We start from the raw sequence: 144,179 nt of genomic DNA on the forward strand, positions 1-144,179 counted from the left end.
GACTTACCAAACGAAAGTGCTGACAGGTCGATAGACACACAAACATACACATAAAATTCAAGCTTTCACAACAAATGGTTGCTTCATCAGGAAAGAGGGAAGAAGAGGGAAAGACGAAAGGATGTGGGTTTTAAGGGAGAGGGTAAGGAGTCATTCCAATCCCGGGAGCGGAAAGACTTACCTTAGGGGGAAAAAAGGACAGGTATACACTCACACACACACACGTATCCATCCACACATACACAGACACAAGCAGACATTTGTAAAGGCAGAGTTTGGGCAGAGATGTCAGTCGAGGTGGAAGTACAGAGTCAAAGATGTTGTTGAAAGACAGGTGAGGCATGAGCGGCAGCAAATTGAAATTAGCGGAGATTGAGGCCTCAAGTTAAAAAGAATAGTTGACCATTCACTAGACAGACATGTACCCAATAGAACAGTTCATAATATGAGGGAATTTTCATGATATACGGTCACTCTACAGAAACTTCTAAAGAAACAGAGATTACTGCATAATAGGTGTAAAACAAAGCGCAGGGCTATAGACAGAGATGCTGAATGAAACATGTTTGGCTGTCAAGAGAGCAATGCCTTCAATGACTATCAAAGCGAAATATTGTCAAATGACATTTCACAAAATCCAAAGAAATTCTGGTCGCATGTAAAGGCTGTTAGTGGCACCAGTGTTAGTGTCCAGTTCCTAGCGAATGAGACAGGAACTGAAATTGGGGATAGCAAAACAAAAGCTGAAATGCTTAACTTAGTTTTCAAATGGTCCTCCACAAAGGAAAACTGCCCCAATTTAATCCTCGTACCCTTGGAAAGAGTAATGAAATAAGTATTAGTGTTAGTGGTGTTGAGAAACAGCTGAAATTGTTAAAATTGAACAAAGCTCCAGGGCCTGATGGAATCCGTCTCAGATTCTATGCTGAATTTGCGGCGGGCATACCTCTTCTCACTATAATCTATCATAGATCCCTCGTACAAAAAAACCATGCCCATTTCTTGGAAAAAGGCACATGTCACACACATCGACAAGAAGTGTAATAGAAGGGGTGTCTACTGGGACTGAACCGCACAATAACTCTGGGTTTGGTGTGGAGCAGCGGTGAGGTGGGTGGACTGCTGCGGCCTGTGTGGGGTTGTGAACCACTGGGGGCTATGGTGGGATGAATCCTCTCCACCGTTTCTAGGTTCCAAGTTTAATATACACAATACAACGGGGGATATTGAACGCAAACAGAAAATGGCAGCACAAATGGTCACAGTGTAATATTTCTGGCTTTGCAGCCATCATATTTAGGTACAAGAAGCTCTTCTTAGATCAGTTGAGAAGGCAGGAGTTGCCAGAGGACGTAATGTGGTGTGAGGTACCGATGACAGATGGCTTGTTAGGTATGAGCATCATGAGAAAGACCACCTAAATTGTGGTCCTTCTCTGCGATTGGCTGCTGCATTCGGTAGTTGCATGTCATATTTAAAGCATCTATCAATAGTGTATATTCATTCCATTATTTCACAAGTATTAGTAACCAGCAGAATAATAAACAACCGTGAATCGAAAAAGCAGACGGAGGACTTCAGTGATCTTCAGAACGCACCTAACTTGGATGGCGAGTGAAGTGGTTCGGCTGTAAGATCAAAGCTGGTTGGAGAACAAACATGTTGTCTGCAGTGGTCAGTGTTAAGACTTAGTTAGTAATGTCTAGTGTGTAAATCAGAGCTTGTTGGGAAGCCTTGGAGGACAGATATGTAATCTGCCATGGTCATAGTTAGTTAAGACTTTATTAGCAATGTATGGTTATGTGGATAGATAGTTGAGAACAGTGTGACAGTAATTACGGAAATACTCAGTTCATTAATTTGTTGAAGAATAGAAATTATTTGTGAATCTAGAGTGGAATGTAATTGTGCAGTGGTTTGCAGTCTATGGACGTAGCTGTACGACTGAACAAATGAGTCCAGTACTATCCAACTTCATATGTTTCACACTCGCACATTTTGCAGCAAAAAACTCCATTGTCTTACTTTTTAAAACGGTATGCTTAGTACACAAATGCCGTTCGAGACATGGTCTCTTGGCATCATTACTCAATACTTCATAACAAATAACATATTGCGGATGGTCGACACCACTGTTTTGTACAGCAACAAAACTGTGTTTCATGTAATCATCACTGTATTTGTGTGTCTTTGACAAACTCATTAAGTAAAGAAAAAATAGCTTTACAAGTCAAAAGTTCACTTTCAAGTATCAGACGATTAACCTGCTTGTTTGATTGATACTGACTGAACAACTCAGACCAACTGAGCAAGACTCCAGCACCAACACTGATGCAAGGGAAACTCCCCATTGCACTCTCCTCAGAACATGAAAACAGGAAAAATGTGTAATGAACTGTCAAAAACAACCAAAATGGACACCGTGAATGGTCCAAGAAGAAGAAGTGCAATAAAGAGCAGCCTGAAACAGCGACAGTGTCGTGGGTGTGCCCATGGCGTTGGACTACCAAACGGGCGAGCCGTGTTCAAAACTCCATCATGCCATTTACTTATTTATTTATTTTTTCATAACATTATGAACTGTCCGTCTCGTCACTGAAATGCTTGTTCTCTTTCTGTAGTCTTGGCAGTTGTCATACTATACATTGGTTATGGAATATGACTCATGAGGTAAGAAAATGTTACCGTCACAAGTAAATCTGATGAATAGTGAGAGCAGGTGAAACACCACATAGGCATCTCACAGAAATGAAAACAACAGATGAACGGATGTGAACTATGTTACAAAAAAGGAATACAAGAGTCAAGACTTCCAAAACGGAACGCAATTTCAAAAACGTTAAAAAGATGTTTTGACAGCGCACAGTGAAACTGTGTGATTGTGAAACTGTTGCATTCTATGTGATAAACTACTATGTTTTCATTGTTTCCTTGGGAGTGCTCACATTCACATTGATATGGACACCTACATCGGGAAAGGAGGTGTATCTAACTCACTTAACAGTCGTACAAATTAGGTGCATCGATAAGAAATTCCTATCATATGACTGTCACCAATGCCATGTATGACACACCAGGCGTCATGTTTTCCGGCGGAGGATTCAATTGACATATTGCCTTGCCATCAAACGTTAGCGTTTCCCTTTCAAAAGCCACTTAAAATTCAAAATTGGTTCACATGGATCCAAGCACTATGGGACTTAACATCTGAGGTTATCAGTCCCCTAGACTTAAGAACTACTTAAACCTAACAGAGCTAAGGACATCACACACATACATGCCCGAGGCAGGATTCGAACCTGCGACCATAACAGCAGCGTGGTTCCGGACTGAAGCGCCTAGAACCGCTTGGCCACAGCGGCCGGCAAAGCCACTTCCTTTTGCCTGCTAACAGAATAGTTGTGCAGAATCAATTTTTATTATAGGTCCCTACCTTACACCTCGCTGTTGCAAACGGATGTTACACCACGACACAGACACAAATTTGAATAACACGAACAGCGGAAAACCACGTCACCATTATGGGGAGGGAGGAGGGGGGGGGGGGGGGGGGGGGTGATGGGGAGTTTCCTTGTTGGAAACAAAGCAACTACTGTCAACAATTAATACATCATGAAGCTGTGAGAAATCCTAAACAGAAGACGGCTGACCCGAAGTTTTCCGAATAGGACCTACGTGCGATGATCAGCAAAGTTTTCCCACGTTTACTGTACTTGTACACTACGAATTCCGGCAGCCAGATTGGCTTACATTCAAGCTAATGGTCTAAGATGAAAATGAATCTCACAAAACACAGGAAGTAGTGAAAGGCAGTTTTTAATTCTTTTACGGGTGCTCATGCTTCTTTAAGAAGCTGTAGTGACAGGGAATGTAAGAATTATTTTGATAAGCTTTGTTACTTCATTATAAATATTTTAAAGATCGTTGTCCATTATGAATTTAAGAACGTCTCCAGGTGTTCAATATTTGTGTTTGTCAATGTAAACATTTCCTAACTTATTTTCCAGTCATTTTCTGTTCAAGAATGGGTAAGTTGTAAGGAGGACATCCAGATTCACTGCTGGGAAATTTGATTTACAATTTCCAAACTGACTCTTTTCAAGCAATTCTGTAAACCGAATATTCTGAAGACATCCAAAAGGCATTTCCATTTGCACTGTCATGTTATCTAAAGTCTCGTAAGATAACATCTTAAGGAACTGAAAGTCATGCTCATGATCAGTTATTTCACTGTTAAGTTTCTTGTTATAGCTTTCAGTACACGAGGTCACAGTTTTTTTTATCTCATATCATGTACCAAACTGACGATCTTCTTGAATTCAGCATTGAACATACTAATTTCACATGCAATTTTGTGTTAAAGGGCAAGGCAAGAAAAGGAATTGAGTTTTATTAGCTAGGCAAGTCAGAACCACTACTGAATGAATCTGCATCCCAATTTTCATCATCTGTGGTGATATTTTGAAATCTGAATAGCTTGTGAACTGAAATTCGTGCATGCAATACACATGTGAGGTGATCTAAATTCTTTATTTTCTAAGAGTTGTGCTCTCTTTGAGGACATGCAAAAAAGTGACTGGAATGCCACAAGATTGCAAATAAAAAGCACAACAGCACAAAAATTTAGCTCGCATACATTTTTGTTTGGTAATAATTTGGAACCCTTCATGTTTACCTGCCATTATTGAGACTCCATCATATGTTTGGCTAACTATTTTGTCAGTAACTTCCCAAACATCAAGTGCATTGACTACAATTTCTTATAAACACTGACGAGTTTTGCACTACAAACAGTGTAAAAACCAATAAATCTTTCTGTGGGATTGTCTTGTGAAAACCTGTGAGTAATGCTCATTTGCAGCTTACAAGAAATAGCCATGATTCAATCTGCTTCCACTCCAACACTCATATGACTGTAAATCTTCTTTAATGTGATCATTAATTGCACTGATAACTGACACAGTTAATTCTTTTTGAATCGTGCTTGATGTTTCTTTGAACGCAAGAGTGCTCTGCAAGTAATCAAGAATGAATTGTTTGTGTCTAGACAAAAGCACCAATAATTCAAGGCAATTCCCTCTGTTGTCAGAACTTTTATCTTCAAAGTGTCCTCTGAATGAAAGCTCTTTCTTGCCCAAGAAACAAACATCATCAGTAAGTCTCTCGGTTACAAATGTATTTTGTTTCACTACTGGAGTATGTTTTATAGCTAGAAGTTTGGCTCCTTCAGAAATTGAATGTTCAATTCTTCCATGACCCAACAACTGATGGCGACTTCTTAAATTCTGGTGTTTCTCAGCTTCTCTGTCAAGTTCTTTTGTCAAGCATACTCCAAAAAAGAAGCTGATGTCCATTCTTTTTCAATTCCAGACCCACCAAATAAAACAGAAATTGTTACAGAGCAACCTATAAGCCAAGGATACTTCCTATACCATGAACAATGAAATTTTCTGTTTTGTTTCTCATCAACTATTGGGATGTCTAAGTGTGATGTGGATCATTTATTTTTATAAGCACACATTTTTGTTAAGTCCAGCTTGAAAATGGTATGTCTCTTAATTCACAAAATAAAGACATAAATGTTCCCTCTGCACAATGTGTAATACCAATTAATCAAATCCACTCATGAATTATACTACTAGAAGAAGTTCTGTTAAATCAGGTTTGAACAGTGTGCGAAAACACACAGTTTCACAGCTTAGACAAGCCTCACTGCCATGCTCCTATGACACATGTGACTGCCTGCTGTCCTGCTGGCTGCTGCATGGAAACAAGAGGCTATTTCTAGAAGCCTCCAGTGAACTGTTAAAACTGGATAGCATAAACAATGCACCAAATTCTCACTCATGGATGGATCAAATGAAACTGCAGTAACATACAAAGCAGACTTATACCATTTTCAACTCTAATTAAAAGTTTTCTTCAAATTTTTGGGTAGGGTAAGCCTCAAAAGCCTCTGAAGAGCTTTGCCACTGCTTACCACAACGTGCAGTTTTACCACTTTTGCAGATGACACCAACCTTATGGTCATAAGTGTGAAAATCTTCAAGGATCTGTTAACATTATTGCTTTAGTAGAATGTTTCATGTCAATAGACTCTCATTAATCTTTAATAAAACTAACTGTATTCAATTTGGTGCAACTGCCAGGGAAGAGTTAACTTTGAAGTGTGCCACACAGACAATAAAGGAAATTGAAACAAAAAATACCTGGGTGTTATGATTGATGGCACCATAAACTAGTGTCAACATATAATAAACCTTCACAAGACACTCAGGTCACAGATTTTTGTGACACGTACTATCTGTGAGAGTGGGAACTTAAATACTGTGAAATCATCTCACTATGGATACTTTCATTCTCTAATGACATATGGAATTAATAATGTTTTGGGGAAACAAATCGCTACCAAAGAAAATTTTCTTGGCCCAAAAACGTGTTGTAAAAATATTGGATTGTATAAACAGAATAGTGGATATCATGAATACAATACAAGGAGAAAGCACGATTTACACAATGACTGGAAAAATTTGACAATCGTAATATAATGTAAAATTGAAAAATTATGTACACACTCATTTTTTATTTTTAACTTGCTGTATCAAATTTTTGTATAATGCAAATGTGATCTAGTATTAATTTTGTCTTTTTGTAACATTACCAGCTATGTATTGATTTATTTAGAAAGATCACACAAACTGTCATATAAAATGTGAAAAAAATGAAAAGAAAAGAATTTACACACACTACATCCTTGTGAAATTATTGCAGACAGATCAACGGAATAAGAAACAAATAAGTAAATTAGTTTCCTTATAGGCAGGCTGTAGTCCAACAGCAGTCTCAAATTTCTTCTCTTTGCCATTTTGTGCACAATATTTCCTTTCAGTGTAAGCAGACAAATTTTAGTTATAGATTGTCAAAATAATTCCCAGAAGTTCACTACGTATGAGAATTTTCTTGGCTGTAGTTATTAATTGGTGTATGTCCACAGATTAGTGATTAGCTTCATTTCCTGATTTGACTGGTAACACTGAAATGCTATCAGAAGATGATCCAAAGTGGTTCTATGCAGGTGTGAAACCTAAACAATAGGAAAACAAGAGAAAAGACAGGTAGAAAACATGGAGATTTTGTGCTACAGAAGAATGAATATCAGCTGGAAACATAAATTTACCAATGAAGAGGCACTGAGATGAACACAGGAAACCATATCCCCTTGAAGGTACATCCAAACAAGGAAATAGAAACTCATAGGACACATCTTAAAGTCACAATTATATCGATAGCAGAAGGTGATATTGAGGGAATTAATTGCCAGGGAAGACCAAGGACGTGCAGCAGATTGAGTGATGTAGGGTGTACTACGAATGCAGAAATGAAGAGGAAGGTAGACAGAAAAGTGAAATGGTGTGCTGCTGCAAACGAAGTGCCACACTGTGGGATTTTTTATGTGACTGAAATTCCCACGATTTGTAGGTTTCAAATTTATTTTGATCAGGGTACTTGATTTATGAATTACTAAAATTTGGATATAAAATTCGTTTAGTAGGGATGTTAGCTGCTTGAATACACCATTATTTACATCCCTAAATTCACCAATATTGCAATGTTTACTGATGTATACAATGTGATAAAAAAATCTGCATTTTTGCCGAAGAGATTTGGGAAGCTCCCACAAATTATTGATGATGTTCTTAGTCCCCCAGAAACTCTTAACAGACAGATCACCAATTTTTTTCACTAGGTCTTGGGCTGATTTGTTTTTCAATGTTTCCATAATGTCAGTATGTTGAAGATGGCAGAGAGACTGATCTTGGATGACATCGTTGTTACAATGCAGTTTATAACAACTGCTTTACTTTCTTAACGTATTACTTGACCAGTTCTACATCCATTATCATCTTCCTTCCTAATTAAGTCTATGCAATGCATTCAATGTATGAATCAAAGGAACACATACAATACAAACATAGACAGAGGACAAAGCCAAAGAAAAAATAATCATTCTAGGGAGTAGCACCATAGTCATTATTTACACAAAGATGGATACTCATGAATTGCCATTAAACTTCCATACCCAGGGACATTTTAACAATATGTTTAAACAATTTTAATGATAAGTTGATAATGAAATGGTATTTCTTGAGCTAACAATCCAAGAAAATATATAGTAGCGCATGTTTTCGGTGTGTGAATAAAACAACAGGCAAAAATAATAAGTTAAAAAATATCACACAATCAGAGAAACATATTTGCAAATACTCAGCTCTTTAGTTTCACAGTAAAGTTCATTTAATGGGTAACTAAACCGCTGAATGTAGAAATCCACTTTCTGAAGTGAAAGGCAAATTTGAGTACCATTCATGAGGTTTGTTACTGTAATATACTTAACTGAGACGATGTTGATGTGCTACTGCTCTTCAGCCATCATTCAAGATTTCCTTGAATAGTATATTTCAATAAAAGAAATAGCTGTTCAATTAAAAACTAAAAAATGCTAAAACTCCGTCTGAACAGCTCTCAGAAGACCCTTACAGTACTGACCAACCACTGTGTCATCCTCAGCCTATAGGTGTCACTGGATGCGGATATGGAGCAATACAAAACTGGAACTTCAAAACCTTACAGAAATGCTAATTTTTTTAAATGCCTGAAATAAAATGAAGTTTGATAATTACAATTACTTAAAAAATAATTTGACACAGACATACTAAGGAAACAGCCAAACAAATAATGATTGACTTTTTGAGAGGTAATATTTCCAGACACAAATTCCCTGTTTCATTTGTGACCCACCAGATTTGCATTTGTGAGAGACTGAATGCATCGTTCTATGAAAAGAGTAAATAAAAGATACACAGACAGAGAGTTTTCTGTGATGTTAATTACAGTTTTATTTCTTTAATCAATAACATTTATTCCTCTTGTACACATTTATGTCCAATCTCATAAAATTTTTCAGAAAATCACATTCACACAGGAGTTTTATCCTATAGCTATTACTGTGCACACTCTTGGCAATTATGAATTATTCTATATCTGAATACATTTGTATCACAGCAAATATATTTACTATGGTATGTACTACTTATAGACAAAATTAATGGTTTGTCACTGATGAAGACTATTAATTCTGCTTTATGACAACTCTTAGAGTATAGGTCATTTAAATGAATAAGAGAAAAATGAAAACTTTGCTTTTGATTTGACATAAAGAATGTGCTCAATATTATTAATTTGACTAGAAAAAATCTGTGAAGAGTTGGGTTTAACACTTTCTAAATATAATGCAAAAACAAAAGTGAAGGAAGTTGTATAAAAATAGAAGTTACTGAGAACCTAATACAGGTACACAAGGCACATAAGCTGTCCACTCCTATGATTATAATATTCTTCACTGATTACAAAATTAATGTGATGCTTTCAAAGTGACCATTGATACATAGTCTATAAAATACAGTACAGAAAACCAGTTTCTATTATTCATCTTCACTCAAAAATGACAAAGGAAGGGCTATCAAAGCATCTAGAACTTTCTCAGAACAGACCAACTAGCATCAATTAACTATGATACAAATGTATTTTTCAACTGAAAGGTGACAAAAAATTAAGAAAGCTAATTACATTTCCGTTTTTGAATTTTAAACGAGTACAACATTAAAAATTAACTTAATGAGAAAACTTTTGCATTAAGATATAACAGTGACATATGGAAGCAGCTCATAAAACTCATAAATAAGTGACAATTTACAACATTACACACATACAAACATTACAAACATTAAAAATACAATCTTTTGCGAATTGTCTTGTCAGAATAGACAAATAAAATATTTACAATTCTAACATTCTGTGCAAACGTATCAGTGTTTAGCCTTTTTCAGCACTGTACATTATGTGTTTCATTTGATGTACTGACCATATATTATTCTATTTTATGAAAATAATTTCAACATATGGAACTTTAATAATGATAATTACTGTTTTATGCTCCACTCAAATAACTCTTACAAAATAAAGTTTACTATGAGAAGGCACAGTGCATAGATTGTCATTTTTATTTAAGCTGCAGGTAATTTCAATGACATTTTTATGAGGTAACATAAAATAATTTAAATTTCAAAGCTGCCTTTTGTGCACTTAACTGTTATGCAGTCTTTTCTGCCACAAAAATTTCTGCATGGTGTCAGTTTTATGAGAAAAGTACATGGCAATATCTATCACAAAGTAACATGTGTGAAATAAAAAAAAGGGTATAGGGGATACTGTCAAATTACCAAATCACATTGACTAAATGCACATACATCTCAAAATATAACTTTCATTTATTCTTCATCTTTAAGATAAATACTAGGATGGTCCATTAACTAGATGATATAAGGAGCTGCATGTGAAGGAAGCAATAACAATATTTTACTGGACTCATCATGGAAAATAAGTGGTACACATAATAAGCCTATCACAAAACTGTGTTAGCTTCATGAAAAAGGCAAAAGTGAAAAATCATTCACTGAGGGAAATACAAATTCATCAAGTACTTTCTTCCAGAGAGGCCACACTGGTACCACATTATGAAGGCATTTAATAAATAACAGGAGAAAAATAAAGACAGCAGTAGTAAAATAAATTAAAGCCTTAGAAAATATTTTCCTTGTTTCTCATTATTTTGCTGTCTTTAAGATACCAAGGAACAATAATAATAACACTTATTGTACCACTAGATGAAACATTGCTTTCTTTCATTATTACAATCATGCAGCTCAGCTGTACAAACAGAAAAAGGAACTGAGTTCAGTTACCCTTCGGTCAGTTGAATAACTGGGGAAAAATTTGATCACTATTTTCAGTGAAAAACCTCTTGACAAAATGACTGACCTATATAAAAGACTTAAAATATAGAGTGTTTTACACATATTTATAGATATGTACAAAGCAATTTGTAAGTAAAATATAACTGGCTTCATAAAGTAGGCCAAATCACATTTTATGATTGACTATAATATATATTTATACAAGCATAACTCTATAAACATGTACGTGCCCTAGGAGTGTGCCGATTCATTTCTCCAGAGGCATCAAATACTTTGGTTTATGCATTATATCAACAATGTTTTAAAAACAAGATACTATCTGTAGAGTGCAATTTCTTTCTAAAATGATGACCAATATTTGAATCTGAAAGAATACTGGCACTGATTTCCCAGAAACTGTTTCTAAGAATGTTAAACTGCAGGACTCAAAAGACCAATAACACATTCATCATATAAGGCTAGCCTGCATTCCTTATTCAGAGAGCAATTGTGAACAAGGACAAATCTAACAATATTTATAAAATAAAAGCTGCATTCTTTCTTGTAAATGCAATTTTAAAAGTGTCATATGATGCACATGCAGCTTTACTGGGAAATATATGTTTCTGACTGAAAATTTTAAGATCATTTCAAGCACGAAAGGGAATTTATATGCTAGTTCTAAAGTCCTAAGTTTCAGATCAAAAGAATCCTGAGTGACTGGCACAGTCCTGCAAAGCAGTAAAGCTGTCACTGGTTGCTTCAAAGCGAAGATGAACTGCTTGGTTGTTATTGATAAGAAGCTCATCAGCTATTACTCAACCGCACTCAATCACACGTCAGGTCGAGGTAACAAGAGAAGCTTCCGTGTTACCTGAAACAAGAATCATTGGATTACCACAGCTTTCAGAAAATTAAAGAGCATATTTTTTTATTATTATAGATTGGCTTCACTTACATATAACAGGAGGTTACAGACTGTCTGAAAAGCCTGTCTGCTGCAGGATAGGTTGTACTGAGAAATAATTTTTAAGAAAAAAATTCAATATGTTGAGCTGTTTCTGGGGTAATTAATGTTTAAGTTACCCAATCAGGGCATTGCTTCCTCAAATTCAAGTGGCCCACCAGTTACAATTAGTATTAGTTGTTATCGCAGCGTAGATGATAGCGCACAAGACTGTTTGGCTTGGGCTCAATCTTTACTACCGCCCCATGTCCAATTTTTGTATCGCTCTGTTGTTCGGTTTTTGGAAACATGTTTGGTGACACCGTCTCTGGCAGGCCACTTGAATTTGCCTGCACAGTCACATGTCTGGCTAACTTTAAATGCTAATGAACTCAGAAACAGTGAAATGTATTGAGTTTTTTCATAACAATTATTTCTCAGCAAAACCTACCCTACAACATTTCTTACAAGCTTTTCAAATTGTTTCTGACCTGATGTTTCAGCAGATATTTGTAATTTAGTTTTCACAATATATAGCTAGAATTAGCTGATACAAATACTGCCCAGTGTCAATGGAAAGGGTTGGTTTGTTTCCAGTTACAAACAAAATTACTTCTGACGTGAAATTTTAGAAGCGCATTTGATAGAGCAGTCCAAAATTAGTCTAGTGCTATAATTACAAAATTAGTCTAGTGAGATAAATATTAACAGGGACAGCAAAACACAAAGAATGACCATTGCTACACAGCACCTCGCATACCACTCTGGCCTGTGCTGACTGTTACTGTCATATGGCACCACCATTCAGTCGCTGCTGGAGTATTGTTTATTATTTGTGTTTTACTGTCTCTGGTAATACAGTTCAATAAAACAAATATGTATCATACTAGACTAATTTGGGACCTCTCTATCAAATGGGCTTGTAAAATTCCACTTTAAAAATAGTTTTCTTTGTAATGGGAAATAAACCAATGTTTCCCATTGACACTGGATGTCACTTGACAGCCATGATGAGCAGTATTTGTTTGGGCTCACCCTAACTACACACTGCAAAAGATAAACTGAAAATATCTGCCAAAACACCAGAGAAAATGTTTGTGACAAGTCTTAAGGGGGACACTATATATATTGCCCCACAACTTTAATGTGTGATGTTCTGTGATATGAGTGGGCCTGTGATCCCACAAAATGACATCAACTACTTGAATAATATGTACAGGGAACACTTTCAATTATTTATTTCACAATAATCAAACATTGTACAGATATCATATACATGTCATTTTGAAAAGAAATCCTGAAAGCTTTTTTCACGTATACTGCCACAGCTTAGTTTGGTAATTTGCCGATAGTCAGCGCTAGTCACAAACATGGCTAGTTCAGGTGCGGAGCGAGCTTTCTGTGTGTTGGAGTTCGAGAAAAACAAGTGTGCTACAGCTGTTCAATGGATGTTTAGAACCAAGTATGGTAAGAAGCACCAACAACGGAGGTCATTTACCACTGGCACAACAAATTCGTTACGACGGGCTGCTGGTGCCCAGCAAAGAGAAGTGGGCATCCCAGTGTCAGTGAAGTGAATGTGGAGCACATACAAGAGACGTTCATAAGGAGTCCAAAGAAATCGGTGTGTCGCGCATCCTGTGAACTCAAAATGGCTCCAATGACAGTGTAGAAAGTTCTGTGACAGAAACTGTCTATGAAACCCTTCAGATTGGAGCTAGTGCAAAAGCTCAATGACGATGAGAAAGATATGTTTTGAGTTTTGTTTGCAGCTGCAACAACTGAATGACAATGGGAATGGCATTGCTAGTTGCTTAAGTTTTAGCGACGAAGCCACTTTTCACACTAATGGGAAAGTGAACAGGAATAATTGTCGAATCTGGGGTACAAAGCATCCACACAAATGCATTGAATTTGAGTGTGATTCCCCAAAGGTACATGTTTTTTGTGCCTCGTCACGTCGAAAAATGTACGAACCAGTCTTCATCGCCAAGAGCACTGTCACTGGATATTCCTACTTGGACGTGTTGCAGCAACAGCTGATGCCAGAAATGCAATCGGACTCTCCGTTCATCTTTCAGCAAGATGGGTGTCCACTCCATTTTCATTGTGAACTTCATGGGTACCTGAACATGGAGCTGCCACATCGATGGATTGACCGTGCTACAGAAGGGGGCAGTTGTTTCATGAAATGTCCTCCCAGAGCACCAGATGTCACTCTGTGACTTTTTTCTGTGGGGACACATTAAAGATCTGGTGTATATACTGCCTCTACCACATGATGTAGCAGAGATCCGGGAGAGAATACGGGAAGCAACTGTCACAGTCGAGGATGCCATGCTGGGACTGGTACAACAAGAATTTTATTACCATATTAATGTCTGCTGGGTCACTCATGACTTGCACATCGAATGTACGAAAAAAAAAAAAACTTTCAGAGTTTTTCTTCAAAATGCAAGCAATATGAATGACATCTGTACAATGTTTAGTTCTTGTGCAATAAATAATTGACAGTGTTCCCAGAGAAAACAGCTAAGTGGTTCAGGAGGAGGCAGGGATGGAAGGAGGAACAAAATGATGAAATGAGTAATGTATGCCTTAAAGTAAGTCAATTGCAAAGACATGAAAATAGGGAAAGTTTAACCACGAAGAAATAAAAATGTGTGACTGCAGGACAGAGGGTAGAAAACCATGCTACTAAAAGCTGAAAGATGGAAAGAAGAAAGTAACATTGTTTCAAAGTATGAAAGGGAAACAAAGTAATAACACTGCTTCAAAACCAACAAAACACATGCAACTGTCAAACATTTAACGGCAGTTGGCCTGCAATAACAGTGAATACCCAGAAAGAATAAAGATCAATTTAGAGTGCCCACCACACTAGCTTCATGTTACTTAACACAAAGATTGTCCTAAATAATTAAATTTTCTTTTTAACTGATTCTTTTCTGATCACTATTTGTGATGGATATATGAATAGTTAATACCTTATAATCTGAAAGAGATGGAGTTTTTTAGGTTATTTTGTAATAAGAAAAGCACATATGTGTTGTGAACAAGGAAATATGGCTGTATGATCTGTCTTGTTAATTACTGCTCTTCTCCTCATTTGTAAAGCTTTCTGGGGCAAGTTAAAAACGTATGATTTGATTTTTTCCAATTTTTGTGCAAGACTTCACTTATTCTTCCAGTTCCCTGCAGTTTGTGGAGTTCACTAAAGGAAACTTTCTCGGATATACCCATCATGAATTTATTTTGTCCCTAAGCTGCAGTTGTTACCACTGCTAGTTTCTTAATCCTGTGACAAAATGCATACTTGTGTCATGAGAGGTCACTCATTCTAACACAGTATGCACTTTCAGTACTGGACAATATCACCTGACAGTGATGTTAAAATGGTATTACATACTGGAGAAAACCAGCCATTCTCTGATTGGACATGCTATTTCAAGAAGTGACATGCAATGTGAAATGATAAAGAAAAAGATAACTCTGCTCCTGATGTTTCCATGGGGCAGTAATCTCCAGAATGCAAAAATGTAGTAATTTTTTCCCACCTATATTTAGTTCTGTTCTAATATTATGACTATGAAAAATTCCAACATGGAAACAACAAACAAAAATGAGGCAAGGCAACCACTCATCTACAGCTGATTTATGATTTGTACCTAGACCAATGAAAAATGTGAATCAAACTGAACTCAAACCTTGATTTTTCCCTTTTGCAGCATTTTCTACTATCAGCTTAAAAGACAAAATAAATACTTGTACTTGCAATAATTCTGATGGGATTTCATACATTCTTATATATTCTCAGTATTTTATTTTTTATATATTCTTAGTATTATATTTTATTGTTATTTTTTTATAAGATCACTGTGGAATAGGTCATACATCTAGCTCTTCTAGAAAATTATGAGTAACTGTGCTTCTGTTTTTAATATCTCACATGAACATTCCAGCTGTATATGTAACTGGCTTTATGTGCAACAAAACTTAACATAATTATTTCAGCATGGTGAATGCAACATCTGTTTTACTCATAAATTTGTGTTTCTGCTTCCTTGCACTTCTTGGGAATTATATCTTCACCAATGAAGCTTCAGGCTTTTACAAAAGGTTCTTCATTAGTTTTCTTCTAAAACTGCCCAAGTTGACTGCTGGTAATGTGATTGGAAAGTGGAAATGTGAAGGAATATCCATAACTAAACCCAGACCAGGTAGACCTGGTGTATTGAGGGCAGGGACTGTTGAGCATTGCAGAAGGTGTACATATCTGTGAGCTTGAAGATGACCTTTGCTCTTCAATTCATTCATTCTACTTCATTTTGCCTTCAGTTCAAATAAAATCAGGTGCAGTATATGACATAATAATAATAACATTTCATATTCCAATGTTTTCATTGTTAATTAAAGATCTTTGGAAATACTAAATCACTATACTACAATCTTTATGAGAGGAATTAAGAATATAGCCTTGTCAGTCAAGAAAGAACTTTAACACTAAAGGCTTTGTATTTGTCAAAATTAGTGGATACAATATACAACTTTGCAACTCTACCATGCTATTAATAAGAAAATGATTATAAAAATTATGCTGTCATAACCAAACATTTCAAACTAACTCCCATAATGGTCAACTAAAACCAAAACACACACTAACTCACCCTGGAAGCTTCCCATCAAGAGGTGTGCTTAAATATAAAGAAAAGCAAATTACCAAGTAATTTGAATACACAGATTCAAAATTTCTAAGCACAAAGATGCTGTCAACATGTTACACAAAAATAGTTGTGCAGGGAACAGAATTTACTGTATACTAAGTCTCCTAACTATTTATTATTAATAAACTGGCATATTATACAACAGCAATAGTAGACACAACATTTTACTGTGAAATATTATAATATAATATTGTCACAAAAGTTTTCAGATTATACTTATGATACTGTATCTTCTCTTATATCTACAGACACATGATAAAGACTTGCTCCAGCATCTGGTAAAGCGCACTGTGTAGGTAGAGTATGGAATGTTAAAAACTGTGATATGAAAAAGGTGACAGAATAGATATGCATACTAAATTGGGCATATCACCTATTGGTTCAAATCTAGCACATCAGAAACATAATGTGCCTATACATGTATCATCGTGTACACTATCAAATCAAAAACAACCAGACACTCCTATGTACTGCAGAGCTGACCACAAGACGACATGTGTAGCAGACCTGCTATTATAAAATGTGGTGCGGAATACTGTATCATCAGTAGAAAATCGATAACAGCGAAATGGGCCAATCAGGAGATCTCTGTTACTTCGAATGTGGACTAGTCACTGCATGTGCTCTGAGTAACAACCCTTCTAAAGCTGCCCAAGTCAACTGTAGATGATGTGACTTTAAAGTGGAAATGTGAAGGAACAACCACAACAAAACTAAGACCAGGCAGCCTTCATGCACTGAGGACATGGACTGTTGAGCACTGCACAGGATGATTGTAAAAAATTATGATATCAAAGGAAGTAATCACTCTTGAGCCTAAAGAGCTACCAGTAGTTGAGCTAATACAAAGGAAGTAAAAAGAATGCAGTACAGTGGCCAAGCAGCTCCTCAAAATACACACATTTTTGTTCTAGGTGCTAAGTGACATCTGAGGCAGTGTTTAAGAGTGACATGAGTGGACAGTGGATGACTGGAAGCAACTTGGAGAAAAGAGAAAAGATTTAATGAGCAGACCTGAAAATTATGATTTAAAAAGAAAGAAAAAAGGTATTCTACTCGCCCAAAAATAAGTTTAATAACATTGATTAAAATAAGGCACCCATTTTTACACAAAAAAATTTCAGAGCAATAAAAATTCTTTCATATATTTATTTCATATAGTGTGAAGAACAGTAATACTTACTTCAAAGCTAACTACAAGAAAAAAGTGCTTAGACTCAGGACAGTCAACAGAGCCATTAACCTTGGCCTAGTTTCGCTTCCATTATTTCCACTTTCTGGTATCTTTTGTGGTTCAGGTTCTGTGAAAAAAACAGGAAGTAACATTTCACATCAGTAGAAGGTCATGTACATTTCTTCAGTTGATGCACTTACATATTCACAAATTTGTTCTCTTAAAGAAGTAACCATTACAAACAAGTTATGAGGGGAAAAAATCTAGATAAATTTCTGATATTAAATAATTGTCTATAGTGTGGAATACCAACAACTTTACTACCAAGCAACCTTATGTATGAATTAAATGATATTTTATGGTAAGATTTATAATAGGAGTGGTCAACTGAGTCATTACACATTATACACAGGTGCTATTTTGCAAAATGCCCTGCTTTTCTAGTAGACAACATTTGTAGTCATCCTTGTTTCAAAGTTCTCACAATAAACCAAGAGCATACCTGGAGCTGTGTAGGCAAGAGCAGGTGCCCTGATTGGTGGAAAAAGAAAAGGAATTTGCAAACTGAGCTGCATGCTGGCCTGCCACACATGCAGACACATTACTTCTGTATCAGCCTGCCTGACAGCAAAATAATAAGTGCAGTTTTCGCACAAATTATACTCTCTCAATTAGGGTGTTTGTTACAAAGTAGTAGCCTCAATATGTTAGCCAAATGAACACAGGTTTTCAATAGCTTTGAGTTTTCTTTTGATGTAAATTATATTTCATTTTCTCAATACTTCCAATTCCCAAGAAACTAATATGAGTTGCTGCCTCTCCAGCAGAGCTCATGAGAGTGCTCTTTCAATCCACAAACCATATGCACACAAGTAAGCCTAAACCCACACCTTTTCTTGCACTTGTCATTACCATTTTGATTTATTCGCATCTCAGTTGTGCTACTTACTTTGGCATGGTTCTCATTGTGTATTTGTCTTTCCTTGTATGTATTCAAGTTCTCTTCTTCCTTCTGGACACACGAAACAGTTCTTTTACAAGACTCTCCCTTTGCCATTTTCCTATAGTTCTCCAAATGAATCTTCCTTGTGCCCAAAATTACATATTAAATCCAAGTATTCCCATCCTGTTACGCAGTAGCTTACCATAGCACTAAGTCCCTCACACATTCATAAACAACACATTTTTGTCCAGTCTAATACTGGTAACATATCTTCTAAGTCACTTCAAAGTTTTCATAATACACTGAATTACCTGTGTCTCTACATAAAGAATCATTACATGCACTGAAAATGATTTTATCCGTGTACTCACCAACCTTAAGTGTTAAAAAATTTATCCTAAATAGTAACAGCCCTAATTCACTTTCTCATTTTATCTCTCTTTACCTCTGTTTCTCTTTCAGTATATGAATATCTCTCTCCTTGCTTACATATTACGGTTGACTTGATCATAACTATTTTCTTTGATTCTGATATGCCCCCAATAATTTTAGCACAGCTGAATTCAACGATTAACTTCTAACACAATGACACATTAAAAATCTGCACATGATTCCTTCAAATATTTTGCATATGGTACAAGTGCATCTGAATGGCTTGATGTTTATGATTTTCACTTATGGACCGTCTGGCTTGATGTTTATTTGACTGTTCACCATGCTCAGTTCCTTCCTCATGGATACTACTCAATAATCTTTCACACATTTAGAACCACACAACTGTCCTAATACTATAAGAACTAAAAAATGAAACAAAGTACTCGTTTCACTACTTAACTTTCTAAAACACAATGTTTGCTTCTTCCAATGCCACTTATCTTTGTATCCTGAACTCTTTGCTATATTTTTTGGACTTCCATTATAAATTGTACTTCTCCTAATCCTTTGCAAGTTGGCAGTCTACACAGGATGTTACAAAAAGGTACGGCCAAACTTTCAGGAAACATTCCTCACACGCAAAGAAAGAAAATATGTTATGTGGACATGTGTCCGGAAACGCTTACTTTCCATGTTATAGCGCATTTTATTACTTCTCTTCAAATCACATTAATCATGGAATGGAAACACACAGCAACAGAACGTACCAGAGTGACTTCAAACACTTTGTTACAGGAAATGTTCAAAATGTCCTCCATTAGTGAGGATACATGCATCCTCCCTCCGTCGCATGGAATCCCTGATGCGCTGATGCAGCCCTGGAGAATGGCGTATTGTATCACAGCCGTCCACAATACGAGCATGAAGAGTCTCAACATTTGGTACCGGGGTTGCGTAGACAAGAGCTTCCTAATGCCCCCATAAATGAAAGTCAAGAATGTTGAGGTCAGGAGAGCGTGGAGGCCATGGCATTGGTCCGCCTCTACCAATCCATCGGTCACCGAATCTGTTGTTGAGAAGCGTACAAACACTTTGACTGAAATGTGCAGGAGCTCCATCGTGCATGAACCACATGTTGTGTCGTACTTTTAAAGGCACACGTTCTAGCAGCACAGGTAGAGTATCCCATATGAAATCATGATAATGTGCTCCATTGAGCATAGGTGGAAGAACATGGGGCCCAATCAAGACATCACCAACAATGCCTGCCCAAACGTTCACAGAAAATCTGTGTTGACGACGTGATTGCACAATTGCGTGAGGATTCTCGTCAGCCCACACATCTTGATTGTGAAAATTTACAATTTGATCATGTTGGAATGAAGCCTCATCCGTAAAGAGAACATTTGCACTGAAATGAGGATTGACACATTGTTGGATGAACCATTCGCAGGAGTGTACCCGTGGAGGCCAATCAGCTGCTGATAGTGCCTGCACACGCTGTACATAGTATGGAAACAACTGGTTCTCCCGTAGCACTCTCCATACAGTGACATGGTCAACGTTACCTTGTACAGCAGCAACTTCTCTGACGCTGACATTAGGGTTATCATCAACTGCACGAAGAATTGCCTCGTCCATTGCAGGTGTCCTCGTCATTCTAGGTCTTTCCCAGTCGTGAGTCATAGGCTAGAATGTTCCGTGCTCCCTAAGACTCTGATCAATTGCTTCGAACGTCTTCCTGTCAGGACACTTTCATTCTGGAAATCTGTCTCGACACAAACATACCGTGCCACGGCTATTGCCCCGTGCTAATCCATACATCAAATGGGCATCTGCCAACTCCGCATCCGTAAACATTGCACTGACTGCAAAACCACGTTCGTGATGAACACTAACCTGTTGATGCTACGTACTGATGTGCTCGAAGCTAGTACTGTAGAGCAATGAGTCGCATGTCAACACAAGCACCGAAGTCAACATTACCTTCCTTCAATTGGGCCAACTGGCGGTGAATCGAGGACGTACAGTACATACTGACGAAACTAAAATGAACTCTAATATGGAAATTAAGCGTTTCCGGACACATGTCCACATAACATCTTTTCTTTATTTGTGTGTGAGGAATGTTTCCTTCAAGTTTGGCCGTATCTTTTTGTAACACCCTGTATACACTACCGTTTATGGAAATTGCAACACCAAGAAGGAAACACATGAATTCAATTTAATTATTCAGTATGCCGTGTGGCCACCATGCGCTGCAATTAGAGCTGCTATACGTTTGTATCCAAGCCCACAAATCCATGACACCAGTTACTGGAGGACCGTGATGCACCAGATGCCGACCAACCATATCCCCGACATTTTCGCTGGGCGATATGTCTGGTGAACATGCAGGCCAGGAAAACACTAGTACCCATCGCTCTTCGAAGAAGGCCTGTACATTCTCCACAATATGTGGCCAGGAATTGTCCTGTTGAAATGTGGCATTTGGAGATGCCTGAAGCAGGGTGAATACCTCAGGCTCCACAACCTCAGTTAGGTACCAGTTGCTGTTCAAAGTGCCCACAATACGTACGAGGCGAGATCAGTTGTTGTAACCAATGGCGCCCAAACCATCACACCTGGTGTTTGTCCGCTATGCTGCACCACAATGCAGCCATCACTGTAGGACACATTGAAGTGGGACTCATCCGAAAAGATTACATGTTGCCACTTAGCACCCCAATGACGGTGTTCACGTGCCAATTGCAGTTGGAGGAGCTTGTTGTTTTTGGACAATGGAAGCCGATGTAATGCCATGCATGCAACCAGTCCAACCTGCAGCAGACAGCGATGAACTGTTGATGCAGACTAGTTCACACCTGTTGCAGTGCTCCAGTGATGAGCCAACATTGTGGATGACACTGTACGGTCCGTAATGGCCATGCAGACAAGATGACGGTCATCTCGTGCTGTGGTCATGTTCCATGGTCCAGTTCCCACTTGTCACTGTGGACTACCTTCCTCTCTTCACTGCTTCCACACACACATTGCTGTCATAGCAGCATGACCTGTGTGAACCAAAATGTCATGTTATGACAACCCCATTTCCCGGAGACTGACAATTCTGCCCTGTTAGGCTCCCTTTGACATCAACAAGGCATACCAGCACTCACTGTATTGTTTCCACCTTGTGTGACAGCTCTGCACCAACTACACTAGGCACAACACTGACCCTGTTGGACAAACATGAGATGGCTCTGCCTGGCCTACATGTACCTCATCTTGCTGCAAAACATATCACGTATTGCTTGCACACCTGTCGCCACTTCCACCAAATGTGGCACTATTCGGGTAATTCCTTCTCGGTGTTGCACTTTTCACAAATGGCAGTGTCTCAAGTTTTGCTGCAAACACCCTCCCCCCCCCCCCCCCCCCCTGCCCCAAATACATTACTACGTGTTAATGCACTCAGCCCACCCATTCTAATCACTCTGCCTCATTCTCCTACTTGGCTTCCTCCAGCTTCCCCTTTTTATGGTTCCACACCTCAGTCAGTGGAAACAAAACCATTATAGGATCACTTTGTTGTCTGTCTGTTTGACCATCTGTGAGGACCTCTTTTCTCAGGAAGTAACAAATTGAGCTTTACCTCAAGTACTGAGGTCTACGATCCCTAGGATGTAAATTATTTAAGCTTCAAATTCAATGCAATCAGAAGATATGACCATATACAGGGTCATCCATTGATAGTGACTGGACCAAATATCTCACGAAATAAGCATCAAACGAAAAAACTACAAAGAACGAAATGCATCTAGCTTGAAGGGGGAAAGCAGATGGCACTATGGTTGGCCCGCTAGATGGCGCTGCCATAGGTCAAATGGATATCAACTGCATTTTTTTAAATAGGAAGCCCCATTTTTTATTACATATTCATGTAGTACATAAAGAAATATGAATGTTTTAGTTGGACCACTTTATTCGCTTTGTGAAAGATGGCACTGTGATAGTCACAAACGTATAAGTATGTGGTATCACGTAACATTCCGCCAGTGCGGACGGTATTTGCTTCATGATACATTACCCGTGTTACGTGTTAAAATGTACCGTTAACCAATTGCGGAAAAGGTTGATATCGTATTGATGTATGGCTATTGTGATCAAAATGCCCAAAGGGTGTATGCTAAGTATGCTGGTCGGTATCCTGGACGACATCATCCAAGTGTCCGGACTGTCCACCAGATAGTTATATTATTTAAGGAAACAGGAAGTGTTCAGCCACGACCTGCAACAAATGATGATGCCCAAGTAGGTGTTTTAGCTGCTGTCGCAGCTAATCCGCACATCAGTAGCAGACAAATTGTGTGAGAATTGGGAATCTCAAAAACGTCTGTGTTGAGAATGCTACATCAACATCGATTGCACCCGTACCATATTTCTATGCAGCAGGAATTGCATGGCGATGACTTTGAATGTCATGTACAGTTCTGCCACTGGGCACAAGAGAAAATATGGGATGATGACAGATTTTTTGCACACATTCTATTTAGCGACAAAGCATCATTTACCAACAGCGGTAACGTAAACCAGCATAATATGCACTATTGGGCAACGGAAAATCCACGATGGCTGTGACAAGTGGAACATCAGCGACCTTGGCAGGTTAATGTATGGTGCGGCATTATGGGAGGAAGTATAATTGGCCCCCATTTTATCGATGGCAATCTAAATGGGGCAATGTATGCTGATTTTCTACGTAATGTTCTACCGATGTTACTACAAGATGTTTCACTGCATAACAGAATGGCGATGTACTTCCAACATGATACTTCCGGCACATAGCTCGCGGGCGGTTGAAGCAGTATTGAATAGCATATTTGATGACAGGTGGATTGGTCGTCGAAGCACCATACCATGGTCCGCACGTTCGCCGGATCTGATGACCCCGGATTTCTTTCTGTGGGGAAAGTTGAAAGATATTTACTACCATGACCCATCGACAATGCCTGACAACATGCGTCAGCGCATTGTCAATGCATGTGCAAATATTACGGAAGGTGAACTACTCGCTGTTGAGAGAAGTGTCGTTACACGTATTGCCAAATGCATTGAGGTTGACGGACATCATTTTGAGCATTTATTGCATTAATGTGGTATTTACTGGTAATCACGCTGTAACAGTATGCGTTCTCAGAAATGATAAGTTCACAAAGGTACATGTATCACATTGGAACAACCAAAATAAAATGTTCAAATGTACCTATGTTCTGTATTTTAATTTAAAAAAACCTATCTGTTATCAACTGTTCGTCTAAAATTGTGAGCCATATGTTTGTGACTATTACAGTGCCATCTATCACGAAGCGAAAAAGGTGGTCCAACTAAAACATTCATATTTCTTTACATACTACACGAATATGTAATAAAAAATGGGGTTCCTATTTAAAAAAACACAGTTGATTTCCGTTTGACCCATGGCAGCACCATCTAGTGGGCCAACCATAGCGCCATCTGACTTCGCCCTTCAAGCTAGACAAGTTTCATTCTTGATAAGCGTTTGATGCTTATTTCATGAGATATTTGGCCCGGTCACAATCAATGGACCACCCTGTTATCACATGTTTTAATACTCACAAACTCACTCATCAAAACTTACACATGAACTATGTATACCCACATTGGGCCTGGTGGTCCAGTGATAAAGCACTTGCCTAAAAACTGAGAGATTGCTGGATTGAAACTCGGCCAGACCACTGATTTTTCAGTCTTCATTTTAAACCAGCCTTCACCTCCCAACAATGTGAGGAGTGGCCAGAAACATTGCATGATTTGGAGTCCACATTCAACTGTAGGTCCCCTTTCCCCAGTTGGATAACTGGGGTAGGTTAGGGACATGCAAGTCACTGAAATGGTGTCCAATAGAAAGGCTTCCAAATTATTATTATCTATGTAGATAATAAGTTTGCACGAAACCCTCAGAGCATGAGTCCTACTCAAATGTTCTGCTCTGGCATGATCTTTTCTAACACACTTACATTCCCTTCCTACCCCACCACCACAACAATTACTTTTTTCCTCAACTAACAACCCAGCCAAGACTACTGCTCGCAGTTCTGTCAGCAGACAATTTCTCTCTCTCTCTCTCTCTCTCTCTCTCTCTCTCTCTCTCTCTCTCTCGGTGTGTGTGTGTGTGTGTGTGTGTGTGTGTGTGTGTGTGTGTGTGTGAAACCAGACCATAGTTCCTAAAGGCAGGCTTTTTAAGTTATATACTATATAAACTCTAGAACTATTTCAAGATTTTAATGCTTTATATTCATAGACAATTCAATTAGATGGAGAACTGTCCTGCTGAACTGACACCATTGCCTCAGTGAATAGCATCACTTAGAATGAATTTATCAGAGTTTTACTGCAAAGAAATGCAAGCCACGAGGTCTCAGCACTTGTCCAGTTTTTTCTCTTCATGTTCCTCCTGATAGCCCCATGACCTGCATGCATCAAAATGTTCTGCCCTGTCATAATCTTTTCTAATATACTTACACCCCATTCCTAACCCACCACGACAATTTTCCATCTACACAACTGATGCATAAAGTACTACATCTTTGATACTGCGTAGGCAGCTGAATTTTTGCAGCCCAGCATATTGGGGATATACTGGGAGTGGCTCCATCTGAACAAAAATAGAGTTAACAATATAAATCCTCATAGTCAACAAAGCATGGATGACCGAGGTCACAAATGGATGCAAATCAATTCTAAGAGTCAACAAATAAGTGACAAAGCAGTACCCGCTTTTTGTACTACTCAGAACCACCTCCTTGGTAGGGGTTACAGAAACCAGAAGTATTACTGCTAACTCCACAGCATGTGCTAAGAGTTTGGGTAAATGTCCATTGGCTTGCTGAGTTATGGTAAATGGTGGTACGAGAGCATCAAAAAGCAAATGAATTCCTTGCTTGAAGGACAGTACTGATCCTGGTCCGGTATGAAATTCAACTGTCATCCCTCACAGGTGATGTTAATATACTGAATGTCACATTGACACACCTGGTACACAAGGTGGTACAAGGGCATCAAAAAGCAAACGAATACCTCTTGCCTGAAGGATGGTATTGATATTGGTCTGGTATGAAATTCAATCATCATCCCTCACAGGTGATTTTAATATACTGAAGGTCACATTGACACATCTGTTTGTGTACACACTGCTTGTTCATAAAGCGAGGGCACCAGCCATTTTTCCATTCAAATTTTATCACAGTTGTTTGATAAATGCTTGATAGAAACAAAGACCACTAATCTCAGTGTTACTGAGCACATATCAGGTACTACGGAGTAACATGTGTGCGGTACTGCAGAATATGTGCATTCTTATCTTCAACGCTTCTGATAGCTATTGAATGCTGATGCATAAATATTGTTCCACTCGCCAATATGAGACACCATCAACATTGGGAAAATGAAGTGCCTAATTTAATTAGTATAATTACGCATGTTAAAAATATGTATAAACCCTAGACATAATGTAAAACATTTCAAATCAGAATGAAAAGCAGAAATTAATACTATCAAAATCTGATGAAACAGACTACTTACTAGCTGCCAAACAGAAACAATTGGAGTAGCGCTGACAGATACACAAATTGCAAAACATGTATGAAAGTCTGTTTTCTTCAGGGGAAAGGAAAAATGGGATAATTCAGATGAGATACAAAGTATTACTTTCATACAGTACCACTTTTTCCGTGTGAAGGAATTTTTGAAAAATATATCTATTGTGTTTGTCAATACTGCTCCAGGGTCATCCCTATTGCTCTTCCTTATCATTACTCATTACTTAAACATGGTCTGTGACTTACTATAGTAATTTAAACAGCTAACTGATATCACCCGAAATATATGAGCTATGAACTGTTACACGAAATAGAAGACATATGAAGATTTTGCAAACAACAACATAACTATTAATGTTAACTGCCTTCACATTTTTGAGCTCATTTTACATTGAATCTCTTTTACTGCATTGACTCTTGTAATGTTTTCTGGTCATACTCAATTTAACTTTCTTTGAAACATCACAACAGCAAATGAATTATAAAGGAAAGCGCACTAAGTAACTTGAATGTATTATACAACATGCTTTTAAAGAGTCTGTATGACTAAAAATCACATCATAACAAAATTAATTTTTCCATTACCTATTTTGCTATTCTATTAAGTGTTAGTTTCTTGCTACATTCATATTAATGGCATTACAGTTAACATGCATTAAATGATCAGCTAAATATATTAATATAATAACTGAAAGTGCTAAAGGTACAGCACCGCATGCTATTGCTACCAAATCAGTTTTCGTAGTTCTCAAGGTAGTCTCTAGATTATTAAATACATACAGACTATTTTACATGCAAAACATACACTTTAGAATCAATATTCTATAAAGCACACGGCAACAGGACACCAGGAAAAATCTGTATCTTATTAGTGCAAAAGCTTCATAGTGTTACTGAAGTGAATACAGGAAACTGGCCAGGCTTCAGTTTATTTAAAAAGATGGGATTCTATATTCGGTAATGGGATGAAACAATATGCATGACAGATTTTTAGAAACAATTTATTCTCTTCAAACATTTCAAGTAAAATACTTTTTTCTGTTAATTTGCAAAACTCTAGAAGAATTACATTTTATAACATGGCCACAAACACTGTTTGTAGGTGATAAGTGAATGAGACTGAAATACGCAGAGGTTACAAGAGTAACTGATCAAAATGCATATTCTTTGGTTTCCATGAAAGCAATAAAGAAACATTCAGCTTGTATCTTTTCTTAACCCAGTTTTATAGTTCACACTATCCTGACATAATAATTAAAAAGGTGTTCCAAATTACTGTCTAGTCTTCAATGGATCGTCTGATGAACTTTGAACTAGTGACCAAATCAAAGATGAAATGAAAACCAAATGCAGGACACTGCATGCATTTTTTAGATTTCTGTTACCCACCTGTAGTTCCAGAAAGTGAAGTATCGACTAGGATTCTATTTCACACTAACAGTTGAACGCACGGAACTTTCTCTCTCTCTCAGACACACACACACACACACACACACACACACACACACACACACACACAGAGAGAGAGAGAGAGAGAGAGAGAGAGAGAGAGAGAGAATAAAAACGACCTTCAAAGACAGGAAAGACTGAAAAGTAATTAGAAATAATGCTGCTTAGAGGAAAACAATCTCATGCCAGTATTTATTACAGCCACTGGGCTTTACATCTCCTTTATTTCCACATGTCAAAAAGCAATCTTCTTCCCGTTATTGCTTGGTTTGAGTGACAGTTTTATGAGATCAATTTATCCTTAAGTCCCCTGTATTTACTTGCACACTGCCTGTAGAAAGTTCCTTTCTGTTATTTCTGATTCAGTTAGTCTTTTCATGTTATTCTGCAACTTTTAGTAAATATCAACTCTGTACATTGACATGTACTTCTTGGCTACTACTACAGGCAATACATAACAATGGGAAGTACAGTATCATGAAATTTTAAACATCTTTTCTTTTTTTTAAGTAATTCATATGGAGTTTACGTAAACCACTGTGTTATACACCTGCGGATAAATTGTGTGTGGTGCAAAGACCCACTTAGAGACTGTACAACTTCACCTGTTTTTAGTTTTTATTTTTTCTTACAGTGAGCTTGTACGATTTTGAAGTGAGTCTATGTGCTATCAATAGTAAGTAGTAGAGAAGCAGTAAAAAATCTACTGATATGTCACTTTCATTTTTCATCAACTCAAGAGCTTGACTCTTTAGATGTAAATGCAAGAGTTGAATGACAATTCTTTGGGCTTTTAAAATCTATCCAGATTGATATGCTGCGTAGTAACATCACGCTTAAGACTTGGAAAGATGCTACACACATTTGCAAGCAATGCTGTAAGCTAATCTCCAGTACCCTATATATTTCAATGGGAACAATTCCGTTGTTTTTTTTTATGAAAGATTTACGCTGTTGCAAACAATTTGCTCAACGCAAGCCAGACAAGGCAGCACAAGGACTTCACAATTTTTTTACCTTGCTATAGTGAATATGTTATTAGTGCAATATGAGAATCTTCACATAATGACAAAATGAATGTGGATTGCACAATGGGGAGACAATAACTGCAGTTCTTGCTGCTGTCTCAATTGCCATCTATGCCAAAAGTAAATGCTACTCCATTACTGAAGAAAAATATAGCCAGCCAACAACACTGCATATTGTCATTTGCTAAAAGCTGACCCCACCCCCTCCCCCTCCCAAGAACAATGGACCTCGCCGTTGGTGGCGAGGCTTGCATGCCTCAGCGATACAGATAGCCGTACTGTAGGTGCAGCCACAACGGAGGCGTATCTGTTGAGAGGCCAGACAAACGTGTGGTTCCTGAAGAGGGGCAAGCACCCTTTTCAGTAGTTGCAGGGGCAACAGTCTGGATGATTGACTGATCTGGCCTTGCAACACTAACCAAAACGGCCTTGCTGTGCTGGTACAGCAAATGACTGAAAGCAAGGGGAAACTACGGCCATAATTTTTCCTGAGGGCATGCAGCTTTAATGTATGGTTAAATGATAATGGCGTCCTCTTAGGTAAAATATTCTCAAGATAAAATAGTCCCCCATTCGGATCTCCGGGCGGGGACTACTCAAGAGGTTGTTGTTATCAGGAGAAAGAAAACTGACGTTCTATAGATCGAAGCATGGAATGTCAGATCCCTTAATTGGGCAGGTAGGTTAGAAAATTTAAAAAGGGTAATGGATAGGTTAAAGTTAGATATTGTGGGAATTAGTGAAGTTCGGTGGCAGGAGGAACAAGACTTCTGGTCAGGTGAATACAGGGTTATAAATACAAAATCAAATAGGGGTAATGCAGGAGAAGGTATAATAATGACTAAAAAAAAAAAAAAAAAATAAGAGTGCGAGAAAGCTACTACAAACATAGTGAACACATTATTGTGGCCAAGATAGACACGAAGCCCATGCCTACTACAGTAGTACAAGTTTACATGCCAACTAGCTCTGCAGATGACTAAGAAATTGATGAAACGTATGATGAGATAAAAGAAATTATTCAGATAGTGAAGGGAGACGAAAATTTAATAGTCATGGGTAACTGGAATTCAATAGCAGGAAAAGGGAGAGAAGGAAACGTAGTAGGTGAATATGGATTGAGGGTAAGAAATGAAAGAGGAAGCCGCCTGGTAGAATTCTGCACACAGCATAACTTAATCATAGCTAACACCTGGTTCAAGAATCATAAAAGAAGGTTGTATACATGGAAGAATCCTGGAGATACTGACAGGTTTCAGATAGATTATATGATGGTAAGGCAGAGATTTTGGAACCAGGTTTTAAATTGTAAGACATTCCAGGGGTAGATGTGGACTCTATTGGTTATGAACTGTAGATTAAAACTGAAGAAACTGCAAAAAGGTGGGAATTTAAGGAGATGGGACCTGGATAAACTGAAAGAACCAGAGGTTGTACAGAGTTTCAGGGAGAGCATAAGGGAACAACTAACAAGAATGGGGTAAAGAAATACAATAGAATAACAATGGGTAGCTTTGAGGGATGAAGTAGTGAAGGCAGCAGAGGATGAAGTAGGTAAAAAGACAAGGGCTAGTAGAAATCCTTGGGTAACAGAAGAAATATTGAATTTAACTGATGAAAGGAGAAAATACAAAAATGCAGTAAATGAAGCACACAAAAAGGAATACAAACGTCTCAAAAATGAGATCGACAGTAAGTGCAAAATGGCTAAGCAGGCATGGCTAGAGGACAAATGTAAGGATGTAGAGGCTTATCTCACTAGGGGTAAGATAGATACTGCCTACAGGAAAATTAAAGAGACCTTTGGAGAGAAGAGAACCACTTGTATGAATATCAAGAGCTCAGATGGAAACCCAGTTCTAACCAAAGAAGGGAAAGCAGAAAGGTGGAAGGAGTATATAGACTGTCTATACAAGGGCGGTATACTTGAGGACAATATTGTGGAAATGGAAGAGGACGTAGATGAAGATGAAGTGGGAGATATGATACTGCGTGAAGAGTTTGCCAGAGCACTGAAAGACTTGTGTTGAAACAAGGCCCCGGGAGTAGACAACATTCCATTAGAACTACTGACAGCCTTGGGAGAGCCAGTCCTGACAAAACTCTACAATCTGGTGAGCAAGATGTATGAGACAGGCTAAATACCCTTAGACTTCAAGAAGAATATAATAATTCCAATGCCAAAGAAAGCAGGTGTTGACAGATGTGAAAATTACCAAACCATCAGTTTAATAAACCACGGTTCCAAAATACTAACACAAATTCTTTACAGACGAATGGAAAAACTGGTAGAAGCCGACCTCGGGGAAGATCAGTTTGGATTCCGTAGAAATGCTGGAACACGTGAGGCAACACTGACCCTACGACTTATCTTAGAAGCCAGATTAAGGAAAGGCAAAGCTACATTTCTAACATTTGTAGACTTGGAGAAAGCTTTTGAAAATGTTGACTGGAATACTCTCTTTCAAATTCTGAAGGTGGCAGGGGTAAAATACAGGGAGCGAAAGGCTATTTACAATTTGAACAGAAACCAGATGGCAGTTATAAGAGTCGACGGGCATGAAAGGGAAGCAGTGGTTGGGAAGTGAGTGAGACAGGGTTGTAGCCTCTCTCCCATGTTATTCAATCTGTATATTGAGCAAGCAGTAAAGGAAACAAAAGAAAAATTTGGAGTAGGTATTAAAATCCATGGAGAAGAAATAAAAACTTTGAGTTTTGCCGATGACATTGTAATTCTGTCAGAGACAGCAAAGGACATGGAAGAAGAGTTGAGTGGAATGAACAGTGTCTTGAAAGGAGGATGTAAGATTAACATCAACAAAATAAAAATGAGGATAATGGAATGTAGTCGACTTAAGCCGGGTAATGCTGAGGGAATTAGATTGGGAAATGAGACACTTAAAGTAGTAAAGGAGTTTTGCTATTTGGGGAGCAAAATAACTGATGATGGTTGAAGTAGAGAGGATATAAAATGTAGACTGGCAATGGCAAGGAAAGCGTTTCTGAAGAAGAAAAATTTGTTAACATCGAGTATAGATTTAAGTGTCAGGAAGTCATTTCTGAAAGTATTTGTATGGAGTGTAGCCATGTATGGAAGTGAAACGTGGTCGATAAATAGTTTGGACAAGAACAGAATAGAAGTTTTTGACATGTGGTGCTACAGAAGAATGCTGAAGATTAGATGGGTAGACCACATAACTAATGAGGAGGTTTTGAATAGAATTGGGGAGAAGAGGAGTTTGTGGCACAACTTGACTAGAAGAAGGGATCGGTTGGCAGGACATGTTCTGAGGCATCAAGGGATCACCAATTTAGTATTGGAGGGCAGCGTGGAGGGTAAAAATCGTAGAGGTAGACCAAGAGATGAATACACTAAGCACATTCAGAAGGATGTAGGTTGCAGTAGGTACAGGGAGATGAAGAAGCTTGCACATGATAGAGTAGCATGGAGAGCTGCATCAAACCAGTCTCAGGACTGAAAACCACAACAACAAAAGCTTTAAAATGGCAACAGTATTGAGATTTTAGCAATAAAAATACAATGCTCCCAAAGATGCAGTCACCTGCCCATGGATGTTTGATTATGTATGCAATGGCCTACTAAGGCTGCACATGCTATCATAGTTATCATACAACAGGAAATGAAACTGCTGGCACAGAGTTTTATTTATCTAACAATCAGATAGGTTGACTTCTTCATGATTTATTTGGATCATGCATAAAGATTACGTCATGTATGAATATCTGTGCTACATGCCGTTTGCTATCAAAATTATGTGACTATGTAATTCAAACAGGCTAAACGATAGGCAGTTCTGAATGTGCCCCAACTAGTTTCTCACAGAAAAGTGATTGTTTTAGACTAAAGTTGTTTTGTGGATCCTATAGATGTGCTAGTTATTCACAAACACCATACAATGATTAATCAGCTACTTTTTCATTTTTATGGTGTTGCCGTTCTTGAAAAGTCAGATGAACTGAGGAACTATACACAAAAGTAACTGTGATATAATGAGCTGTTTTCACATAAACAGATATAATCATGTGTCCCCCCCCCCCCAGTGCCTCCTCTACTTGGTCGGTTCATAATCTACTATTATGTAGAAGTTATATTATCTCCTGAATTTTTAAACTACACATACAATTTTCATGTAAGTTCAGTGATCTGGAGTGAAGAAATTTGCCAAATATATTGATGGCCAAATAACTGTGAACCTTTTCTTTTCCATAATTGATCTGAAGCATAAAAAAGTAATAACCAAAAGTTATGATGCATATGGAAGATGTTTAATAGCATCTGCACACATATTCTTTACACTGTCTTGGTGTACTGAAACTCTACTTCTATTGACCAACTTGGGCCATTAAACATAGAATTTTGATTGCTTTGCATCATCTGGTCACCAACATTTGTCAGGATTCCTTGTCTAACCACATTATTGCAATGAGTAGTAAATAATATCTGAAGAACTACATTAGTAACAAACTATTATCATCATGGATGAAGAATATGGATCAGCACATCATGAGTCTTTGTAAGTCATATATCACACACAAGAGTACTGATTGTTATATAAATGTCTGTATTTCATAACATGTAAAAACAGTTTTCTGTTACATAAGGACGAGGCAACTTTTATGAAACTGCCATGTGTTCAAGGAAAGCCAATTAAACAGTTTCTTTAATTTTCCAAAGTCTTACAACTTTAGGGATACTGTTGAAACATAGGATGGGCAGACACCATATAGTTAACTACATATCCATATGGACACAGATAATGCAAGAAACAAGTCACAATACAGATTGTCCAAAGTGGTGATACAACATGAAGACAGCATTATACCCAGAAGCAACCTTAATATTAAGGAGAATAAGTACTCTGCTTCCCAATGTAAGAAGCAGTTGGGTGGAAACAGAACAAATAGTATCTGCTCAAGTACATCAATAAGAAGAATAAAAACTGTAAAGCAACAGACAAACCGGAGAGGAAGGCAAATAGTTAGAGGATGATCATGCTAAGACATGTAACTAAACACACACACACACAAACACACACACACACACACACACACACACACACACACACACACACTTACGTCTCTCGTAGGAGTCAGCAGGCGCATTTTCTCTGGTATTCCGGCAGGTATTTGCAGTTTCATATTTGCGAAGTTTAGCTAGAGTCAGCCCAAACAAATACTGCTTTCCAGATCTTTCATGCGATGCCCAGCTTTGAAGGAAAGCTTCATTTGTTCCCATTGCAAAGAAAATGATTTTTAAATTGAAATTTGAAGCCCCCATTCAATACAGTGATCTAAAATTAGCCTAGTGGGATATATGTATTAACGGAGACAATAAAATAAAAAGAAAAGCAGTATTCCAGCAGTACCTCAATTGCTGCTGGAGTACTGGTTATTCTTTGATCTCTACTGTTCCTGTTAACATGTACTGATTAACAAATATCACACTAGACCAAGTTGGGACAGCTCTGTTGAATGGCCACACAAAATTCCAATTTAAAAATAATTTTATTTGCAACTGAAAACAAACTGAAGCTTTCCATCAAAACTGAGTCTCACATCAAAGATTGCAACTATGCATTGCAAGAACAAAATTGCAAAAATCAGTGGAAACAACAAAGAAACCTCACCTGATGACTCATAGAAGAAACACTCATTATATCTATATTTCAAAAAGGAAGTATGCAAGAGGTTGGATTAATGATGATTACAATGCAAAAAATGCACTCAACAAGCATTCAGACAGTAACTTCATACATGATGAGGTGTCAACTTAGAAGTAATAAAAGGTCCCAAATTGATCATGGTAGTTTCACATACCTCCTCGAGGTTCTGCTACACCAAGTTCATGAGCTAAAAAACAAAATATAAAAGCATAAAAGACTGAAATCAAACAGAAAAAGCTTGTGCAAATTCTTCAGAAAAAAAAGTGCAGCTTTTGTAACGGCCATTTTCTTGTAATCTATATCTGCTGGTCTGTGCATATCTACAGAAATTTCATAGATTAGTTACTAAATTTTATTTTTGTAAAATCAAAAGAGGTTTTATTCCCTGATTATTCAATAAGCCTCACATCAGATGCCTGACTTAGTGCTTTTCATTAAATTTCTGCAGTACACACACTCCATAAAACGTAAGTATGTGGCACATATGTTCTTTACATTGCAAAAGCTGCATTGAATTATACTTAAAACAATGAGGTAATTAGTTTTCTCAGCTACTCTTCACAGTAATACTATCTTAGGAAGAGAACATTATTTACAGTGCAGGGAAAAATTAACGTCAGGCAAAACTACTTTCACAACAAATTACTACACTTTCACTAAATAAAATGTAAGATGTCACATTGCTGATCACATTTACTCATAAAATCAGTGCATATAACAAAAGATATTAGTAACATAAATATACAAATAATTGTAAAATTTATTTTTCTACTTACTTTCTAAGTTACTGAAGACAATTTCTCACTTGGTAAAGTAATGCAAGGCCACAATAATTACCTTATTTTTCTTTTGCTTTGAGGTGGAGTCAATATGCTATGTTCTGTCATCTTAGGTGTAAGAAGGTACAGAATATATGTGAGCATGCTAACCTGATTTGGTGATTTAAAAGAACCTAAATGAGGATTTGAAAACCTAGTCAATCCCAAGATGTTTTATCCCTACTCATCTAATTCAGTTTGCAATTATGATGCTGTAGCACAGTAAAAGGATACATATCTGAGCTTTTAAAGTATTCCAATCGCAATTTTGAAAAGAAAATTCAATTTTCCCTTTGAAAATCCATTCTAATAATAAAACTGTCATGTCTGCCTGTTTTAACACACTGATCTCCAACACGAATTTTCATGCAGTTTTAGCAGGTAACTTGAGTGCAGCTTGGGGCTACATAAAGAGTTTATTTCACTGAAAGTGGATTAAAAAAAAAGCAGAATTTAAAGTTTTACCTAAAATGTCTGCTCAGCTTAGTAGTTTAGATGTTCACACTAAAGAATCAATATATGATGCCATTAGTTTCGTAGTACACCAAAGAATCAATAAAAGGTGCTATTAGTTGTTTTAACTCAATGACAAATGTATTCTCAGAAGTTTATGTCAGTGACAGAATTAAGCACCACAATCTTTCCATTTAGGTTCTGGTCAGCAGACTTCTCAACATGATTAACATTTCTATCAAGATACAGAACTATTTCTTGAAGATCAAGTTCAATCATTCTTATCATTTTCTTTATTTGAGCTGCTTATGATGAAGTCTATTGTACACTGAGGATTAAATTTACTTTCTTTCCTTCCAACAGCAACAACTTAACAATGAGTAATTACATGAGAAATTATTATGAGTGAATAATCATGCTGTCAGGAACATTTACAATGGCAATGGGGGAATATTTTCAAGAATTACAATGGTGAGGGCACAGTGGTCTGGTGATAGGGAACAAAATATAGAAACAGAAACTTTATTCATGACTGTATTGCACTAACAGCCCGTTATCAACAGCTCTCATTCCAGAAAATTTATTCCACTGCAGGAATGTCCATGTTGCCTCCTTGGAACTTTGTAAACAACATCCAAGAGTCTCTTTCATATTAATCACAAATGGTTATTGTGAGATACTGTTATAAAATTTGCATCTCTAATAAAAATTCAACATGATCAGGAAAATAAGAAAATGGAAAGAGAAATGCAGACAATTCACTGTTAAGTGACTGTCCAGATTTCCTCACAAACTGAAATTGCGATATCAGTTTAGGAAAAACGTACTTCCTATTTGGAATAGGTACTTGATTCAAATATGATTAGAGGCAGTGTATTGGACATATCATATCACATTTGTGTTTGCACTCTTGTAGTGATCAGAGCATAATGTTGGATGGGTGTAAAAAGCTTCATATCTTCATTGTCTCTCAAAGAAATATAGTTACCAAGGAATTCCTCTTGGTCTCGCATACTCATTCCCATATACAAAAGTTGTCCTGCACCAAGCAGAAGACATGCAAGTACTCCTTCAGTTTCCCCCCACTGTCCACGGTGACAGAGATGAAGTACTGTAAAATGGACAAATTTCCAAAGGTGCACTCAGTCTAGTCTCTCCTTTTCATGAATAATATGAGATGTCCACATCAAGCTGCACTGTTGGATGAATTTCCAACAACTGAAGACATCCATCACTTGGATCAGCTATCAACTTCTCCAGATCTGAATCCAAGTGACCATCCTCACAAAAATCAGTTTCAGCACATTTTTAAATACATGTACTGGATACTGATGCAAGCCGCATATTTTGTGATTAATCTGAGCTTGGTTCTGAAACCCTGCTCTCATCCTGTTCAGGCAATGTGATCCCTTTCTGGATTATGCTTAACTTATGGCATGACTGGTTAAGAAAAACCACAAGAAATGAACTGGAAACTGTGGCACTTATAAAGAAAAGAAAGTGCAATTTCTAATGGGGTCTTCTGTTTTTTAATGTATAATTTGACTCATTTTAATTTCCTGGAGGTTCCCCTTTGTGATGGAACCCACAGACCATGATAAATGAATGACTGAAACAGTGATATTAAACCAATTATTTGAATTCCAGGATATTACTTTTGATGAAAGAAGATTCAATGAATTTTACAGTACACAGTACTGACAGCAGATAATATGCACAGATATATGGAAAATAACATTTACCATTTTATGTGAGAAACTAACACATTTACTCTCCCTGCAGGTTACTCTTACTCAAAGGCATAATAGCTGTAATGTTGTGCTGTGTAACTTCTGCTCCCTCTTTCAGTGTTCACACTCCTGTCATTCTTTAAGAGATCCACATCGTTTCTGCTGTTCTTAATAATTTCTCTCGTGGTTGCTGTTGTTCCCACTTAGTCTTTTGCATGAGTAATCGAAATCAATATATCCATGTATGTGTACTTATTAGCCAGTTATGGATGTTAATTGATTGTTGCCCAATAGGCAGTTTTCTGCTACTAAATCAGTAAACACTGACATACAATTACAGTAGACACTGTCATATGTCATCTCTCTCTGCTGCTCATTGTCTGCAAGAATTTTCTAAATACATTTTACTTATTTATTTATTTTCATTATTTGCAGAATAATGTAAATTTAAGAACTAGATTGGTTTGACAACACTGTATTGTTTTGCAAAAATGTTGTATGTGAATTAACTGGGGTTAAAACTGTTAAATTTTGACGAACATGGAAATTCAAAACAATTAAAAGTATATAGAGTAGTCTGCAGGTAGTAACAGTTGAACCTGCACCATGTAAACATGACTGAACAACTCATTGAATAATAGATGCACTGAGCACTGAGTTGTTGGCAAAGAGGGAGGGGGTGGGATCTGAGGGATGGAGAGAGTGAGGGAGGGAGGGAGAGAGAGAGAGAGAGGGAGGGAGGGAGGGAGGGAGGGAGTGTGGGAGGGAGAAAGGGAGAGAGAGTGTGGGGGAAGGGGAGGGCAAACACATTCATGTATGAGTCTCTGACAATGATATGTAAGCACTGCATGAAATGCTTGCTTGAAAATAAATGTAGATATTAACCAAGCCTGTAGGCTATGCTGCTGTACTGAACATGAGCAGCACATTCTCCATACATTGCAAGAGCCAGAACCGTGTTCTGTGTAGACAAGAGTGCATTATATTGGAGCTAACAAGGAGACATCCCAGTGGTGGGATCAACTTTTTGAAACCAGATGTTCAGTGATGTCGGTTAAGATCCCAGGTGCCACATACTGCAGTCATTCACCGTGGTGGGCTCTTGTTTGCGGGTAACTGACAATTTTTTTTTTTTTTTTTTTTTTTTAATTTGTGCCCTGCTCAACAATGTTAAAAAAGTCAAATTACATAGTCTGGTTGTGTGGTGTAATGGATAGGATAACAGCTTCATACGCGAGAGGTTGTTGGTCTGAATCTTGTCAGGTAAAGTAACTTTTTTACTTTTATATCTTTATTGAAATAACTTTGATCATTATTTTAATTCAGTTAATTGGTTGAAACGTGAATTTTTATTTCTATTCTTTTGTCATGTTATTTTAATCACTGTTTCATTTTTTATATCATTCTTTTTCCAATCAGGATTTTTGTGACTATGAATTTAATTATATTTATGTATTATAATATTCAATTATATGATAATTCCAATCATCAGTTAAAAAACAAAAGGCAAAATAATCTGTTTATATTGACTGTGCAGTGGTGTGAAAAATGTATTTTTCGTTGCCAGACATCCTATTTCTTATTCCATGGTAATCATACAAACATTTAAAACATAACCTAAATATCTATTACACTATTGACAAAATAATGCAGATAATGATTTAAATGAGAGGTGGGTTTTAAGTGGAAAGAAATTCAAATAAAATGAGAAACTGATGTAATGAACACAATAACGTAGATGAAAAACCAGTGTGATGAAACAAAAGAAAGTAAACTGAAATTAATACATAAAATTATTAAAAACACATGAACATAGATTTCAAGTGGAAATAGAATGATAGGAAGAAAAAATGAGAGCAAATTAAGAAGTTGATGTTATGATTAAAATGATGTGACAAAGGAATGGAAATAGAAAATTACATTTAAATCAGTTAACAGAGCAAAAATGATGATCAAAGTAGTTTCGATTCAAACCTACAACCTCCTGCACGTGAAGCTACTGTCCTATCCATTACACCCCATAATCAGACTATTTGAAGTTACTCTTTGAATGCTACTGAGTGTCACACTAAATTCCAAAAAAAAAATTTTTGTCAATTACTCACAAACGAGGGCCAACCAGAGTGAATGGCTGCAATATGTGATACGTGGGATCTTAACCTACATAACTGTGTAGATTGTTTCATAATGCTGATCCCACCTCTGGAGACCTCTTCCTGTAAGTGAATTCAAATGTGGGCATATTGCTGGTGTTTATACACTGCACGCTTCCATAACCAACGTAGCCAAAGTTTTTGGTGTTTCAAGAGGCATCACATACAGGGAAAGCAGAAAAACATCATCAGTCAAGTCACAATGAGTATGTGTTGAGTGACTGGTGGCCATTCAATGAAGAGTATTGTTACAAAAAGTAAGAGGGCAGTAGCTGCGAAAGCCACTTCAGAACTGAATTTCATACTCCCGAACACTATCAGCATCAAAACAACATGAAGGGAGGTCCATAAACAGGGAATTGCAGGGAAAGCTGGAATTCCAAAACCACTCATCAGTGATGCAAATGCCCACAACAGGAAAAGATGGTACTGACACCATTAAACTTGGACAAAAAGGCAATGGAAGACCGTCATTGATCAGATGTGTTGTGTTTCACACTGTTTCCAACTTCTTGCTGCGTTTAAGTCCAAGAAGTGAAATGTGGCAGGGGTTCATTGATGATTTGGTAAGCCATGTGATGGTATTCCATGGGCCCCATAGTTACTTTGCAAGTTCGCATTACTGCTGAGGATTATGTGATCATTTTGGCTGATCCGTTTGATCCCACGGTACAATATTTTTTTCCCCAATGGTTCCAAGATGACAGAGCTCCTCAAGCTGCTCGCATCATGTGGACAGGTTTTGTGAGTACAAGGATGATTTGTCACATCTCCCCTGGCCACTACAGTCAGCAGATCTCAATATTATTGACTCTTTGTAGTCTACTTTGGTGAGAAGGATGATAACGGCATAAGATTCCCTTGAAAACCATACTGGATCTGTATTTATCTATTCCAAGGTGACTGGAGGCTCTTTGTGTGCCAACAGTTTTCCTACAACGCATTATGTATTGTAGTTTGTTGTGTTTGTGGTGTTCCCATATTTTTGTCCCTCCCCTGCACCTCCAGAAAAGAGGCACCTAGATCCAAACACATATGTAACACAACTGAGCACTTTGTGTGCACAATCGAGAAATCAAAGACTCTCTCATTAATACCTGAACATAATGCACACTCTTATGGAGATGGCCAGGTACTTGAATGTCATCATGCAAATAACACCAAAAATATAATTATAATTAAAGTAGATAACGACAGACAGATGCTAATATAATTGAAGACATTAATTATTTAGACACCACTGTTTAGAATTTTTTAGAATAATAGTTTAAATTTAGTACCTTTTTAAGTTTTTTAGTATTAGCATTCTTTCATTTTAGAAGATACAGCTGTTAAATACTGTGAAAATTTGTTTCAACAGCTGATGTCAACAACACCTGTAATAATATTAGCATATTTCTACACTTATGTGTATTGTGTGATTTAAGTGCTAGCAGAATTATTAACTGTGTGTTTGATGGAATATTGTGATTATTTTATGATAGTGTAGTAGTCATGCCACCCCCCCACCTCCCCTCCCCTCCTATCGGTTAATAGGGCATGTTCTGAGACATCAAGGAGTCACCAATTTAATATTGGAGAGAAGAGTGTGTGTGTGTGTGTGGGGGGGGGGGGGGGGGGGGGAAGTCGTAGAGGGAGACCAAGAGATTTTTTTTTTCTTTTGCGGGTGGGGATCGTGTGCACTAGTTATTTGGAGATTTGGAGATGAAGAGGCTCACACAGGATAGAGTAGCTTGGACAGCCGTATCAAACCTTCCTTCGGACTGAAGACACAACAGCAACAACAGTGGTCATGAAGTAAACCAACATCTGTTTCTTCAATGTAAATAAATCAAATCACTAAATCAATCTACCAACATTACTGTCTGTCAGATAATTTATTTATATCAGGCTAACTAAACTTGTAATTTATGTTTGTTTCTCCGTAATGATGAAATCGATGACGCATGTTAACTGAGCGAAGGAGTGGATTAAAGTAGACATCTTCTGAATAATCAAGAGTTATCTGACATACTACCAAACACATGAAAAATTTAAAACTGCATAATTATTCATTTTTCACATTCAACTGCAGGTCTCCACCCCCTTCCCTTTCAAACAATAATGAGCTGTTTAAATTATTTTATCGGTTTGAGGAAGGAAAGAGCATTTTATCTTTAACAGAACAATGCCTAATAAAGTCCTATTGGATTCAGATCAACATTCAGGATGATGAGTGTGTCTACTCTAGCACAATGGCCATACTGTGACTGTAGTTTCAACTACATGTGAAAGAATGTCCCTTCCTTTACTGTTTATTAAAAATAAGTAATTTTGAAACTTGTTACATCCTCCAGCTACCCTTGGCAGATACATCTCTTCCCACATCACTGTCTTCTGGGCTGCCTACAGTTGACTACCACACTTATGAAGTTACCAGCAAGTATGGTAGACTATTGAAAGACACCCTACTGGCATATGCCACATTCATAAACAGACTTGTTAGTAGAACTACTGCAGTGCTATAATCAAATCACTGTAATATTATCCCTGATAACTGCAGTGGGCTGAGTGCAGGAGCCCACTGTGCCCACTGCAACGTAAGGGGATTTTGTAAACGTCTCTATGGCAATGCCTCATTTTTCCAAAGCTCTATAGACAGCTATTGTTTCCGTCTGCAACCATTTGCATAGGTGAAAGCTGGAAACGATGTTGCCAGCTGTCAGGGATCATCTTATGCTGACTCAACTTTTGTGCTGCCTTTCCAATATGAATTTAGTATTAGGAGGACATTACCAATGGATGTGACAACTTGCCACAGAGCAAGTTTCTGTGTGGACTAATTTATTTGTATAGTACTTTCAAAATGCTACACTGGTGCATTTGCTGACAGTGATGCAGCTCAACAGAAGTAAAGCGCACATCACAAAAAAGTGCAGTCAGTATTGTGACTCGACATCTCAGCTACAGTCAGTACTGGGGCAAGAGACTTAAAAGACATCAACCGCATTTCTCCAGGTATTTGGTAAGTTTATGGACAGTCATCGATACGGTTATTTCAGAGGACAATTTTGGGCCTCAACCATAAGTTACTGTATGTAGAAAATATATGACACAGTTTACTTTTTCAAGTTTTTCTACTTTCTAGTGTTGACTTCAGAACTGTCAGTGTATTGTGGACATAGTGGCCAACACAGAATTTTCTCTGAACTCTAATCTGCTCTAAGTGACATCATCAGAATTTAGTTATTTGTTGGACACTGTGACTTGGGTCATGCATGCTGTGAATTCTAATTGTGTGTGACATGTTCTAGATGCTGCAAAATACTGAGTTTATGATTCTAGTGCTTAACCTCCTCCAGTTGCTGCAGACTTCCTTGCAAAAAGTGAATTCTACCCTGGAAAAGTTAGTGCCTCTCAGGAACAGTTGCTATGCTGGATGGAGGACCAGGAACATCGCCATGTAGACGTTCAGCAAATGCCACCAGCATTCCTTCCATTTGATTTGGCACAAGAATAATGGGCCAGTTATGTGGACAGACTTGAACAACATTTTATGGTACACAAAACCATAGATGACGCAGTGAAGCGAGCATTTCTCTTGTCTAATGCTGGTGCTTATGTGTATGGTCTGGCTCAGCAGCTTTTCGCCGATAAAGACCTGTGTGAGTTGAGTTATTCAGATGTCAGGTGACTATACAGAGTAAACTACTTGTTACTGCAGCACACCATAAATTTTATTGTACTTATAAAAAGCCTGACTAATCATTTAAGGAATGGGTTGCTACTTTTTGGAGTCATACTCATGACTAATTTCCTGTGTAAAAGCAAAGATTGTGCTCTTTTCTGTGCGGACACTACAGTGAGGAATATGTTAATTGTCCATGCTCTAGATGCAGAGCTATGTAGGGAACTTAGCATTTTAATAATCCATCAGTTATTCAAGCTTTCAAACAGTCCAAGCAAACAGAACAAGCACTTGACTACAAGGGAATTGAACTCTTGCGGACAAGCTTTAAGTGTGCAGGGAAAAAGAATGTCTGGGTCACAGGCTGGATTTTGTTTCGAGAAATTATGTTGCATAGTCAAATGCTCCTCTTGTGCCAGTGATGCTTCGATAGATACATCTGACACTGATACTGAGGACTTTGAAAATACTTCTCCTAGTGACAGATTTGAAAATAATGTATATAATGTTCTCTCACATCATCATTTTGACTCTAACATAATGTCGATGAAAACACCATAAGGACAAGGTTCATTAACATTGGTTAAATTTAATGTAGATACTGGTTTACTTACATCTCTTATCAGTAGTGACACTTACACTTTAATTGGATCTCCTACACTGCTCACATTCCATGGAACTTTGAAATGTTATAGTAAGCATACAGTACAAATCAAACGATGTTGTTAATAATAAAGACAACTCCACTTTTTGTGACAAAAGTGTGCACAGTGGCGAATATCTTGAGACTAGATCTCTATCAGCATCTGCATTTCAGGATTCATGATTCACATGCACACATCCAGGTCTTCTTTCCTGCCTAGACTGGGGCCACCAGAGTCATTTCTGTTCCTTTTGACCTTTTCTGGAAACACATTGGCTCACCCTGTTCGATGCATACTCAGACCACCCCTATATGGTATGGATTTACAACACAGGAACGTTCCACAAGACCCAGGTGTTACAGTGGATCTTTGATGTTGGAGGTCTTCCTCGTGCCATGGTAGTGGATTATGGTGTCCCCATTATATCCCAAGAATTCTCCTTCTGCTGGACACCACAACTGACTGGGCTACCAGCCACTTCATCCCAAAGTTCAAAGATTAAATGTAAAAGTTAGCAGCTGATCGTCCTCCAGAGGACCCTCTCCTTGTTTCCCTGCTGACAGAAGCACCACCCATAAGGATGCATCACCATCAGAAAGGTTATACAGGTGCCGGATGTTGAACATCCTGTCCAGTGCACTCTACCACCAGGACACTGCAGGCATTACTGGCTTTCATCGTGGGAAATGGCAGTCAGTGACTCAGTTGGGACAGCAAGGAGAAATGCACCAACCTGACTTCACCAGAATCCAATCAAGCCTTGGGGTGTCCTGCTTTACAAACGTTGTATCCCCTTTTCAGTTGCAGATACCAATAACACATCTTTCCACTTGGGAGAAGGGACTGTTTGAACATGCCAGTGCCATACTGTTGCTGATGCCTGGTTGTCACCAGCGGCACCTGGATGTACAGAGCCACAGCGTCAGCACAGGGTTGAGGACACAGATGGATGTCATCCACTACCCACAGTAGTGGCCAATGAAAAAGAGACTTTGCCTCAACCTTTGTTTCTTTTTTTTTTGGGGGGGGGGGGGGGAGAGGGGGGGGGGGGAGAGGGGGGGGGGGAACATGCTACAGCTGTCCCTGTTGGCTTCATCTCTACCAACATCGCTGTGTTCCAGCTTGCCTGCTTCACAGGCAACACAGTGAGTAGCCTAAGTCTCGGCAGCTGTTCAACAGAGGAACATTTTGCTGGACCTTCCACAGCCTCCAACCAGTGATGACGATAACACCATCTGGCCAGGAGAGCAACTGGGTGACGAGTCATTATCTATCACAGTGACAGCCAATCGTGCATATCCAATGTAGCCATGTGCACGGTGTTATAACTTGCGGCCCAAGGGCTCACAAGGTAGTCCCAGTCATATTCTACAATCAACAGTTGTGTTCCGCAGTCCACTATCAAAGTTATGAAGTTATCAGAACGTGTGGTGGCTACTGAGAGACTACATGGAACCACCACAGTCTTAGTACTGTCTTGCAGATATGGACTTTGTCTCTGGAGGACATTACTAATGGAAGCAATAATTTCTCATGGACTTAGTTTCCATTTGTATTGACTAATTTATTTGTGTAGTAGTTCCAGAATGCTACAATGGTGTACCATTAATAGTGATGCAGCTCAACAGAGATAGCATGTTGCATGAAACTATACAATAAAATCTTACATTCCTAGATAAGAAATAAATTGTTAGTAAGGTACTTCATGATACAAGTGAATGTAAAATAAATAGTTGTTTAGCAGATATACAAAGAAGCATTAAAAAATTAAGCTTTAACATTAAGCAATAGGCTGTGTACCAAAGCTGTACTTTTCTACCACCACCTTATCAATGAAGCTATGCACTCCACATAGTTACAATAGAAGCTGTAGTGTTACTGTGACACAAAATGAATCAAAAATTTTAAAAGCCAAAGTCAACTATCAAATTAATATAGTAGTCACAGTCTGACATGAGGTTAAACTTACTGAGTTGGAAGGTGTGTGGAGCAGATTGTGATGAACCAAATTCATTGGTTGACACTAGCACAACCTCATACTCTCCTGGTGGCTGAGGGCTGAGTTTATGTTTCACAGTGTAAATATTGCCTTCAGCATCAGTAACTGCAGGACTCTCTGACTTCCAATCCCCATTCTAGAATAAATTCAAGAAGTAAATGAAATATAACCATAATACAACATACTACTTCTTAATAAGATGCTGATATGATCTGAGTGGACTACAAATAATGGAACAAGTGAAAGAAACTACTTATCATACAACTTGGATGTTGAGTGGTTGATAGGCACATAAACAATACTGAAATCATTCCTAAGCTTTTAAGACCAAGCTGTTCTGTGGAGCCAACTGACAAATAAAAATATTCAAACATACATACTTGGATACATTCAGTGGGACAGCTACCTTGTACTACCACTGTAGCCTGTCTAGGCTTGTATATCAATCTTGTTTATGCATCAGTCCACTGCTCAACAACATGGTGAGATGTTACCTTTACTTCTCTTATTGTTTTACAACTATTACATCTTCATTCTTTATCTTCAGGAAACAAAATTCTAATTACTGAAATCACCTGACCCTGCAGACTAAGATTTGAGTGACCGTCCTTCCCCACCCGCCACTTTAATTACATTCCGCAGCCAGTCCTTCTTTTCTCTTTGACGAAGTAACATATAAATTCCAAATTATAGGAAAAACATCAATCTTTCAGGAGATAAGTTTATGATAATACTCCATTTTAATATATGCATAATCACACAGAAGAGGTGTACACATATATAGTCTGTTGCCAATACTAATTGAAGAACATTGCAAATAGATTCAAATAAGACAATTATGAAAACTTTGTCACCTTACAGAAGTTATATGCACATATAAGAGAACTGTCACAGTATTCAAGCAATGACTGTCCCTCCAACAGCATGTTAAAAAAAAAGTCTGTACAAAATGTTTGTAACAATGCACAAAGTTCACTGTAAAGTTTCCAAAAGGATGACTTCAATAATGTTTTTGGTAAGTAGAATTACCAGTTCAAGCAACCAGCAAATCAGTAAATGGATCCATTTAGCTTGTTTATATGCATTCATGTTCTATCGCACAAAATGTTAGTATAATAAAAAGTAGCTATAAAAATGTATAGTTCTTATAGAAATCTGCTCAGACAGCCATTGAAATTTACAGTGCCTTTACTCCCACATAAAATCTGTAATTAGTTTTAAAACAGTGCTATTTTTATCACTTGATAAAAAAACATGACCTTTACAGAGTAATTAGCCTCAGTAGGAGCAGAAAAACCTTCCACAAAATTCTCTGATAACCTATCCAGTTGCGCACAAATAATACGTAGTGTGGGGGGGGGGGGGGGGTTGGGGGGGGAGGGGGAGGAGGAGGAGGAGGAGGAGGAGGAGGAGGAGGAGGTAGAGAGAGAGAGAGAGAGAGAGAGAGAGAGAGAGAGAGAGAGAGAGTTGTTTAAGAGGAGTTGTTTAAGAGGAGTTGTTTAAGAGGAGTTGTTTAAGAGGAGTGGGAACTAGGGCTGTGTTGTGTGTGACTAAGCTTAAGGGTATTGGTGTTACATATCACTCTATGGTATTTTAGTATTGACAGTATTTTCTCATTGTATAAGGTAAATGATAATACTGTCAGGTACAGAGGAACTTGCCAACATTTAATTTGTTCCAAATATAAATGTACATAAATTGTGCAAAAAGAACCTTTGTGATTGGGCTGCCTTACTCTTGAAAGAACTTGCAACAGCAAAGAGTCAGTGAATTATGACTATATTTTCAAAAAAACATTTTTATATTATACAATTATTTATTGAGTACTGACTCTGAGCTATAGATCAGTTACAGAATATATTTTTCATAATATTAATAGAATCAGCATCATCACAGTGTGTCAACTATATCAATTTATATTTTTACTCATGCTTATCATTTAGAGACAAAGAACACTCTAAACTGCTCGTTTCAGAAGCACCTCCTAGGTTGCATCATTAAAGCAAAACTTTACCAATGGAAATTATTACATTAAGAAATTAGATATGAACTTTATGTCACATAGGAACTTAGCTAGATTAGTGAAGTGCAGCATCTTTATGGGGTTTTGACTCAACAAAGTAACATAAAGCTGTATGGAGAAATATTGAACTATCTGTAGATAAAAATTGCTCGTAGCTTCCAGATATTTGTAAATGGAGGACATTACATGTGAACAGACCTCTCTAATCCCTCCCAAAAATCTTCAATTGGATGCAAACAGGAAAAGCACTGTACACACCTGGCTGTCCATGTCAAGATTCCTAAAACTGCTCATCGAACTGAAATTAGACACTCCTTGTACTCAAAGCATATGTTCTCACATTTTCATACATCCCATTTTGGAGGTGTATGAACTGAATGAGTAATTGTAAGAAAATTTTCACAACAGGAACAATTAACTGGCTTTTCTAAGAAATCTGTGAACACAGGCTGCGGCATGAATAAATGCTCCAGTCAAATACTGAACTTAAGTTGCATAGTACCTCTTTGACATACAGGATCTATGGAAGCATGATGTATCCTGCTGTCCATACAGAGACTATCGATATTTTAACTAACACACCCAAGGCATATCCTGCCATCCATCTAACATCAAATTAGTGACATCATGTGCTCAAGAGTGTCATTACTTCTTGTACAGTATGCTAAACATGTACCCTACTAATGTGGCCAAAACTTACTACTTGCAGTGCTTCAGGAAAACAGCAGCCTATAAATACTATTTTTACAAAAAACACATTCTAAGATATGCACTAGTAATTGAAATAAATTTATATGACACATTACCATTTTGTTCCTGTATCGCAGTTCATACTGGGATATAGGCGCATAACTTTCCAAAGTCCATTCAAATTCAACACTACTTCCATCATCTGCATGATTAACTTTCTTTAGAGCAGGTGTGCTTGGCATCCCTGCAATATATCAAACTAACATTAAATTTGTTTCATTTTTCTTCATTGCCTTAAAATTCAACACAGTAGCATGTTTAAGTATACATTTTTTTTACATTTTTTTTTAATTGATTTACATTTTTTTTAATTGATAAAAATAGTAAAAAATTGTTGGAATATACACTGCTATGTCATTAATGGACTGTTAAATAGTATACAACAGCTTAAACAGTGCAAGTTTTGTAAAAGTGCTTCTTTGGCACATTATTTACAACTGACCCATTCCTACACTTCATTTCATAAGCTTCAGTATATTTGTACTTTCTTACTGATTTATGAAAGATGGATATTGCTTGTATAATATTTCATAAATTCTAATAACTATTTTAGTCTTGTGTGTTATTATACAACATCCAGCAGTTCACGTATCTTTATACAACTTGAAGACATTATGAATACCTTATTTTATACTCATATTTCTTTGATCATGTGAGATGCTAGGAGTGAAGCAACATGTAAATTGCACATAAATTGTAACATGTAGTCCTATTGTACTGGCAAAAACAATTGAAGATACTATGAAATTATGAAACTGAAAAAAGTAAAGTAAAAACATAAAAACAGATACAGCAGAATGATTACCAACTGCTGCCAAATAATTAAAAACATAGCAAATAAACACATGAAAAGAAGGATGAATAAACCACTTTTCTCTCTTCAGATAAGTAAACCATTGCTGTTGCCTCAACAATTAACATTCTTTTGGCTTTGAGTTTCATGTTTTAATACAATGTTATACATCTTTCCCTAACAGAATTAAATTCCATAGCTCATCATAAAGGTCAACATTCCATGTTTTGATGTGATAATGGTACAACTCTTAACTTTCAAAACTGCTCAGGATTGTCAACATGATGCTCATGATGCAATAACTATGTTGGGAAGTTGTGGCAGGCATGAACTTAATTAAAAAGTCTACATAGGAGGTTGTTTGAGAGACACAGGAAATGATTTGAACAACTGTTGTTAAGACAACAATATTATGAAATGGTCAGATTGCTACTCCACCATAAAGACAACCTGCAGAGCTGCAGACAGGCACAACAAAAAGAGGGTCACACATTAATAACTTCTGGCCAAAGTCTACTTCAGCAAGGAAAACACATTCACATACGCATGTACACCTCACTCACACATGACTGCTTCCACCAGCAGTTCTGACTAGAGCTATGGTCAGTCAGAGTTGCACGGAAGATGGTCATGTGTGCATGAGGGTGTGCTTGCTCATGTGAATCATGTGAATGTGTGTGTTTTGTTTGCTGAAAAGGGCTTTGGCCAAAAGGTAATAATGCATTACAGCCTCTTCATAGACCTTGTCTGCAAGTCAACAGTTCATCTTTACGGTAAATAGCAACCTGTCCTTTTCCTAATTTATTGGCATTCTAACCTGGAGTTTCCACGTGTCTTTTTTTTTTTTTTTTTTTAAAGTAGAAATTTCCTAAAATTTTATTCTCTTACAGATTTTCATTGCTCAAAGTACACAGAAATTGTGACACTGGTGACTCTGATATCTGTAATTGTCATAATGGTGAACATAACTGAAGATAATCCTTAGAGGTGTTGAGGATATGGTACTCCCAGGTAAGCGTGCTAATTACAAGTCTGCTTAGAAATTTGTAGCAGTATACTGTTTTTCCCCTTCAGGTTCACTGATAGTGAAATTAGTTTCAACCACATCAGGTGTTCTGAAAGAAATTTTCTAGCATTAGCCTTTAGATCTGCAAAACATTTGTTGCTAGAACAATGTGAAAACATAGTTAACTTGCATTTTATGTAGGACAAAGGTAAGTTTTATATGAGAAACAGCAAGTGAACAATCCATGGTGTACATAGTCTCCCAAGTAGACTGTTTCCCTCAAGCCCCCCCCCCCCCCCCACTCCCCTCACAAAATAAAAGTTACATTCACTCAAGACGATCTTATGGCTCTGACTGACCTTGGAGGTAGGATTTTAGTTAAGGTGCCCAAGGGCTCCTCCGTTATCAAATAGCATGTTTTTGTCAAGAAGTATATTCTGATCTAGACAGTCACAAGTCTTTAAGACCAAAAAATACAGCCAATGCCGATATATTTTGCTTCATGAGACCAGTACAATATTCAAATGAAACAACAGTTTCAGTTGTGAACATATGTTTTTGAAATCAAACCATCTATTTCTAATTATGACAAAATTCTCACTCTCTCAAGGATTTGAAAGAATTTACATCTAAAGTGATATGAAATGATTATCTGTGACATTTTCTATCTTCTGCAATATGAAGGGTCTTTTAATATGAAAGGGTCTTCACTATGGTAAACTGCAATCTACCAGATACCCTGACTCTGTGCGTAGATCAGAAAATGGTTCAAATGGCTCTAAGCACTATGGGACTTAACACCCCGGTAGATCAGAACATTCTGTAACTGATATGCTCAGTAATGTAAAGTGCCATTCTTATAGACTCTAGTCAGTTCTATACCCAGGTGCTTCTCTGCCCTTCAAAAAACTGTGTGTCTAGTGAGAATTTTGACAAAAATATTGTCTGCACCCAACAAGAGATTAATTTGTCCTTATATGAACATTCTGCAAATCTATGTCTGCAATGTCTACCATTCTGTAGTTTCACTCAATAATTTTTTATGAAAACTAAAGAAGTTCAGTGATTTTGTGAAGTAATTCTCCAGGTAAAATCAAACAACAGGACTTGAGGTTGGAATATCAACAATATGAGGAAAAGGATAGACTGCTACTCACCGTAAAGATGACCCATTGAATTGCAGACAGACACAACTAAAAAGACTGTTACACATTACAGCTTTCCACCAAAGCTTCCTTCAGCAAAGAAAACATATACACATCACAGAAGCAAGCACACCCCATGCACACATGACCACTACTTGCAACTTGCATTAAAAGCTTAAAAGAAGATTTTGCACTTCACAAAATGAAAACAAACAGTATGTATTCAACGACTGCAACAGTAATGAGTTACAGCTGAAGTCAGACAACTCATGCAAATATCTCTAGAAGTATCAGGAATTGCCTGGCCTGCCCTATTCTCATTTTTTATAAGCAAATCCAATTAATAATTTAAGAAATCCTCTTCAGATTGATCAGATCTTTCTCTGCTTTAATAAGAGAGTAATAGAATGTGATTGTACGGTCAGAAGACCTTTTTCTCCTCAAATTAACAATATGGGCATACACAGAGGTTGTATTCACTTGTGAAATGCAGTCTTGGTGAAGCAGTGAGAGCATAACATGAATAGATGACCAGTAACCCCCCCCCCCCCCAGATGTGGGGGCACACACTGGGGTGGGCACTTGTCTTGAGGATGTGCCAACAAAGGACGGAGGCCAGTGGCCAAGCCACACTGAAAAATAAAGTGCCATTTTGCTGTATTTTTCGATGCAAAATGACCAGTCATTGGACGACCAAAAAAGTGTGTTCATGATGGAGGTCCCCAGACCCAGAATTCTCAGAACACACCAAGCTGACAGACACCAGATTGGAAGTTATGTTTTGTACAATACACAGTGGGAGTAAAACTGCAAACTAACAAAAACATTATTGGTGAAAGCTAGAAAAATTCTTGCCATTGGAAGCACGGTGTTCACTTCACTTCACTTTCTGATTTCACTTTCTGATACAGGCTAGGTAGTGTCAACTTGATTCTCTTCCTGATATCGTAGGATCGTCTCTGACATGGTGATGGAGAGAGGCAAAGGCGATATTTGCAATTTATACTGGTAACAGTCTGAATTCTAGCGACCTCCACCTTCACATCTGTAGTCATCATGCCTGCCCACAATTATCATAAGAGCATACAGCAGCTTCAGCAGATTGTTTCACAAGAAAGTTGGAGCATTCCTAGAGTCAAGTAAATTCATACAGGCTAATGTGCATGCAGTTCTTTCTTTTGATTGTGCGCTCACTGTATTCTTGCAGCTCTATTATGTTTAATAAATCCGTTAGGAAGCAGTTTATCATTGTCGTGCATATCCTCATCAGAAAGACTACCCAGGCCCTTAGTGTCCTTTCTCCTGCAATCAATTTCATGTATCAGTCAAACGTTCTTGAAGTGTGTGTAATTAAGTGTTGTGATGTTTTCTATTAATTATTGCACTTGTAATTGGGATTTACATGGGCCATGTATTTAATTTGTAATTAGTAGAGCCCTCTCAAGAGGTTAACCAGCATAAAAGTATGGAAATGCTGGTACCCGGAATTCCAGGCTGGAGCCCATTTACTATGAAACTGTGTTAAAATTAATTCTGTTGTGTATCTTCACGAAGCATTCGGATTTCAAGGAGCAATCTGACTCTCAGTAGGCCCGGTTCATGCAGATCTGGTATGCTCACATATAGTATTTTGCACCCTAGGTGTAACAATTTGTGTTGATGTGAAATGGAACAATCACGTAAGTTCAGTCATAGGTAAAAAAGCAAATGACAGACTTTGGCTAAGACAATTGCTTATGTAAAATTCATGTGATTCTCCATACAATACTGCCCAGCCATGTGGGAATTACCAAATAGGACTAACAGCAGATACTGAACATTTGCAAAGGAGGGCAACACCAGTTTGTTTGACCCACAGGAGAGCAGCACGGAGGCGGTGAAGGAACTGAACTGGTAAACACTTGAAGGTAGATGTAAACTATCTCATGAAAACATACTCAATAATTTACAAGAACCAATTTTAAGTGATGAATCTAGGCGTATACTACAATCCCCTAGGTATTGCTCCCATATCATGAAGATAAGATTATAGTAACTACAGCTCAAACACAGGCATTTAAGCAAACATTCTCCTCATACTCCAAATGTGAATAAAACAAGTAAAAGCCTTAATAACTGGTACAACAGGTGTCTGCCATGCACTTCACAGTGGCCTTCAGAGTGTTCATGTGGATAATTTAGGAGTAAAGGAACTTCTCACCGAATAGAAGAAATGTTGAGCTGTCAACAAGAGTCGCCAGCCTTCAGACAGATCCTTTAAGGAGCAAGAGTATATACAATGAGTAGAGAACATACAATGTCCATGGGTATTATATGTTCAGCCAGCACAATGTATTCGGAAGTTGTAATTAAAGTGCAGCTACTCATGGAGGTCCAGAGTAGGCTATAATTGTTGTATGGTAGTGAAACTTGGTAGATATGCTAATGCATCAACAAAGAAACAATTTACGCTGGAAAAACTAACAGTTCCAACTGTGGCCACAAGGTGGCCACAAGATCATCTGAGAGGCCGTAACATGAGTGAACAATATGGCCATCAAGAAGAGAGACCATGTGCTGTTAGTGAATCTGTTTTATGTGAGCAGCAGCAATTACAGTGTGTCACTGACATTGCTGACTGAAAGGTCTGAGGTGAGGGCCAATGTCATAAAATGGTTGAAAGATGATGATAATGAAATTTGAAAACATGGGTGAACTTGGTGTGGCACCTGGAAGAGAAAGCATTCTATCCCAGTGTAAATTATTGACAAAGTTGCTGTTGCTGTAACTGACCATACAGCACATGCCTTGGGTAATGCGAGTGCTTGTGTAGCGTCATAAGAATTGACCATCCCATAGTTAAAAGTACGGAAGTTTTCTTGCCTATATTACAGTGGTACCCATATAAGATCCAGATGGTGCAGCAAATGAAATCTTATAATTCACAGCAGTTTTCTGAATTTTCTTTTCAGTTTCTGGCATGGACTGAAGTTGACAACATTTGGTCAGGCAATATTCTATGGAGTAATGAGGCGCATTTTACACCATAGGGTCAGTGAATACACAGAACTGACAAATTTGGGGTACAGTTAAAACATGCACTGTGCACAAATATCCATTGCACTTGCCGTATATGACTTTATGGTGCAGATTCATAAGCACCTTTATTCTCGGTCCATTCTTCTTTGAAGAAAATGCACCCAGAGGACCCATCAGGTGTACTGTAATGTCTGCATGTTATCAAGAACTCCTTCTACAGCATGAGATTGTTTGCTTTGGAAGAGTACAACTGTGTGGGAATCGTTGTTTTCATGCAAGATGTGCAGCACCCCATGTTGCTCACCCAGTGAAAGACTTGCTTAACACAACCTTCCACAAACATGTCGCACCAGAGGTTTTGCAGATGCATAGCCTACACAATCACCTCATCTGAATCTATGTGACTTTTGATTCTGAGGATATCTAAATAAATGCATTTACCAGGACACATTTGGTCTCTACCTGATCTGAAGGCCAGAATACAGGAATACTTTGCTCAGATTCCACTGGAACTGGTGCAAGAAACTGTTGATCATGTCATTTTACAAATGGAGCAGCATCTCTTAGACATCTCCATTGGTCATATTGAACAAACTGTGTAAGAAACAGTTAATAATAAAATCAACCTCACACTTTTCGCACTTGTTTGTCCTTTTCTGCCGATGTCCAGTTCCTAATCCATTACATGTTGAAACATTTCTACACATCGTTCTTGCATTCATGGTGCCAGGTACACCTGGTGTGCAAAACTGGAACTATTTTTTTTCCAGCATAAATTGGTTTCACATTAACACATTAGCATATCTACCAACTTTCACTGCCATATGACAATTACAATGCATAATGGACCTCTGTGAGTAGCTGCAATCACAGGTGTGTGTGTGTGTGTGAGATGTGTGTGTTGTGTGTGTGTGTGTGTGTGTGTGTGTGTGTGTGTGTGTGTGTGTGTGTGTGTGTGCATGCAAGTGCATGTGTGCGCACCTATTTATAAGTACTCTATCTTGTTAAAGGATTCATCTGGAATCTTTTTTGTGTTTGTGTGCATGTGTCAGGTGACAAATCAACACCACTACTATTCATTGAGTGGCCTCCTTTATTCCCTTTTACTTCTAAATTATTTACTACTTGCCAGAACTTTCCTTACCATGTATGCATATGTAGATGAAGCTGAAACGAAAACAAAAAACTGTTATATGCTTCTGTCCGACTTCTGCTGCCAGAGACTGTGGCCATGTGTGTGTGAGTTGCGTTTATGTGAGTGTGTATGTGTGTGTATGTTTTCTATTTTTGACAAAGGCCTTGTTGGCCAAAAGTTATGTTTCCAACAGTCTTTTTGTTTTGCCTTTCTGTGACTCAGCATCTCCGCTATATGGTGAGTAGTACCTATGCTTTTCATTATACTGTAATCATTTATAAAATTTGTTATCAACAATCCATCTGAGTTTGAGAGTAACAGAGATGCTTATGTGTACAACACTAAAAGGAAAACATGATCTGCTTTATATCTTTTAATGAATCTAACTTTGGTACAGAAAGGGAAAATATATAACTATAAAACACTTTTATTGTGGAAATTAAATGTCTGACAGAAAGCAGAAGTGTTTCTCCTTTACAACTCCTTTTATAACACAGAGGAACTCTTGAATAGAAATAATTGGTCATTTTCAGGGTTCCATAGCTCAATTTTTAGAAACAGAAACCTTATAGGATCACTTTGTTGTCCATCTGTCAGCCTACCTGTCCGTCCATCTGTTTGAGACCCCTGTTTTCTCAATAACAGGTATGCATAGCAATTTGAAATTCATGTCGCATATGCAGATTTACAGTCCCTGATGGTGTGAAAGCTGTAAGCTTCTAAGTCAATGCAGTCAAAAGATATGGCCATTTAGATCACATATTTCAATGCTCACAAACTCATTCATCAAAATCTACAGGACACCTCCCTTTGACTGAGAATCAAGAAATTTGACACAAAGCATGTTTCACAGCACAAGTAAAGGAAAAAATCTGAAAATCGTTACTTTGTAATTATACCAGAAAAGAAAAAAAGTTCTCAGCCATTGTCTGTCTGTCTGTCTATCCATCATAATACGCCTTTTCGTCTGGAATGGGTAAAGATATCAAGTTGAAATTTATGTCATGAACTATGGTCTACCACCTCTTGGCAGTGTAAAACTTTAAAGTCAGTGCAATCAAAACATACAGCCATTTACGTCATGTTTCGATATTCAAAATCTCACTCATCAAAACCTGTATGGTACTCTCTGTTAATCTAGAATTATAAAATTTGGCAACAAGCTATATTTCACAGTACAAGTAAAGGTAAAAATCTGAAAATTCTTAATTGGAAATTATATCACATAAAAAATATTTCTTTTTATGACCCCTTTCCCAGGAATGGGTCAAGGTATAAAGTTGAAATTTATGTCAAATACTAAGCTCTACAGTCACTTGGCAGCATAAAAAAAATTGAAGCTTCTAAGCAACGCAGTCAAAAGATATGATCACCTGTAAAGGCACCTTTTTCTCAGGAATGGGTAGAGGTACCAAGTTGAAATTTATATCAAATACTGCACTAAGGCCTATGATCCCTTGCCGGTGTAAGTACTTAAAGCTCCTAAGTCAATGTGATCGAAAGATATGGCCAAATGTCACAGTTGGATACTCGCACATTCACTGATCAAAACCTATAGTGTACCACCCACAAACATTTCAGGCCTGGTGGTTTAGCAGTGACGTGCATACCTGGAAACCGAGAGGCATTGGAACTGAATGTTGGTTGGATCATGAATTTTTCAATCTTTGTTTTAACCTACTCTTCACCTCTCAAAGGTGTGAGGAGTCGCCAGAAACAAAATGTGATTCACTTTCCATGTTCAACTGTCGTTCCCCTTTCACTGGTTGGATAACAGGAATAGGGTAGGTACACACAAGTCACCAAAGTGGTATGTAATAGAAAGACTTGCACCAGACCATTGACCCACAAGAAATAATTATTGGTATCTGTACAAATAATTCTGTTTGTATGGAACCGTCAGATCATGAGTCCTGTTCTCTCTTGTCTGGTTTTATTACAGAAAAAAAACCTGTTACTGGCCAGCATGTAGTGATATTGATATTAGTTTAAGAAGTGAAGGGCCCATTAGCTGTGGAAAAAATACGACTTTCTTTCTACCTGAAATATATGAGAGGTGTGGAAAATATGGCTGCAGTGGTATTGTACACTAATAATCAGAGGTATTCAAGCAATAACTTACGTGTCAGGTCGATGGTGCTCTTTGCAGAGCCAAGAGCATTTTCTGCTTCACATGTGTATATTCCAAAATCTGATGTCTTGGTCTTACGTATCTTAAGTTTATATATGTGATTCATGTGTGTCACTTCAAAATCATTCGACGGTTCAATCAGATGGCCATCTCTCTGCCATTTCACTTTGGCTTTAGGTTCAGAATCAACTCTGCACTCCAGTTCAGACTCATATTCCACACCACTTATTACACGTTCTTTTATAGCGGTCACCTTTGGTTTATCTGTGAAAGAAAATAAAAATTACTACCTTTGTAAATATCAGTTGTACTTCATCTACATCTACACAATTACTCTGCAGTTCACAATTACATGCCCAGCAGTGGATTCTCTTAATGATAAGGATAACAAGAATAACTTTTCAAAATTTGTCCTTTGACAAGAAAGTACCAGTATCTAGGTAGCATATATGAAGGGCTTATTTCAATAGTGGTACAAGTCCATTACCTCCACTTTTCTGTTTATAATTCTTCTGACATTAATGATCCACACAAACAGAAAGAAAGGTTCATCTCTAGCAAGAAGCCATATGCTTGAATATTTGTAGTATCTCAACTGCAGATTTTTCAGCACTCATTTAACTTTAGGACTCTGTATCTCAAAATGAACAAAAATGGACTTGTACCACTATTGAAATAAGCTCTTCATATTACACACTGACTGTGAACACCAATAGCACAAATTAATTAGGACCTCTAAGAATGTACACCTGCACTCTGAATATTAGCAGTAATACAAATAAATTATGAATGCGAATGTCTTGTGAATACTTACAATGGACGACCACCTTAATATGTGCTGGATTGGATTTGCCGTAGGTATTCTCAGCTGTGCACTCATATTCTCCTGAATGGCTTGGCTCTACTTTCTCAAAATGAAGTGTAGGTCTCTTAAATGGTTCTTCTTTGGCTTTCCTCTGGAGAAGCAGAGAAGATTCTTTATTGTTTCTTTCAAGCGAATTAATTTAATTCTGCATTGTTACAATGTTAACACATAGCCACACAAAAGTAATGCATGTAAGATTTACATTAAATATAATTTATTATTTTTCATATTTCATACCTTCTTAATCCAGGAAATTGTAGGTTTTGGGTATCCATTTGCATCACAGCTGAGTGTAAGGGCTTCTCCAGCCTCAACAACAATAGATGACTTATTAGGGCGGATTTTGGCAACTTTTGGAGCCTCTGGAATACAATAACTACTGTTTTAATTACTGCAGTATAAATGTGTTCTTTTCATACACATTGCACTTACGAGGATTTTGTTGATCAATCTTTCTTGTAATATCTGAATATGTGTTTGGTTTGAGACTTCACACTCATGAGTCTTCAACGAGTCACATGAATATTGCTAGGTTAACATACAATGAAAGAGAATGAATATGGGAAATAAGTTTACGGATCACGATAGCTTTTTAAACACACCAACTGAAGAAACTAGAGGAACAAACTAAGAGAAAACTTTTAGGTGCTACCAAAATCAGTGAACTGTTTAGTCCCATTTGCAAAAGTTTTGTGTCCCACACTGAAATACCTTCTTATTTCTTGGGTCAACATGAAGTCACTAGTGAACATAAAATTGCACTGGGGAGGGGGGGGGGGGGACTAAAATAGTGTGTTGTCAAAGACATTCTTGTTGCAGAGGTGGAGTTGTATCTTAAAAATATAATTAAAAATAGAGCTACAACAATGACCAATCCAGAAAGAATGTGACTAAATTCTGAATGGAGAGACATTAAATATGATGTCCCACACATTCAGTGCTTTGTTTACTATTATTCCTTGTGTATGTAAATGATTTACCTGGGACATGTAGAACCCTTCAAAGTCTATAATGTTTGCCTATGACACAACTCCATCGATGAAAGGCCCAAATACATCCACACCAAGCACAACCAGGAGAGTAACACATGCTCATATTCTGTAATTTTGAACAAATTAAAATGAAACAAAAGCAGAGATCAATGAGCAAACACTAGATGAGAGTCATGTGAAATGTTTAGGTGGCCAGATGGATAATAAACACGGGTGGCACCAGCATGGCAATAAGTTGTCCAAGAAGCTCAGTTCTAGCTGGTTAGCACTATATCTCTCATTATAGTGACCTACAGAAGAAATTGCAAATGTACTTTCACTCAGTACTGTCCAATGGTATAATCTTCTGGGGAAATGCAACTTAAGTCCACAAAGTATTTATTCTACAGAAGCATGGTGTATCAATAGTGTGTGAAGTTGGCAACTGAACACCTCACAGAAGCCTCTTCAGGAATCTAGAAATAATTGCACTTACATGCCAATAAATATACTCCCTACTGGTAATTGTGCTCAGAAAAAGGGTAAATTTAGAATCGACTCCACAATACTAGAAGTAAAAATAATTTCCATATACACTACCACTATGCATCCCTATCTATGGTACACAATAGTTTTCTATTATGATTCAAAAGTCTATCACAGTTACCAGTAGACAAGAGGCAGGGCTCTGTAAATTACCAGATATTCAAACACAATGCAAAAAATATCTCATCAGCAACCCCTCCCACAATTTATCAGAATAGTAATGTTATTGATATGTATTCAACAGTTTTGATTTTGTCAGTGCTACATCCTGCAACTACCGGTAGTGCATGTGAGTGCGAGTGCACTGAGCGTGGTGTCACCACGCACACGTGTTTGAATTGGCCCCCAACTGTATCAACGGAGGCCAGCTGCTCGAGGTCACCTGTTGGATGCACGCAGGTGGCAAGGTCTCCACCACACCATCTGCTGGCGACTCAAAGATATATGCTCGCACAGCAGTGCTAACTGATTCTCTAGTATATCCTTCCAGTGTACCACTCATATCAGTGTACTGTGTCTTGTTATGTGGGGATCCACAAGAGTCTGTTTTCCATTATTGTTCAGAGGTGTTTGAATTATTTGATATTTGAGTTACTTGGCCTGGTCTCGTGTATTACTTGGTTACTGCATGACTAGCAATGAGGATGGGATGGGTTCCGTGTGTGCAATCTTTAAGTGTACTTTCATCAGGTTTATTCATTACAGATGTCATGCTACTGGCCCTGACTGAACAGGTTACTTCAGCTGTGACCACTTTGTTGGCTTCCATTACCAGACAGAGTACCGTTCAACCGGTCCACTCACCCGCATTCCCTCCATATGATGCTACAGCCGAGGATTGGAATGCTCACGAAGAAAGACTCAGACAGCATTTTTTGGCTTTTGGTGTGACAGATTCTAATTTGTGCAAAGCCTTCTTTGTCTCGTGATTCCACCAAAGCATATCAGTTACTGTGTCAGCTTGCCTCTTTACAAGAACAAGCGGCTCTTACTTTTGATCAATGTGCAGTTGTGTGAACTTGATTCAGATGCTTTCTTCATTTTCACAGTTTAAAGATCTGAAAACTTCCTCTAAGACTACTGAGAATGGTTTTGATTATATGTAACTTCCTTGCCTAATACCTTTTTCAATTCTAGATTTCTCACTGCTTTGATAAAATCTAATGGATACTATGGCATCATCATACATATTCTTCAGTATAGTAGTTTACTTTGAATGAAAGTCTTGTTTTTGAGGGACTGCTATTACACATTTTTTTTGAAACTGAGTCAAAAGCTTTCTCAAAATACATGAACCCCAGACAAAGTGGTCATGCATACTTATTACTTTGTTTCTTAACCTTTATTAAAGATTGTAAATGGTCTGCATTGCTGTATCCACTTATATAGCCAACTTGTCCCTTGGTTGTTTAAAATCCTGCAGAGTATTCGTAATGGACCTATGGAGCTTTGAAACCAGTCTGCTAATAAATTTCATAAAAATTGTAGGTGCTTGATGGCCTTCCTTCCTCTACAAAATGAACTGCTGCTGTGAATCCACAACAATAAGCTATTATGTGGAAATGAACCAAGATACAATCTAAAGTTTTTTATTCGATTGGTGATAATTTTAGTTACTATCAAGTAAATGACGAAAAGAGGACTGATAGTTTATAGTTCTTTTACATCTGTCTCCTTTATAATGAAGTAGAATAATTACAGCTTTTTTTTTTCAATTTTGAGGAACAGGCTTCCTGTAAAACCAATACTGCAAGTTCCTTTTTCATTACTTTACCTCCAGCTTTACCCATTTCTAATGGGGCATGATAACCATCAAGTGTTTTGCCTTTCTTCATACATCAAATGGCTGTACACACTTCATTTAACATTACTTCCAGAATGTATTTATTTTCACTATTAACTGTCTCAGTTCCTAATTCTTTTCTTGAACTACTCAACTTTTTATAGGAACCTTGGAATGCTATTACAATTTTATCTCCATTCTATATCACTTCATTTTAACTGATGAAATGTGCTGTCTACCAATAAGTACATTTCCATTTTGCTTTTCTCATGCTCTACTGCTTTCAACTGTTTCTCTAGCCAAAGTTTCATTTTGTCTTCTCACATTTTCTTAAGACATTTACAAATAGTTTTGATTCACTGTATCTGTCTGTGACTCAATGCCCACACTATGTGGTGAATAGCAATCTATCCTTTTCATACTGTTGTTGTTTCATCTCAGATTTTCCACTCCTTGATGAATTCAACCATTCTATCACATTTCTATCACCAATTTCTTAAAACTCTCATTTTCTCTTTAATAGTGACCCCATTTTCTTTTGCTTTCTTCATACCTGCACCATTTAATATTTGCATAAATATCTTTGTAAAACAACTGTTCCTTTCATCTATGTGTGTATAATCTTTATTATCTAAGATGATAAACTTTTTGCCAAATTTGATCAGGTACACCCGTCTATTCTTAAATATATTCTAGTACTTTGTGTCCCACTTTATTTATTTTCTACTGTGCATCTTGTGGGTAAACAATTACCTGAAATATCAACCTGGCGTAGGCTGTCACCTCCTGTATGTTTACTTTATTATTTGGTAAAATATGTCAGTTTCACATTTTGTTCCATGTCTTTGTCAAGTTCACTACCAATGTTTTCTTCCAGAAGAAAGAGTGCTCAACAAACATATTTTGCCTCTCAGCAGACTCTGCTAATGAATGACATATTTCTGTTGTATCAGAAGTTTTAAATTGAAGTAGCATTCTTTAGTTTTTCTCCTACTTTTGCATTAAACCCTTCCATTACCTTTCATAATTCTCAGTCCAACTTCCAATGGTGTTTATAAGCAAATTTTATTATCTGTTTAGCCGAACTATGTGTTGCAAGGCGTGGGTCCAGAGGCTGGCAGCTGTGCCCCATGGCCTGAAGTCATCACCTGGTTTCTTTCAGTCGAATGCTCCCATTTTTCCTTCACCCTGGCCAGAATACCAATTTATCAGGGCCCACACACGGCAGCATGGCCATGGTACGCTAGCCTGCCAGAACCTGCTGAGTTTGGCAAGTTTTGTGAAGGCTATATTAAAGTTTCATTTATTTTACTGTTGTTCACAATTATCCTTTTTAGTTCAGCTTATACGCAAAAGTCCAGGCACTGTAATTTAAAAACTACATGAAATGTGTGTCATACAGATAACAGATACCTTTAAGTAATTTCAACATCATCTGGAGTGAACACAACTGATGTGTCCCACTTAATAGTAGTGAAATTTGAATGTCAAGAAACAACATCAAGACAAGAAAGGATTCATTAATGTGTCACAGAGTAGCATTCATAACCTTTGCTATGACAAAACCTCATCTCCCGACATACTTGAAAATGAATTATGCTAAAAATAGGTATGATTACAATAGTTTCCACATTTTAAAAAGTGGCAACTAATGTAGATGAACAATACATGGAGTCTAACAATTATAATTTATACATGGATTAGATGTAAAAACTCCCAGAGCACTCTATTTGAATTTGAATTTAATGTATCAAAATAAGGGTTCTTCTTACCAAAGACCTCCAATGAATGGTGTAGATCCATTGGTGTTTCATTAGACAGTATTTCACACGTATAGGTACCACGATCTGTAGGGCGTACATCTGTCAAAATCAGATTAGAGCCATTTGACTGTACCCGTTTATCTGTTGTTGCTATGATGGCACCCATAATCAGTGACGAGGTTCCATTTTTCCACATGAGAGGAAAGTTTGGGCCTAAAATAAGAAAACAAAGTACATGAGAAACTACACCAAGTAATATTTTCTACAGGTTGGCGCCCACTACAGACTTATTTGTTTTTATTTTTTTATCTTGGAAACAAATGAAATTTGTTAAACATTTTCATAGCTTCATTAAGTTAATTTAACAAGAAGACTGCTATTTAGAACATACTCTAGCACTACATCACATAGCCAGACTCAGGTAGTGAAGAAACAGACAAATATTCCGCTGCAAAATTCGAGGCTCAAGGTACAGATTCTCTCCTGGTTTGAAGTACAAAAATAAGCAATAGTACACTTCTGTGTGTGTGGAGACTAGCTTCATAGGGTTGCCACAGCCCACATGACACTGCTAAGTTCCTGTTGCTTTCCAGGTTTCCAAATTAGTTATTCAATTTATTCAAGTTACATGGAAAAGAAATTGCAGGTAAAAGAACCAAAAAGCACCTCAGATTCCACCATACACTGAGCTGACAAGAGTCAGACCTTCTTTTGCTCGGCGCAATGCAGCAACTTGACATGGAATGGATTCAACAAGTTGTTGGAAGTCCCCAGCAGAAATATTGAGCCATGCTGCCTCTCCAGCCATCTGTAATTCCAAAATTGTTGTCGGTGCAGGATTTTGTGCACAAACTGATCTTTCGATTATGTCCCATAAATGTTTCGATGCAATTCATGTAGGGCGACCTGGGTGGCCAAAATCATTCACTCAAATTGTCCAGAATGTTCTTAAAACCAATCGTGAACTGTGGCCTGATGTTAAGGCACAATGTTAACCATAAAAATTCCATTCCTGTTTGGGAACATGAAGTCCATGAATGGCTGCAATTGGTCTCCAAGTAGCTGAATATAACCATTTGCACCAGGGGACCCAGTCTATTCCATGTAAACACAGCCCACACCAGTATGGAGCCACCAAAAGCTTGCACACTGCCTTGTTGACAACTTGGGTCCATGGTTTCATGGATCTGCACCATACTCGAACCATACCACCAGCTCTTAAACCAACTGAAATTGGGGCTCATCTGACCAGTCCATGGTTTTCCAGTCATATGAGGTCCAAAGGATATGGTCAGGAAGCAAGGAGATGCACTGAAGGTGATGTTTGCTATTAACAAAGACACTCATGCTGGTTATCGACTGTCACAGACCATCAAAACCAAATTTCGCCCCACTGTCCTAACGGATACTATTGTCGTAGATGCCACATTGATTTCTGTGGTTATTTCATGCAGTGTTACTTGTCTGTTATCACTGACAACTCTATGCAAATGCCGCTGTTGTTAAGCGAAGCTCAAGATCCATGGTGAGAGGTATTACCAAAAATTTTGTATTCCTGGCACTGTGGATCTCTGAATATTGGATTCCCTAATGATTTCTGAAATGGAATGCCCAATGTCCCTAGCTCCAACTACGTTTCTGCATTCAAAGTGTGTTAATTCCCATTGTACGTCCATAATCATATCAGAAACGTTTTCACGTGAATCGCCTGAGCACAAATGACAGCTCCGCCAATTCACTGCCCTCATATACCTTGTGTAAGCAATACTACCACCATCTGTATATGCGCATATCACAGTCCCATGACTTTTGTCACTAGATGAAGATGGAATATATGTGAAAAAGACTGAATTTTAAAATTCACCAAAGTTTCTCGCTCAACTTTGATATATGTTGTAACAGCACCATCAGTTATTCTGGTACAATCACAGTATTTCTGGCTGAGCAAATCTGAAACATTCTCAGACTAGTTGAACTGGCCAGTTATTGCCCTAGCATCATGCTTCTGTATTCTCAAGTCAAATCTTACTAGAACATATGCTATATTTTTGTGTGACTCCACCATGCTACCACCCAAAATATAAATTAGTTTAAATTCATGTCACTCCACAATATTAACTTGCTCATTCTGAGTGACAAGGGGGCTATCTGAACATTCAACTTGAATGAAGACAATGTCTCAGCCAAGATCACGTTTGTAAAACCTTAATTTACAATGACCAGTATGGTAAACAGAGTCACTGTCATTTGATCAGATCACACGGGGGTAATTCTGTTTACAGAAACCAGTCACTGTAAATAAAAGCTTTACAAATGCGATCTCGGCTGAGAAGTTTCCTTCCTTCAAGTTAAACACCAGAATGTCTTAGATGTTTGTTCAATTTGATGAACCCAGGTACTGCAGTCAAATATGGTCACATTTTCCCACATTTATGTGTGTTACATTGGATTTACTAATATTTTTATTTTCTAACATTTTATTCATAATTCACATTTTTAGACTAAGCTCGTTAATTTAAAATTAATTAACGCAATCTACATGCATTTTATCTGTTGTAACGAACTACTACAAAGCTTAAAACCATCTTATCTTACCTAGTTTTTAATCAGAATCTTTTATTACCTGTCTGAATCATTATCAAAAAGTAAGCAAGAACTCATTTATGTGGCTTTTAACATTTGGCCCTCGTATTCAGTGTCGCATCGAATCAATAGTCCTGGCAGAATTCTGCTGCCACGTAGCACGCCAATAGCTGCAAAATGTTAAATAGCTGTAAATACTTACGCTCCTTGAGATCGTCCACTGGGACTTTCCACGAGCAGGGGAAGGTAACAGTGTCACCCTCGTGTGCCTCCAGCATCATAGATTGCACGGTGAACTCAGGTGGCGGACCCGTGTACTCCTTCTCCTCTTCATAGTCTGACACATTGGTGTCCGGATCATCATCGTTGGCATAATCATCCATCTGGTAGCCGTCATCTCCATCCAAGCTTGGTCGTGACAGACCTGTAGACACAGACATCGCCCATTAGAAATCAGTAAACAATGGAATCGGGTATGCATGGTTTGGGACTGAGTGCATTCTACAGATAGTGTAAGCATAAAAATAAAAGACTACACATTTTTCCGTTAAAGTCCAACAAGGTCGAAATAACAATGAATCCAGGGATTGCAGCTGACAATGTACGCATATGCTAGTTCGATCCAGTTCAGCTGTGACGTGCATCTGCTTCATGGTGTTGTCCTATTTTCTTTGTAGTGTTAGCACCTGGTACATATTGTAGATTTCTGGCACTCATTCCAGTGCCTGATGTCATACCCACACCTCACGTACCTCAAGTGCGCCATCTTTCTACGAGTCGTGCTATTTCTGCTTTGCAAATTTTTATATCGTAACTGTTAACGAGTCATGTTTTCTGAGGCTGGAAATAAGAAATGGCTCCACATTTCCCTATGCAGATGCAGGAAACCACTGAAAATTTTCATCCAGGCTGGTCGAAACAGCGGACTAAAGGTCGTTGATCTGAGCATGAATTTAATTCTGGTCAGGCTGGCACCCTTGTCTCTCACATCAGCGGTCTGTGTGCGCTTCGCGTTACTCACTTACGAAAGACCAAAATCTTAGAAGTGCAAGACCCATGTTTAATACGGAAGCGCTCCGAGTGCCCCGGCGATGAACTTCGAATTCGAGAAAATATAGGGCGGTAATCTATATATTTGTTTTCCGAAATGCGAGTAGTACCTACTAATATTTGTCATTTATACTTTACGGATAGGTCTGGTGGTAAACTGTATTTATTTGTAAACCCCAATACAGCAATTTCGACCTTGTGACTGTTATCGAATGGAAATTATGTTCCTGATTGTGATCTTGTGTGTATTGCATTCTTCGATATGCAATGTAAATATGTTGATCGTATTACACTCAATTTTTTTCCTCTCCTCCGTTAATTAGGTGGGGTAAAAGATTCCATATTTGTTTTTTTTTTTCATATGAAACAGAAGTTGCTTTCGTTGCATGGTATTTTGTGGGTTCATGTCTACTTGTTACTGCTTATGAATCTGTGGGTGAACTGCTCGATTTAAATGTACTGTAAGTATATTGTTCATGTTCAACGTTATTATTGTTCCCATCTGTTTCCCGTACTCGCATTTAATTGAGCCCACTGAAATTTTCATTGATTTCTGCTAAAATGTACTGTTTGTAGTACCTGTTACTAGCTTGTGAAAACATCTGCGTTCAACTGACATCGCCCGTGTATATAATAGCGTTAAACATATGTAGAAAAATGGGCTTGCGACAACTTTGAAACAAAACTGCAGTAGTCAGAAAGTCAAAGAAAGCTGGAATGCCAATTTTTGGGTATAGGTACTGCCAGAAAATTTCAGAAATTTTTAAGTAGACCACTCAGCACTGAATGGTAGAAACAGTTTTCTCGAATGTTCATGTGGTATGCTGCGAAAGGCACAGGCTGTAAGCGCTTAGAGGCTAATTTTGGGCCATTTATTTACATTCAGTAGCTTTTTAAAGAAATGTGTTCCGTAGAAAATTTTAGGAGAGAAAGGGAATTAAAGATTTACTGACGACAACTGAATGTCAAATTTGTCAAGAAATGAAGAGGACCGGATGAGAATCTGATTGGAGAGATATTTTGCAGCCCATAGAAATTAATAATGACCAGCATGGACTTCGCAGTCGAAGCATAGACACAGCGCTGGATAAGAGGACGGATTTGATTTTCGGTATAAAAGCGAGAAAATCGGTGCTCGTGTCTCGAAATAGTGCGGTACGTGTAAGAAAATTCATAACAGCAAGCACTTAAATGTCGCATATGCGCTCACCAAAATCTAGAACTGTTTAGCTGTCAATATAAACACGGACATTTGAAGTTCTGATAAAATACACTGATGGGAAAAACGTAAGGACGTAAGTTACTATCACTTGATGTGTCACTGTCAAGTAGAGCTCGATAAATCTTGGATCTGACCTAGAAATAGCTGCTAGAGTACAGTACAGAAAATAATTGAAAAACTATACGCAATGAGACGAACAGAAATGGCATTTCTATTCAAAGAAAATCATTACACTGCAGTCACCGTTATTCATGATGGTCCCCTGGCATTACAAAAGGCGGGACACGGTTCTTAATTGGTTGTGTGATCAACATGAACGGCAGCGCATGCTCTGTATAAAGGCTCCTTAAAATATATATATATATATATATATATATATATATATATATATATATATATATACTGCTACTAGGCTAATTACTGTTTAGCTCTAAAGGACCGTTATACTGAAATGTTTCCCACACCACCTTGTATTGTCTTTCTATGTGTGTGAGTAACTGTATGTTCACAGTTGTGGATGAATACATACAACGTACACAGGGCGATGTGTGAAACTGATAGCGATTACACGCTTCCGCTGCTGTAGAAATCTGCTCCAGCTGCTGCAGATACCGTGTTGAGCTGAAAGTGGTAATCAAAGTACGGAAAAATATTCTTCGGGGCTCTGTAGCATAGCAATCAGATTGCTTTCAGTTCTGAGAAATGTCCAGGTACAATTGTGGATTTGAATGATCCATGAAGTGACTTCTTTTCCGAAGAAAGCATCGAACTATTTCACTAGAACTGAACGCTCCCGTCGGGACTGTTCTCAAGCTGGTATTTATTATTAAATCACAATAGAAGTATACGCTGGTTGTAGAATAACACGTACCTTCTTGAAATGAACAATATTTTATTGTTCTATTAACTGATTTCCTTCCATATACACATATATTTTACAATGTGAATCAAAATCTCGCAATGGCGTCGATTTTTTACATCACAAGAATGGCTCTCTTCTTATAAAATTACTCTTAACAAGAACAAAAGCTCTATATCCTAAGAATTATTATGTGAGTGTTGACAAGGGTAGCCTTGTGCCAGATGGGAGCACAGCCGAGGTGAACACACACCCTACTAAGAACCATGCCCCGCATTTTGTAAAGCCAGGAGCATCATAAATCGCGGTGACTTCATTGCAATTATTATCTTTCAATGAAAGTATCAGTTCTGTGCAACTCATTGCGTATTTCTTTCATTTACCTTGTGTACAATACTGTAGTAGTTCCTTCTATGTGTGATCCAAGTTTCATAGAGTTATGTTACTTGGTAGTTACTCTTCATGCAAAAGTTACTTTCATCCTTACGTTTTGGACACCTGTGTAATTTGTCACATATGCGAGACTTGTTGGAGCTTTCACGCAGCATAAAATTTTAACAGTTGTCTTGTAGCTAATCCATTATCGCCGAAAACTGAGGGTAAGTTCGCTTTGATAACAAAGGTTTCCCTCTTGTCAGCACGTACAAGGTGAACTCGAAGTTAACCAGTGAAGTTTCGGACTTTTTCAGGGATATTTACTAATTGTGGTTTATTCGATTTCTTACTCAGTTACCACGGTTTCTGTGAAAGTATCTCTAAAAAATGATATAGGCTTAATATGCAATCGCCAAAACGTACAACACAAAACATAAAGTTGGCGCCAATGTAAAGATGTGGTTGCCGTCGCTGCGCCGCTCTTCCATTGCCTTCAGTGATCACATACACCAGATGTACATCGACAAAATCTTCATCAGTAAAACTATCCTTACTGCTGTGTATCACCGTTAACGTACAACCTGGAAATACAAATCCGAGACAGAACCGAGGAGGATTGACTGGCAAGCTTGAGAGCGAGGAGTAAAGTGGGCCAAAACACTCAGAAAATATCACTGAGCAATCTCCGAAATTTTGTAGGTAGATATCAGGTTCAGTCTTTATAACAATGGCGGGATAGCGACTGTCTTGTGCATGGAAGAGGCTCAATTTCCCGGCGATGGAAAGAGTTAAAAGTAGGAAATAATTCAATACGTCTAGACTTCAGAACTGTACGTGTATTTTTCCAACAGTGGGAAGGGAAGAGGAGTTGGTTAGGGGGACAACTCACTCAGATTACGTCTCAACCAACCCTATACATTAACGAAATAAAATTGTGGGTTATTTTAAGTAATTGTATGAGATTGTTTGGGTGGATGGTTAGTGGTGGTGGAACAGAATCCTAAAGCCTATGTAGTCTCCAGTTATGATAGTATTCTGTGTCGTCATTGGCCTGTCAGGTGGAAGCTGTAGCAGCTGCAGGAATACGGTCAGCAGTCTCCATTCCCGTGCGTGCCTGCGGTTCCCTGGCGTGAAAATCGCACCCGTTGCGTCCGCAGGGGGTTGTTAATTCCAATCAGCTGAGGGGGCGTTGTCCCGAAATACCTGCAGCTAAGCACGCGAGCCCCTTCCTGCCACGTGCAACCTATTCGCGCCCAGTCCCGCAGACAAAAAATAACAGACGCGTGTCCTATAAAATTAGCTGATTGAGGTTTCTTAAGATCGACAATAGAATTTTTGATAAAAATAATAGCCCCACTCCAATGTATATTTAGTCCTAGTCACTGTAAATGTTGTACTAATGAATATTGTAAACGCTGTCCTAAAGAATTTTTTACAGACATTTGTAATTTGCGAAAATTGTCAACACATGTAACTTTTACAGTTTAAGTCAAGAATCGATATATTTAAAAAGTTGGCATGTTTATCTGCGCTTTGTTTTCATCTTTTCGATCAGTTATGTACTAGATAATGAACTTATAACCCTTAATTGAGGCCGTACAGTAATGATGAAGTTCCTGAAACAAGACTAAAAAATTGTTCCGATTAGTCAATACAAAATAAAAAATGTTGCTAAAGAATCTTATTGGAATGATATGTGGGCCACTTAAATCAAGTACTCATCACATATAAACGTCATATTTGCTATTGAAGTTACTGAAGGCAACTTCTTAATCAAACGTTCCTCTCTTAGCCGAGCACAATTTAGGAACAGTGGATCATCAAGTAGCATTTTGGAACATATACTATGCTCGAACATTATGAATTACTTCGAAGGTAACGATTTATTGACAAATAGCCAACACGGATTCAAAACAATATCGTTATTGTGAAGCACAACTAGCTGTTTATTCTCACGAAGCAACGAGTAACATCGACAGAGGACGTCAAATTGATTCCATATATTCAGATTTTCAGAAAGCTTTCGATACCTTTCCTCACAGGCGACTTACAATTAAAGTACGTGCCTATGGAGTATCGTTTCAGTTGTGTGACTGGATTCGTAAGTGTTATACGCCCTCTGTTGTTTCTGATCTACATAAACGATTTAGGAGACAATCTGTGTAACGGTCTAAGGTCGTTTGCAAATGTTGCTATCATTTACCGTCTTGTAAATCATCAGATGTTTAAAACGAATTGAAAACTGATTTAGACATGATTTTTGCATTGTGTAAAAAGTGGCAATTCACTCTAAATAATGAAAAGTGTGAAGTCATCGACATCAGTACTGAAAGGAATCACTGAATTTCAGTTACGCGATAAATCACACAAATTTAGCGCCTGTAAATTCTACTAAATATTTAGTGATTACTGTTACGAATAACTTAAATTGGAAAGGTCACGTAAATAATGTTGTGGGGTAGCTAGTCAAAGACTACGATTTACTAGCAGAACAGTTACAAAATATACGCGGTCAACTAAAGAGGCTGCTTATACTACGCTTGTCCGCCCTCTTCTGGAGTATTGCTGTACGGTATGGGATCCGCATCATATAGGATTGAAGGAGGACATGGAAAAAGTTCAAAGAAGGACAGCCGTTTTGTATTATCGCTAAATAAGGGAGAGAGTGCCACGGGAAATATACACGAATGTCAGTCACTAGAACCAAGGCATTTTTCACTGCGGCAAAACTTTCACGCACAGCGTGAAAATATTTTGTTAGCGCCCGCCTACATAGGGAGAAATGATCATGATGAAATAAGAGAAATCAGAGCTCGCAAGATTTAAGTGTTCCTGTCTACCGCGTACTGTACGGGAAAGTGGCGGTAGCGAAATAGCTTGAAGGTGGTTCGATGAACCCTCTGCCAGGCACTTAACAATGTATTGCAGAGTAATCATTTGGATGTAGGCGTAGATGTAGATCATTCATAAAAGTAATAATATCAATTTAAACTAACATATTTGATCCCGGTCACCCGGTACGTTGCAGTACTATTCCGTGCATGCGTACACTTACAAACAAGGTTCATTATTTCGTTTCATGTGTTCTGCGAATGCGTAACTTCCTCTGATCAAGCTGACCATTAATTATGTCATTTAACTATAAAACTGCATTTGTCATCAGCGAAGTTGATAACCTAGGAACTGTAGGGTATTCTGAGAGCAGTGACAATAATCGCCTACTCTTTCGCTGCGTAAATTACCAGTAGTATCGAGGTGTTGGTAGACTCTTATAACCGAAGTAAGAAACTGTAAGACTGGTTGCAAAAGGTGCAGTACATCATATAGTATAAAGGAGGACTGGCATAATTTAAAAGCTATTACAAAACGGACCTCGAAGTTCGTATGTTGTTGCTCGTGTAGCTGACGACTTAGATCAGGCCGTGCTAGTTGTATGTAATGAGTGGATGCACAATGAACGGTCGTGTTTGATTATGTTGTTGTTGATGATGATGATGATGATGATGATGATGGTGGTGGTGGTGGTGACGACGAGCCAAGGGAAAGTGTGAAACCTGCTGCCGGCACATAGGCTTCTCCTTTAAGCATCAAAGGAGCCGCCAGGCTTAATGTTCTCATCCGTTGAAGTAATCACCAGCAACAGCCTCCCAAGACCTCACTCCATGGACCACTGTGTAAGTTTGTCACGGAAGCAAACACACTTTCATAATGCCAAGGCTTTCACTTGCATATGAAACGGAATAATATTACTGACATATTGGTAAATTTATATAAATGTAATTCATTATGAAACCTGAAATCTGGTATAACGGTTTTTACGTATTAGGTGTACTAATAACATTTAATGAAATTATTCCAACGATTAATAATGACTAAGCCCACAAAATTTTGATTTAAAGTAAATATATTTAAGTTCTGGTCAAAATCCACCCGAAACTTTACCGCAAAAACTGAATTTTTAAACAATAAAGACAAAAGAAAAATATAATTGGTCATCATCATCATCATCATCATCATCATCATCATTTAAGACTGATTATGCCTTTCAGCGTTCAGTCTGGAGCATAGTCCCCCTTATAAAATTCCTCCATGATCCCCTATTCAGTGCTAACATAGGTGCCTCTTCTGATGTTAAGCCTATTGCTTCAAAATCATTCCTAACCGAATCCAGGTACCTTCTTGGTCTACCCCGACTCCTCCTACCCTCTACTGCTGAACCCATGAGTCTCTTGGGTAACCTTGCTTCTCCCATGCGTGTAACATGACCCCACCATCTAAGCCTGTTCGCCCTGACAGCTACCTCTATAGAGTTCATTCCCAGTTTTTCTTTGATTTCCTCATTGTGGACACCCTCCTGCCACTGTTCCCATCTACTAATACCTGCAATCATCCTAGCTACTTTCATATCCGTTACCTCAACCTTATTGATAAGGTACCCTGAATCCACCCAGCTTTCGCTCCCATACAACAAAGTTGGTCGAAAGATTGAACGGTGCACAGATAACTTAGTCTTGGTACTGACTTCCTTCTTGCTGAAGAGAGTAGATCGTAGCTGAGCTCTCACTGCATTAGCTTTGCTACATCTCGCTTCCAGTTCTTTCACTATGTTGCCATTCTGTGAGATCTGAACGGCCGAGGAACACGTGGATTCAGTGGAGATTTAACAGGCTGTAAGCGTACATCGTGAAACGCAAAAGAAGATGATGAAGACCGAAATTTTACAGATAATTCTGCTTACAATTTACGAGCGTATATATTAAGCATGCTTAGCCGCTTGTTGCTATGGAACTGATTTATTTAGGAGCTAGGAGAATTTGTTGGCAACGGCCTTGCCGCAGTGGATACACCGGTTCCCGTCAGATCACCGAAGTTAAGCGCTGTCGGGCGTGGTCGGCACTTGGATGGGTGACCGTCCGGGCCGCCATGCGCTGTTGCCATTTTTCGGGGTGCACTCAGCCTCGTAATGCCAATTGAGGAGCTACTGCTCACAGAAAACCATCATAACGACCGGGAGAGCGGTGTACTGACCACACGCCCCTCCTATCCGCATCCTCAACTGAGGATGACACGGCGGTCGAATTTTCCCGATGGGACACTTGTGGCCTGACGACGGAGTGCTAGGAGAATTTGTTAGTAACAGTCGAGGTAAGGTTGTTCCCAAACGAATAACTCACAGAAATAGCCATTAAACCTACATGATTGCACTTTCACGTGTAATATACTAAAAGTAATCGCAGGTAGCGTGTTTCAGGCGCTCGGTGCAAACTCATTACAAGATACAAAAGCTAAACAGCGCAAGTGAGAGCCAAACGCGCCATCGACCAGCAAACCTCGTCAGGGAGTGTATCAGTGCAGGCAGTTACAAGAGCGGGCAATTTGTCTGAGGGCTGAGCCTCTGACGGCGCCACTGTCTCCCTGGTAATTTGTCACCACCGCACCGCCTTTGACGAGCAACTGGGTCACAGAACGGCCGACCTCCCGCTAGCGCGTCCACGGAACACGTAACACGCTCCTCTGGCGTTCTGCACTGCGCTAGCCACATTAATCTTTCTGGTGGCTCATTAACAACTTTTCGAAGACCGTAAGCCACCAGCGCTACTTTCTCGCTATTATCGAACAGATTTACAAATTTCATACACATTAATAAGCAACTCAATAAACAAAGATTCTGTGTTGGAGAGAGATCGCGCCTGTCTAGGGTGACCAGATGCAGACGTCCGAAAAAGAGGACAAACAGCTTCAGAAAGGAGGACAAAGTTAGAAAAAAGACGACACAGGCAAATGTGCGTTCAAATTTAATAAATGAATTAACTAACAGATACAACATCATTCCTTAACTTTTATTGGTACGTCTCTGAAGATCAAATTTACTGTAGAAGTGTGGGCTTGCCTAGCAGATAATCGTAAAAAGATACACAGGAAAATTCTTTTAAATTATACTGGACCATCAAAATACCTTTAACCAGACTCAGGATTCAACCTATTCCTGTCATCAGTCCACTGTGTTGTAATGAGCGAAAATACTCGTTCTGCACTTGTTTTGTGCCCTGATATACAGAAAGAGTATCTGACAAGTTTTAACAATTCTGAATGACAATCAACAGACTTAGTTTCACAAAATACTTGGCCCTTTTCAGCTGCAAAATAACCCACTAAATTCGGTATCATTACTATTCCGTTTCAGAAGTTGCCTAAAATTACAGAACTGGTCAAAACATTTTCATATTCAGTTTCAAAACCGTTACATTCATCTTCTAAATACAAAAGGCTTTTCTCAACATCTTTTTTAAGAGACATCCATTTGAAAAAGGAAAAGTTGTCAAACGTACAGAGCTATCGTTTTAAATGTTCATGGCACGATTGATACTGTAACATATGCTTCTTCCATAAAAAGTTTACCTCCTTTAGCAAAGCCTTCTCCTATTGCAATTTCCAGCTTCTGTTTAACCTTTCAGCAAGCGAATTTTTCATTTAATCGGTTCTCAACACCTTACGCACAGAATCTAAAATTTCAGTCATATCAAGCACAGAATTTTCCTCCTTTTCTATTTGCAGAATATTTGAACGGAACGTAGTCATCACGAAATGCATATGCCATAAGTAGGCTTCACTTAATCTATTCTCAAAAAACTGATACAAAAAGTTTGTGGCTTGGTTTCAGACAGAAAGTAAGATTTCAGAGCAGGAGACATTTCCAGTACGCTTTCAATGGCTGGGAAAGGAGGCAACCACTTCGTTTTCACATGCTGTTCCTTTCTAACAGTCTAAACAGAAAAGTAATTACGAACTGTCGCAATGCCAGATATTTTATACAACTCACTCGGTTACAATAAACAGCAAATCACACTCACACAAGAGTACTGAGTACACGACATGAAACCTATAACGCCAAGCCAAGACAGTATGAATTCGGAACTGAAAATACGGAACAAAAATTTATAAACAATAGATATTTGCACCCGCTTATGCATTGATCCATGATCAGTAGTGAAAAATCGATAAAATCGACGATCCTGCTGCCGTCTATAGATAAGGTATTTAAGAAAAGAGCAATAGAATGGGAATAATTGCATATATAGTTTTATTAAAGTCGACTTTGCGAAAAAGGAGAACAATGTAAAAATCCACCCGGACGCCGGACAAAGAAACAATACGGAGAACGTGTCCGGATTTATCCGGACATCTGGTCACCCTACTTGGCGAATGGGATAGTTCGGAGTACCACGTGACTGGGATGAAGTCCGACCTTATAATAGCCGTCAGTGTGGCAGTCGAGCAGGGCACACATGGCATCCGCTCATTTCATCGCAGCCGATTAGGGGGTCTGTCGCCGTGGCCAAAGTCACCCGCTGACGGCGGCAACATCCCGAGCCATGTGATCGTTTCGTTTTCTGTTGTTATTGTGGACTTCAGTCCGACGAGTAATATGATGCACCTCTCGACACCAGTCTATCCCGCACACGCCTCATCATCTCCGCACAACTATTGAATCTAAATCCAACTGAACCTGCTTGATGTAGTCAATCCTTGGTCTCCCTCTACAATTTAAGCCCCGCCCTCTGCATTTTCTTCCATTACGAAATTTGGCGATTCCTTGATGTCCCAGGACTACTTAATGATCTCTTCTTTTAGTCAAGCTGTGCCACAGTTTTCTATTTTCTCAGTTCGATTCAGTAGCTCCAGATTAGTTATTCGGTCTGCCCACTTAATTTTCAACATTCTTCTGTAGCACCATGTTTCAAAAGCTTGTATCCACTTGATGTCCGTAACCTTCATAATTCAAGGAGTGTATTCCAGGCAATAGTGTCAAAAGCTTTCTCTAAATCTACAAATTCGTCTTTCTTGAAGCTACGATGGGCGTTCAATAAGTAATGCAACACTTTTTTTCTGAATGCAGGTTGGTTTTATTCAGAATTTCAATAGTTCATATTGCTCCCTACTGTTCTGACCACAAAACCCTATTTTTCAACATAATCTCCGTTCAATGCGACGGCGTTAGGCCACCTTACTTGGAGGGCTTGTACGCCCGCATGGTACCACTCTACTGGTCGACGTCGCCCATCATCCACGTACTGCTCCCTGCACAGTGCATCCTTCACTGGGCCGAACAGGTGGAAGTCGGAAGGTGCGAGACGGGCTGTAGGGCGGATGAGGAAGAACAGTCCGATGAAGTTTTATGAGCTGCTCTCCGATGCGCGGATTTGTGTGAGGCCTTGCGTCGTCATGGAGAAGGGGAAGTTCGTTTGCATTTTGTGGCAAAATACACGCAGAAGACGTCACAACAGTGTGTTGCCGGCCTGCACGCTGAAGATCTGGCAGGTTTGCGCGACCATGTTGCGATGATCACAGACGCCTCGCCCAACGACTCACCGTGCTTTTGTTGACTGCCAGGTCTCCGTAGACATGCGGCAAGTTACTATGAATATTGCGACGTTCTAGTTTTTCGCCAAAAGAAACTTAACGGCAGCTCTCTACTTGGAATACACCTCCATTACAGACGCCATTTTGAAGGCTACGCCATGTATCGGAATTTCATGAAATTGTAGGGGCTGAAGTGGGAGTATTCCACGATGTCCCATAACAAATTCTGCATTTTTGCAGCCCAAACTGGCCGAGGAAAAAGAGTGTTGCATTACTTATTGAACGCCCCTCGAATTTTTGTAGTAAGTCATATGATCACTATAATCTCACATGTTCGTAGATTTCCCTTCCAGTTCATATCCATACAAACCGTTACACCTAAGTGTTTGTGTGTTATGGCTACGTATTTGCGTCAGTTGACTAATTCCAGTTGTGACTCACTGATATAATGGTTATAAGATACAACTTTTTGTGCTTTGTGATGTGTCGAGTATCATTGTATGGTTGTCCTCCTTCGTACTGGTCCCTCTAACTTTGAGGAGACTGTCTAGGAACGCACGGGCAACAAAGCTGTCTGGAGCGTCATTAACCTGAGTCCCAGGCCAGCGAGTAGCAGCGGTGGGTGCCGCGGCGCCTGTCGCAGCCTTTGGCGCGTCCACGTGCCGCCGACCGAGTCGCGCCGCCTCAGCGCACGACTCAGGCATTTGGCACAGCGCCCTCGCGGTCACTGCCGACCGTTCAGGCAGAACGTCTAAAACTGCTCGCCGCCCTTGCCATGATGTCACGCTTAAATCGGGACTGCCCGCTCACTCCCCCACTAACTGTGTATCGCTTCGGAAAACAAAAATACCACCACCTTCCTCTTCCAGAGATCCTTCGGGGACTACGGTGACGGGTCGCAGCCCGCGCAGGATGATACTTGGACCACATCTATTTCATCCGTTTTCTTTCTTCGAACCTATGGTGGTAGCTGGTCGGTTGTAGCACCATTTTTCTTCTACTTGCCCCAGTGCCATTATGCTACTGGACTGGCAGTGCACATGACAGTTTGGTCTTGTCCATCCCCACTCGGCAAAATCCAATGAAGCCTCAAACCAACTTCCTTAAATCATGAGTCATCGTATGATCTTCTTGCGCTTCTACATCTGCAGACTATGTATCTGGCCAGCACAGAAGAACTATGGGAACATACCATTTAAGTAGTTAGATAATATGAGTAAATAAGAACCAGCGCATAGCCCACAACTAGGCGTGTAAACCTATCCTAGGCTACCGTAGACTATCATTAAGTAAGCGTAGACTGCGGTACTTTTCCCAGACCTCTGGTCAGCGAAGCTTCTACCCGTGTTATCTGTACGGTGGATGTGTTGCATACCTATCTGGCGGTTCCTCGTAAGGATCGCTTTCTTTAAGTTTGTGATCAGTGTCTTACTACATTCCCTTTGAAACCAGAAACGCTTAACTATCTAGAAAATGAGTGAGGGTATACAAAGGCCGGATCACCTATGGAACATTTTTGTTCTGCACAGTTACCCTCGTGTCTCTTGCTTAAAATTAAACAATATTTATAGCAAAATTGAAATTGTCAATGTTTACTTCAGGTTTTATTCGAAAATTCTTGGTTTTTGACTTGAAACAGTGGGACGTTGTAGAAAAAATAAAGAAAACTATAGAGATTTACCATATAGTGCTAAACGACGCAAGAAAAAGGTAAAATAAAAGACCTGCAAAGCAAAAATGTATCACACATCACTTCAATACTACGTCGAAAAATGTTTCTGTTATTCACAAACAACTTTCCCGTTACAAATAACGTCAGGAAACTGTTTTCTTTGATCATGATGAAGAACGGTCTCTTTAGCACAAATAAAAAGAATAGCTGTATATATTTTTATGTTGGTGCATGCAAATTGTACTTGCATCAAAAGTAACTACTTTGGTTACAGGTAAGCAACAACTAATTTTAATTACCTATAAAACGCAATGTATATTCTGTAAGGATATAAAAAATATAATTAACTAACACCGAATGATGTGCTGTTCTAATTACATGCAAAACAAACACGAAACAAACAAAAAATCAAACAGAAATCGTCGGTTCCCAGTTACCCTCTTACACATTCATTTATGTCTCTTTCCCTACCAATTCTGCCAATACTACCGATAATCCTACCATTTTCTATGTCATTTATGCACTGCACCAAACTGCCGAACCGTAGTTTTGGTAGACCGCCACTCTACTCCCAACAGTGTGGAAGAATCGTCCAGAATATAATAACGTACTACTGCACTCCTATTTGGGAGACACCAAAGTGCAGATTGTCTTCTAATTGGAAAAGTTGTTGTCTCTCCCCCCCCCCCCCCCCCCCCCCCGCGTTGACGCCTGTTCTTCTTGAAATGTGCATGTTGTGCCTTATGTATAAAATTTAGTATAGTTCAAAGGGAGATCAGTGTTTGACGTCCCGTCCACGACTGCGTCGTTTGAGACAGAGCAAAAGGAAATCGACCACGACCTTTGCAAATGAATCACCCCAGCATTTGCTTTAAAGAGTTTAGAGAACCTACGGAAAACCTAAACCTCAACGGTGGGACGGGGATTTGCACCGGCGTCCCCCCAATGCGAGTCCAGTGTGCAAATCATTGCGTCACCTCGCTCGATGGTGTAGTTTCTTTTTGTATTTTTGCTGATAATAACAGAAGTGAAATCACCAATTCTGTTGGTGGCACGTAGGTTACGCCCAAGGAACAGCACCAACAGGGCATCCAGAGGATAGACCATCATCAACAGTGTCTCCCACCGCCACGCTATGGGACACTCGGATTTAACTGAGAGCATCGTATGGTTGTACACCATCGCATCTTCTCTTCTTGTGAGGTCAATTCAGAAGACGAAAATTTCCTTTACCTTCAGGATTAGAACAGACTGTCTGCGCGTCGGTCACCATTGCCAAAGGGTTTATGAGCGAAATCAGCAACGCGGGCGAGTGTTTTCAGATATTACAGGAACGAATACAGCATCAAAACAATCAGTTGCAACGAATTTACCTCTTCATAAATAAATAAATAAACTCAACTCTATGGTTTGTTATCGAGCTACCTGATGTCAGACTGTTGAGTCTCGTGTCTGACACTAAAAAGCAGTGAAAATACTTCTTGATGAGTAGTGGCCAATTCACATTTACCTGAAGACTATTCGAAGACTCCTTTCTTTGCTTACTACTCTCTGTCAAGTACGAAATATCCTGCCCTTTCTATCAAGAAATTCTTGACCCCGTCACACATCAGAATCAATGTGCAATATGAACTATTTTCATTCCAAGGCGTTCTCACTCTATGCTCATCAAAATTCAGGTGAAATAAATTAATTTTAGAATATCCTGTGCGGAAAGGGGATTCACAACTCTGTCTGTTTTGTGGGGTTACTCTAAATTACTTTAGGAGGAGAGTAGAACAATTTAATCCTCATGTTTGTCAGTCCAAACTAACGCTCCGTGTCTAATTATCTTGCTTACCACGAAAGTTGACCTCGATTCCCTCTCTTTTTGTGCAGACAGTGGGAATTCGGTTTACACGTAATCGATGTTTTTTTTTTTTTAAACTAGAGATAGTTAAAATGATAACCGTCCTTCTACTTGATAAATATCGCTGTGTTCTGCTATAAATAAATTCTAACACATTGCTGCACATAGTTACGAACGTTGTATTGTAGTGATATGAACCGCAATTCCTTTGACTTAAGTGCAGGCGAGTCTGACTGGAGTTTTGGTTGTATTCCCTGATTTCACTGAACCTGTATTAATTACGAAAAACGTCGTTCTTTGTCACTAATGTGAAATATGTGCTCACCCGTATTGCTCTCTGTGTGTGTGAGGCTACAAGACATTCAACAGCCTAAATCGCAGAAGATATTTCTTTATTGAAGACAACCAGTTTCGGTACACTTTACTGACACCTTCAGGTCTTAAAAATCTTTTTGCCGTCAAACGTGTTCATTTTACGTTGAACGTCACGCCGTGACAACTTGGTGCGAGATTCAACGTAAGATGAGCACATTTCATAACAAAAATATTTTTTAAGACCTGACAGCAAAGTCTGTCGAAACCGGCTATCTTGACGTTTTTTAGCAAGAAAGGGAGTGTATTTGAGGGGGGGAGGGGCGCAGGAGGAGGGAAAACAACTGTGGAGGGGGACTTACGTAAGCCTGTTCAAGTGCATGCATGTTACAGTACTTAATAAGAGATGAAGAGGCTTGCACAGTATAAACAGTCTCTGGACCCACAAACGCAGCATCTACAGGGCTTGAACAGTATAAACAGTCTATGGACCCACCAACGCAGCAACTACATCTCGCATCAAACACGCAGTTAATGTGCACAGTGAATTATTTCCACTTTGTATGTACAGGAAACAGAGTAAGGACATATTTACAGCCACACAGAGGCAGGACTAACTCTCGACCTCTGCTTTATGAGGCAGCGAGGTTCCGACGAGACCACGGAGGGCAGCGCACCAGCTGGTTCTGTGGGAGGCTTGTGGCGTCGTGCTGCCAGCAAAGGCCACGGGAACACCAAATGCCAGGCCTCGCGGCATTTTGAGTGTTTGGTGCATTTATCGTGGTCCGCAGAGCGCAATCGATAGCTGAACACGCAACGGACACACAGCTACTGAAAGAGGACTCATGTCTTCGATGTAAGTCGCTTCCCACGAAAGCCTTGTGGGCATTCTGTCCAGATCAAATATTGGCTCTCAGTCTGTAATCATAACAGTTAGTTGTCAATTAAAGTTGAATGGTGCATTCCACTAACTGTTTTCCCTGCCTCAATACCTCCTTCGATCCTTTTCTTCCCTGTTGGCGTCGGTCTACTTATGACGAAAGGTCTTTCTACGATTAACGCATTCGTCTCAGCGAGGACGGCGCTACTAGAGTTGGGACGACTGTCTTATTTTGTATTGTAGAGGAAGAAAACATCTGTGAATCTGTTACAGATATCCTCTATGCATTTTACGCAAAAGAAACCAGGCTAATCAGTACAGCCGGAGCAGAATTTTAAGCAGGCTTTCCTAAATGTCACTGTCAAGAGTGCCACCCTGTTCTTTTCTTGATTTCTATTCTGCTGTTACGTTACTTCTTATTGCCAGACACAGAAAACATTTCGCAAATACAGTCAATCGAATTCGATTCGCTGAAATGAGAGGAATGGTTTACTTAAATGAAATCAATGAAGATGCACTGAAAAGAAATTATATCCGCAAAAGACGATCACATATCCTGAACCGATACTGTGATAAATGTCATGATTAATGAAAATCGTGTGCCCTACCTGAACTCGAACACGGATTTCCGGTTTTTCGCAAGCAGTTGAGTCCCAATCGGCACAAAGTTTCATCAATCACGACATATTCATAGCATTGCCGTTCCAGCATCTCTGATTGGCTTTCGCTGGTACCATTTCATGTCACTGCATCTTCATCGGTTTCATTCCCATCATCTATTCACTTTCATTTCAGTTCATCTAAGTCAGTGGTTCCCAACCTTTCTTAGACCTCTACCCCTGAGTGCAATCAGATATTACTTAGCACCCCCATCATCAAATTTAATGCCTAACTGAACTACACAAAGAAAAAGAATATTCTTTGAAAACCTTTGTTTCTAAAATGATGAAAGATAAATGATATTGCGGTGTGTGTGTGTGTGTGTGTGTGTGTGTGTGTGTGTGTGTGTGTGTGTGCGCGCGCTATAATGAATGATGAAGCAATTCCCGGTGAACAGCGAGTGCTACCTACAACTGAGCCACTATCCACAGTAAGGGTAGACACTTGTTACAGAACGTGCTTTCCCTGTACTACTCCTCTCCGTAAGCATTTGCTTCACCCACACCATCGATCCCCATTTAAAATCCACCTAGCTAAATTGTGTGCATTATAGTTACTGTTTGTAAATAGCTTGAGTGTTGGACTCCTTACTTCTGAGGTGTTAGATTGCAGGGCTTCAGGTTGTTAACGCTTTGTGTCTGACCACTCTAATAACAACGATAATAATAATAATTCTGTGTACAGCAATATCGTGTTATGCTGTCAGGTAAACCGTATGTCTATTTCAAAGTAAGTAATGAAGCAATTTCTGGTCTATTGCAGGAACTATCTACAACTTGCAGAAGACATTTCATGAGATATTTTTTGCATTTGTTACGTACTTCTTGCTTTTACTTTCACAGATGTACATTTCAAAGTACAAAGAACGTGTAGAATCGGCGGTATATTTGAGGCGCCTGTGATCTACACCGCATGATGTCATGCGTTAATGGTAGTGATAGTAGAAAACGTAATTGTTGATAACTTATCTAACCAGTATTAAAGTCTTACAAAATTGTGATAATAGTTATGATGTTTTAAAAGTAATTTAATTGCATGACTAAAACACAACGACACCCTTTTGGTTTTTTACCCTTTATAAAATCTCGTTTTACCCCCGGGGGTAATTACCCCCAGGTTGGGAACGACTGATCTAAGCATATCCCTAACGACTAGGTAAACCAGTCTTCACTGACTCTCACATACCCGCTGGGAACACCTCTGGTAATGACAATGAATACTTGATTCATGTCTGGAAGAACGCTCAGAGAGACCTAAAGGGTAAATCAGAAAAGCAAAAAATCCCGGTTCTAAGCAAAGTTTTCATTAGCCACGTCATGTTCCGTACAACCAAATTTATTCAAGTACCTTTCTTTTGAAAACACGGGACAAGTTATCAGTAATTCGTCTCATTAATGTACTGCACCCATCTGATGACGAATGTTCTGATCGAACTAGTAATAACAAGCAGCAATAAATACAATACATACCGTACTCGTATGTCATCAGTTCAGAGGTTGGTATTTTTTCACAAGTTATCTACTTGTCTTTCTTTCTTTCACATTGTTGGTATTTCACTTTCTCTCTCTCTCTCTCTCTCTCTCTCTCTCTCTCTCTCTCTCTCTCTCTCTCTTCTGATCTCTCCTGAAAAACTACGTTTAAACCTGCCCTTCAAACACAGTTCCCTACATTGTAGTTCAACAAAATTGAACGTTATTTGCTTTCCTAAATGTATAAAATAATTTGCAAAGCAGAAACGACTTCTGAAGATTCTTTTCATACTGCAAGCTGTATACATCCAGTAAAAAGAGAGAGAAAGAATGAACACACAAGCCAAGTACAAGTACACGTACCTCCTCCTTGGGTAACTAAATAAAACTAACAAATCAGATCTCAGTTTGAAATTAATATATTCTTGGTTTTACAGGATTGCGATGCCTAATACGGTGTAGGAGAACCATTGGCATTCAAAACAGCTTCCAGTCATGTCGGGACGGTTCAAATGGTTCAAATGGCTCTGAGCACTATGGGACTCAACTGCTGTGGTCATCAGTCCCCTAGAACTTAGAACTACTTAAACCTAACTAACCTAAGGACATCACACACATCCATGCCCGAGGCAGGATTCGAACCTGTGACCGTAGCAGTCGCACGGTTCCGGACTGCGCGCCTAGAACCGCGAGACCACCGCGGCCGGCATGTCGGGACGGATAAACAAAATACTTGTATAGTTTTCAAGGGAATTCCTGCAAAATAGTGGCAATTGCAGGTAACGATGATGGAGGAGTATAGCGATCAAGCAGCGTTGTCTCCAAAGTAGAACACAGAGGCTGAGTAATACTGAGATCTGATAACTGCGGTGGCCAGGAATCGGTTCAGCCAAAATGCTCACGTAATCCTCGACAGTACTGCGACCTTTCAAAGTACCTATGGGGCCCATGGAATACCACGATATGGTTGTCCAAGTTATTACCAAAATTCCACCACGTTTCACTCCTGGGACGCAAACTCGGCCAGAAGTTGGAAACATTGTGGAACAAGACTCATTCGACCAAATGATTGCTTCATAGTCCACGTTTTATGGGTCGGCGCCACGTTTTCCTATTACGAGCATTAGTGTTTTTGGAATTAACAGCTCGCACTGCAATTCTCTTCTTCTGCAGCTCCCTTCCCGGTGTTTTGGTGCTGACGCTGTTCGCGAGACCGAGACCGAGTTCTGCAGTGACTTTTTGCAGCTATCGTTCTCTTCTTTTTCGTCACAGTCCTCTTCAACGACAGTCCGTTACGGTCACTAAACATACTCTTTCGTCCGCGTTGTGATTTATCGGATGATGTTTCTCCGCTATCCTTGTATGTGGTATAAACCTTCGGTATGGTAGCTCTCGAATCAACAAACACTTCGGCTACCTTGGTTACGGAAACAGTTCGAACACGTTCGAATTCACTTAGCTCCGATATAATACATTCTAGAATTTGAAGCCATTTTGACTGTTTTTCGACCGTGACTGTCTCGAGCAATAAGTAAAGATTTTTTAAAATTACCGCTACCAGTCACAAACTTTGTCAACTATTGCATTACTTATTTATTTAGCGAGATGTTTCGAGGGTTAAACCTCATCTTCAGGCTAAATGGCATTAAAAAAACAACTTTACAATAAGGTCATACTGATGTTACATAGTCTTTTCGTAAATGCAGTGGCCATCTTTGTTCTTCTGGCGTGGCAGTCTCGTTGTGGTGTGTTGCGGTGTTTACATTTCCGTGGCTCTCTTGGTCAATGTTCACAAATTGTCACTAACACAGCAGTAACTTGGAAACACGATCACAAACTTAGTCTTTACGAAAGACGATGTAACATCAGTACGACCTTATTGTAAAGTTGTTTTTGTAATTCCATTTAGCCTGAAGATGAGGTTTAACCCTCGAAACATGTTGCTAAATAAATTAGTAATACAACAGTTGACAAAGTTTGTGACTGGTAGTGGTAATTTAAAAAAACCTTTACATGTAATACATTCACAACTACATAAATACTGTTCTGTCCATGACTGACACTTTCAACGTACTTAGGACATTGCACAGGCGCCGTTCCTAGTTAAATACAACAGCAGAACATGCAGGATTGGCTAACAGCTGCATTTATGTTCAAGCATTCATTTCTCGCGCCAACGGCCTTGCTGCAAGGCTTGGCTAGCGCTTGGATGGGTGACCATCCGAATCTGACGAGTGCTATTTGCAAATGGGGTGCACTGAGCACTTGTCAGGCCAATTGTGGAGCTACTTCACTGAAAAGTAGCGGCTTCGGTCACGAAAACTGACTACGGCCGAGAGAGCGGTGTGCTGAACACATGCCCCTCCATATCCGCATCTAGTGACGTCTATCGGCTGAAGACACGGAGGTCGGTCGGCCGGTCGGTCGGTCGGTCGGTCGGTACCGTTGGACCTTCAGATGTCTGTTCGGACGAAGAGTTTTTTTATGCTTTCTTAGAAGAAGAAAAACTTCTTAGCCAAGATTGCAATAAAACACGGTATTGTGGATGACCAGATTCGGTAAAACTATGTTACCGTCATCAGATCTGCGTACAGGTTATTATAAAATCTTGTACCAGATGCACACGAAATCTTTCCATTAAATCTCCAGATGCACGACATATGTCATGAATTATGTGTTGGCACCTCAAAAGTTAAAATTACTATGTACACAAATCTCCACAATATTGCATCCATATGATCACACACCACAAGACTGATTCGAGGTATTCCCATATTTTTGTCCAACCCCTGTGGTTTCCACAACGCGGCTATTGATTCGTGGGATTTTTTCCCACATCTTTCAATTCCTACTGATGACGAATTGGATGGCTGTTGTAAAACCACGTTCTTTTCAGTTGCAAAACCACGCTCTTTTCAGCCAAACATCGCAGTTAGCTGGGACTGAGACGGAGAGGGGACCAAAGAAACGTCCCGTTGATCTTGATCGAAACTGGAGAGATTTACTGTCCACATGGGATTGGAAACAACATAAGCCATCAAATGCATCCTCATTAAAAGTGTTTAAATGGCTCTGAGCACTATGGGACTTAACAACTGAGGTCATCAGTCCCCTAGAACTTAGAACCACTTAAACCTAGCTAGCCAAAGGACATCCACACACCTATATGCCCGAGGCAGGATTCGAATCTGCGACCGTAGCGGTCGCGCGGTTCCAGACTGAAGCGCCTAGAACTGCTCGGTCACAACGGCCGGTCATTAAAAGTGTGGTATGGTTTAAAAGACATTACAGGAGAAGATGTTTCTGGTATTGGAAACTATAAAGTGTTTTAAAACCTCGCCGTAATGTACTTCGGATATTTCGCAACCACAGAATCATTTTTGTTACCAGACGTATTTGCTAAAGATTTTTTTTTCTTTTTTTTTTACGAATTATGCACATGAGATGTCAGCAGGGCAGAAATCTGTACCAGAATCAAAAGTGCATTATGGTTTAACTCCCTAAGACATTACAGAGGCAACTGTGTCTGCTGTTGGAAACTACAACGTAGTTTAGGACCTCACCAGTTACTATCTAGGAATAAGAGGTCACAACCACAGAACAATATTTTGTTAAGAAACGTATTACTTCTAACACATTATTAGTAAGTTACGCGCATGAAATGACAGCAGTATACAAGCGCCCGTATTGATAACTGCTAGAAGCAACAAGTTATCTGCTGACACCGGAATTATTCTATCCCTTCCACTAATTAACATATTCACAGATAACAGAGTGTATTAAAAGCACTCTTCAAGGTGACTCATACTACGCACTTAGACGTGCAACATATGATACAGTGGCGTCACAGGAAATTCTTGCCAGAACAGCAGTGTTCAATTTCTGCAACGGTGCTACGCTCAGCACAGATGAATCACGCCATGTCATAAATTATGGTGACTGAATAGCAAAACATCTACAGCAGTAACTCAGTCATCAGTAGAAGAAACAAGCAACGCTTCTGTCATGAGACAGGCTTGTACAGATGGGCTGTCCTATCTGAACCCTACGATTGGCACTTCTCTCCTCATTGTCTACATTTGAGTTACTGCCGGTAAATGCACGACACCACTGTCTTGCTTTTCCTTTGCTTATTGCTAAATGTCCATAAATGTCTCACAGCGAATTTTAGAAAAAGTATGCCTTTTCTATTGGTAATTTAGCAACTCGTCGTATATCAAGTTTGTTTGTGTGGCCATCCTCCGCAGCAAGCATCTAAATACTTGTTTTGTAAATAAAACTGCCTTTTCCTGCTGCTAGTTACTTTATTTATCCCATACGCGTTTCGCCTTCTCCTGTTCTAAGGCATCTTCAGTGGGATCTATAACGATAGAGTTTTGTTAGTTATAGATTATCCAACAGTTCACTTCGCGACTTTTTGTAAAAAAGTAATTAATTACGATTTGCCGATCTGCGTTTCCTAACATCTGGTCTGGAGGTCGCACTACCACTTTTATCACTGCCATATAATTACATCTTTCTTGCCGGCCGGAGTGGCCGAGCGGTTCTAGGCGCTACAGTCTGGAACCGCGCGACCGCTACGGTCGCAGGTTCGAATCCTGCCTCGGGCATGGATGTGTGTGATGTCCTTAGATTAGTTAGGTTTAAGTAGTTCTAAGTTCTAGGGGACTGATGACCTCAACAGTTAAGTCCCATAGTGCTCAGAGCCATTTGAACCATTTGAACCTATGTGTTACTTCCAGGAGTCCATTCGGCGCTGACTTCACTTTTACGGTTGACAATGCGCGACCGCATCGTACCGCTGAGATGGAGGACCGTCTGGAACGAGAGGATATTCGGTGAATGGACTGGCATACCCGTCCCACCGTATTAAATCCCATCGATCGGGTGTGGAATGCGTTGGGGAGGCGAATGGTAACACATCCATCAGTTTTCAAAAAAATGGCTCTGAGCACTATGGCTCTTAACATCTGAGGTCATCAGTCCCCTAGAACTCAGAACTACTTAAACCTAACTAACCTAAGGACATCATACACATCCATGCCCGAGGCAGGATTCGAACCTGCGACCGTAGCAGCAACGCGGTTCCGGACTGAAGCGCCTAGAACCGCTCGGCCACACCGATCGGCAGCAGTTTTCAACCACGCTCGAGGAGCAATGGAACGTTCTACCAATCTAGTGGCCACCACGGGAGCGCTGACTTCTGTGTAATTACTGTCTTCGAAAAAAAGTGTCATTTCTGTTCGCCTCATTCTGTATTTCTTACGGTTACCATCTGTACTACACTGTAGCCTTTCTTTCTATGTATGGTGGAAGTTCAAAACTAGTTCAAATGGCTCTAAGCACTATATGACTCAACATCTGAGGTCATCAGACCCCTAGACTTAGAACTACTTAAACCTAACTAACCTAAGGACATCACACACATCCATGCCCGATGCAGGATTCGAACCTGCGACCGTAGCAGCAGCGCGGTTCCGCACTGAAGCGCCTAGAACCGCTCGGCCACAGCGGCTGGCGGTGCGCGTTCCATCGAGCAATGTTACTTGGCAGTGACACATCATGAGAAAATTTCTTTCGTCCTTAAGTCATGCACAGCAGTGCATTTTTAAGGTCAAGAAAATGAAATGTGTGCAGGATACATGGAAATATCATGTAATAGACAGTTTCATTGAAACAGCTATCGTGAACTCGTTCTGTCAACTTGGAACCACTTGGTGCATCTGTAAACGCATTTCGTCTCATTATCAGCGTTGTTGCACGCCAAGTAAACTTATCATCGCAGACACGCGAAGTGGACACACAAATTCCTGTTTAACGGCGAAACGGCGCTGCTCACGCTCGGTGACTCAATTCGTTGTAATTTGCTAAATGGCCGCAGCAAAACAAAAGCTAAACATGACACAGTTGCGCGTGCACGGCAATTGCGGCCACGAGTCATCCAGCCGTCATGCGGCCTTTGGCGCGTTCCACATGCGACTGCTTCGTGCATTGCTCCAGAAGACGGTTCTATTATGACGCGGATACGTCATGCCCACTTACGTGCTCATGCAGCTAGTGTCCTTGCAGTTGGCTCATGCTACTTGGCTAAGTAGTTACATCACGTGATGCACGCTCGTGTTACAGTGTGGCAACGACCGATGCACGCCCGATACCACTTCTAATCTCTCGTGTTTTCACGCACAAGGCATTCAAACTACACGATTAGCAGAGACTGAGGTAAGAAACATAAAGAAGTTTTCTAGAGGAATGAAAAAGGAAACTTCAAATACAACTATCGAGGTCAGGCACTGACTGAGGCTCCCAATAAAACTGGACACACTTTTCTCAAATAGGTATCTTCGAATCAAAACTGGAGCGCTCCGGTCCCATATTTTAAAGCGCACTGAAGACCAGGCACTTTTGTGGTACTAACTTAATTAAAAAGCACGTTATCAAACATAAGCGTCTACATTCACTCAGTAATATAATCAAGCCAACGATAAAATCGGAATCCTACGATACCAGCGGGTACCGACAGGTTTGTTTGCCTAAAGAAAAATTCATATGAAAACTGTGTACATGAAAATAAATTACTTCGCGGTTAAATATTTATATTCCATGTGTTTAAAATAATTTTGAATTTTTAATATAAAATTTTGCAAATTCTGTTCTATTAATTCAGCTATGTAGCAGGTTAGGGTTATAAATACAAAGTCAAATAGGGGTAATGCAGGAGTAGGTTTAATAATGAATAAAAAATAGGAATGCGGGTAAGCTACTACAAACAGCATAGTGAACGCATTATTGTGGCCAAGATAGACACGAAGCCCACACCTACTACAGTAGTACAAGTTTATATGCCAACTAGCTCTGCAGATGACGAAGAAATTGAACAAATGTATAACGAAATAAAAGAAATTATTCAGATAGTGAAGGGAGGGGAACATTTAATAGTCATGGGTGACTGGAATTCGGTAGTAGGAAAAGGGAGAGAAGGAAACGTAGTAGGTGAATATGGATTGGGGATAAGAAATGAAAGAAGGTTGTATACATGGAAGAACCCTGGAGATACTAAAAGGTTTCAGACAGATTATACAATGGTAAAACAGAGGTTTAGGAACCAGGTTTTAAATTGTAAGACATTTCCAGGGGCAGATGTGGACTCTGACCACAATCTATTGGTTATGAACTGTAGATTAAAACTGAAGAAACTGCAAAAAGGTGGGAATTTAAGGAGATGGGACCTGGATAAACTGAAAGAACCAGAGGTTGTACAGAGTTTCAGGGAGAGCGTAAGGGAACAAATGGCAGGAATGGGGGAAAGAAATACAGTAGAAGAAGAATGGGTAGCTTTGAGGGATGAAGTAGTGAAGGCAGCAGAGGATCAAGTAGGTAAAAAGACGAGGGCTAGTAGAAATCCTTGGGTAACAGAAGAAATATTGAATTTAATTGATGAAAGGAGGAAATAAAGAAATGCAGTAAATGAAGCAGGCAAAAAGGAATGCAAACGTCTCAAAAATGAGATCGACAGGAAGTGCAAAATGGCTAAGTAGGGATGGCTAGAGGATAAATGTAAGGATGTAGAGGCTTATCTCACTAGGGGTAAGATAGATACTGCCTACAGGAAAATTAAAAAGACCTTTGGAGAAAAGAGAACCACTTGTATGAATATTAAGAGCTCAGATGGAAACCCAGTTCTAAGCAAAGAGGAGAAACCAGAAAGGTGGAAGGAGTATATGAAGGGTCTATACAAGGGCGATGTACTTGAGGACAGTATTATGGAAATGAAAGAGGATGTAGATGAAGATGAAATGGGAGATCTGATACTGTGTGAAGAGTTTGACAGAGCACTGAAAGACCTGAGTCGAAACAAGGCCCCCGGAGTAGACAACATTCCATTAGAACTACTGACGGCCTTGGGAGAGCCAGTCCTGACAAAACTCTACCATCTGGTGAGCAAGATGTATGAAACAGGCGAAATACCCTCAGACTTCAAGAAGAATATAATAATTCCAATCCCAAAGAAAGCAGGTGTTGACAGATGTGAAAATTACCGAACTATCAGTTTAATAAGTCACGGCTGCAAAATACTAACGCGAATTCTTTATAGACGAATGGAAAAACTAGTAGAAGCCGACCTAGGGGAAGATCAGTTTGGATTCCGTAGAAATATTGGAACACGTGAGGCAGTACTGACCCTACGACTTATCTTAGAAGCCAGATTAAGGAAAGGCAAACCTACGTTTCTAGCATTTGTAGACTTGGAGAAAGCTTTTGACAATGTTGACTAGAATACTCTCTTTCAAATTCTGAAGGTGGCACGGGTAAAATACAGGGAGCGAAAGGCTATTTACAATTTGTATAGAAACCAAATGGCAGTTATGAGTTGAGGGGCATGAAAGGGAAGCAGTGGTTGGGAAGGGAGTGAGACAGGGTTGTAGCCTCTCCCCGATGTTATTCAATCTGTATATTGAGGAAGCAGTGAGGGAAACAAAAGAAAAATTCGGAGTAGGTATTAAAATTCATGGAGAAGTAATAAAAACTTTGAGGTTCGCCGATGACATTGTAATTCTGTCGGAGACAGCAAAGGACTTGGAAGAGCTGTTGAACGGAATGGACAGTGTCTTGAAAGGAGGATATAAGATGAACACCAACAAAAGCAAAACGAGGATAATGGAATGTAGTCGAATTAAGTCAGGTGATGCTGAGGGAATTAGATTAGGAAATGAGACACTTAAAGTAGTAAAGGAGTTTTGCTATTTGGGGAGCAAAATAACTGATGATGGTCGAAGTAGGGAGGATATAAAATGTAGACTGGCCATGGCAAGGAAAGCGTTTCTGAAGAAGAGAAATTTGTTAACATCGAGTATAGATTTAAGTGTGAGGAAGTCGTTTCTGAAAGTATTTGTATGGCGTGTAGCCATGTATGGAAGTGAAACATGGACGATAAATAGTTTAGACAAGAAGAGAATAGAAGCTTTCGAAATGTGGTGCTACAGAAGAATGCTGAAGATTAGATGGGTAGATCACATAACTAATGAGGAGGTGTTGTATAGGATTGGGGAGAAGAGAATTTTGTGGCACAACTTGACCAGAAGAAGGGATCGGTTGGTAGGACATGTTCTGAGGCATCAAGGGATCACCAATTTAGTATTGGAGGGCAGCGTGGAGGGTAAAAATCGAAGAGGGAGACCAAGAGATGAATACACCAAGCAGATTCAGAAAGATGTAGGTTGCAGTAGGTACTGGGAGATGAAGAAGCTTGCACAGGATAGAGTAGCATGGAGAGCTGCATCAAACCAGTCTCAGGACTGAAGACCACAACAACAACACGTAGCAGTGATTGTCTTTGACAAAGATGTGAACTCTTTGTTTTGCACAGTATCTCTGCTCTTTAGTGTGTAGAGGTCCGCCCGCTTAGCTGGGTGGTAACGTGCTTGCCTCCCGTGCAGCGGGCCCGGGTTCGATTCCCGGCCGGGTTGGAGGTTTTCTCCACTCGTGGACTGGGTGTTGTGTTGTCCTCATCATCATTTCATCCTCATCACCGGCGTGAAAGTCGCCCACTGTGGCGTCCACTGAAATAAGACTTGCACTAGGCGGCCGAACTTCCCCGGATGGTGCCTCCCGGCCAACAATGCCATACACCCATTTCTTTTCATTGCGTAGAGACTTGGCGGGGAGTGGGGTAAATGAAAGGCGAGTCGTTTTACGAGACTGCATAAGGCAGATGTATTATTCGTTTGGTTTGTTCAAACTATGCCATCGTAATATGTGAAATGTTGCACAACACAAATGTTTAAAAATTCAGATGCGGTACTTCATTTAGTACTTCGAGGATTCCCTAATTTGCTCAAATTTCTGGTCAGTTAATTTTCTCCGTAGTAGAAGAAAGCCTCTGGATGTTATCATGCCTCCAAAAAACACAACGAAGCCAACATCAAGATAATCATCTACGTAAAATTTCATATTATCACACGTGGATGTGTCGATCTATGCAACACGCTTCACAATAATGACTAAGTCCGGTCTGAGAACAAAACCTTCAACACGCAGCATTGGAGAAGCACATTACAACTAACTTCACACAACGAGACTTAGCGTTTTAATTCTTTATAATCCAAGTTACCCGCGAAATTTATTTACCTACTTTGTTATTATTTATTATCAATTTGCTTCCCTTATTAACCCACTTATTGGCTCTGAGCACTATGGGACTTAACATCTTAGGTCATCAGTCTCCTAGAACTTAGAACTACTTAAACCTAACTAACCTAAAGACATCACACACATCCATGCCCGAGGCAGGATTCGAACCTGCGACCGTAGCAGTCCCGCGGTTCCGGACTGCAACGCCTAGAACCGCACGGCCACCGCGGCCGGCCTAATCCACTTATTCCTACCAAATTCGATACGAAGGAAAATACAAATGAAAAAAGAATTAGAATGCATTTGCGGACCGAACATAAGGGTCTCTGTTCCCCAGCCCTGCCATTGTCGCTAAGCCAGTGGCGCTTTCGTTGGACACAGCTTACCTTATGGCTACATAATAACTAATGGTAAAAATTTCTGCCTTCGATTCCTGTGTGTGTTGTCGGTCCCGTAACCGATGACGAAAAATGGTCAGTTTTCAGTTATCTATCGATCTCGTCAATTCTAAGTGGACTGCGCGCTATGAACGTTAATGATGGCTTTTTCGTAAATAAGGGAATATGGAGCGAAAATATCTTAAGACTATTTATTTTAAGGTTGTACAAAAACGACCTGCCAAACAGGAGTCGAAACGCTTGGTCGTGTCTGAGGCCTTCCCCTTGTGGATGACTGAGTCATGGGAAACGACTGGATGTAATATCGTTCGTCGGATGCTGAAGCCTATGCGGTGCATTTGCTTCCGTACACTCCTGGTAGAAATGGGTCTCTGACGCTCCACTTCCAAAGCGGCGGCTATCTGACCCTTGTCGGAGCGTCTAGCGCCCGGTATGGCTCTGCAGAAGCGACATCCGCCCGTCCAACACCTGTGGTCGTCAATAAAATCTTCTCGGTTTACAAAACGTGTCATTTCGAATAAAACATAAGAGCTTTCGATAGCAGCCTCCGCCATCCGTTACCGATGACGATGGCGGAGATAGCTGTCCAAACCTCGACTATTTTAGTCGAAGTGATGCGGCTTGTAAACCGCGAAGATTTTATTGAAGTTTGCGACCGCGAAAGACGCCGAGGACATCTATCGCCGTCCTGTGCGGCGGCGCACACGTCTGGAGACGTTCTCTCCGCGACATCGAAGATCCGGCCTAGACACCGCTGACCTTGGAAAGACGAATTATTGTATAATCTTCGATATCCCATGACCCACGTGTCTTGTACCGAATACCACCCCACGCTCAAAGTTGGTTAACTCGCGACATGCCGCCACGTTCACTATATACCTGCCTGTATAACAGAGGGCTCAGATATCGTCTCTGAACTCCCTCCATAGGCCGCATCTAGACGTAGCATTCGTCCATCACAAACCATTCCCGTCACTCAGTTTATAAAATTCACTAAAGCGGAAGGCTACTGACCACCAACACAGGTTGACTAGATCGCACTATGGAAGCAAGGAGCAGCACAACTCGTACAAACGTCAAGAAGTGCGAGACTTGAAACATCACACCCCTTCCCAAGCAATGCACAGCTGTATATAAGTTTGCTGTATTTGAGTTTAATTTAAATTGAAGAACAATATTTCACTAGTTCTGCATGCTAAACTCTGGAAGATGAAGGGAATTGGCCCGAAACGAGTGATATTTTAATCTTATTACAACGTGATGCCATTATATCCTCATTGTCTCGTAGCATAACTAATAGTCAAACATTCAAGATGACAGTGTGCACGGAATGAAACTTTGCGTGTGTACTTTCACATACAACTTAATGTTATTCACATTAGTAGTTCCTGATAGGTAAAGGACTACTCAATGAATATATATTGCGGGGTGAACGGTTATTAACTACAGATATAACCTTTTTCGTACCTCTAACGAAGTTTATGTGAACCTTGGCCACTTCACTAACACTTTACTGTGATCTAAACGGCAAGACCAAGGCTGCTCAATCCCAGTCAAGAGATGTGGACATGGCGATCAAAGTGAGACTGTACTGTCCCGAAAACCTTGGGTGTCAATATTATCAACTTTTCCTGTCAGTTTTTTACGAGAATATACACCATGAACAATAAGTGTGATCTCCAGGTTTTTTCAAGGTTGAAATTCCAAATTTCCGTGAAACGATTTTTATTGTATGTAGGAGTAATCTTTACTGTACTACATTTCATAAATGAGAATTACATTATTCTGAATTGCCGCTTCATTGATTAGCGGATATTCCGAGTTCATCCGGGATTTATGGTTTCAACAAAAATTTTGTAAGATATGGGGGATTCCTCTGTTACTATCGTTGCCTGTCATCATTCCGTGCCACTCCGTGTCACCTCAAGTACATGGGAAACCCTCACAGGAACAAGCTGCTGTCACTGGAATGTAGTATCACTACAATTTGACAACAACACATCAAGTTTCAAACCTGACCCTCTCTACGCTGTAGTCATTGTTGAAGTGCCTCAAATCCGGCTTCGCACTGAAACCAGTTGAAAAGAACCATAGCCTGCATATTCATTGCTTATCTACAAAACATGCTCGTTCACTTCCAGACTCCTCCTTATATTCTTTCTTTCCTCGTTTTATCCCGTATCTTCACGGGGCCGATATGTTAATCTGGATTTAACAGAGGTGGCCGGATGTCCTTCCTGTCGCCACCCCTCGCCCCCCCCTCTCCACCCCGGCGGATTCAATGCACTCCAATCTGTCTGCGTCTGGGATTATCCCGTGTGAAAGAATGAGAGTTTTTCCGAAATGTTTGCGAATCGTGTCACTGATGCGGCACTTGGATACCAGCCCGGTATTTGCCTACCTGGTGGTTTGTTCATTTATTTATTTATTTGCTGCAATTTACAAATGACATGCCTCCTTATTACTAAGATAGGTCGTCCTTTCACAATACGAAATCGTACATGTACAGAATATGATACTTATTTGTGATTTCTTATATTTAAAAAAGGATTAATAATATTGTTGGGGTTGGGAAACCGCGTAAAAACCACAAAGAGGCTGGCCAGCAGACCATCCCTCGTCGTTACTCGGCCGGGTGGATTTGTTCCAGGGTCCGCGCACCTCCCCGAATCCCGGGAGCGATGTACTAGCGCGCGCGGTTATCCGGGCGGTCACCGGATTACTATCCATGTCTACTTTTACTTGTGTGTTGAATGACGAATTTACCTTATGTCACACGCCGCGCCCCTTAAAACTCACGCTACGTGAAATTGACCTGGAGCCCGAGAACGCACAATATCGAAGATTTTCGAGGGCGACGAATGTCCCAGAGGTAGCAGTGATCGAACAACAAACATTTCAATACTTCAGTTCCGTACATCACCTTTCCTGATGCGACTCCACAGCCGATTATTTCCAAATCAGAATCTCAGCCTGTTTTGTTTTCAGCAACAGTTCAATTCCCCCTAAAACCTCTCAGAATTCCCTGGATCTTCAGCCATTTTTTCCAGCAAATTCAGTTGATCCGCTTCTTCACAATATTCCCGCGTTTCTGGTAAGTCGCCACCCTAAACAACACTATACGTCTCTTTCCAAAACTTAATAATTTAGATGAGAAATGTACATCACTCCATTTGTGAAAACCAGTATGACGTCAAAATGTTGAACATTAAAGGAAGTGTACTGGGCAGTTGGCGTGTTATCTCATTCAAAATGTGTCTGAATATTGAAAAGTTTATCGTATAAAAATGCGCGACTCGCATGTAAAGCGTTAAAGCCGCGGCGACGACTGCGTCAGCGTAGAGCCACACCCACCCCGCGTTGCCGCGCCACGCAGCTGTTTCTTCGGCTCCCCCACCCCTTCCCCTCTATCACCGCCGCCAGGGCGCTCCAGGCAGTGGGCCAGCGTGACGCGACCGAGGTCATCGACCTCCGGCCACCGCCGCGCCTGTTTTTGGCAGGGCAGACACGCACCAGCCTCGACACCTATTCACGGCCCGGATTTCACTTCCGAGCGCACCTTCCACGCCAAGTTATGCGGCAACACATCCATAACCACTGTGACAACAGCGAGCATTCTGTACGCTGTGTGCACACGCTTTAGCTGCCAAGGCCGCTAACACACACTGTAGTCTGACTTAAATTAGTGGGTATTTGACAGCGAGGCGGTTGCTCCCACCAGCAGTTCACCAATGAGAGCCTGGTATTGCGCCCCCCCCCTCCCCCCTCCCACCATCTTTGTATCGTTCCCCAAAGCACTGTGGTTTGCAGTTGTCAAGTACGAACCTTTCCTGCGCACTACGATTTTATCTATTTGAAAGAAAAACATTTCTCCGGCCCTCACTAAAATGAAAAACGGGTTTGGACATTCTCAGAGACATCGTCCATCGAAGTAGTTTCGACACTCATTTTATTCCTGGTGTATAAGCGACGTCAGCGCAGTAACTACGGTGCCGGATTGAACTAATAACAGATGTTCATTTGACCAACCAGTTGTGACAAGGCAATGTCAAGTAGTGGACGTGCGACTGGAGTGTGTTCAAAAAAATGTGTGTGAAATCTTATGGGACTTACCTGCTGAGGTCATCAGTCCCTAAGCTTACAAACTACTTAACCTAAATTATCCGAAGGACAAATACACACACCCATGCCCGAGGGAGGACTCGAACCACCGCCGGGACCAGCCGCACAGTCCATGACTGCAACCCCCAGACCGCTCGGCTAATCCGGCGCGGCTGGAGTGTGTCAATGTTGTTGTGTCGCAAATCGCAAAGGAGCAACACCTCCCAATCAAGTGCACAAGACATTCTCCAAAATGTTTTGAAGAAGAGAAAGCCGGCCGGTGTGGCCAAGCGGTTCTAGGCGCTTCTGTCTGGAACCGCGCGACCGCTACGGTCGCAGGTTCGAATCCTGCCTCGGGCATGGATGTGTGTGATGTCCTTAGGTTAATTAGGTTTAAGTAGTTCTAAGTTCTAGGGGACTGATGACCTCAGATGTCGAGTCCCATAGTGCTCAGAGCCATTTGAACCAATTTTGAAGAAGAGAAAAAGCACGTATTGGCTCCCAAACACAAAGAGTGATGTTCTGGACGCATGCTGTGCCTGACTCAAATGCAAAACACGGATAATTCTTTCCTGGAAAAAAATCATCACGGGTGACGAGACTTGGTGTTATCAATACGAACCTACTACAAACGACAAAGCGTAGAAATTCACGTGAAGGATCAACGGTTTGACGACATAACTGACGTTGAAAGTCAGTGTGGCGCGGGAGTTGAACAGAATTTCAAGGCAAGACTTTTCTGACAGTTTGACACGGTTGTATGAACGTTCTGCGTGTTGTATTCAAGTACGGGGTGATTGCGTAGAACACCCGAAGCATTAAAACCGCCATCATAAGGTTTATCTATTTTCTCTCATCTACTAAAAGTGAGTCTGGGATATTTTACGAGATTTTCTTTCGCAGTGCACAGCTATGGTGGCACCATTTGTTACAACGTCGCAACTTCAGACCTAAATTTCATATATCAATTAATTTAAATCACACCACAATGAGGTAGGACTCGTGTTGGAGTCTGATTGTATCCTGATATTTGGTCAACCGTCATTGAGATTTCGCGAGAAAGGGCGAGAGGAGATGCTGCATACGGTTTCTTATGTGCTGACGTCGTGGCTTAAACCATGTAGCTCTCCGCAACAGCTCGTGGAGTGAGAGCGCGGCACAATGATCACTCCGTTGGAAGGGGACGTTAGCCAGCCGGGGTGGCCGAGTGGTTCTAGGCGCCACAGTCTAGAAACGCGCGACCGCTACGGTCGCAGGTTCGAATCCTGCCTCGGGCGTGGCTGTGTGTGATGTCCTTAGGTTACTTAGATTTAAGTAGTTCTAAGTTCGAGGGGACTGATGACCTCAGAAGTTAAGTCCCATAGTGCTCAGAGCCATTTGAACCAACACAAACATTGAACTCTACACGCACTTGTCACTTTCGCCTAAAATAAACAGGTATGTTCACAAAACAACAGCAGTCGCACATCATGAGGAACACGTGCCAACTAGCGCAAAGACATATCTGTCTTTCCTAGCGTTTAGTCTATCGTTCGAGTTCACTGTTTTCATTATTTCGCAGATTAATTTTACTTTAACTATGCGGCCGGATATCCTTCCTGCCACCACAGTCGCCAGTTAACGTAAACGAGGGGGCTCGTGACCGCTATTTGTCTGTAAAGTTCGTTCATTGTGTCATCGTATTTCAACTGACTGATACTGTATTATCCGTGGCGATGGTTTGGGACCACCTCAGCATTTGCCTAAACGAGAGTGGAAAACCACCTGAAGACCACAGTCAGGCCGGACAATATAGCAGATCAGTGGTCGTTAAAATACCGCCCATATTCGATTTAGGCCTTGCTCACCTAGCTGTCTTACAACCTAGCGTGTGCGCATTAAGGCGTGTGGCCGCTGTTTAGCAAGTAAACTTCCGCAAGTCGCTTGCAGAAGCTACTTATGAAAGTGTTCTGACGTAAAAAAACACCCTCAGTAAGTTGACTTCCGCAAGTTCCGACAACTTCCAGAACTAGCTTCCACAAGTTAGTGAAAACAGTTTCTTGCGTCTGGCTGCATCTGCTTGCCAAACCTGCCAGTTGCTGGAAGTTTTTCTCGAAATTGTAGATGTGTTTGTGCTTTCAATACCGGCACGAAAATGTCAGCGTCGTAAAGGAGAAGGGCGCAAAGACAGATAGGCCGAAACCAAAGTACCGTTCGAAAGCCTAAACATACGAGGGGCCTTCATTAAGTAATGCAACATATTTTTTTCTGAAAGCAGGTTGATTCTGTTCAGGATTCCAATGCACCATATTATTCCCCACTCTTTTGGCTACAAAACCCTATTTTTCAACATAATGCGACGCCCTTATGCCAGCACACTGAAAGGGCCTGTTGACCGCATGGTACCCGTCTACTGGTCGACGTGAGAGTCAACGTCATACTGCATCAATAACCTCCTCATCCTCCACGTACTGATATCCGCGAAGTGCATCCTTCATTGTGCCAAAGAGATGGTCTTTCATTGCTCTTTATGGTCTTCTGTTAGGCGGCGAGCAACCCATCGGGCATACACCTTCGAGTAGCCCAACTCTTGGAAGAGTTTGTCAGTACCATCAACACAGACGTACTGTTGAACAGCGGGGTGTTTGATTGTAATCCGTCGATCACCTTCAATGAGATTGTCCACACGTTCCAACATTGCAGGAGTAACAGCTGTGTGGATCCGGCCGGCACACGGAAGATGAGACAGGTTTGCGCGACCTTGTTGCGACGGTGATAGACACCACGCGCAGCAACTAACCGTGCGTTTTTTCACTGCCAGGCGTACGTAGAAATTCCGCAAGCGCTTTTGAATATCTGCAATGCCTTGGTTTTCCGCCAAAAGGAATTCAGTAACAGCTCTCTGCGTGGAACGCACCTCAGTTACAGACGCCATTTCGGAAGCTACGTATAGCGCCGCTGCCTATCGGAAAATCATGAAACTATAGCTGAATCTCAGAAAATTTTAATTCGGTCTCTCGGTTTGAAGTGAAAGAAATTCGTGTTTCAGTGTTTTTTGAAAATATTTTGTTTCATTAAACCATTTTAAAGCTATATCTATGAAACCTGAAATTTACTTCTAAAGAAATATGTGTTAGGGGATGGAAGTTTCTATGGAAATATCACCACAAGAACTCTAAAGGTACCATTAACAAAAACCTGCGACTCCATCTATCAGAATCGCTTTTTGGTCAGAAGTCCGTTCGGAAAAGTTCATTCTTCTATGGCCTTAATTTGCGTAAAAGTTTAGAAGATGTCGCAGTTTGGGAACAACATAAAAATTCGGTTAAAGGAAAACAAAAGAAAACCTGTGCTGACTATACGCTCTACGCGAGCGAAACAGCGGGCACTGAGCTAGATTGTAATCAAAGTAAGAAATACTGTTTGCAAAAATACAACAGTAATTAAAAGGCGGTCTCTCGGTGATATAGTCTGCCGCATTTTTATATCCCGTTTTCGAATATTTGACTGTAGGCCTACGACAGGCAAGAGAGATTCGAAACTTGCATACGACATTCTCAGAAAGTTTTTGAGGTGAACCAAGTGCTCCGATTTTAGTTCATTCATTTCATTGAAGGTACACCTCTTTATCCATCCCTTCACCCAAACATTTTTCTTTTTTCTGAACTTTTTGTTCTTCGTCACGATTTTTCTTCAATAATAATAATACAATAAAGGTGGCGGCTGCTGGATTTTAAGCACGACACTGCGAACGTTCACCTGCCTGCCTCACGATGCGACTCTAGTGGAAACATTTCTGCTAGTACTTGCAGCAAGTTACTGAAATTACTCGCAACTTGCCCGAGCGAATTGTGGAAGTAAACTTGTAAGTTTTCATTCTAACGTAGACACCTCATCACGCGCATGTTGAAGATACCCGCGGAAGTTACTTGCTAGCGAACACACGCATTTAAACTATACGAGCACGTCGAAGACGGAAAACATTTCATCCTTCTGTTTACGTTACCTACCAGTGATACTCTCCTTCTTAAGGTCGAATATCTTGCGGTCTCACAATCGTTGAAGAGCTGAATACTTCATCAAGAATTCTTTCTGTCTGTGCACGGACGGCTTCGCCTTCAGTAGCTCTCAGCGGCATTAAATCAGCCAGGACGGCTCATGCTTCTGTACTACGGCGGTGACTTCTTTTAAAAAGATCAAAGGCTACCTGAAGCTTATTTCCACCGTTATTAAGCGCGTCCTATGTCACAGCTGAAGAAATATCGAGTTTTGTCGCCAGTTAGTGTTGCGGTTGGATAAGGTGAGAGATGGAGCAGCGATGAGAAACACAGGGAGTTCACGCAAAGAGGAGACTCTTAGTATTCATGTATTTCGCCCACTGCCTTAACAAATATTGCATCATTTGTCTCGCAGGACGCTAGATATCTGTTACGTAAGCTACTGTGTTTATTGGGATTTGACGCAAAGACGATCATTGTAATCCACCGACCTCCATGACATATGCGGGGTTTCGGAAGGAAAAAATGATATTTTTTCGTGTTTGTAGTTTAAATTACTGTCCTTGGAAAAACTGGTAGAAGCCGACAGCGGGGACGATCAGTTTGGATTCCGTAGAATTGTTGGAACACGTGAGGCAATACTGACCCTACGACTTATCTTAGAAAATAGACTAAGGAAAGGCAAACCTACGTTCCTAGCATTTGTAGACTTAGAGAAAGCTTTTTACAATGTTGACTGGAATACTTCTTTCAAATTCTGAAGGTGGCAGGGATAAAATACAGGGAGCGAAAGGCTATTTACGATTTGTACAGAAACCAGATGGCAGATATAAGAGTCGAGGGGCATAAAAGGGAAGCAGTGGTTGGGAAGGGAGTGAGACAGGGTTGTAGCCTATCCCCGATGTTATTCAATCTGTATATTGAGCAAGCACTAAAGGAAACAAAAGAAACATTCGGAGTAGGAATTAAAATCCATGGGAAAGAAAAAATGTTCAGATGTGTGTGAAATCTTATGGGACTTAACAGCTAAGGTAATCAGTCCCTAAGCTTACACACTACTTAACCTAAATTATCCTAAGAACAAACACACACACACCCATGCCCGAGGGAGGACTCTAACCTCCGGCGGAATCAGCCGCACAGTCCATGACTGCAGCGCCCCAGACCGCTCGGCTAATCCCGCGCGGCACCATGGGAAAGAAATAAAAACTTTGAGGTTCGCCGATGACACTGCAATTCTGTCAGAGACAGAAAAGGTCCTGGAAGAGCAGTTGAGCGGAATGGTCAGTGTCTTGAAAGGAGGATATAAGATGAAAATCAACAAAAGCAAAAGCCGGCCGCTGTGGTCTAGCGGTTCTAGGCGCTTCAGTGCGGAACCGCACGACCGCTACGGTCGCAGGATCGAATCCTGCCTCGGGCATGGATGTGTGTGATGTCCTTCGGTTAGTTAGGTTTAAGTAGCTCTAAGTTCTAGGGGACTGATGACCTCAGATGTTAAGTCCCATAGTGCTTGCCACCAGCGTTGCCTCTCACATTCGGCAGACTGCCCACGCATTAAAGCGGAATGATTCCACGTTTTGTGCAAGATTAACGTTCACTATCACTGCAGCGACCTAGATTTGCCAGGCGTGTGTGTAACTGTGTCCATCCTGAGTAGATCTAATCTCAAAACAGAAAAAGAACTTTCATTTATCACGGTATTGCGTACTATTTCATAATGGTGACTAGGGGATGAAAAATTTTAAATGAGTGTTCTGGAGTAAGTCACAATTTGCATTAACTTTTTTTAAATGATATTACGGCCGTTTCGCTATCTTCAGGCACTGACATATTTGAAGTTATATACCTGTAAACAGAAGATTACCTATTCTTGGTTATGGGACTGTCTCTTCGTTGCGACGTTTTCTGACACCTTTACTTCTGTATGTTCACTGTACTTTTAGTATCTTTAAATATGAAATCATAATTACACCGATACACGTGTCTACCGTAGTCAGGCATCCTTCTCATGTACTGATTATAGACGATTAAAAAGAAGGAAAGAACTCGTAGAAGTGCATTCAACGAGATTATTATTTAGTGTGAAGAATTGTATACTCCGAACACTGATCACTCGGCATAGAGAAAATGGCGCAATGAAGATAATAAATTAATAAAAAACAATAAATAACGTTTTCAAAGTTTTACAATGTAAAGAAACTGACTAGATTACAGTACTTTCAAACGGTGGGCATGAAGTACCCCCACCCCTATTATATTGCGAAGGTTAAGTGATTTAGGGAAATGACGAAAAACCTAAAGGTGGACGGCCGGAGGCAAATTTGACCTGTCGTCCTCCTGAAGTGAGTCCAGTGTGTTACCCACGTCGCTCGGTCAGATTTGGGTGCATACGGAGGAGTCCAAACAATGGCTCTTCCGGCACAACACCTCGGGACGGAACAGGGCAGGGGTCAAATGTCACAGCTTATAGCGGCTTTCCGAATACCGACTAGGAGTCGCCTACAGTTCGGCAGACAGGGGCAGAGCTGGTAGCGGTCTCGGCAGCGAGGTGCCAGCAGGTAGCGGACGCCCGCGGACGCGCCGCGCCTGCCGATGCTACGCGGCGAGCGTCGACCCCAGCGCAGCGCGGCGCCTGCGTCACGCACTGTACGCGCCACCGCCACCGCCGCCGCCGCCGCCACGCACGTCGCGCCGCCGTTGCTCCCTCGCGCCTCCCTATCCAGTCATCGCCACTGAGGCCGTACTTAGCTGCCGGCGGTCGCCGTGACCCGATGCCCAATGCCGATGCATCGGGCCTCACCGGTGACTCACGCCATACGACATCGGCACACAGACAGTGCTTCCGGACGGCAACGTTGGGCGTGCGGAGTTCAACGTGCTGCTGAACGCTCGGAAACGATGCGCCCCAACGTGGTATACGCGATCGTAGCGCGCTCCAGCGGCAGTTGTCGGCTCTGTCTGGCTCGCAAATCACAGTTTGTGGAATGTCCCATATTTATATCCCAGCCATGCTGTGCTCTCTGCAGTATACATAAATAAAAACTTTAATATCCATAAATATGTCATAAAGAAAAATAAGGGGCTCTCAAGTTAATTCCGTATTTCTAGATTTCCGGAAAGCTTTCGACACCGGTCCTAACAAGCGACTTCTAATCAAGCTGCGGGCCTATGGGGTATCGTCTCAGTTGTGCGATTGGATTCGTGATTTCCTGTCAGGAAGGTCGCAGTTCGTAGTAATAGACGGCAAATCATCGAGTAAAAGGTGTTCCCCAGGGAAGCGTCTTGGGACCTCTGCTGTTCCTGATCTATATAAATGACCTAGGTGACAATCTGAGCAGTTCTCTTAGGTTGTTCGCAGATGATGCTGTAATTTACCGTCTGGTAAGGTCATCCGAAGACCAGTATCAGTTGCAAAGCGATTTAGAAAAGATTGCTGTATGGTGTGGCAGGTGGCAGTTGACGCTAAATAACGAAAAGTGTGAAGTGATCCACATGAGTTCCAAAAGAAATGCGTTGGAATTCGATTACTCGATAAATAGTACAATTCTCAAGGCTGTCAATTCAACTAAGTACCTGGGTGTTAAAATTACGAACAACATCAGTTGGAAAGACCACATAGATAATATTGTGGGGAAGGCGAGACAAAGGTTGCGTTTCATTGGCAGGACATTTAGAAGATGCAACAAGTCCACTAAAGAGACAGCTTACACTACACTCGTTCGTCCTCTGTTAGAATATTGCTGCGCGGTGTGGGATCCTTACCAGGTGGGATTGACAGAGGACATCGAAAGGGTGCAAAAAAGGGCAGCTCGTTTTGTATTATCACGTAATAGGGGAGAGAGTGTGGCAGATATGATACGCGAGTTGGGATGGAAGTCATCAAAGCAAAGACGTTTTTCGTCGCGGCGAGATATATTTTCGAAATTTCAGTCACCAACTTTCTCTTCCGAATGCGAAAATATTCTGTTGAGCCAAACCTACATAGGTAGGAATGATCATCAAAATAAAATAAGAGAAATCAGAGCTCGAACAGAAAGGTTTAGGTGTTCGTTTCTCCCGCGCGCTTCTCGGGAGTGGAATGGTAGAGATATAGTATGATTGCGGTTCGATGAAACCTCTGCCAAGCACTTAAATGTGAATTGCAGAGTAATCATGTAGATGTAGATGTAGAAGGTATAAAGGAAAGTACCATGTCCAGTCAATAAGGGGCTAATAAAGTTCCATTACAAGTAGTGCGATATTTCAACAAACACTCTCTCCCAGACAATGAGATCATACCCGACTTTTATCACTCCTACCACCTTTAACTCCCCCCCCCCCCCCAACGCCTCCCTATCACGCTCCACATCAGGGTTCGTCTCTCCTTTTCCCTCTCCATCAATCCCCATCCCATTCCTTCTGCAACCACTGCCCTACCCACACAACGTCCGCCCCCGGTAGCTGAATGGTCAGCGCGACAGAATGTGAATCCTAAGGGCTGGGATTCGATTCCCGGCTGGGTCGGAGATTTTCTCCGCTCAGGGACTGGGTGTTGTGTTGCCCTAATCCTCATTATTTCATCCCCATCGACTCGCAAGTCGCCGAATGGGCGTCAAATCGAAAGACTTGCACCCGGCGAACGGCCTACCCGACGGGAAGCCCTAGCCACACGACACACACAACGCACTGCTCCTCACCCTCTGTGACAGCCCACTTCCGCCCATATGGTCCGAGAGAGACAAAATGACAATAAAGGAAAACATTGTGTGATACAAATTTATACTATTTCTCCACGTAAGATACAAATTATGTCTTCATTCTTACTTTTTACGTTCTCACTTTTTAGCGAAACCTTAAGGTTATTCTTACTTGATCACTGTTCTGGTTCAATACAAGAATCTTTACAACATATTAAGTACAAAACTTGAAACAAGAAAGTCCAAAATATATTAGCGCAAGTAGTGCAAGCCGTGTTTTAGACAAAGCCAATCGAACAAAGTTACTTCTTAGAAAGAGCGCACTTATATTCACATAACAACGAATATTATAGAATATACTTCTACTAAGTTACTAGGAAAGTACCGGAACCTATTAGAAAACACGAAGGTTAGTACAAAAATATTTGTGTCTGGTGAGACGCGAATCAGCAAAAAAACAGCTGTTACCTTACAATTCTACGTCTGTACTCATTGAGTAACACCGATCATCAATGAGACACCACCACACTTGCATCTTACCACCTTCTGAAACCATTCAAAAAAATGGCTCTGAGCACTATGGAACTTAACATCTGAGGTCATCAGTCCCCTAGAACTTAGAACTACTTAAACATAAGGACATCACACACATCCATGTCCGAGGCAGGATTCGAACTTGCGACCGTAGCGGTCGCGCGGTCCCAGACTGTAGCGCCTAGAACCACTCGGCCACTCCGGCCGGCCTGAAACCATTAATCGTACATATATTATCAACTGAAATTTAATTATAACAAATCGTACCAAGAACCATTCGTTTCTGACAGAGCCGGCCGGTGTGGCCGTGCGGTTCTAGGCGCTTCAGTCTGGAACCGCGTGACCGCTACGGTCGCAGGTTCGAATCCTGCCTCGGGAATGGATGTGTGTGATGTCCTTAGGTTAGTTAGGTTTAAGTAGTTGTAAGTTCTAGGGGACTGATGACCACAGATGTTAAGTCCCATAGTGCTCAGACCCATTTTTTTTTTTCTGACAGACAGTCAATGTGCCGTTGCCATGAAACAACATACTTTTTTGAACAAGCAAGCTACAATAAATCTTTAACCACCAATATGACGTTTCCGTAACTTTATTACAAGTCGTACAACTAACGATGGGTTTACGAGAGACCCTCTATTTACAGGTGCCTAGAAAGGATATATATATACATATGGATTTTTAACTGAAAGCCAATGTGGCGGCTTACGACCCTGTACTGAAGAAAGATGGCGTCATGTTACGTAGGTGGCGCTCTTCCATCCCATGGGCCTACGTTCAGATGCACGCTGGAAATATCTGATATACTAGATACTGGTCTGCACGTTCGGGAAGACTCCCCAAAGTGCTTTTTCCACGCTATGATGTCAGAAACTCGGCACGTTCAATGCTCAACGTTAGAATTCGTGGTCCGAATGGTGACGACTTTAACAGAGTTCAAAGACAACAACGCTCAAAGTCGTCACTATACAGTTATTGGAGGAGCATTTTAACGTGGCCTCCGGAGCTGCTTTTGGGATGTTGAGCATTCAAAACAGTAAAACCAAGAGAGGTACTGCAGTGATAAAGGTACTGGCCTCATATTAGGGAGGAACAGAGCTAATCCAGTCATTCAAGTTTAGATTTTGCCTGGTGTCACTAAATCATTTTCGGCTACAATATGATTATTTTCAACACTAACCACGTTAATTTCTTAGGAGCATTCGATAGCTAGTAAAAAAAAAAAAAAAAAAAAAAAATTGGCGGTGCAGCGCATATTAATTTACTTACACCCCGTGCAAAAAGTGTCGTGCAATCTATTTTTCCACTGTTAGGATTTTTAGAAAATAGTAGAAGTAAAGGGGAAATAGAAGGAAAAAGAGGAAATAGAAGAAATTCAGAGCTGTAACAGCCACAGCTGATTTAGTCAACATGAAACTGTTTCTGATATGCTCAGACAACTTAACATGAGATATGACGAACGAAAGAAAATGTTCTTTTCACGAAAGTTTGTAGATTATAAGTTAAAGCTTCCACTGTCTGATTCATATACCAACACGATTCCATGATATATTCAGAGTGGAAGCAACAGGGACCTGATAAGGTGGACTGTGGCGGGTATAGAGGCATGCTGACGTGCACCGCTTCTAGTAAGAGCGGCAGAGTTCAAACCAAACAATAAAGGACGGAAGCTGGTCTCCATCGTCAACAGTAATCTCTTGTAAGTCGTTCCACAAAGTAAAACACTGATATCCATTAACCGTTAATCAAAGCCCATGGTGTCCGTTTGAAAAGGTTTCGCGCGTTTAGCTGTTACAAAATTATTTCAGAGGGAAACGGACAAATGTTGACAGTTGATACAACGGCTGTACCAAAGGGAATGCTCGTAACTTGAAACTTCCTGGCAGATTAGACTCGAACTTGGGACCTTTGCCTTTCGCGGGCAAGTGCTCTACCATTGAGCTACCCAAACACGAATCACGACCCGTCCTCACCATTTTACTTCCGCTAGTACCTCGTCTCCTACCTTCCAAACTTCACAGAAGTTCTCCTGCGAAACTTGCGGGACTAGGTCCCGAGTCCGAGTCTCGGTCCGGCACACAGTTGTAATCTGCCAGGAAGTTTCAAAATCAGTGCACACTCCGCTGCAGAGTGAAAATTTCATTCTGCTCGTAAGTTCTTCACTAATTTATGTAGTTCTGGAGGTTAGTAATTTATATAGATGGAGAGCTTAACAGTTCCCTGTTTTTAAAGATTTCCGAAACATGGTTGTTTGACACAACTAGGAATGAGAACAGTGCAGACGACATAAAATTAACACATCAGTAATTTTTGTATTTTATTTTTGTATTTTATCTGTAATTTGTGTTTGATCCGAAAACGAAGTCTAGGGGCGAAAATTTCACACAACGGAGGCCTTGTCTCAAACAGTTAGGAATGAGAACTGTATAAGCAACTCTAAATTAACACATCATTAATTCTTCCATTTTATCTGTAATTTCTGTCTGAAACTGAAGTTCACAGGAGAACAGTGCAAACAATAGAGACGTTGAATTCTCAACTTTTGAATGTTTGCCAATGCCTTAAAAAGAGGATGTAGACGCCAGATGCTATTAGTACCATAACACCTGCGAACATTAACTGCAAAGTACACTGAAGCTGCCGTTTACAATTCTGAACCGAGTTGTGAAGGAAACCTGACACTAAAACACAACATGTAACGATCTGCTAGTTGCAGTTATCTGTATCATTTCAAAACAGTTATAGCCCTGAAACCGCTGAGAACAGATAAGAAGTTTATCTGGTATCTACGCTTCAAAATAGTCTGTACTATCACATCTTTTAGTGTGCAAGAGTCTAAGTAACTTGCACGTATAAATGAGTTGTTTGCTGCCACAGAAAGCTTTTGTACAATCTCGTGAACAGTCTGTCAAGCAGTACTGTTTAATCTTTACCTTATAAAATTCTTTGCACACCCTCAAGATCAGGAAACAATTTTGTTTCAGAAGAAGTTAGTGTATTCGAGCTATGCTTTACTCGTACATTTCTCAATAATTCAAAAAGAACTATGTTTTCCGCAGTTAGCATGATATCGTACGTACGATATGTTATCGAAGATTACGTGCTCTGTATCCTCTTAAAATTTTTTTAAATTATCAGTTGTACCACCTATGTAATGAAACGCTGGTATTACGCTATGTACACCAAAGGTTAGTAAACAAAACAAATACCGTGACGTCCGTTTACTCCTAAAACATTCTGTATACTGCCGCATATTTCCCATAAATGAGTAACAGGAGGTGGACGCTCGTTCGTTACATAATGAAACTTGTTTATTGCTGTTACGGCATTCGTGCTGAAATTAGAACTGCGCGGCAGACGGACGAGCGATAATCCTATGACGTGTGCGACAATCTTCGAAAATGACCGGTAAAAACTGTGAAGGCCAAGAACAGAAGCTTGAAAAACGAGCAGCAAGGTCTCGTTATTTGAAAGCAGCGATAAAGGCTGAGTTCAGAGAGCGAGGTGCTCCCTCCACGATACCAGGCCAGCGCAGCTGCGCGGAGGACAAATAACTCCTTCCGCATATTTGTCGATAGCGTTATAAAGTCACTGGGACAATACTCTTTCCCTCTGGAGGCAGTCCAGTTTCCGATCTTCGAAACTAAAAATTATACCTGACGAACTGCGTATGCATTAAATTTTTCTAAGAAATTATAGGAGAAGAGCTACGAGCGAAGTAGCAAAGCGTCCCACGTATTACGTATCAGATTTTCCTCCTGTTGCATTCGGATATGGTTAACGAAACGACTGACTACTTAAATAGCTTTGTGCGAGCGATAATTAGTCTTGTCTTGCCTTGCTACGGGATACATAAGAGGCTGTAAGGCTGATCGCTGAAACTTTAGTAAGGTTTCCACGAGATAGTTGGTGTTTACATTCACGTGTCTTCCATTTCAGTTTTTCAGCATTTACGAGACATTCGGTCAAGTAGACGTATCCCTGCACATGCTGTCCTTGTTTGTCTACTTCCTACGTCCACAATTAGTCGTATTTGATGTTAACGTGCGTGAGCAGTATTCTACGAAGAGTCGCACGAACGTTTCGTAATCAATCTTCCCTGTCGACTGACAGCATTTTCCCTGCATCCTACGAATGAATCGAAGTCTGACACCTGCTTTACCAACGACTGAGTCTATGTGATTATTCCATTTGGGATTCCCACAAATCGCTACAATCACGTATTTGTATTCGTTTTTTTTTTTCAGTCGACACTCATTCATATTATAGTTATAAAATACCATGTTTCTTTCTTTTTCATTTTGCGAAGTATACAGTTTTACATTTCCGAACATTCAAAGCGAACTGACAATACCTGCACGATTTTTCTATCTTATCAAGATCTGATTGAACATTTATGCAGCTCTTTATCAGGTAGTACTTCATCATAGATAATTATGTCATCTGCGAAAAATCTAAATATTCTATTAATGTTACCCTTCAGGTCATTAATATACAACATGAACAACAACGTTCAAATGCACTTTCCTGTGGTACGCCTGAAGCTACTTCTACATATGTCGGTTACCTCCCGTCCGAGGCAATACGCTGCGTCTTCCCCATCAGGAAATTCTCAATCTAGTCACAAATTATGTTTGATAACCCATATACTTGCACTATGTTAATAATCGTTGATGTGATACTGAGTCAAATTCTTTTCGGAAGTCAGGAAATACTTCATCTACCTAATTGTCTTGATCTAAGGCTTTCAGGATGTTAGGTGTGAGACACGCAAGTTTCGTTTTGTACGACCTATCATTCCGGCATGGAAGGGCAATACACTTGCCTCGGTCACCAACATGATGGGCACATGCAGAAATGTATTCGGGGGTAGGGGGGGGGGGGGGGGGAGAGGGGGCGGGTTCAGGACATTAAAATTACCATTTTTAGGCTTCTGTATTTCAATTGGTAAAAACGGAATCCTTATAGGATCACTTTGTTGTTTGTCCGTCTGTTAAAACCCCTTTCTCTCAGGTACGGGTGGGAGTATCAAGTTGAAATTTACGTCAAATACTTACGTCTACGCTCCCTTGGCGGTATAAGAAAATAAAAGCTTCTAAGTCAATGCACTGAAAAGATGCGACCATTAATGTCATATATTTTGATACTCGCAAATTCACTCATCAAAAGCTAGAAGGCTCTTCCTGTTGACCTAGAATCATGAAATTTGACAAAAAGCAAGGTTTCACAGTAAAAATACAGAAAAAATTCCGATAATTGTACATTTGTAATTATATCACACAAGTCACTGCAATCAAAACAAAAGGCCTTTTGTGTCAAATTTTGAATCTCGCAGACTCACACATCTAAACTTATAGATGAACTATGTGTACACATAATTAAATATGTACAAAACTTCAGAGTGCAAACCTTACTAGCACATGTCCGAATTTTTTATATGAAAGAGTTGCTAAGTTTCGAGACGTGTCGTGCCATAGAACTTAGTGACACAAAAAGCTATTATATTCCAGAGAATTGATGGTAATCCAATCAATAAATGAGAAAAATATATGTGTACCATACTGAAAAGGAAGGTAAGTGCCCGCTCTTGTTTCTTTCTCCCCCCCCCCCCCCCCCCCCCCTCTCTGCGGAAGCCTATAGTCACCAATACAATCTTTATTTACGTTGTCATTATGCGTTTCGGGATGAATCCATCGTCAGTCCTATGGCACGAAATATACAATGTAACACAAGATATTTGAAGTCACACATTGCAACAACTCAGATTCTGGAACCGCTGCTGGTTGTCATGGAGCAGGTCATTCTACTCGAGATGACTCATTACGTTTGAACTTCTATGAAGGTACTTCCAGGTCGGGAAACGACCTCATCCACTCCCTAGGTCGGTATGACATGTCCCGCGATAAACACAATCGCCCCATGACGATCTTCGACGACTAAGTCGAAGAGAAAAACCCCAATATCCATTCCCAAATCCTGCTCCTACCCAAATTACTACAATTATCTCGCCAAACCTCAGGCAAGCACCAGACTCACACAGAACAATCATCACAGTTCACAGACACCACAAAAGTACAGAAATAATCACACACACAAGTACACAGGGGAATAAAAGCCGAAAGGCTACAAACTCCCCCTCACACTTCCCCAAAGAGGGGAAAGTATTAGATGAAAGCAGGCAGTATGTTCTGAGATTCTGCCGCAGATGGATGTCAGCGATAGGACAGCTTTGTGGATCACTTCTGTAATACCTTTCGTATTTCGGTGTGATATGTTGTTTGGTGGGTAGTGGTAAGTTCCTGTAGGACCAAACTATAGGAACTTAACACTACCTGCCAAACAACATAGCACACCGAAATACGAGCCGACCGAAGTGGCCGTGCGGTTCTAGGCGCTGCAGTCTGGAACCGCGAGACCGCTACGGTCGCAGGTTCGAATCCTGCCTCGGGCATGGATGTGTGTGATGTCCTTAGGTTAGTTAGGTTTAACTAGTTCTAAGTTCTAGGGGACTAATGACCTCAGAAGTTGAGTCCCATAGTGCTCAGAGCCATTTTTGAACACTGAAATTCGAAAGGTGTTACAGAAGTGATCCACAAAGCTGTCCTGTCGTTGACACCTATAACCAAACTGTTCGCCCCGATAGCTGAGTGGTCAGCGTGAAGGACTGTTATGCCAGTGGGCCCGGTTTCGATTCCCGGTTGGGTCGGAGATTTTCTCCGCTCAGGGACTGGGTGTTGTGTTGTCCTAATCATCATCATCATCATCTCATCACAATCGGCACGCAAGACGCCGAAGTGGAGCCAACTCAAAAAACTTGCACCAGGCGACCGGTCTACCCGACGGGAGGCCCTAGCCACACTATATTTCATTTCATAGGACCAAACTGCTGAGCTCATAGGTCCCTAGGCTCACACATTACTTAATCTAACTTACGCTGAGGACAACACACACACACCCATGCCCGAGGGAGGACTCGAACCTCCGACGGGGGGAGCCGCGCGAACGTGGCAAAGCGCCGCAGACTGTGCGGCTACCACTCGCGACACGTGTTGTTTATTCAGACTATTGGGTACAGCTTTTTGTCTGCATGATCAACGGTATACTGTAGTTAAAAGAGAGCATAACTCAACAGCAAATTCTGCACAGAATCTGATAGGGATTCCACCCTGCCATCTCTTCCAGCAGCAAATACACTACTGGCCATTAAAATTGCTGCACCAAGAATAAATGCAGATGATAAACGGGTATTCATTGGACACATATATTATACTAGAACTGACATGTGATTACATTTTCACGCAATCTGGGTGCCTAGATCCTGAGAAATCAGTACCCAGAACAACCACCGCTGTACGTAACAACGGCCTTGATACGCCTGGGCATTGAGTCAAACATTGGATGGCGTGTACAGGTACAGTGCCCATGCAGCTTCAACACGATATCACAGTTCATCAAGAGGAGTGAATGGCGTACTTGGCGTACTGTGACGAGCCAATTGCTCGGTCACCACTGACCAGACGTTTTCAGTTGGTGAGAGATCTGAAGAATGTACTGGCCAGGGCAGCAGTCGAACATTTTCTGTATCCAGAAAGGCCCGTCCAGGACCTGCAACATGCGGTCGTGCATTATCCTGCTGAAATGTAACGTCCACTGTTCAAAGTGCCGTCAATGCAAACGAGAGGTGACCGAGACGTGTAACCAATGGCACCCCATACCATCACGCCGGGTGATACGCCAGTATGGCGATGACGAATACACGCTTTCAATGTGCGTTCACCGCGATGTCACCAAACACGGATGCGACCATCATGATGCTGTAAACATAACCTGGATTCATCTGAAAAAATGACGTTTTACCATTCGTGCACCCAGGTTCGCCGTTGAGTACACCATCGCAGGTGCTCCTCTCTGTGATGCAGCGTCATGGGTAATCGCAGCCATGGTCTCCGAGCTGATAGTCCATGCTGCTGGAAACGTCGTCGAACTGTTCGTGCATATGATTATTGTCTTGCAAACGCCCCCATCTGTTGACTCAGGGACCGAGACGTGGTTGCACGATCCGTTACAGCCATGCGGATAAGATGCCTGTCATCTCGAGTGCTAGTGATTCGAGGCCGTTGGGGTCCAGCACGGCTTTCCGTATTACCCTCCTGAACCCACGGATTCCATATTCTGCTAACAGACATTGGATCTCGACCAACGCGAGCAGCAATGTCGCGACACATTAAATCGCAATCGCGATAGGCTACAATCCGACCTTTATCAAAGTCGGAAACGTGATGGTACGCATTTCTCCTCCTTACACGAGGCATCACAACAACGCTTCACCAGGCAACGCCGGTCAACTGCTGTTTTTGTATGAGAAATTGGTTGGAATCTTCCCTCATGTCAGCGCGTTGTAGGTGTCGCCACCGGCGCCAACCTTGTGTGAATGCTCTGGAAAGCTAATCATTTGCGTATCGCAGCATCTTCTTCCTGTCGGTTAAATTTCGCGTCTGTAGAACATCATCTTCGTGGTGTAGCAATTTTAATGGCCAGTAGTGTAATTCGTTCATGCAGTGAAGGAGTGGTAGTACGGCTGACAGGCGGCTTCGTGCAGCGTCCAGACGACAAGCAAACATCGCACCGTTTCCTAGCCCTGTCCCGCTCTTTTCTGGACTTCCAATTGAAAGCGAGGCGCTGCCCTCACAGGCTTCTGTTATAAACGACCGGCACATTTTATACAGGTCAGTCGCGGAGAGCGCGCCAGGCAGTTCCCGGAAGGCGGCGCGAGCCCATTTCCTCGCACTTTAGATGCGCGATACCGAGACAAAAGGCCAGCGAGTGCTGCCGATCGGGGCTGTCTGCACGCCAGACTGCGCAGGAGGCGAGGCGAAAAGGCGGCGGCGGCGGCGGCGGCGGCGGCGGCGGCGCCAGGCTAGCGTGGCGTGCCGGCTGCGACTCAGGGCCACGCCCCTCGCGTGCGGCGCGCTCTTCCGTCAGCCGGCCACCCCCTGCCCCACCCCCTAGTGCGGGGGCAGCGGGTCACCATCGGGAGGCCACTGTCGCCCACCTCAACCGCGTCCTCGAGGCCACCACACTAAATTGCTGATCCACTTTCGTTGACATGCGAGTCCACCGTACGTCAGTCGAACCGAACCGAATCTTAAATGCGGCCGGCCAGAGTGGCCGAGCGGTTCTACGTGCTTCAGTCTGGAACCGCGCGACCGCTACGGTCGCAGGTTCGAATCCTGCCTCGGGCATGGTTGTGTGTGATGTTCTTAGGTTAGTTAGGTTTAAGTAGTTCTAGGGGACTGAAGACCTCAGATGTTAAGTCCCATAGTGCTCAGAGCCATTTGAAGCAATCTTAAATGCAAAACTTCTTCTCAGACTAAAACAGTGCACCAATCCGGGGCTCGAATCGGTCGTTTACCTCTCGCGGACAACAGACAGTCATTTAGGGCATTATGCGTAAAAGGTAAGGATCCGAGCCCTGTCACCTCGGCTGTATGGATTACCCAAGATCCATAAGAACAACGTTCCACTAAGACCGATTGTTAGTGCTCCTGGCTCACCGACGTATAAACTGACAAAAACACTTGGCCTCTCTGCTCCAGCCACACGTGGGGATGACCGACACATACATAAAGGACTCAGGACATTTCACTGAGAAGCTGAAGAAACTGAAACTTGCACCAAACGACATCCTGGTCAGCTTTGATGTTGTTTCTTTATTTACGAAAGTGCCACTCAGTGACGCTCTGGAGCACATCGATTCCTTTTTCCCGCAAGACATCACAAAGCTCTTCCATGTATGTCTCACCCCGAGCTATTTCACGTGGAATGGCGATTTCTACGAACAGCTGGAAGGCGTCGCCATGGGTAGTCCTCTTAGTCCAGAGGTGGCCAACTTCTTCATGGAACAATTCGAAGCACAGGCACTGGACTTGGCGACTTACAAACCTAAGGTGTGGTACAGATACGTCGATGATACTTTAGTTGTGTGGCGCCATGGTGAAAAACAGCTAGCTGACTTCCCTAAGACACTTCAACAGCCTCCATACAAACGTAAAATTTACCATGGAATAATAAATGAAAAGCACCAGTTTGCTTTTGTTCTACAATATTATTACCATGGAAGTACAAAAAGACAAAAAACTATCATTTCTAGACGTGCTGGTCACAAGGATGGCGAAAACCTGGGACACAGCGTGTATAGAAAACCGACACACACGGACCGATACCTGCACAAACTATCAAACCACCACCCGAGCCAGAAAACAGGCATGATTAATACGCTCGTAACGAGAGCAGGACGACTATGTGAGCCGCAACACCTCAGACGCGAAATACAACACCTGGAAAGTGTTCTGAGGAGCAATGGGTACTCCATAAATTATATTAGAAGTGTAATAGAGCCAAACACTTGGCGAAGTAAGGAATCAGAAAAAGAAATGTCAGGTACGGCCTTTCTGCCACACATTCCCAGAGTGACGGACAGATTCGGCCTATATTGCGCAAACATGACGTAAAGACAATTTTCAAACACAAGGAAGGTCAAAGATTGTCTTGGATCGGCAAAGGAGAAAAGGGACTTGCAATGTCGGGGATGTACCGTATACCATGCACATGCGGAAATGTTTATGTCGGAATGACTGGAAGATCAATCAACACCAGGATCAAAGAACATAAGCGACATTGCAGGCTGGGGCAGGTGGAGAAATCGGGCGTGGCAGAGCACCCACTGAGTGAGACCGACCACGTAATAAAATTCGCCGACAATGAAGTTCTGGCTGTAGAGAAGTACTCTCACACAGCTTCAACAAGAAAGAGGAAAGCCTTAAGGTAAACCGTTCCTGGCTTCCCGTACTGCAGCGAACGACCGTCGCAGGTAGCAAGAGGAGACCTCCGCAAGACCTTTGAAAGAATAATTACAGACAGACTCACGCACTTTACTGACAAACTCCAACTCATTCCTCACCTCCAGTCTGGCTTCCGAAAACTCCATTCCACCACTGATCCCCTTCTCAGACTCACTTCAGACATAACAAGACATCAGAACCTTGGACAGTGCACGCTCGCTGTCTTTCTGGACATCGAACGGGCATTCGACAAAATCTGGCATGACGGACTTCTATACAAGCTGCTTAAGACAGGCTTCCCACCGCAGACAGTACGACTAATCCAAACCCTATTAAACGACAGACGCTGCCAAATCTACGTCAACCAAACCACCTCATCCCCTTTCCGCCCCGAAGCAGGAGTAGCTCAGGGTGGGATTATCTCCCCCCTGCTCTACTCCCTTTACACCATTGATATCCCCACCCCGACAAGAACTAACGAACAACTCCAATTATACGCAGACGACACAGCATACTGGAATTCTGGTCCCTCGACAAACACCATCAACAACCAGACAGCGACCTACCTGATTAAACTAGAAGACTGGATGCGACAATGGCGCATCAAACCCAACACCACCAAAACCCAACTCATCCTATTCAAACACCGCAACATCCACAAAAAGACAAACCAAAATCCCGACCACATCTCCCTCACGCTGTGGGGCACCCAGCTCCTCCCCTCTCCCAATGCAAAATACCTGGGCGTCCACCTCGACAAGTATCTCAACCTGAGCAACCATATTAAGGAGACCCTCAGCAAAGTACGTCAACGACAACAACTCATACGACGTGTTCAAGGAAAATTTACAGGCTGCAGTGACAGGACAGCTGTAAACACCTACAAAACGTTCGTCCGCCCACTATTTGAATACGCAGCAGCGCCTCTCGCCTGCATCTCCAAAACCCAAGCTGAAAGAATCTTCCGCACCGAGAGACGAATACTACGCAGCATCCTTCGCCTCCCACCCTCCACCCCCAGACAAGAGGTCTTTGAGGAAGCACAATTCACCCCCGTTCAAACAAGGCTAGCCATCCTGAGAGCCCGCTACGGGAAAACCATCCTCACCTCCCGTCCTGACCTACACACAATATACACACACAGAACCAGACACAGAAACAAACCAAAACACAAATACACCTACCCACCAAGAACAATCATAAACAACACCCTCCACATCTTTCCTGACACAATACACCAACACGAACACGCAAGACAATTACACATACAGAACAACGACACTCCCACCCCCTCCCACCTCCAGGCATTGAACCCCGACCGCCCGCCACCATAAACTCGACCTAATCGATTGCAACAAAACGATCAAGTGCAACAAAATGGCACATAAATCCGCCTCCACTGTCACCCCTATCTCCATTTCTAATTCTATTTCTACCTCCTTTGCTTGAAAATTTGTAATTAGTTCTTAAGATAACAAAACATTTATATATGATCAAACAATATTTTAAGAAAATTGTAATTAGTATGTAATTTAGCAATAAGTACAAAATAAATAAAGAAAACCAAAATGTAATACCCTCATCTCTGGCCCCAATAGAGCAACAAGCTCTCCAGCGGCCCATCCGCCTCCCTTTAGGAGCGGAAATGAATAGTATATATATATATAAAAAAAAAAAAAAAAAAAAAAAAAAAAAAAAAAAAAAAAAAGCTCGGCTCCAGTTCACCACCGGCAATGGAGGGCGAAGCTTTGCCATTGCCAGCCACTCGTGCTGGCGAAACGTCAGTAAGATCATCAGATGATCGTCGGCCGAAGAATCCGAGGCAGAAGCCAATAGGATCAGATCCATGTTCGTGTTCCGACCTGGCATACCATCTTAGTTATGTAAACTTAAGGTGGAAGGGCGAGAAAGGAAAGAAAAGGGAAGGGACTGTTGATGTCAACTGCGTAGGGACTTCATGCGGAAATAGCGGCGATGAGTAAAAACGTGTACCGGACTGGGATTCGGATCCGAGATATCCTGTTTCTAGGCGGCTTCGTTAACTACTACGCCGTCTAAACACAGTGTTTATCGCAACTGCGTGGATTACCTCGGCACGTCTCTCGGCCTACCCACACTCCCACAAAGCTCCACCATTCAGCAGTCCTCCCTTCCACGTCCTCCACGCTCGCTACTGTGAGATTCCCACAGGAGATCTGACGTAATTGTGCATCCACAGTCAAGGTGGTGGATCCATTGTCCATCAAGATGAATCAGTTACCACGGATTCATACGATACCATTTTAGTCTGTCAGGAAGTTATACATCAGCGCTCATTTCTCTGTGTAGTCTGCCATTCATTATAGCACAGTCCTGGCGTTTGAGACTTACTCGTATATCGTAACACGCAGAGCGCTAGCTTGCTAGGGAGATGAGCGACACCTGGATCGAATATGTGCGGTTGATTAACGACCGTTAGTCTGCTACACAAGCTAGCCTGATGTTGCTTTTATGCAGTTTTCCACTCTCGTTTTGCAAATGCTGGCCTGTTCCCCAATATACATCTCATAAAATTCGATACGCAAGCTACGATAACACACAGAACAATTCACACGATTCACAGAGCGATGGAACACCCTACCCTCCTGATTATGTTACTTGATGAATTCGACGCCAACGGCCTTGTTGCGGTGGTAACACCGGCTTCTTTCAGATCACCGCAGTTAAGCGCTGTCGTGCTTGGCTAGCAGGTGGATGGGTGACCGTCCGGTCTGCCAATCGCTGTTGGCAACCAGCGTGCACTCAGCCCTTGCGTGGCCAATTCAGGAGCTACTTGATGGGGAAGCAACGGTTCCACTCACGAAAACTGGAGAGCGCTGTGCTGATCACATGCCCCTCCATATCCGCATTCAGTGACGCCAGTGGTCTGAGAATGATATGGCGGTCGGTCAGTTCCTTTCGGCCTTCATAGCCTGTTTGGACGGAATTTTTTTATGAATTCTACATCTATTAAACCGTCAGTTGTATTAAACGAAACACTCATTTAGGCTCATTTCACAAACATGATGCGAAAGTTTGTACAGCTCACTCAATCGCAATTAAAAAACAGATGTTGTAATTCCACATTTGCTACTGTACGAGCAGTCAGTTCAGTTATTCACTCCTTATATGCAACTTTATAACGCTTACGTAGAAGGAAAACCTGGGTGCCTTCATTCATACATACATAATAAAACAAAAGCCTGTGCTCATGCTCTACTCTAGATAGATATTAATAATATCAATGGAAAGACTGAGCAAAATAAAACATTACGGAAACATGACCTACAAGTAATAAGTGCAAAGCGAACGCTATGTCTGGCCATGCTGTACCAGCAAGATCAGGAAGGAGCATCGGAAGACCGACAACGAGGTGGCAGTGAAAAGTGAAGACGGAGCAGGCACAAGTGCCTAAGCCGGAAGCGCAGAAGAAGAAGGAGAAGCAGAAGAAGAAGATAGCTCTGCTCCAGCGTATGCTATTCATAGTAATAGTAAATGATGTCCTAATGAAAGTTGTAGAATACAAAAGTAAGGGTGTCAAAATTGTCAACAGAGACAACTTTTATAGCTTAAGTCAAGATTCAATAGATTAAGAAACTTACATGTTTATCTTCGCCTGGTTGCCATCTTTGGGAACAGTTAAGTGCTAGAAAACGTGCTTATAACCCCAACCCCAGGTCGTACAATAATAACAAAGTTTGTGCAACAAGGCTAAGTAAGTGTTCCGTTTAATGTATTAATTAACTGTCCGATGGCATAAAATGTTTAACTATATGAGCGGATCGGCCTTTTAAGGCCACCATCATATCTCGTTGTTGTATACATGGCATCTGCATGCACCTCCAAGCACTTATTAAAATGCTTGCTTCTTTCCAGGCAAACCACGTCTTTTTCACATAACAAGAGTTTTGCAAAGTATGTGCGTACCTGCATATAAAACTGTTCAAACAAATAAAACACTTCGTAATCAGTCACTGGAATTTATATGTATTAGTCATGAGGCGTTTCGTTGTTAGGTGACATTTCAAGATCTTCAGCGTAACCATCAGAAACTGAATGCCGTTAGGCATTCTGCAATTTCATCTCATTTCTGTTAAGCATTATCCAAATTAACTCTGCGTCTGAACTTACAATTTTGCAACTGACAGTGCTGAAAAATGTAAAGTGTTGAGTGTGGTATCACGTATCGATACCACCCCATGGGAGCCTCTAAGTTGCCAATGGAATTGCAAGATCCGTTAGCAGTCATACAGGATCTGGTGCTTGCCCACTGCGCCACGTCTCTAGCGGCTCCGTACCACCTGCGCCCTTTCCGCCGCACTATAGAAGCGCCGGCGGCAGCGACTCACAAGCGGAGGCCGCCAATTGTGAAATCCAGATTCGATTCATACCGCGCATAATAAAAGCTCATGGCCAGAGGTGTAATGTGGCAAAGCAGCAAGATGCACTTCTCAGCCGTTGTCGAGAAAATCGACAGTTAAACCGTTGCGGTGAAATGCCCTCTACGGTTAATAGTTTTATACAGCGTCGTGGCGCAGCGGTAAGCCCTCGGGTGTGTAATCGGAAGGTCGCCGAATCGAATCTCACGCCATGCAACATTTTTTTTTATTATTAGGTTTTTGTAATTCAAATATATATATATATATATATATAAAAACTATTAATGAATTGCTTAGGCATTTTGGTGAAGGCGGATCGCTCTCCAATTGTACCGCCTCCATTTTTCCGTTTGTTTAACAGGGTGTACCAAAGCTCTCACGTCCGCACTGATTTTCGACGATGTTATAAGTTGCGCTAGGGACCGCATCTACCTTCTTTCGAAGTTAGCAGGCAACTACGCTTTTATGCGGCGGCTCTTTTCGGCCCATTCAACATCTGTCCTTCAAGTGTAACGAGCGAGTAACGGAGCTTATATTTCATACCTGCCACAGCAAATTTGTGTTCGTGGGGTCTCTATTCTAATTCGAACGTTTGACTTACGCTATACGTATTCGTTTCGGAATATCGTTTCTACGTCTTCCGTTAACTATACGTGGTTAACATTATGAAGACAATTAAAAACATTTGTGAAATACAACTTTGTTTGCGGAAAACATAATGATGTTCGAAGTCGCCAGATTTTCCACGACAAACGACCTTCAACAACTTATTATATGCATAATTGTTGCAACTGATTGTCGGGAATTATATATATATATATATATATATATATATATATATATATATATGTGTGTGTGTGTGTGTGTGTGTGTGTGTGTGTGTGTGTGTAGATACATTTGAATAACAAAAAACAAATACTAAAAAAAAATTGCATGGCGCGAGACTCGATCCGGCGACCTTCGGATTACGAACCCGAGCGCTTACCGCTGCGCCACGACGCTGTCGATAACTATTAATCGTTGAGAGCATTTCACCGCAACGGTTTATCTTAACTGTCGATTTTCTCGACAACGGCTGAGAAGTGCATCTTGCTGCTTTGCCACATTACACCTCTGGCCATGAGCTTTTATCATGCGCAGTATGAATCGAATCTGAATTTCACAATTGGCGGCCTCCCCTTGTCAGTCCATTCACACTCGGAGCCCCTTCGCTGCGCAGAAGCTGCCCAGTCGCGGCTCAGACACCATCGCCCGTGCTTAGTTCAGAGAGCCTCATCCTCGCTGCTATTGTTTTCTGGACTTTATTTCTTGTTGTAATATTTGTAATGAGTCTTCGTTCACTGGGAGAAATACAAGTTAACAAGTTAAATAACTCTTTTTAAAACTGTGTTAATTTGTTCGTTAATCATTTCTGCTCCTGTCCAGCTTTGCTATGACCACAGCTGCCACACCACTCTGTAGCTCACCTCTCCTTACCACTGTGTACGACATCGCACACAACATAAAGTTCGGGGTCAAATTCGACCAGGACAATACGCCGTGAAAATGGGCTAAGTAGCTACTGCGAAAAATTACAATTTAGGAACGAAGTACTCATTGTAGGAAGAAGGCAGAAAAGTACAAACTCCTCAGAATGTAAAGTGTGAACAAAGGATGCCCGCTATTTTGAAATCCCTGTCTCTGGAGCCAGTTAAATGAAGACACAGGGATGGAGTTGATGTTAGTAAAATATTGCTTTGGTAAGATTGGTATTGCAGAAAAATATAAGTCAGCTGTAACAAAGTTCTGCAAAATAATTTCAATTAAAGGGCTATGACGTAACTCATGTCAGCATAAGAATGAGTATCGAACATTTTATGTGAAGAATTAGCTACAAGAAAACTGTGAGCAAGAAACGTGATATATTTGTAGAACGCTGACGAAAAGCAACTGCAAAAATGAATTTTTCAACTATGTTTGAGTCATTTCTTCTTCTGTTTTTTTTTAAATAAATTTGATTATCTTTGGCCTACTTCTTACTTTGGGTGAGATGTAGGTCCAGCATTACATGTAAGCAATGAAACCGCATTCAATGCAGTGGTAGAAGCCTGAGGCACAGTACCAAAAATGGTGATGCCGTTTGCGCCTGCAAGAAATGATCAAAGTAATCTGGGACACAATACGTTAGTTCGTCCAGTCTTACAGTATTGTCCGTCTGTATTGGACCCTTACCAGTTGGGTCTGATTCAAGAGACTGATAAGGTACAAAAAAGAGCGGCAAGATTCGTGACTGGTACATTTAGCCATCGCGAGAGCGTTACAAATCTCATAGAAAGTTTGAAGTGGGACACACTTGCAGATAGACGGCGCGCTAAACGGAAGGGGCTGCTCACTAAATTCCGAAATCCGATCTTCGCCGAAGATGTAGAGCACATGTTATTACAACCAACTTTCAAATCCCGCAATGATCACCATTCGAAGATGGAGCTCGTATTGAGACGTTCAGACAGTCGTTTTTCCCTCGCGTGATCCGCGAGTGGAATAGAGGGGGGGGGCAAATATGACTTTGGCGCGAATTGTGCCCTCCGCCACACAGCGCTTGGTGGCTAGCGGAGTATATATATAGATGTAGATATTCTTCTTATAAATTACCTTGCAAAGGATGAAGCTATAACTGTCGAATAATACGAAATTTTTCATCAGGACAACGCACCAGTTAAAGTTTTTTAGCAGTTGGAAAATTGAAGAATTTTGAAGTATGAATTATAGCAATATCCACATTGTTTAGCAGATGTTGTGTCAACGCAATTCCACCTGTTTTTTTTTTTTTTTTAAGTACAGGATGTATACTAGTGTTCTGCAGGCTTTGCAGAATTATGAATTATTCTTCAGGGACAGAAACTACTCATTGGAAAACGTTGGTAACTCGCACTGACCTATGCGAGGACTACGTCGAGAAGTATGCGCATCTTTAATCTAAAAATATAGTCTTCCTGCCAAATCGTGAAAGTTTCCTTCGTGCCTTCATACTGAACTGGTGAGAGTATCGTATTGCTCTTTTGACGTTGATAAAACAATATTAGATGGTAGCTGTAAGGGAGATGCTTAGTTAGCTGTAGTTAGCTGCCAGGGAAGGCAGTGACAGGGACAGAATCAGGGACTATCTTCAGCGTAATTAATTATCCTGGAGGCTACAGACTGAGGAACCTCTGCAGAGCTGCCGAGAAATTTCTCGGAAGGATCTGCCGCTGCCCAGCACGGGTGCCGTAATAGATTTTCTAGACAGGTGACTAATTCGCTGTCAAGATAAGATCGCTATTGAAGCATGAAGTTCATTGACAGACCGGCCAGTCTGATTATTCGGGTGTGCAAGTAAACGTGTGTGACAGCAAGATAAACGACTTCATCTGTAGAATGCGTCGCTCATGGAGCCTGTCAGGGGAGTGAATATGCATAAGTGCCAGCCGTAATATTTCGCACGTGACAAGATTTCGCTTCGGCAAAACAGACGTTTTAATTTCACACCGCGCATTTCTCTTCTCACTAATGTGCCTTCTATGCGCAAACATAAATTTCATGTTTCTGACTGCAATGTGAGCATCAACAGGGTAGGAGAAGCATCCTACGATTCGAACAAAAGCTATACGTTGGAAACTCAAGTCCAAGTGGTACTTACAGCCGAGTCTTCACGTAAACCAATCGCATTTACATGATCTGTGTCGGGATTCCTGCTTTTTCCACAGCAAATCGTCACTTTCTGCACAGCTACTCCAGCACTTTGATGCACAGTTAATTTACACATGCGTAAATTGTAAAATGATAGACGGCAGTTTCCTTCCGCTTATTTCATGTCAGCAGTACCCCAGCAAATAAATTTTATCCCGTGAATTAACTGAAGACAAAGGCGTCGCACTAGCTGCCTTCCTTGCAAAATGAAAGACGACTGAGTTGGTCCAGGTTGCGTTGTAAAAATAAAGAAACAGCTGTGCCTTCCTTGCTCGGATTCAGCTACCCGATATATCAATTTACTAACGTAATATGTGAAATAATAACGTATTCAGTTAAGGAAATCAACGTAAACGATCTACGTAAGTTAAGTAACATCTTATGAAATTAATGGTTTTCTTTTTCTTCTGGATTTTTCGATTTTGAAAGCTCGCCGGTACCACTTTTCCTTGCCCTAACTTAGCCCATATTTCTCGCAGCTCATTTTTAGTGTTCCGTCCTCAATTAGGACAAACGGAACCCTTGTAGGACCACATTTGCTGTCAGTCCGCCTTCTGTTCGTCCATGTGCTATGAACCCCTTTTTCTCAGGAACGAGAGGATGTATCAAAATTTACTTTGTGTCACATACTGACGTCCAAGTTGTCAGTCCGCCTTCTGTTCGTCCATGTGCTATGAACCCCTTTTTCTCAGGAACGAGAGGATGTATCAAAATTTACTTTGTGTCACATACTGACGTCCAAGTTCCCTTTGCGATAAATGGAAATGTCGTGTGGCTAGGGCCTCCCGTCGGGTAGACCGTTCGCCTGGTGCAGGTCTTTCGATTTGACGCCACTTCGGCGACCTGCGCGTCGATGGGGATGAAATGATGGTGATTAGGACAACACAACACCCAGTCCCTGAGCGGAGAAAATCTCCGACCCAGACGGGAATCGAACCCGGGCCCTTAAGATTGACAGTCTGTCACGCTGACCACTCAGCTACCGGGGCGGACCCCTTTGCGATGTAAGCCATTTAAGCTTCTAAGTCAACGCAGACAAAAGATACGGCCATTTATGTCAGATATTTTGATACTCGCAAACTCACTTATCAAAACCTATATGGTTACTTCACGTTGACCTAGAATCATGAAATTTGGCAAGAAGCAAGGTTTCACAGGAGAAGTAAGGGGAAAAAATACGCAAATTGTTAATTCTCAATTATATCACACCCTTTTATCTCAGGAACTAGTGGACGTATCGATTTGAAATATATGTCACATACTAAGGTCTATGGTCCCTTGGCGATGTACAGACTTTAACCTTCCAAGTCAATGCAATCTGAATATACAGCCATTTATGTCATATTTTGATATATTGGCAGTATCGATTCGATAACAGGCAAAAATCGTCGAAAATCTCGATTCCCGGGATGGACGAACTATCTGTGTACGGAAGTTACGGTTGGACGGAACCCTGAGTGCGCGTGTCCTACTCTACCTTATCCGCATTTTTACATAAAATGAAAGCAAACTGGAAAGGGAGCCATCTCTACTGACCTCGATGTCGACGGCTCATTAAACCTCAATCTTCCTTTCTTGGAAAGCGGCGTGGCGGAAGGGGCCTTAAGAAAAATTTCAAAAAACATTGTGATGTAAGGGCCACGTATGTTTCACAGTTTCTCTCAATTTTTGAATGAGCCCAAGTAACATCATACTCCAGGGGCACATATATTTCACACTGTCAGATGTGGCATAAATTCGAGAGACATGATGGGGGCAGATGATGGCAAAAGACTGTTTCAAGGACGAGTTCAGAGCGTTACGACGGCGCTACTGCGGTGCATCCAGATCTCAAAGACAACTGTTGACCTCACTTGGCTTCTTCCAAGGAATACGAGAGAGTAACAGATAGTCGGAGATGAACCTCCACAGATCACTGATCAGACCGAGCTGTGAAGGATCAGCCGGCATGTGAATCTGAGGCGCGTCGGTAACGAACTGCAGCAGAGGGAAGCGGCTGGAGCGCAGAATCATGTCGGCCGCTGAGTGCTGTGTGCTGAGAACGGCTCTCAGCCCTGAGTGGCGGACTGTGCTGAGCTGCGCTGCGCTGTGGGATGGAGTGCCGCGGTCTGCTCTGACGTCACGTGACGTGCGGGAGAGCAGTGCGAAATGTGGGATGCGTCTCGCTTCGCTGCACAAGCAAGCCGCCTGCGTCTGCTTCGGATCACGCTCGCACAAAGTACCTCTGTACAAGTTGGTAGTTTATTTACGTACTTTACGAATCCGGAATCCGCAATTTCAGTATTTTGTATGGGTGAAAACCTACACGATGCAGGCTAAAAACTCCATGATCCGTCACGAGATCAATTTTTTTTAAATTTTAATTACAAACCATAGAAGACGCGTTAAGGTAAGATCTGTGATAAAACAGAAAGAAAAGCACACGAGAGGCAAGAATTCGAATTCATCTACGTATTACCTGTCCTGATCTACTGAACGTTGCAAACACAAAAAGGTAAACCAGAATGAGATTTTCACTCTGCAGCGGAGTGTGCGCTGATATGAAACTTCCTGGCAGATTAAAGCACTTGCCCGCGAAAGGCAAAGGTCCCGAGTTCGAGTCTCGGTCCGGCACACAGTTTTAATCTGCCAGGAAGTTTCATATCAGCGCACACTCCGCTGCAGAGTGAAAATCTCATTGTGGAAACATCCCCCAGCCTGTGGCTAAGCCATGTCTCCGCAATATCCTTTCTTTCAGGAGTGCTAGTTCTGCAAGGTTCGCAGGAGAGCTTGTGTAAAGTTTGGAAGGTAGGAGACGAGATACTGGCAGAAGTAAAGCTGTGAGGACGGGGCGTGAGTCGTGCTTGGGTAGCTCAGTTGGTAGAGCACTTGCCCGCGAAAGGCAAAGGTCCCGAGTTCGAGTCTCGGTCCGGCACATAGTTTCAATCTGCCAAGAAGTTTCACAAAGAGGTAAAAACATATTACAAAATAAAGAAGTTTTCTGCCAGAAATAGATACATCTACATCCGTACTACGCAAGTCGCTTTAAGGTGTGTGGCGAGGGGTACTTTGTGGACCACTGTCACCTTCCCTCATTTTGTGTTCCGGTCGCGAATGGTTCGCGGAAGACTGATAGCTCATAAGCATTCCTGTGGGCTAGAATCTCTCCACTTTTGAGTTCCAGGGTTTTTCTCGAGATATACGTAAGAGGAAGCAATGTATTGGCTGATTCTTCTAGGAACCAACTTTATCAGTAAACCGCTCCATGATACAGCGTCTGTCCCTGGAATTGGGTGAGCATCTTCGTGACTCCTTCATGCTTACTAAATGAACCAGTGACGAAATGCGCGGCTCCAGATATCTCGTCAAAATCTGTATGTAGCTGCCACACTGATTACTTCACACATTTCTCGTGTGAAGAAACTACCGTTGACTACAAATGACGTCACAATTAACTACTTTACTTGCAAAAACATATAATAAATATTGATTGACTAAGGTCATGTGAGGAGTACTGTGTAATTTCAGAATTCCAACATACTTTGGTTCAAATGGTGCAAATGGGTCTGAGCACTATGGGACTCAACTACTGAGGTCATCAGTCCCATAGAACTTAGAATTACTTAAACCTAACTAACCTAAGGACATCACACACAACCATGCCCGAGGCAGGATTCGAACCTGCGACCGTAGCGGTCTCGCGGTTCCAGACTGTAGCGCCTAGAACCGCATGTCCACTCCGGCCGGCCAACATACTTTAATTCAGAATACAAATTAATAAATAAATATCCTTATTCACATAACAGACTCCAGTTGAGAACTAATTTGTGTTTTGTGTGTCGTGGAGAACGATGGGAGCAACGATCGCTGCCTTGCTGAATGAACTATGTCGGCATCTTTATCAAGTGATTTTTGGAAATGTAAGTCAAGACTGTCTATGTGGTATTGAAACCAGGGCCCAGCTACACGAGAGTCCAGTGTTTCTGTAGTGTTCTATCTAACAAGGTAGATCGATCCATCCATCCGTGTGTGCACGAATTAGGGCTAAAAGGGGGGAGGGCAGATCAGCTACCAAACCGTGTAAGCACGTGACTGTGCCTATAGCGAACTACTTTCATTGCTGAGGCTGCTTAGACACGCCAACGTGCCTGCGACTGCGCGTAGCTCGGAGGTCATCGGTTCGCTTCCTGGTGGTGCAACACGTTTTGTATGAGAAGAAGTGGAGACCTCACCACGTAGAGCTTCTTACCCCTTGACTGTACGCCACTGTCCTTTTCTTTAAATTCCAAATCTGTCGCCAGTGTCTCGTCGAGTGTGGACAAGCTGATGGACTCTTGTCCTGACGTTAAGCTCGGCGATTTTACTGGTGCTGTTCCATAAGGATACGAAAATGTGCCAGCGCCAGTCCTCTCTCTCCTTCCAATCTTCATAAGCATCAAAACACAGAATTGTATCGTAAAATTACACATCACAGTCATCAACACAAAAGACACAGATTTAAGACATAAAGTCCATACTTCACGATAAGGTGAACATTTGGCGCGACTATAAGCAATGTATTTGATAAGGGACAAGTACTCGAATGCTGCAAGAGTGTTAGCATAGCAGTACAACGCTGGATGTCAGAAATTAAAGAGACAGTATTTCCAGTCGGCATACACCCAGAACGGTTTATGGCTTCTAGTCTTCCTGTATCATATCACTCAAACGTCTTATTAAAAGACAATATTAGATAATTCCTCTCCTGACTCTACTCAACTTTCAGCTGCTGCTCTGCCCTTGGTGGCCTGTTTTTCTCGACAACTGACAGATGAGACATTAGAAGATATAAACAGCGAAAATTATACAGTGCAATTGAAATATTTCATTGGCTACAGATCCTCAATTGTGAACTTTTTCACATGTTTATGCAGATACGTTACAAAATACACATAGAGACAGCTTCTTTCTGTTACCTCCCACAGGCAGAATTTTCGTATGGTAGCATGTTATCAAAGCAAGACTGGTGTCTTGAAAAATGTCAGTGCTTTGTCAAATCTCTGGAAATTATCTTTAGTGTCCCTAGTAATCGCTATTACCATGTATCCGATGCACAGCGAAACCGGTATGTATAGAAAGCTGGAGAAGCGACAGGATGACTTTAGAGACAGTGCTGTCTTCTGCACTCATCCCTAGCAGTGGAGTCAAAGTGGAAAGCGTAAGTATTCTGCACCGCCAAGCTGAAGAATTTCATTTGCCATCAAACATGACATGGCTTTTCGCGGCTAAACATAAATGTCCTGTTCCTCCTATTAACACTATGACTACTTTGTTTCTGAAATCGCTTACAGACTCCGTCTCAGTGACGAGTAGTCTTTAGATGGTATGACATCTGAACAGAATCTGGCATAAAATGATCATCTGGAGAGCTATCACGATGTACGTAATTTTTATTTAATTCTTTTGCTCTCACATCTTTTTGAAAATAATTATCGCTTTCTGCGACACAATAGCCATCTTCAGAGTCTACAACAGGAGAAGAACAAAGTGCATTACTAGCCACTACATTAAGAAATTAAAAATAAATTACAGTAGTTATAATGAAAACACAATGTACATCTCATTCTGCTGCTCTGCAACATGTTCTAACATGGAAAAATAACACGAATCAAACCTGCCATGCAACGCGATTCTAGAGACCGTTGATGCACGCATAGCGTACAAAGAAATATATGAAGTAATTAAAAGCAAGTTCACTTAAAAGCTATTTAAAATATTTACAGCTGCATATAAGAAAGCAAGATCTTTTAAAAAAGGTTGAACCATATGAGTAATGCATTCATCTTTTGACAGTTCAAACCGGTCTGAATTTAACAAAATTTCAAAAAAATCTAGTGACCACCGCTGCACTTTACAACGTTCCCACTATAAATTATGCTATCTGTTATTCTTATTTTGTTGAAACACTTTTCTAACGTCCTTTTCCGTTACTTTACGTCCGTCGCTGTTCCATTTTCATTTTTATTACTTACAGTCCTAATCAAAATATAAACCGGAATGTGAGAAGGACAATACGGTTGTTCACGAAGTTGATTCCGTCTTCTTCTTTTATAGGACCGATGTTAGAGCCCTCATAATGGATTCAGTTTCAGAATGATTTATGTAATCAACTTTTAATTTTTGGACAGTTTGTTAAATTCTGACCAGTTTTAACTGTCAGAAGACGAATACATTTTTCATGTGGCTAAATATATTTTTTTAAAAAAAGATATACCTTTCTTATACGGAACTGAGAATATTTTAAAGAACTGCGGTTTTAAAAGAACTTCCTTTTAATTACATTGTTTATTTATTTGTACGTTATGAAAGGATCAACGAGTTCTAGGAACGCTTTGCATCCTACATATAAACTGCTTGAAGCGTGCATGACAGTTTTGACTCATATTATTTTTACATTTTATTACTTGTTGCAGTGCAGCAGAATGATAGCTATGTCCTGTTTCTGTTATACTTCTGTCATTTGTTTTTAGTCTCTTAATGTGGTAACTTTTACATTTTTTGTAGAGTCTGAAATGGCTATCGCATAACCCAAACCGGTAATTCTATTCAAAAAGCTCTGTGACCAAGACAATGAAATGAAAATGATGGCACGAGATCTGCAACTACTAACAGAGAGCAGCGATATCGCTGACGTCCCGTGGGGAGAGCACTCGGTCCGTGCTGCTCGAGTCAACCAGCCATTATCCAATTGCAGACTCGATGATACGGGGCTGCGTCGCCAATGGACGGGGACACTCACAGCGGAAGTCTGCTGACCTGCTCCGTGGCGCAGAAACCTCGCATACACTGGGCTGACAAAAGTCTCAGGATAGCGATATTGTTAGGCCTATATACAGATGGCGGGAGTGTCGCCTATACAAGGTACAAAATGGTAGTGCACTATCGGTACTCAGGTGATTCATGTGAAAAGGTTACCGGCGTGACTATGGCCGCACGACGGGAATTAACAGACTCTGAACGTGGAATGGTAGACGGAGATAGATATATGGGACATTCCATTTCGGAAATCGTTAAGAGATTCAATTTTGCGAGATCCACAGTTTCAAGAGTGTGCCGAGAACACCATATTTCAGGCATCACCTGTAGTAACCACTGACAGTGCAGCACCCGACAGCCTTCACTTAACGACGGAGAGCAGCAGCGTTTGTGTAGAATTGTCAGAGCTAACAGACAAACAGCACCGCCTGAAAAGCCGCAGAAATCAATGTGGGACCTAGACGAAAGTATCTCCTAGGATAATACAGCGAAATTTGGCGTTAATGGACTACAGCAGCAGATGACCAATACGAGTGCTTTTGCTAACAGCACGACATCGCCTGCAGCGCCTCTCCTGGGCTTGTGACGATACCGGTTGGACCCCAGACGAATGGTCAGGTGAGTCTCGATTTCAGTTGGAAAGGGCTCGTGGTAGAGTTCGAGTGTGGCGCAGACCCCACGAAGCCATGGACCCAAGTTCTCAACATGGTACTGTGCAAGCTGTTGGTGGCTCCATGATGTTGTGGGCTGTGTTGACATGAAATCGACCTCGTCCTCTGGTCCAACCGAATCGATCATTCACTGAAGATGGTTATGTTCAGCTACTTGGACACCATTTGCAGCCATTCATGGACTTCATGTTCCCAAATAATGATGGCATTCTTATGGATGACAATGCGCCATGTCACCCAGCCACAATTATTCGCGAGGAACATTCTGGACAATTGGAGTGTGATTTGGCCACCCACATCGCCCAACATGAATCCCATCGAATATTTTTGGGGCGTAATCGAAACGTCAATTCGTGTAGCTCTTTCGCAAATTCCGGACGCCTACAGAGGCAGCATGGCTCAGTATTTCTGCAGGGGACTTCCAACAACTTCTTGAGTCCATGCTACGTCAAGTTGCTGCACTACGTTGGGAAGAATAAGGTCCGAGACCATATCAGGAAGTATCCCACGACTTTTCTTACCTCAGTGCACGACAGAGAGGATTTAATCAAACCGTTTTCACTAGTAGAAACAGCTGTAGCAGTCAGCTATTCGGCAATGTTATGGCGCCCCCATCCCTAATACACACGCTAAGGGAATACATTAAAATGAGCAGCTGCTGCACTTGGCATCCACAGTGCGTAGTCACGTTATCTGCAGTGATGGAAGCGCGGACACGGATGGGACTAAAATAAAGTGCTTCCACATTGGTTTGAAACATGAAACACTGATGAGATAAAACATTATGAACCCTGCCCACAGCGAGACTGAATTCCGCCGGGTGGCATTGCGACCACAAGCGGAGCAGAAACGAGTGGGGAAAATCACTCTGGCGAGGACAGGGGCGGCAAATGTGGGTGGCATAAGCAATTCAGACAAAGGTTAGATTCTTATGACTGCCGCCTGAGAAAGAGTATGTCGGTAACGGGGAACCTGGCCGACTGTTCCCGTTCATGTCGTAAGCATCTGCGGAAGTGGTTGCAGGATGGTGAAAACCTGTGCTCGAAATATACACTGCGCCACGGATGAAGGCTGGTATTATGCCATGGGGGGACATTGATTAAAATCGCTCTGAGCATTATGGGACTTAACGTCTGAGGTCATCAGTCCCCTAGAACTTAGTAAGTTGGACGCCAAAGCCTCGTCACAGAACGTGGAGTTCGAGGCGTGTCCACTCTGTGAAGCAGGATAGGCGGGCAATCTGTGGCAGATCTGACGGCAGAGTACGACGGTGGTGCAAGCACAAGTGTTTCAGAGCCCACCGTTCAGCGCACGTTGTTGAACGCGGGGGTCCGCAGCAGACGACTCCTACGTCGCTCCATGTTGAACCAACGACGTGGTCAATTACAACTGCAGTGAACACGGAATCATCGAGACTGGACCATAGATCAATGGAAACGTGCCACTTGGTCGAGTAAATCACGTTTATTATTACACAGGGTCGATGGACGTGTCCTCACATGCCGTCATTCAAGCGAACCGCTATGCTCGAAACATGCCGCGCGCCACGTATGAAGGCCGGTGTTATGCCATGGAGGGACATTGATTCAAATGGTTCAAATGGCTCTGAGCACTATGGGACTTAACATCTGAGGTCATCAGTCCCCTAGAACTTAGAACTACTTAAACCTAACTAACCTAAGGACATCACACACATCCATTTCCGAAGCAGGATTCGAACCTGCGACCGTAGCGGTCGCGCGGTTCCAGACTGAAGCGCCTAGAACCGTTCGGCCACTGGGGCTGGCGGGGAACATTGACCTGGGCTCTCACAGGTTCTGCGATAGTAATCGAAGCCATCGTGACAGTGGGGACTACGGGAACATTATTGCGGGCCACTTGCATTCCTTATTGCTTGATGTTTTCCCTAACAGTCATGGCCTCTTCTTTAACTGTCCGTCGTACAGGGCGACAACCGTAGTATAGTGATTTGATACGCGTGATACTGAACTCACTGTGCTGACTTGGCCACAGAGTTCGCTTGATCCAAACCCAATGGAACACACTGGGAACGCTATACGTCAACAGCTACGCGCCTGTAATTTACGGGAATTGAGTGAGCTATGCACAGACATCTGATGCCAAGATTCTCCAGAAACATACCATAGATTTGTCGAACCCATGTCACGCAGAACTGCTGTTGTGGCGTAACAAGCTAGTTACGCCACATTGCGAGGTGAGCCGAAAGAAAGGCACGCGTACACACACGCCGACTGGCGTCAAGTCTGGAACAGGATAACTATTGAATGGTAGCAAGAAAAGTACGTAGCTGCTTTATACTTAACTTTTATTCGTTGATGAATACAGCGTTCTTCTGGAGACATTTATACTATAACTCTCAAAGTAGGTAAGGCTAATGGCGCCTTGCTAGGTCTAAGCCATGGACTTAGCAGAAGGCTATTCTAACTGTCTCTCGGCAAATGAGAGGAAGGCTTCGTCCGTATTGTCGCTAGCAATGTCGTCCGTACAACTGGGCGAGTGCTCGTCCGTATCTCGAGACCTGCCTTGTGGTGGCGGTCGGTCTGCGATCACACAGTGGCGACACGCGGGTCCGACATGTACTAAATGGACCGCGGCCGATTTAAGCTACCACCTAGCAAGTGTGGTGTCTGGCGGTGACACCACAACTGCTGCTGTACTTCGTTCCAAATATGCACCAACATGTTTTTAAGGAGTCTCATCAGTGTATATGTTAACACATTCATTAGTTGCAGAGGCACATATTAATGTGACCACTGAATAACGCCATTCTGCAGCGCGGACCGCTGTGAGGCGAACAGGAAGAGAGTCAGTGACGTTCTGAAAGATACCGACAGGGATGTGCAGCCGTGCCGATCTCAGTGTCGTGGTCAGCTGCGCTAGATTTCTTTTTGAGGACCCAAGACCACCTGTCTCATGGAGCACAAAACGTCAATCACCAGAAAAGTCCACATATCGCCTCTCATTAGACATCTAGTTGCGGTACTGGTGTGCAAATTCAAGTCTCCGTCGCCTATGAACGGCAGCCAGTATTGGTGCTCATGCAACCTGGCGTCTGCTGCGGAGATCCATTTGCAGCAACGTTAGCTGAACAGTCGAGGAGATACTGCTGGTAGCCTCCTTGGTTCATCTGGGCTGCCCAACAGTTGCCTGTCTATTCGCCCGTAGCTGTCGTCCACCCCTGTTATCTATGGCCCGTGGTGCACCGTAGTTCCCTTGTCGCCGGTTTCGGATAGTGCCGTTTTACCATGCACAGTATACTTGAACCATGGCGGCACGCGAACAGTTTGCAAACTCAATCGTTTTGGAAATGCTTCCAGCATTGGCCCGAAAGCCAATGACTACACTGCTTTCCGCGTTCCCCCGACACGCTCTGTGTACCCTCCACTGAGTGCTGCCAAATGCCGTCTGTGAGTGGTTATTGCATGTTGGCGTTGATCACAGGCGTTGGTCAAATTAATGTGACTGGAACGTGCATTTTCTATAATATACATTCTTACCGTATCCGTCACCAAACGTCAATGACCTGATTAAAAACACAGCAGAATGGAGCAGTATGAACACTTAATAGCCGGCGACTGTTGCCGAGCGGTTCTAGGCGCTTCAGTCCGGAACCGCGCGACTGCTACGGTCGCAGGTTCGAATCCTGTCTCGGGCATGGATGTGTGTGATGTCCTTAGTTTAGTTAGGTTTAGGTAGCTCTAAGTTCTAGGGGACTGATGACTGGCTCTAAGCACTATGGGACTTAACATCTGAGGTCATCAGTCCCCTAGAACTTAGAACTACTTAAACCTAACTAACCTAAGGACATCACACACATCCATGCTCGAGGCAGGATTCGAACCTGCGACCGTCGCAGCAGCGTGGTTCCGGACTGAAGCACCTAGAACCGCACGGCCACAACGGGGACTGATGACCTCAGATGTTAAGTCTCATAGTGCTCAGAGCCGTATGAACCATTTTGAACAAACACTTAACAATGAAAACATGTGGACATGGTACTTCATTTCGGTGTATGTACACTGTAGTACTCGAATATCAAAACTCACGGTGACCACGCTAGGCAGATCCTTGCTACGACCTGTCCCATTCCAATATGTTTTAATCACTTCAGTTTAGTCCTACATTCGCGTTACGATGACGGATAAGGTAAGAACATCTGTTTTGGGAAATATGATGCTTTTAAGTTCTGCATCTGTTAAAATGTATTTATTAAAGCAAATAATCCCTCACTTGAGACCCCTGTGAATCTGCTGGTCAGAATTGTCTATTGCACGGTATTGCTCCATCGGGAATTATTCTTCTGTATTCTCCTGATCTGTTAACCCTTCAGCTATCGATTGTATGCAAATTCAGATTTTTATAGATTAATGACATTGATGGTGATAGAACAGACACCTACCGGTATTTTAAAATCATTTTTACTCGGTTTTAGCCTCTTGAGCTGGCACTTCGCTTGAGAAAATGCCTCACATTAGGATACGCAATCTGTATTGAATATCGCAATTTTCCACCAAGTTTTGTAATTATTTCTTTAATATTGTTCTTTTCTATTTTAATTCATTCGGGCCAAAGCCTCTAGCGCCAAGTAAAACTGAAGTTTTAGATTTCTTTACGAATAATGACTCAACTTACGTACTTTGTACTTACTATTAATTATTTCCTTGTCGCCTCAGCCAATTTAAATAAAATATCCAGCTGCTTTGATTTAATTGCCCGCTACTATGGGAAGCAGCGTAGCACAAGACGAATGAAGCTCGAGAAACATCAGAAGTAAGTTCATGCACTAAAAGAAAGCTTTCTTCAACAAAACAGCTATACTGGCATAAAATACTGAATTTAACTACGGAATTTGTCTCTGAAACATTAAATCTGACTGGGTGTTGTGTGATGTCCTTAGGTTAGTTAGGTTTAAGTAGTTCTAAGTTCTAGGGGACTGATGACCATAGATGTTAAGTCGCATAGTGCTCAGAGCCATTTGAACCATTAAATCTGAAGTACGGTGTTGCGTGGAAATAAAAAGTGGATTGCGAAAAAAGAACAGGACGAACTAGATGCGTATGAAATGTGGTGCTGTAAAAATGTTAAAATTATGTAGACTAGTAAAGTGCAAAAAGAAGAAGTATTAGAGATAATACTACTGAGAAAGAAGGGACACATTAGTTACTTATGTGCTAAGTCGTTAATGATTGCTAGAAGGGCCAACTGAGAGAAAAATTGCAGCAGCAGAAAAAGAATACAATTGTATAGGATATATTAACGATATTGAATTTAGCAGACAATAACGAAAGAATTAGTAGAAAATGGGCATAAATGGAAGACAGCATCAAACCGTAGCGACACCTCTTATTTTTTTACTCATTTACGCAACATAAATACGATTACGACAAAGAAGCTCTACCGATTAATTCTCTGTGAAGTTTATGGCCGCCGATGCTTGCTAATGAACGGTGTGACTGCCAATATGGATTCCTGCCAGAGACCTGATAGTCTAGTGGCAAAGCCCCAAAGTCCCTGTTTCGGCAATTAACAAAATTACGCATCTGACCACCCCTTATCCTAACCTCTCCAATTCTCAACTCGTTCATGTGGAGCATAACAGCAATTCAGTATATGATGTAATAAAGATTTTTCTAGAGGTGGTGCGTTGCTGAGTTGTACCGGTATCAATTGATTACTGGCGCGACAGTTACTCATATCTTAGAAGCACCACTACAGCAAATAGTGTCACCCGAGAGAGTGACATGAGATTAGAAAAGTAGTCTGTGAAATGTGACATGATAATGCTTTACTTTGCAATTCACGCGTGACTAATGATGTCTCAAGAATGTTTCGAAGATTTAGATTCGGTGGATGTCATACGTCGGTGCTTGGTACGAGACAGTGATATACTGCATGGGAGCAACCAGTAAAAAACATACGAGGAAAAGTTGTGTATGTATGGAAGACAACGACAAATTTTCAGGCAAGAGCTTAATGTAGCATCTGTCTCGGGAATAGGGAATAACGATATGAGTTACGGGTAAGATAAACACTTCCAACATTAGGCACAGCGGCACGAAGGCTGGACTTAAAATGCATTACGGGGCGAAAGCTCACAGCCGGAGCGGCCACACACGTCTTGCTAGAGTGAGTTACTCGTAATACGGCAACAGCGGACGTAAAGTGTATACCATCTCGTTACGAAATCTGTCGCCGCTCAGTTCTCATCTCATATAGCTCTCATGATGCTTTAACGTTAGCCTCGGTAATATTTTATCACGACAATTTCGTGTCTGTACAAGTCCTTGGGGCAACAAGGGGATACCACGCCAGTATGTCGTGGAGAAAGTCTTTGGACGTTGCAGGAATATTTAAAAGACGATTCCACACGACAGTACCTCTGGAAATCTTGCATCATCACTGATTCACGTATCGTCAGCTTTCTTTTACGTTTCGCGGACGCATTGACGACTTCATGTTACTTTGGTGCCTTAGCTTATCATCCTTGATCCTGTCGTGTCTCTTTTTATTTGAGCATTGGGGCATGTTTCTTACAATCTATTATCATTAACGTACTCTAGTTCAGTTCTTACTTCTTTAGTATTTTCCTTTATATTTTCCTGCACTGGTTTGCTTTGCCTTGTGCGAAGGATTTTTAAAACCTTGGCATTTGTCTTACTGCTGGGAGAAACCTCCCTAAAGCCTCAGAAGGGTTGGATGTGTTGCTTGCTTTACTTCCTGTGGTGGTTTTGTGGTGCTGTTCAGTTATGTCTCCTTCATTTTCCTCCCTTGGCAGAAAGATGTTGTAGGATTTCTGTATTCATTCTGAGGATCTTCTGTGTTTACTGCCGCTATTATTGTGTAGGTTGGGAGTGTGTATGTGGGCTGGAAAATTTGCTATGTGAAATTACTTCTTTGGAAAAGTGAACTGCATTTTAATCTGTTAGTTCTGATTTGTGAAGTTAGTTTTATTAGTCCCTAGCCTAGCAGTTCAACTTGTGATTGTTCGTAAACCATGGTTTCATTTGTGTAGTTGGCCACTTTCATTGCTATTCTTAAAGTTCTTCTTTCACTCACGTGTACCTTTTATGTTTTGTGTGCTGTGAGTCATCGACACTGGGTCCGCGTATTCCAGTGTAACCTGGTGAAAGCTTCATAAATACGTACCAAAGTTGCAGTTTTAGCACCATGTGCCCTGCACCTCTCTATATTTATTATTTTTGCTATTAGCGCCACGATGTGTTGATTTCAGGACAGCGTTCTGTATAGTGTTAGTCTTACATACGTTGGGGTTTCCTTGGGGGTGATTTGTTGTCCCCTTGTCCATCTGTTCCTTTGTGGGAAAAGAATTAGTTGGCTCTTGAGGACGTTCGGCTGTATTTTCCATTTTGCTAGTCAGTTCTAATTTGTGGATATACTGGCGATTTATTCCTGAGAGTCCTTCTGCTGTTAGTGAGTGACACCAGTGTCCCGTGTCGTCAGCCTTAGCTTCGTTCCAGCAGGTGGGCTGGGGAGTCCCCGACATGTAAAGTGAATGAACTCGCACCAGAGAACTGTGAGTGCAAAAATTTGCTTCGATGCACAGAAAATTCGGACTGCACGTAAAGGATGCAAACCATCATCCCAGTTGCAGAGGCTTTACATCCCAGGACCCCGTCCCACACAACCTGCGCCGCCTACGACAAAGTGCTCTGGTGGAGTCATTAAATCGATTAAGGCGAATGGCGGTGGCGTTCCTCTGAAGATTACACTGGCGATTTCTTTCCCCGCCCTTGTCCTATTCGAGCTGTGATCCGGTCGTAGATGTATGTTAAAATCACAGCTTCTTTTATGGTTAAGATCCGTAACCTGTCAATCGAAAAGTGATCAAAAATAACCGAACAGTTATTAATGGGCGTCAATATGACCTGTGTCCACACTTCGCCTTTATGACGGCTAGAACGCTGTTGGGCACACTTTCAATGACTTGTCTGAATGTCTGTGGAGGAATGAAAGTCCATTGTTCGTCAGTAGCCGAAACCAGGGAAGGTAACGATACTCGGCGCTGAGGTCTGGAGCGAAGCCGATGTTCTGAATCATCCCAAACGTGTTCCACTGAATTCAGGTCGGGACACTTGGAAGGCTAGTCCGTTTCAGGAATGTTACTGCACACAAACCATTGCCTCACAGATGCTGTTTTATGAACGGCTGCGTTGTCATGCTAACACAAACAATCATCGTCTCTCAATTGGTCCTTTATTGTACACAGTACATAACATTGTAAAATTATGTCCACATCCTACCGCATTTAGGGTTTTCTTAAGGGCAATTAGAGGACCATACCCCTAACCACGAAAAACGCATTCATACCCTACCACCACCTTCTCTGTCATACACTGGGACCGTACTAGTAACCACGAAAAACGTCCCCATACCCTACCACTACCTGCACTGTACATCACTGTTGGCAATGAACATGATGGCAGGTAACGTTCTCCAGGCATTCGTCAAACCCAAACCCTTGCATCGGATTGCCACAGGGTGTAGCGTGATTCTCTCGTTTCCAGACATCCACTGTCCAGTGGCGTTGCTCTTTGCA

General features: G+C 41.0%; 1 protein-coding gene and 1 pseudogene across 1 annotated transcript; one reads left to right on the plus strand and one right to left on the minus strand.

Moving 5' to 3' along the window:
- Positions 1 to 8,879: 8,879 nt before the first annotated feature.
- Positions 8,880 to 106,822, minus strand: LOC124775405 (neural cell adhesion molecule 1-A-like). Its single transcript, XM_047250239.1, has 13 exons — positions 106,818 to 106,822; positions 106,510 to 106,721; positions 66,896 to 67,117; positions 64,120 to 64,323; positions 59,285 to 59,409; positions 58,997 to 59,138; positions 58,174 to 58,446; positions 49,011 to 49,138; positions 46,152 to 46,317; positions 34,872 to 34,904; positions 17,647 to 17,764; positions 16,407 to 16,433; positions 8,880 to 11,667 (listed from the first exon to the last, which is right to left on the minus strand). Exons 1-11 carry the CDS (start codon positions 106,820 to 106,822, stop codon positions 17,658 to 17,660), a joined length of 1,617 nt encoding a protein of 538 aa, XP_047106195.1. The 3' UTR covers positions 8,880 to 11,667; positions 16,407 to 16,433; positions 17,647 to 17,657.
- Positions 75,019 to 75,136, plus strand: LOC124778320 (annotated as a pseudogene).
- Positions 106,823 to 144,179: the final 37,357 nt, after the last annotated feature.

This window comes from Schistocerca piceifrons, chromosome 2, assembly GCF_021461385.2.
Source record: "Schistocerca piceifrons isolate TAMUIC-IGC-003096 chromosome 2, iqSchPice1.1, whole genome shotgun sequence".
Classification (NCBI taxonomy): domain Eukaryota; kingdom Metazoa; phylum Arthropoda; class Insecta; order Orthoptera; family Acrididae; genus Schistocerca; species Schistocerca piceifrons.

Excerpts from the sequence above, each read along its gene's own strand:
- LOC124775405 (XM_047250239.1), bottom strand. Across the intron at positions 59,410-64,119 it reads CCATTCATTGGAGGTCTTTG|AGGCTCCAAAAGTTGCCAAA; the intron begins GTAAGAAGAACC and ends ATTGTATTCCAG. Across the intron at positions 46,318-49,010 it reads TGCGATACAGGAACAAAATG|AATGGGGATTGGAAGTCAGA; the intron begins GTAATGTGTCAT and ends AATTTATTCTAG.